The 112,062-nt window shown below is 32.8% G+C and overlaps 10 protein-coding genes and 1 long non-coding RNA gene across 19 annotated transcripts in view; 6 read left to right on the top strand and 5 right to left on the bottom strand.

The window, feature by feature from the left end:
* The first annotated feature begins 2,538 nt into the window (after positions 1-2,538).
* On the top strand, positions 2,539-4,952 carry LOC129886024 (viridiflorene synthase-like). Its single transcript, XM_055960534.1, has 7 exons — positions 2,539-2,714; positions 2,810-3,086; positions 3,178-3,550; positions 3,641-3,859; positions 3,955-4,093; positions 4,236-4,481; positions 4,595-4,952. Exons 1-7 carry the CDS (start codon positions 2,601-2,603, stop codon positions 4,889-4,891), a joined length of 1,665 nt encoding a protein of 554 aa, XP_055816509.1. The 5' UTR covers positions 2,539-2,600; the 3' UTR covers positions 4,892-4,952.
* A 1,732-nt stretch (positions 4,953-6,684) lies between these two features.
* On the top strand, positions 6,685-9,746 carry LOC129886023 (vetispiradiene synthase 1-like). Its single transcript, XM_055960533.1, has 6 exons — positions 6,685-6,910; positions 7,031-7,680; positions 7,769-7,987; positions 8,148-8,286; positions 8,387-8,632; positions 8,742-9,746. The coding sequence occupies exons 1-6, from the start codon at positions 6,791-6,793 to the stop codon at positions 9,036-9,038; spliced, it is 1,671 nt and encodes a 556-aa protein (XP_055816508.1). The 5' UTR covers positions 6,685-6,790; the 3' UTR covers positions 9,039-9,746.
* Positions 9,747-18,837: 9,091 nt separating this feature from the next.
* Positions 18,838-22,368, top strand: LOC129886022 (vetispiradiene synthase 1). 2 transcript variants are annotated; one of them, XM_055960532.1, is made up of 6 exons: positions 18,838-19,274; positions 19,374-19,650; positions 19,786-20,158; positions 20,249-20,467; positions 20,696-20,834; positions 20,983-22,368. In XM_055960532.1, exons 1-6 carry the CDS (start codon positions 19,155-19,157, stop codon positions 21,523-21,525), a joined length of 1,671 nt encoding a protein of 556 aa, XP_055816507.1. In that variant the 5' UTR covers positions 18,838-19,154; the 3' UTR covers positions 21,526-22,368. The 2 variants fall into 2 exon arrangements, with proteins under 2 accessions (XP_055816507.1, XP_055816506.1); XM_055960531.1 differs by having other exon boundaries at positions 18,839-19,650.
* Positions 22,369-22,864: 496 nt separating this feature from the next.
* LOC129886021 (uncharacterized) lies at positions 22,865-32,221 on the bottom strand. Its single transcript, XM_055960530.1, has 4 exons — positions 32,115-32,221; positions 28,617-28,966; positions 26,561-28,541; positions 22,865-23,144 (listed from the first exon to the last, which is right to left on the bottom strand). Exons 2-3 carry the CDS (start codon positions 28,961-28,963, stop codon positions 26,570-26,572), a joined length of 2,319 nt encoding a protein of 772 aa, XP_055816505.1. The 5' UTR covers positions 28,964-28,966; positions 32,115-32,221; the 3' UTR covers positions 22,865-23,144; positions 26,561-26,569.
* Positions 32,222-35,534: 3,313 nt separating this feature from the next.
* On the top strand, positions 35,535-41,282 carry LOC129886020 (uncharacterized). 5 transcript variants are annotated; one of them, XR_008766174.1, is made up of 5 exons: positions 35,537-35,822; positions 37,280-37,349; positions 38,390-38,450; positions 40,568-40,719; positions 41,100-41,282. It is a non-coding gene; the product is annotated as an uncharacterized LOC129886020 (long non-coding RNA). The 5 variants fall into 5 exon arrangements; XR_008766172.1 differs by having other exon boundaries at positions 35,535-35,822; positions 36,962-38,450; XR_008766171.1 differs by having other exon boundaries at positions 35,538-35,822; positions 37,280-38,450; positions 41,100-41,280.
* A 1,340-nt stretch (positions 41,283-42,622) lies between these two features.
* Positions 42,623-48,091, top strand: LOC129886019 (cyprosin-like). 3 transcript variants are annotated; one of them, XM_055960527.1, is made up of 14 exons: positions 42,623-42,759; positions 43,687-44,055; positions 44,140-44,200; positions 44,349-44,443; positions 44,535-44,647; positions 44,757-44,925; positions 45,074-45,113; positions 45,424-45,488; positions 45,586-45,699; positions 45,774-45,838; positions 46,262-46,415; positions 46,499-46,618; positions 47,503-47,591; positions 47,778-48,091. In XM_055960527.1, exons 2-14 carry the CDS (start codon positions 43,705-43,707, stop codon positions 47,860-47,862), a joined length of 1,521 nt encoding a protein of 506 aa, XP_055816502.1. In that variant the 5' UTR covers positions 42,623-42,759; positions 43,687-43,704; the 3' UTR covers positions 47,863-48,091. The 3 variants fall into 3 exon arrangements, with proteins under 3 accessions (XP_055816502.1, XP_055816504.1, XP_055816501.1); XM_055960529.1 differs by having other exon boundaries at positions 42,670-42,759; positions 43,692-44,055; XM_055960526.1 differs by lacking the exon at positions 42,623-42,759 and adding an exon at positions 42,791-42,816 and having other exon boundaries at positions 43,692-44,055.
* Positions 48,092-48,593: 502 nt separating this feature from the next.
* Positions 48,594-54,378, bottom strand: LOC129886018 (uncharacterized). Of its 2 annotated transcripts, none has more exons than XM_055960524.1 (8): positions 54,231-54,378; positions 53,556-53,642; positions 52,932-53,127; positions 52,658-52,812; positions 52,271-52,414; positions 52,032-52,132; positions 50,381-50,534; positions 48,594-48,931 (listed from the first exon to the last, which is right to left on the bottom strand). In XM_055960524.1, the coding sequence occupies exons 2-8, from the start codon at positions 53,625-53,627 to the stop codon at positions 48,848-48,850; spliced, it is 906 nt and encodes a 301-aa protein (XP_055816499.1). In that variant the 5' UTR covers positions 53,628-53,642; positions 54,231-54,378; the 3' UTR covers positions 48,594-48,847. The 2 variants fall into 2 exon arrangements, with proteins under 2 accessions (XP_055816499.1, XP_055816500.1); XM_055960525.1 differs by having other exon boundaries at positions 48,878-49,002.
* Positions 54,379-93,299: 38,921 nt separating this feature from the next.
* On the bottom strand, positions 93,300-94,401 carry LOC129884626 (agamous-like MADS-box protein AGL80). Its single transcript, XM_055958908.1, has one exon. It carries the CDS (start codon positions 94,220-94,222, stop codon positions 93,407-93,409), a length of 816 nt encoding a protein of 271 aa, XP_055814883.1. The 5' UTR covers positions 94,223-94,401; the 3' UTR covers positions 93,300-93,406.
* Positions 94,402-96,159: 1,758 nt separating this feature from the next.
* On the top strand, positions 96,160-99,224 carry LOC129888028 (anaphase-promoting complex subunit 11-like). Its single transcript, XM_055963284.1, has 3 exons — positions 96,160-96,240; positions 97,389-97,575; positions 98,558-99,224. Exons 1-3 carry the CDS (start codon positions 96,160-96,162, stop codon positions 98,671-98,673), a joined length of 384 nt encoding a protein of 127 aa, XP_055819259.1. The 3' UTR covers positions 98,674-99,224.
* A 568-nt stretch (positions 99,225-99,792) lies between these two features.
* LOC129886016 (hydrophobic protein LTI6A-like) lies at positions 99,793-100,816 on the bottom strand. The gene is made up of 3 exons (XM_055960523.1): positions 100,579-100,816; positions 100,193-100,286; positions 99,793-100,024 (listed from the first exon to the last, which is right to left on the bottom strand). The coding sequence occupies exons 1-2, from the start codon at positions 100,663-100,665 to the stop codon at positions 100,203-100,205; spliced, it is 171 nt and encodes a 56-aa protein (XP_055816498.1). The 5' UTR covers positions 100,666-100,816; the 3' UTR covers positions 99,793-100,024; positions 100,193-100,202.
* A 10,646-nt stretch (positions 100,817-111,462) lies between these two features.
* LOC129884625 (hydrophobic protein RCI2B-like) overlaps positions 111,463-112,062 on the bottom strand; it is an 871-nt gene continuing 271 nt past the window's right edge. Inside the window, exons 2-3 of the mRNA XM_055958907.1 lie at positions 111,839-111,932; positions 111,463-111,705 (exon numbers count right to left, since the gene is read on the bottom strand). Of these exons, the coding sequence (XP_055814882.1) occupies positions 111,849-111,932 (84 nt within the window). The 3' untranslated portion in view covers positions 111,463-111,705; positions 111,839-111,848. The remainder of the gene's footprint in view (positions 111,706-111,838; positions 111,933-112,062) is intronic.

Genomic DNA, 112,062 nt, shown 5'->3' with positions numbered 1-112,062 from the left:
GACTTGTCCTCATTCATACATCTTTTAAAAATATCTCAGTGATAATATATTAAAATAACAAGAGATATAATTAAATAAATTGAAAAGTAGAGAGATTTTATTTCTTTTCAAAATGAATTCACTTTTTATTTATAAAAAAAAACATAAACTACTTACGAATTATCTACTTGATTACAAATTATCCTATTATAAATTTACTCCGATACTTGATCCGGGACTCGACCTCGACTTTCGATCTGAAATCCGACTCCAACATCCGGCACGAAATTCCACCTTGACACCCCATCCAGGATCTTACCTCGATTTCTGAATCGAGATTCGACTCATCAAATTATTGATTGAACAATTTTTTCTTTAGTGAAAACTCTATAATAGATAAAATTACAATTTACTATTTTTCTACAATAGAAAAAATTGTCATTTTTTTTAAATAATTGTTATTTAATTATTATGCAAATATGTAGGACTTTGAAATTAATTAAAGTTATAAATATTAAATATTTACTCCTTAAGGGTATAAAAGTCGTTCTATATTTAATGGATATTTTGATCGATCAATATTATTAAAGTTGAAAAAATTTTCTACTCATAATTTACTTGAAATAGATTTAATGTTACGCTCCTAGTATTAATAGGATAATACGTATCCTACAATAAATTCAGTCTTAATATAAATATGTTTTGTTTAGTCCTAGTATAAAATTATATTTATGCCTATTAGTAATTTTTTAGATTGAGAAAATTTTAACTTAAAAGGGAAAATAAGTAAATCAACTTTTAGTGGATATTTTGGTCCATCAATATTTATATTGGTGCTTTTATAATAATATAGATAGATAGATGATATGATATGATGATGATATAATATGATTAGTCATCACATTTAAAATTAATGATGTGAAAAAATATATTTATTAATGTGTGTTTATATATATGTCAATTTCGGTTTAAATGTCTGTTACAATAAGCATTCTAACAGTATTATAATTTTATTTCATAAAGGTCGATAAAGCAAATAAATTTATTCAAACTTATTTTTCTGAAATTATGCAATTTTAGGCTTTGATTATTACATGAATTTATTGGTTGAACTTTCTAACATAAGAGTCTAGACAGAGAAAGCAGACAAGTTATGCAATTAAGTTGGTGTGGAAAGAGTGATCCAATCGCAAATACTTAGAATTCTATTCAATCTATAAGATGGAGTTTGAAGAAAAATGATTTGTTAGTAAATTTTTACCTATCATTTGTTTTTCTTTTGTGTGCGATAAAATCAAGTTCTTTGCAGATTGTCCTTCTATTTCATATATTATGAAGTCCTAAACATTAATTTTGTTTTCATTAGTCTTAAGATTTTGCTGTATCAAAATATTATTTAATTAAGAAGTGTTTATAGATTCTTTACTTTAATTCACATATCTTACAATGTATTAATATAGTTTTTTAAAATAATCTGCGCATCGCGCGGATACGTATACTAGTGTATTTATTAATGTGTGTTTATATATATGTCAATTTCGATTCAAATATCTATTACAATAAGCATTTTAACAGTATTATAATTTTATTTTATAAAATCACTCTTATAATTGAAAAATAAAATTCTAACTGGGAAGAAATTGAGAGCCAGATTGAATATGGAGTCAGACTTATTTCACTTCTTTATTTTCTAAAGTTACTTTCATTTGGTTAAATTTGTTTGAAACTATTTTCTTATTAATTTGTTTCCAAAAAAATGTTACATTACACATTTAAAAGCAATTAATTTTAAATTTATCGAATCATCTTAATAAAAAGTTTTAATAATCACGAAGAAAATTAAAGCATGTTTGGAGAAAATTGTTCATACAATATTGCATATCATCTCTTATAATTGAATTAGTTACATCGCATAAAAATCAACATTAGCCAAGTAAAATACGATGGCATAGATAATTCATCTTTGAACGGAAAAACATGCTTGCAAATAATTTATGTTTCTTCTTTCATTCAGATAAGCCATCAATCTTGAACTTTGTAAATAATATGTTTAATTCAATAAGTTAATTTATTGTATTGGCTATGCCGCTATGCGCCTATGCCCATCTAACAGCTTTGGAGAAAAAAATTCCATTAAGGCTGTGTTTGGTACGAAGTAAAATGTTAAAACAAGTTGGTTTCTAACAAATTTTCTCATGTGTTGGTTGGTGAGTGACAACTATTTTTCGGAAAATATTTTTTATAGTTTGGTTAGTGATTGGAAATATTTTTTAGAAAATATCTTTTATTTTTGGCTATTTTTTAGGAAAATAGTTTTTGACATGAAAATTAACCTTATAATTGACTCGGGATCCAACCCCGACATGGGACAACCAGCTAAGTATATAGACTAATATAGTCAAAGTAAGGCAACCGGATGGACTGCATGCAGCAGAAAGAATTTCCCAAGAGAATGAAGTAATTATTAAGGCTCGCACCACTATAAATACTAAATACTCCTTCTCTTTCATTTCCATCAACACTTGTTTACTTCAATTCCCTATCACCAACTAACAAAAGAAAGAAAAAAAAGGCTCTCTGTTTTTTCACAAGCTAATTAGATCCAGTTTTGAAGAAATATAATGGCCCTAGCTAGCCACCTCCTTAACAATGAAGAGGAGATCGTTCGCCCTGTTGCCAATTTCTCTCCAAGTCTTTGGGGTGATCGTTTCCATTCATTCTCTCTTGACAATCAGGTAATTCATTATAAATTCCTTCACTATCCCTTATTTGGTTAATTAGTACTGTTCCCAATAATGAACATTTTCTTACAAATAACTTTAATTTACAGGTTGCTGAAAACTATGCTCAAGAGATCGAGACTTTGAAGGAACAAACAAGGAGTATGTTGTCAGCTGCTTCTGGAAAAACATTGGCTGAGAAATTGAATCTGATAGACATTGTTGAGCGTCTTGGCATTGCTTATCATTTTGAGAAGCAAATAGACGACATGTTGGATCAAATTTACAAAGCAGATTCAAACTTTGAGGCTCATGAATACAATGATTTAAACACTTTATCCCTTCAATTTCGAAACCTAAGACAACATGGTTACAATATCTCTCCAAGTAGGTCCATTACATATATGCCGCACCATTTTTAATTTTTTTTTATTTCTGCGAGAAAACTAATTATCTTTTTCTCTTATTCATGATCCAGAAATTTTCAGCAGATTCCAAGATGCGAACGGCAAGTTCAAGGAATCTTTTAGCAACGACATCAGGGGTTTATTGAACTTATACGAAGCTTCACATGTAAGGACTCATGGAGAAGATATTTTGGAAGAGGCACTTGTTTTCTCCACTGCTCATCTTGAGTCTGCAGCTCCACATTTGAAGTCACCTCTGAGTAAACAAGTGACACATGCCCTTGAGCAATCTCTCCATAAGAGCATTCCAAGAGTCGAGACGCGCTACTTCATCTCTATCTACGAAGAGGAGGAATATAAGAATGATGTGTTGCTTCGATTTGCCAAATTGGATTACAACTTACTCCAGATGTTGCACAAACACGAACTCAGTGAAGTATCAAGGTATACTGTTGTTTTAAATTGAATTAAAAATACAAATTATTTGTTCATACTATTTTCTCAGAATCTGATATGTTGTTACTTACTTTATAGGTGGTGGAAAGATTTGGATTTTGTGACAACCCTTCCATATGCTAGGGATAGAGCAGTGGAATGTTACTTTTGGACCATGGGTGTGTATGCTGAACCTCAATATTCTCAGGCTCGCGTCATGCTTGCTAAGACTATAGCAATGATTTCGATAATAGATGATACGTTTGATGCTTATGGAATTGTAAAAGAACTCGAGGTTTACACCGATGCCATACAAAGGTATGAACTTGCCTCTGCAACAGTTTGTGGATTTAATTATTGGACGGTTAGTTTCTTAGAAGGGAAATTTATTAAATCTCTTTCTTTTTTATTAGGTGGGATGTGAGTCAAATTGATCGACTCCCAGAATACATGAAAATCAGTTTTAAGGCTCTTTTGGATCTCTATGATGATTATGAAAAGGAGTTGTCAAAGGATGGCAGATCCGATGTTGTCCACTACGCAAAAGAAAGAGTACGTCTCACTGACTTCTATATATCCATGAATGTTTTAATTTCTATCTAAAATCACTTGTATTTACCTTATGTTTCTTTATTACACTTAGATCTGTTATGGGAATATTGATGGTTGAATGTCTTGTTTTTCTGTTAAATAGATGAAGGAGATTGTGAGAAACTATTTTGTCGAAGCAAAGTGGTTCATTGAGGGATATATGCCGCCTGTTTCTGAGTATCTTAGCAACGCATTAGCTACCAGCACATATTACTTGCTAACTACGACATCCTATTTGGGAGTGAAGTCAGCTACAAAAGAAGATTTCGAATGGTTGGCTACGAACCCTAAAATTCTTGAAGCCAATGTGACGTTATGCCGAGTTGTTGATGACATAGCAACGTATGAGGTAATTAACATCGCATTACACTACATAAATCATCTTAATTATAAGAGTTGCAGTAATTCCATACAAATTGATTTCATATACTTATACATGAATTATAATTGCCGGCATTCCAGGTTGAGAAGGGTAGAGGCCAAATTGCAACAGGAATTGAGTGTTATATGAGGGATTATGATGTATCAACTGAAGTAGCAATGGAGAAATTCCAAGAGATGGCTGAGATAGCATGGAAGGATGTAAATGAAGGAATTCTTCGACCAACACCTGTTTCAACAGAAATTCTTACTCGCATTCTCAATCTTGCTCGTATTATAGATGTCACTTACAAGCATAATCAAGATGGATACACTCATCCCGAAAAAGTACTAAAACCTCACATCATCGCGCTACTGGTGGACTCCATTGAGATCTAAACCATTGAGTCATTCTTTTTTGTTCCATCTATATAAGCCACTTAAATTTTACAATTTTGCAACCGCATTGTGAAGTTTCATGTACTAGTATTGTTAAAACTTTTTGTACCATTAATTATTGATATATGAATAATATCACTTCTTTTGTACCTACCTCGATTATCTTTTATTTGCTAAATTAAATTATAAGATTTTAAACAAAGCAAATATATTGATTATCTAACAATGAGGAGAAAGAATGAAGAAAAAAAAAAAGAAGAAGCTTTATCTAAGCAGGTGATCCACTAGCTAGTACTTAAATCTAATAAAATCTTATATACTTCTGATAAGGGTTCATAATACTTTTAGTCCTTTAGCTATTCATAAATTTTAATGTTAGTTTTTGTGATATCTAACTAAACACGATTAATCTTTAGCTAATTAAAATATGAATTTTTGATTCTTTTACTTGTAAATATCTACAATTTTATTATTAACTATTCTCCTTCCTAATTTTGATGCGTTATGTTAAGTTTATAGTATTTCTCATTTTGACACGAAAAAAAACTTCATTGATCAACTTCCTATTATTCCTTCCAAATTAACTCCGCAAATCCATTACGGTAAGTAAATGATACATCAATCCTTGGAAGCTTAGCCCATGCATGTATTGTGAATCCAAGAACGAAGTTGAACCCAGCATTATTGTTCAAATGAATGCCATCAAAGAGTGTTATCATCGATATAAACGCTCTGCATTTTCCTACAACCTCAGTCCATTCCCGGCGGAAAAAAAAGAAGAGAATTTATAAATTATTTAAGATTTTGACACACCTAATAAGAAAACAATTAAATAATATTTAATACTTTAGACTAAATCCTTCATCTTCTCGAACTAATAATGTTTTGATAGTAAGGTGGAATTAAAAAATAAATTAATGATTTTAATTTTATAAAGTTGTGAAGGGCCATTTATTTTCTTTTGTTGCTTATAAAATGATAAATCAAAAGGATCAGAGAAATTTAATACTCTATATTTTATGGTTCATAAGAATATGCCGATATATAAAACTATATGCATTTGAGAGATTTTTCTATTCTTCAATAAACTGTCAATTTTCAAGTCTGTTCAAATCGGGCAAATAAAAGCACACTATGAAATAAAAAAAAGTGTGCATAAAAATATTGCATTTTGTCTATTCCACTGAATTAGTTACAATTTCAATTTGTATAAATTCAACATTAACTTAATAAAATAGGATGGCGTAGAATTACTCAACTTTGAACCGGAAATATAAGTGCGCAAAAATGATGTATGTTTCTTCTATCATTCAATTAAGCCATCAAGAACTGTAGAAATAATATATGTTTAATTCAATAAGTTAAAATCAAATATTGCATATCTTCCTTTATTTTTCTTTTGGGACATGATTTTCAATTCAAAGTTGTTACATTCTGCACTCGACGAAATCCAATATTTTATATTCTGTGTGCCATCAAAAGAGACCTCACATATGTGCAATAATGAGAAAAGAAAAAAAGAAGAAGACCACAGACAAAATAATGCACAGTATACAATGTCCCATACTACTAGTAGTAATATTTTATGTTTTATACGTCGTTTTTTGAATTGACACTAGAAACCCTAGGGAACATGGGACATGGGACTAAACAGACGCCAAAGAAGGAAACAAAGTTAGTAAAATAGAATTTATTTAACTTCTATACATTTTTTAGTTTTTGCTTAAAACTACTATATAGTCAAAAACTGATGGCTGTGACAAAACACTCTCACCATTCACTATAAATATTCATTTCCTTCTCTTCCATTTCCATCATCACTTGTTCAATTTCTCTACCACCTAACAAGTGGGAAAAAAAAAACACTGCATTTCCACAAGCTAAGAGTACTAGCTAGAAATGGCCCCAGCTGCTGCAGTGATGAGTAACTACCAAGAGGAGGAGATTGTTCGTCCTGTTGCTGACTTCTCACCAAGTCTTTGGGGTGATCGTTTCCATTCTTTCTCCCTTGATAATCAGGTATTTAATTAATTTGTCTTTCACATATATAATCTGGTTGTAAGTTCAAAGGACAAATATTTATCCTGTTTAATAATAAAATGCATATATTCATTTTCATTTGAATGAATAAATTTATAGGTTGCGGAAAAGTATGCTCAGGAGATTGAAACGTTGAAAGAGCAAACAAAGAGTATGTTGTCAGCAGCGTGTGGAGCAACATTGGTTGATAAATTGAATTTGATAGATATTGTTGAGCGCCTTGGCATAGCTTACCATTTTGAGAAACAAATAGAAGACATGTTGGATCACATTTACAAAGCAGATCCTAACTTTGAGAGTCATGAATACAGTGATTTAAGCAATTTATCCGTTCTGTTTCGACTACTGAGACAACATGGTTACAATATCTCTCCAGAACTTTTTAGCAGATTCCAAGATGCAAACGGCAAATTCAAGGAATTTCTTTGCAATGACATCAAGGGTATTTTGAACTTATATGAAGCTTCACACGTAAGGACTCATGGAGAAGACATCTTAGAAGAGGCACTTTCATTTTCCACTGCTCATCTTGAATCTGCAGCTCCACATTTGAAGTCACCTCTGAGTAAACAAGTGACGCATGCCCTTGAGCAATCTCTCCATAAGAGTATTCCAAGAGTCGAGACACGCTACTTCATCTCCATCTACGAAGAGGAGGAATTTAAGAATGATGTGTTGCTTCGATTTGCAAAAATGGATTTCAATTTACTTCAGATGTTGCACAAACAAGAATTATGCGAAGTATCTAGGTACGCTAATGTAATTTACATGAAAAATATTACTATTATTTGTTGATAGTGACTCTCAGAATCTAATATGCTGTTACTTACTTTATAGGTGGTGGAAAGATTTGGATTTTGTGACAACACTTCCATATGCTAGGGACAGAGCAGTTGAATGCTACTTTTGGACGGTGGGAGTGTATGCTGAACCTCAGTATTCTCAGGCTCGTGTCATGCTTGCTAAGACTATAGCAATGATTTCAATAGTAGATGACACGTTTGATGCTTATGGCATTGTAAAAGAACTTGAGGTCTACACTGATGCCATACAGAGGTACGAACTACTTCTCGAACAATTTATGATTTAATTAGATGATTGCATAAAGGTGGGGAAAGATTATAGGTCAAACACTAGACGTTTCTCCTTCTTCCTATGATGTATGTTTTGTTACACTAATAAACTTATCAAATTCATTTCTTTTTCCATTTATTAGGTGGGATATTAGCCAAATTGATCGGCTCCCTGATTACATGAAAATTAGTTACAAAGCACTTTTAGATCTCTACAACAATTATGAAGCAGAGTTGTCAAAGGATGGTAGATCTGATGTTGTTCACTACGCGAAAGAAAGAGTATGAATCCTGACTTATACCAAGTTAATTAATCATTAATCAATTTATCAACCAATTGTGTATGTATTGATGGTTGAATGTCTTGGCTTGTTGTTGGCAGATGAAAGAAATCGTGAGAAACTATTTTGTCGAAGCAAAATGGTTCATTGAAGGATATATGCCGCCAGTCTCTGAGTATCTTAGCAATGCATTAGCTACTAGCACTTATTACTTGCTTACGACAACATCCTACTTGGGCATGAAGTCTGCAAACAAGGAAGATTTTGAATGGTTGGCCAAGAACCCTAAAATTCTTGAAGCCAATGTGACATTATGTCGAGTCATTGATGATATAGCCACCTACGAGGTATACATTGCATCAAATAAACTTAGATTTTATATGTTTACCTAGTTGCAACCATGAAGTGATAAAAATGATTTCATACTTATACCACACATTCTAATTTCCAATCCAGGTTGAGAAGGGTAGAGGTCAGATTGCAACTGGAATTGAGTGCTACATGAGAGATCATGGTGTATCAACAGAAGAGGCAATGGAAAAATTTCAAGAAATGGCTGAGATAGCGTGGAAGGATGTAAATGAAGGAATTCTACGACCAACTCCCGTCTCTACACAGATTCTCACTCGTATTCTCAATCTTGCTCGCATTATTGATGTCACTTACAAGCACAATCAAGATGGATACACTCATCCTGAAAAAGTACTAAAACCTCACATTATTGCCTTGTTAGTGGACTCAATTGAAATTTAAATCATCAATTGTTGCGTACATTTGGGAGCACTTTGTTCCTGGCCCCTCAAATAAGTATTTGATCTACATTTGACAGATGCCTTGTTGGTATCTCTGTAGCTAGCTAGGGTAGGAATTGCTGGCGATGCATGTTATGGTGCAGTGAAGTTAACTCCTCCAATTTTCTTGAATCATCATTGACATTTGAATTCTATTACTTCTTTTAATGTACCTACTTTCTTTTAGCTAGACAATTCCGAAAATGGTGTGAAAGAATACGCTTCAGCAGTTGCAATTCAACCACAAGGAAATGAAATGTCAAATAATAATAAAAAAATTCAAAGTATCAATTACTGACACGAAGTAAATTATAATCACCATATTCTCAATCATGAAACTACTTATAAGACGAATTGTGATACTATACCGAGACTGATTGTACAAAATTCTGCATACGCTAAAGCAAACAAAACAAATGTCATCAAAAAAATAAATATTATTGACTGACCATTTCATAATTTTAGCAATTCCTTTTTTTTTTGAGTTCTTGGACATTATATTCATAAACAAGGAAATAAAAATGGAGAAAAAGAGAGATTGTCGGGGGAGGAGAGCCAGGGAAGAGGCTGTGCATGGAATGGGCAACTAGTAAAATTGCACATCTCATGCGCTGCCTCGTCCCTGTCTATCCTCTCCACCTTTGATATTCCACACCACAGTTTACCTCAATAGGGTCTCCCTTCACCAATAATGCTTAAACATTCCTTCCATCTGGAGTACAAATGAAAAGGCCTTTTCTTGAAAATTTCCAATGGCCAAAAGGTTAGTGCAATATGGCTGCTTTATGATGGAGTTAGGACCCGAAGAAGAAATAGTCATAGTACAAGTGATAGTACCACTAATTGAGGAGTACATACATATGACCTCTCTGTTTCTAAGTTTTAATTGAGTCCCATTGTACTGCAGATTCAGTTCGTAGTACAATAACAATGTTTGGCCCAAAAATTAAAAGCTACTTTTAGATAAAAGCTCGTTTAAATTAATACTCTTCAAATTAGAATTACAGCTCATACAAATAATATTTTTAATCTGCGTTACAATGTGTCTCTGAAAACACCCTTCACCTTCAATCTAAGATTTTGAGTTCAAGTCACCAAGGAGCAAATTAAATAGGTGAGACGCGTTGTGCTGTGGGCACCAGACAGTCTAGCTGATCCATTTACCAGACAATCCACTGTTAGCTGATGATGTTAACATTATCATATCATGCAACAATGGACTGTGTTGCCTATCATGCTAATAATAACAACAAAATTTCAATTTTTTTTTATATATATACTAGTTTTTGGATATGTGTTGCACGTGACCTCATATTATTGGTTTTTTAAAAATCACATAACTATTATACGACGTGTTTGAGTTATAAAATAAAAATATGTAAAATTGATTGAATTGTAATACTTAAAATTATTCTTATAGTGTTGATGAATTTCTATAACGTACCCTTTTAAAAGTTGCTACAAAAATACATCACCCTCAGTCAAGCTAACAAAAGAAATTCTTAGTTGGTTTGTTTGCTTCAACTGTATCGAAAAAAACTAAACCTTTTATTATACCTTGCAACTCTTCATTCCCCTTATTTGTTATAGCAATAATTAATATTTATAGGTAAGGGAGAAGAATCAATCATATTATGAGGAGTGAGGTTTTTTGTAGGTAAAGCAAACGGGTTGAGATTAAAAAATATAGTAAATTGAATTATACAGGGATATTTGATGAGTATAAATGTATAATAATGACAGGTAATTGAAGGGGTGTTTGATTGAAGAAGGGTAAAATAGTCCCATTTTTAGGAACGTTTTAGTAATTCAATTTTACACTTTGGAGATTTTCACTAGTACTAGTTTCTGGACATGTGCATTGCACGTGTATTCCATGTAAATTTTTATGCATTTGTTAGACCTGTTAAAATTCTATTAAAACATACGTGTAATGAGTAATAAAATATCACAATTACAAATAAATCTTTAAAAGCGTGACAAGAAACACCAAATGAGGAGCGTATTTTAATGTTTGAAATTAATTTCTTTTAAGAAATTGATCGTAAATTTTGAACTTTGATCAGTAGTTAGCAAACTTCCAGCAAAGTCACAAATGCTTATTTGAGTCCAAATAAAAATACAGACTTACGAAAATCACAAATTTATAGAAAATTAAACTTATGAAGTCTAATAAAGAGAAAACACAAAAAAATAATCAAAGAAGAAAAAAAATACAACCTAGGTATATCCTTCTTAAAACTTTAATCACAATATATAAATGAAAAAAAGAAATACAAAATCAGAACATAATTTAAATATTCATCTTGTGGAAAATGAAAATAAGAGTGATATTGAGAAAAGACAATTGCTTAGATGTAATTGAAGCCAGACCCACAAACTTTACTGATGACAGCAAGTGGAACGACATAGACAGTAACGCAGTTGCTGATCTACACTTGACACTAGCTGATCAAGTGTTGTCTAGTGTGGCTGAAAAACGAACGGCGAAGGAAATATGGGATACTCTTAAAGGATTGTATGAGGCCAAGCCTTTGCATAATAAAATCTTCTTAAAAAGAATATTGTATACTCTTCGAATAGAAGAGTCCATGTCGGTTACTGAACACATCAATACTTTGAATACTCTGTTTTCGTAACTTACAACAATGGATTGCAAAATAGAGGGGACTAAAGGTGCGGAGTTTCTACTTCAAAATCTGTCTGACTCATATGATCAACTCATCATCAACCTGACAAACAATACAGATAGTCTAGTTTTTGATGAAATTGTAGTCGATGTCTTAGAAGAAGAAAATTGGCACAAAAATAAGGAAGACAGACAAACAAGTTCGCAGCAAGCTAAGCTTTGATGATGGTGAAAGGAAGACCAATGGAATGTGACCCCAGTGGGAGTCACAATCATGATATGGTAGATCTCAATCAAAAAGTAAGAAGAATATCAAGTGTTACAACTGTGGCAAGAAAGGGCACTTCAAGAAAGATTGTTGGTTCAAGAAGAAGAGTGAACACCCTGAGTCATCAAATGCTCAAGGGAATGTTGCAAGCACCTTAGATGATGGCGATATTTTAAGTAGTGAAGCAATATCAACTAATAAAGGAAGAAAACATTTCACTGATGTCTGGATCATGGACACAGGAGCAACATGGCATATGACTTTTTGGAGAGAATGGTTCCATCAATATAATCATATCTCAGGAGGGTCTATGTTCATGGGAGACGCTCATGCTTTGGATATTATTGGTATTGGGTCCATCAAAATAAAAATGTATGATGGCACGGTACGCACCATCCAGGAGGTACTACATGTAAAAGACTTGAGAAAGAATCTATTGTCTTTGGGATAATTAGATGATACTGGATGTTTATATAAGACTCATGGTGGATGCATGAAAATATCAAAAGGAGCGTTTGTAGTGATGAAAGCAGAAAAACTTGCTGCAAATTTATATGTGCTTAAAGGTAAAACACACCAAGAAAGAGAAATATCAACCGCGTCAGCAAGTTCATTTGAAGAATCAACGATGATGTGGCATCGTAAACTTGGCCATATGTCGAAATGAGGATTGAAGATTCTTGCTGAGCAAAAGCTTTTTCCAGGGCTCAAAAAGGTTTCATTACCTTTTTATGAGCATTGTGCTACCAGTAAACAACATAGACTGAAGTTTAGCAGTTCCTCTGCTAAAGGCAAGGATATATTTGATTTGATCCACTTTGATATCTGGAAAGCACCGGTGGAGTCTCTAGGAAGAGCAAAATACTTCGCATCATTTATCGACAATTACTTCAAGAGAAGTTGTGTGTATCCAATCAAGAGAAAGTGTCACGCCCCGAGAGGATACCCTAGGCGTGGCCGGCACTCAGAAACCATTTCTGGCTTCCGAGAGAACCACTTAGTCTCATTTCTTATTTATTCATCAGCGGAAGACTTAAGAATACTAATGTGGGCTTGTCATAATCAAAGAAAAAATAGATAATTCTTATAAGAAATAGTTTCTAAGGAGAACTACTCCGATTACATCATCAGACTCTGTCTATGAAGCCTCTAATACTCTTAGATGGTGCCAATGACATGTACATGGCTACCTCAAAAGAAACATCACACTCAACAATAATAAAAGGATAAGGAGTTCCTTCGAATACAAGAAGGACTCACCAAATAGCCGAAAAGAAATGATCTTCAAGGATGCGCCTGTTGAGGATCTCTAATACCTGTATCTGCATCATAAAACGATGCAGGTCGAATGACGTCAGTATGTGGAATGTACGAGTATGTAAAATGGCAAGAAGGTAAGGACAGATATCAAGAAACTCCTCTCAATAAAACTCAGCTCAGAACTCAACATCATCTCAACATCAATATGTAATGCAAGTTTAAAATATAATAATAAAAATAATAGTAATAAGCAATGCTTACTCAGTTGGGAGTTTCTCTAACCGACAATCATCACTTATGAGCTAGCGATGATACAACGAAGCGATGTCGTTGCCACATCCATCCAATACCTTGCCAGGTAAAGGACATCACCATCTTGGATCCACTCATCAAAGTCCTCTTTTTGGGACTTAAGAGGCATAGCCTCCATCCTACGCTGGCTACGTAGTTCTGGGGTTTGAGTCAATTAAACTCTTACCCAACTCGGTGATCAATACTACTCCCAAAATATGTCCTCATATTAAACTCATCATCTAGTCTCATTGGACTTTAATTTAAATCATCAAACTCATCTCATTTCATGTTCATCAATTATTATACTTCCCAAAAACATCATTTACATCTCATCAAAACATCTTGCTCAAAATATCATTTGCTCAAATTCATTCAAACTCAACTCTTTTGCTCTTTTAAAACTCAATAAAATACATATATAGTATTAATTCATATAACTTTCTTTTTATCAATGAAAATAATAAAAAGCCAACATCTTACTCAAAACATATGTAAAAATATTCATGAACATCAAATCAATTAGGATTCATGGGAAAGTAGCCATGAACAATAATTCCAATAATATAAGAGATAACAATAATAATAATATTAATGCATAAATATATCAAACTCAATAGAAGAAGAATTAATTCATCTAGAATTCAAGATTTGGATAAAACTCAACTATAACTCAATTATAATGAATTTAAATATTGGGCGCATGGACGAACTCAATCCAATGCTATGAAAGCCTTACATACCTTAAATCCAAAGGTTTACTCTGAATTGGAACACTCTTGGACCCCTAGCCTTTTCTTCTCGCCGGAGCGTTTTGTGTACTACCCGGAGTATAAGAATAATTGGAGTAGTATTTTTATACTACTAAAACTAAAACTATATTTGAGAAGAAGTATATAGAGAGAAGAATTGCTTAAGAAAGCTTGATGAATAAAATGAGGAAATAAGGTGGGTATTTATAGGTGGGAAAGAGTGACCTAACAATAAATAAAATAATTATAAAAAAAAATCTAAAAATTTAATGAAATATATTGATGTAATGGATGATGTTAAATGGAGGACAATTTATGTCATGAATGATGTCAAATGTATCTAGATGTTTCCATGGTAGGTAAGATGAGTTCTTTTTAACAGAATACTCTTTTTCGAAGCTGCGTTTGAATAAGATAAATTCCTTATTAGGATTTGGTGTCTTCATAAGAATTGTAGATATGGAAGTCTAGTTTCATATAGTTCAAGAATCAACCAATTTGGAGCAACCTATAGTGAGATATGAATTTTCTTCTATAAACACTCAATTCTGTCACAGTACTATATCTTGCAAAGATTAATTTATTTGACCTACTTATACTCCGAATCTTAAGATATGTTATTCATGAAAGTTGTAGGTAAGTATGTTGTGGTTACCCAAAAATTTGAATCACCTAATTTGGACCAACCTATAAAAAGTTATGCCCAAAATACAGAGACTGTATTATTTTCGTCGAGAATTGAAATACCGACATACAACATTTTAGGGGTTGTTACAGAAAGTCAGATATTTTTCCAGTTTTCAAACAGTTCAAAGTGTGGTGGAACTTGAATATGAGAAAAATATCAAGTATTTGAGGATAGATAATGGAGGAGAATACACTGGTGATGAATTTGATAACTTTTGTAAATAAGAAAGTATTAAAAGGCAGTTCAAGGTGGCATATACTTCACAATAAAATGGAGTAGCAAAGCGGATGAACAGAACCTTGTTGGAACAGAAAGAGCTACGTTGGCAACTGCAGGGTTGGAAAAATCATTCTGAGGAGAAGCAGTCAAAACCGCCTGTTATGTGATCAATGGGTCACCATCAAACGCAATTGATCTAAAAACGCTAATGGAGATGTGGACAGGAAAATCAGTTGATTATTCTCGCTTACATATATTCGGAAGTTCTACTTATGTTATGTACAACACCCAAGAAAAATCGAAGTTGGATCCAAAATCCAAGAAATGCATTTTCTTAGGGTATGTTGATGGAGTCAAGGGGTATCGCTTGTGGATCCCACTTTTTGCAAGGTGATAATCAGCAGGGATATTGTATTTGTTGAAAACAAGATACAAGCAAAAGAAGATAGTGCTTCGAAAGAAAAATCAGAGACTACTACAGTTGAAGTTGAAGAAATAGAAGAAGTTCCAATTTCTTCTGAAGCAGCACCAGAGCACGAAGAACAAGAGCAAGCTAAGATCGAAACTCCACAAGTTCGACGGTCAACTAGGGAGAGAAGAGAACCAGCTTGGCACTCATATTATTCTAGGGCAATGTTTCATATTGTCTATTAACAAAGGATGAAGAGCCTTCAACTTTTCACGAGGCTATGAAAGGCCAAGAATCATCTATGTGAATGGCAGTAATGCAAGAAGAAATTGAAGCTCTTCATAAAAATAAAATATGGGATCTTGTTCAATTACCATAAAGAAGGAAGGCTATTGGAAAAAAATTGGTCTACAAGATCAAACGCAATGGTAATGATCATGTGGAGAAGTATCGTGCAAGATTGGTGGTGAAAGGATTCGCTTAGAAAGAAGGTATAGACTTCAATGATATATTTTCTCCGGTGGTTCGACTCACAACAATTCGAGTGGTCCTGGCGATGTGTGCTACATTTGACTCGTACTTGGAGCAGTTAGATGTCAAAACTGCATTTCTTCATGCAGAGTTTGAAGAAAAAATTTACATGCTCCAACTAGAAGGTTTTGAAGAATAGGAAAAAAAGAACTTGATTTACAGGTTGAACAAATCTCTATATGGTCTCAAATAGGCGCTGAGGTGTTGGTATAAGAGATTTGATTCCTTCATTAAAAGCCTTGGATACAACAAACATAATTCAGATCCTTGTGTTTATTACAAGAGATTTGGTGATGGCGATTTTGTTATTTTGTTGTTGAATGTTGATGACATGTTGGTAGTAGGCCCCAACAAAGATCGTCTCACAAATTTAAAGACACAGTTGGCTAGGGAGTTTGAAATGAAGGACTTGGGACCAGCAAACAAGATTCTAGGAATGCAAATTCACCGAGACAGAATTAATAGGAAGAATTGGCTTTCTCAAAAGAACTACTTGAAGAAAATCTTGCGATGCTTCAAAATGCAAGACTGTAAGTCAATTTCTACTCTACTTCCTATTAATTTCAAGTTATCCTCAAGTATGAGTCCTAGAAATGAAGCAGAGAGGATGGAGATATCTCGAGTACCGTATGCATCAGCAGTGGAAAGTTTAATGTTCGTCATGGTATGTACAAGACCTGACATTGCACAAGCAATGGGAGTGGTTAGTCGATACATGGTTAATCTTGGTAGAAAGCATTGGAATACTGTTAAGAGGATCCTGAGATACATCAAGGGTACCTCAGATGTTGCAATGTGTTATGGAGAATTAGAATTTACTGTTAAAGGTTATGTTGATTCAGACTATGTAGGTGATCTTGATAAAAGCAAGTCCACCACATATTATGTGTTTACTCTTGCTAGAGGAGCTGTAAGCTGAGTTTCAAAACTGCAATCTATCGTGGCTACATCTACGACGGAAGCAGAATATGTATCAGCTACACAAGCTAGCAAAGAGGCTATATGGATGCAGATGTTATTGGAGGAGCTCGGGCACAAACAAGAGAAGGTTGCTCTATTTTGTGACAGTCAGAGCGCATTGCATCTTGCAAAGAATCAGGCATTTCATTCAAGGACAAACTACATATGAGTTCAGTAACACTTTGTTCGTGAAAAGGTAGAAGAAGGCGGTGTGGATATTCAAAAAATTCACACTAATGACAACCTAGCAGATATGTTTACGAAGCCGATCAACAGTAACAAATTCATATGGTGTCGATCTTCTATTGGCCTAGCAGAAACGTAACATTGCAGTAATTGGATAGAAAGGATGGTGTGAAGATTTAATTGATTCTCAATTAAATCTTTAAGTGGGAGAATGCAACAAAAGTCAAAAAAGTAGGAGAAAGAAAATTCAAAAAGGAAGAAACATACGCAACAACTTTTGACAGAAAAAACGCGTAGAAACCGTCCAACTTTTGACAGGAAAAAGAACGCGTAGAAAATTAACGCGTAAAATTTTTACGCGTTTTCTTCCTCCTATAAATAGAGGGTCTCGTGCCCTCATTTAATTCATTCAGAAAAAGAGAGTAAGAATACAAAGAGAGTTATACAATAAAATAAATATTATTTTCTCCCCCAATAATTATTACTTTATCGAATATTACTTTATCGAGATTTTACTATATATTAATCTCTATATTGAAAGTTATATCCTCTTTTACGTGTAAGCCCAAATTAATGTTGATCGGAGGCATGGGTACTTAGATTTTTTTGAGTCTGCAGTCAACAAGAAGATTACCGTTCTGGCAATGGACAGGCAGAGGCGGCTCTATAGACAAATTAAAAAAACAAATGCCTTAGCCTCAAAATTTGAGAGACCTCACTTTTTTTTTAGAATAATAGGATCGTAAGTTTCTTTTTAAAAAAGAAATATTTATAATAAATATACTTAAAATATTAATTTTTTACGAGTTTCACACTCCAATTATCACTTTTTTTTATATAAAATAATTTTTTTCTTGAAAAAAAAATAAAGACCTCTCACTGAAGTGCGATTTTAGGCCACCAATAATATTGAGCCGTTGTAGTAGACAGGTAAGAAATTAAATCAAGTTAGCACTGATACTATTTACTTTCAACATGTGCTTTTTAATATCCTTTCTGAATATTTGCAAGGGTGTTTATCTGACTATTGACAAATTACAGTGTATACAAGGTTCAAATTGTAAATATTGAATCCTTTTGATATTTATTGGTGTTTATTTCTTTATATTTTGAATTTCTTTGATGAAAATCTTGGCTCCTTTAGTGCACAGGACATTCTAAAAAAATTTAAGATGATTGTTTGGTACGCGGAATAAGGTGAGATATTTAAATTTAAAATTAAATTTATATTGTGTTTGATTGACATTATAAATTTATTCCGAATATCTGACTCTTATCCTAATCAACTTGTGATGATTTTATAAATAAACTAGTCTAGAAATTATATTCTCGAGATAATTTGGTTAGTACAGTTCGTGTACTAAACGAATAGCAAGTTCATCAAACTAGTAGTTGTCTTAGCAAATATATTATTACAATTATATATAGTCAAGTAAGGATGATAAGGAAAAAAAATAGTCAAGGATGACAGCATTTTAATTAAGTAGAAGAAAAGGCATGCTGTTTACAAGAATTTAGATAAAAGTAAAAGAAAAAATGTAGGCTGCAAGTATATATATAAGTTGCATAAAGAAAAAAGAGAAAAAAAAAATATGTTGCCATATTATATCTTTAGACCAGTACTGACGATATAGTATTGTCAAGTGTGTCAACCGCCACCGGACTAGTATATTATATTATAAAGAATTTCAATCGTCAAAGGTGGGTGTGGCAAATTAAAGGCTCTCATCATTCATTCATTCATTCATTATAAAAATACTCATTTCCTTCTCATACATTTCCATCATCACTTTCTCTAGCACATAACAGATAAAAAGTTGACATATCAATCCAAACGCAAAAAACAGATATCTCTCTGATTTTCCACAATCTAAGTGTTGTAGAAATGGCCCCAGCTGTGGCAGTGATGAGTAACTATCAAGAGGAGGAGATTGTTCGCCCTGTTGCGGACTTCTCTCCAAGTCTTTGGGGTGATCGTTTCCATTCATTCTCCCTCGATAATAAGGTAGTTAATTGTCAATTCGTTCTCTTCTTGTCTTGTTGGATCATAAGGAAGTTCATTTCTGACTTTCAACGTACAATTTTTTTAAAAATATATTTGCAGATTGCTGGAAAATATGCTCATGAGATTGAGACTTTGAAGGAACAAACAAGGAGAATGTTATCAGCTGCTTGTGGAACAACATTGGCTGAGAAATTGAATCTGATAGACATTGTTGAGCGTCTTGGCATTGCTTATCATTTTGAGAAACAAATAGACGACATGTTGGATCAAATTTACAAAGCAGATCCAAACTTTGAGGCTCATCAATACAATGATTTAAACACTTTATCCCTTCAATTTCGAATCCTAAGACAACATGGTTACAATATCTCCCCAAGTAGGTCCATTATACACATGTTTTTTGTTTATTCATTGTTATATTTATGTTAATTTCTTTCTTACACCAAGGAATTTTTGTTTTTTATACTTTTTCTCACTAAAAGCTTATCATTTATTTTCATTCATGATCCAGAAATTTTCAGCAGATTCCAAGATGCGAACGGCAAGTTCAAGGAATCTTTTAGCAACGACATCAGGGGTTTATTGAACTTATACGAAGCTTCACATGTAAGGACTCATGGAGAAGATATTTTGGAAGAGGCACTTGTTTTCTCCACTGCTCATCTTGAGTCTGCAGCTCCACATTTGAAGTCACCTCTGAGTAAACAAGTGACACATGCCCTTGAGCAATCTCTCCATAAGAGCATTCCAAGAGTCGAGACGCGCTACTTCATCTCTATCTACGAAGAGGAGGAATATAAGAATGATGTGTTGCTTCGATTTGCCAAATTGGATTACAACTTACTCCAGATGTTGCACAAACACGAACTCAGTGAAGTATCAAGGTATACTGTTGTTTTAAATTGAATTAAAAATACAAATTATTTGTTCATACTATTTTCTCAGAATCTGATATGTTGTTACTTACTTTATAGGTGGTGGAAAGATTTGGATTTTGTGACAACCCTTCCATATGCTAGGGATAGAGCAGTGGAATGTTACTTTTGGACCATGGGTGTGTATGCTGAACCTCAATATTCTCAGGCTCGCGTCATGCTTGCTAAGACTATAGCAATGATTTCGATAATAGATGATACGTTTGATGCTTATGGCGTTGTAAAAGAACTTGAGCTCTACACCGATGCCATACAGAGGTATGGACTACTTCTCAAACATTTTATCACTTAATTAGATGATCCCATAAAGGCGGGAAAAGACCATATCAAACAACATATTTGTTTACAATTATAAATTTTTGCCCCTACAATTTATTATCCGAGACAAGCCTAGAGGTCAAACACTAGAGATTTCTGCTTCTTCGTATGATACATGTTCTGTTAAATTGATTAACTTATCGAATTCATTTCTTTTTTAATTATTAGGTGGGATATTAGCCAAATTGATCGGCTCCCTAATTACATGAAAATCAGTTACAAAGCACTTTTAGATCTCTACAAGGATTATGAAGCAGAGTTGTCAAAGGATGGTAGATCTGATGTTGTTCACTACGCGAAAGAAAGAGTATGAGTCGTGACTTATACCAAGTTAATTCAATATTAATCAATTTATCAACCAATTGTGTAGCTTTTTCTCCCTCGTTCTTGCTTTAAATGAAATTTATTCTTCGAATATGTATTGATGGTTGAATGTCTTGGCTTGTTATTGACAGATGAAAGAAATCATAAGAAACTACTTTGTGGAAGCAAAATGGTTCATTGAAGGATACATGCCGCCTGTTTCTGAGTACCTTAGCAATGCATTAGCTACTAGCACTTATTACTTGCTTACGACTACATCCTACTTGGGCATGAAATCTGCTAACAAGGAAGATTTTGAATGGTTGGCCAAGAATCCTAAAATTCTTGAAGCCAATGTGACCTTATGTCGAGTCATTGATGACATAGCCACCTATGAAGTGGAGAAGGGTAGAGGTCAGATTGCAACTGGAATTGAGTGTTACATGAGAGATTATGGTGTATCCACAGAAGAGGCCATGGAAAAATTTCAAGAAATGGCTGAGACAGCATGGAAGGATGTAAATGAAGGAATCCTTCGACCAACTCCTGTCTCTACAAAGATTCTCACTCGTATTCTCAATCTTGCTCGCATTATTGATGTCACTTATAAACACAATCAAGATGGATACACTCATCCGGAGAAAGTACTAAAACCTCATATTATCTCCTTGTTGGTGGACTCTATTGAAATTTAAATCTTCAGTTGTTGTCTACGTAAATCTGAGAGCACTTGCTTCCCATCCCCTCAAATTATAAGTATTTGATTGATGCCTTGTTGGTATCTATGTTGCTAGCTAAGGCAGGAGTTGTTGGCGATACATGTTGTTATTGTGCAGTCAAGTTACCTCCCTAAATTTTTTTGTATCATTATTTACATTTAAAATATATATCACTTCTTTTAACTGAATCCTGTTTGCTAATACCCTTGACCTCGAGCTTGAACCTATTAATGTACAATTAGACTGCAGAACTTACCGGCAAGATTTTCAAAGGAAGGTTCAGGAATGTCGCACCTAACATGATTCTTAGGAAAAAAAGGATTTACATATGAGTATAAATAGTATTTAAAACCAATATATGCGAATAATAAATGGATAAAGCTTGAAAATAAAACAATTGTAAACATCAAGTTGGGTAGGAAATAGAACCTTAAACCTCCATAATCTCAAACATAAAACTTCACGCAAGACGAATTGTGACAGTATATGCTTGTACAAAATCTTGCATACGTCACAACGAACAAATGTTCTTGTGGTCTAATCCAGGGCTAACAGTCTATAGTTGTCTAGCCCCATCAAATAATGTTATTGACTATGACCATTTCATTATTTAAGCAATTACCTTCTTTTTTTCGAGTTCTAGGACATTATAAAGTCATAGACAGATAAATAAAAGGGAAGAAAAGGAGGGATTGTAGGGAGAGGAGAGCCAGGGAAGAGGCAGTGCATGGAATGGGCAAGTAAAAATGCAAGTAAAAATTGCACATCTCATGCTCTGTCTCGCCCCCGTCTATCCATTCCACACCATATTTTACCTCAATAGAGACTTCATTTACCCATGCTTTTTACATTCCTTCCATCTGGAGAGAAAAAAGAAAAATAAAAGAGATGAATGGTTTTGTTTTTTAAGATTGGCAATGGCCAAATGGTTAGTGGAATGGCTGATTTATATGGAATGAGGACTAGAAGAAGTAGGCATAGTACAAAGGCTAGTACTACTAAGTACTAAAGAGTACAGACGACCCCCTCTGTTTTGAAGTTTCAATTATCCCTCACTGTACTGCAGATTTCAGTTTGCAGTACAAGTTTGCCCAAAAGCTAGAAGCTACTTCTAGATAAAAAATATTGTAGAATAATGTAAACTACTACGATTACAACCCATAGAAAACAATGTAGAAACAAACAACCTGCCCAATTTAAGGAAATCTTTCCTTTTGGGAGGAAAAGTTTTAAGAAAATCAACTAGATGGTTGGTTCTGATACCGCGTATTAGTTTGATGTTTGCTCTAGAACAATGGTACCAAAAAGACAAAAATCAGTTGAAGGACTGCTCTTAAGTTTCACAGATCATAAGTTATGGTTTTCATCACAAAAGGTGACAGCCTGAATGCAGAATCCACCACATTTACATTAGAACAGGGGAGTCATTCCAGACTAAAAGAGAATCAAATATCCTCGTTTATGAGTCACTAACATTATCTTCCAACAACTAAATAACTATCCAGAAACTTAAGTTAGAACTCAGCAATACAGAATGGAAGAATGATCAAGAAAAGCAATCTTCCTCCCAAAGCTGGACTGTTTTGTTCATTGACCTGAGAGAGAGAAAAAAATCATTAAGAAGCTATCAAGTTGCCCCACTCCCAAATAAGACTTTTCAATACAGATATACTATAGATAAGACAAATGAAGAACCACACCTTTTCAATCACTATGCATCCACCATATGCAATCAAAAACAAGTCCAAAATGACATCCCAATACTGGGAGCACAAGGATATACAAGAAAACACATCGGGGCTGCTAAAGCAAGAGAAACAACCAATCTACATGCAATAAAATACTGCGTTACAACTTACATGGGGGTTATTATACCAGGTCTAAAGATATGGTTTAGTTTGACTTTCATATCAAACTTAATAGTGCTAGGAAAAGACATTAAATTGATCGTGGAAGCTAATACAAAATCTCTTTCATAGAGAAAACATCATATTCAATTATTTTGACTCGTGACTTGATTGAAATATGGAACTTCCTCTCGAGCTGCATTACTAACGAGTCTGTTAAAAAGTCTAGTTAGCAAATTTTACAAGAACTTTCAAGTGGATGAGATCATTTGAGTGAACTCGGTTGGAGATTGAAACAACTTATCACTATGGCAATCATGAGCCTATTAGTTATAGAGAAATGGTTATACAAGTTATGATTTTGATGCTAAGTTTCGGCCAGTTTATGTGCTGAGACGAATTTCCTTTGTATGCTTGTTATGAATTCCTGGGAAATTAATACTAATATGTTGGATACATATGTTAAATATTGGATGTAGATTGTGATATGTTTTTACCATAACAATGTCATGAATTGAGATATAGAATATTGAGATTTAGCTTTAGGATTGAAATTTAGGAAAATTCAGATTTGACACATCAATTGACATCAAGATTGAAATTTGATGATAGATTTAGATTTCATAGCTTATAGGTAACGTGTTCATGTAATCAATTTCGAATTTTGGACCACTGACATGAGGGGCGGGTTTGAGTTGACCAAGAGTTGACTTTGACCCCAAGCTATCCTAAAAGGATGGGACCAGTTTTCCTAGACTAATTTGGACCCGTTATTTGTATTTTTGCATATTTTAAGTTGTTTCGGAGGCCCAAGGGCACACTTTTTTGATAGTGTGAGCTTAATTGTACAACAAATCCAAGTAAGGGAAGATCTTAACTTCTAGGTGCCTCTCCTCTTTAGCGTTTGCTTGCATATCTGTTTTAGACTGTCTGGCACATGTGTGGAGTGAGCATGTGCTTGACAGACTTGCTAATATCCTAATTCATCTATTCTTCTGATATTTGGGGATGATATCTTCGGGATACACTGTGATATGAATATTACTCATATAGCATGATTGTTTATGGCTACTAAGCCTTATGACTGATGTATTTACTTGATTTCACCTGTTTTCCTCGGGTGTATAAGACGGTTGGGCCAGAGTCACCCTGCACATCTCGGAGAAACTCCACGTAAGACGTCGAGCCAGAGCCACCCTTCGCAGCTAGAATGGTAAGACGGTTGGGCCAAAGTTACCCTCCGGAGTTCCGAGGTTTTATTGTTGCATATGGCAAGATAGTTGGGCCAGAGCTACACTCAATGACGGAGCCAGGATTTTCATCAAGGGTGTTCATAATTTAGGACGAATAAAAAAAATACCTAAATGGTCAGATTACCAAGATTGGCTACAAAATAGCCATACCTTATCTTATATATTGGCTACAAAATAACCATACCTCATCTCATATTTAATTTTACAAAATTAAATAAAAACGCCCCTGTCAAGGCTTGAACCTAGGTCTTCAACGCAAATTTGCACACCCTTGACCACTAGGCTTTCTTTCTTTCGTATGTCAAGGGTGTTCAACAATTAGTATATATGCTACAATATCGATATTTAACATATATTGGCAAAAAAATTCCGACAAAGGTTGTTCATCTGACCACCCTTAGCTAGGTGTAGCTCCGCCACTGGCTACACTCCGCATATCCAAGGTTTTATTGTTGTATATTATAGTACTATGTCAGCTTGCATATTATCATCTCATCTTTCTTGACATGACTTGTATCTCTTTTCTACACTTTGTATATCAAATTTCCTTGGCATATTTTATATTCATTTCGTATTACATATATGCATTGCTTTTCACTTGTTCCAGGTACGAGATGGAAAGCGGATCTAGACCTTACTTAGGCTTTGTGACTAACCCTATCTGCTACACATGCAGGTGTTTTAGCTGATGCTTCGGTTGACAAGTGAGCTGCCTGACAGCGAGTCGTCACCAGCTTCAAGGTGAGCCATCCACCAAATCCACGGACGCCACCCGTTTATCTATCTTGGAGGTGACTTCACTTAGATGTTTAACCAATATTCAATTTTTCAAAAGAAAAAGCAAGATAATGGAATAATCATTTAGTGGTGTGATCCTTCAGGGATTTTTCTGAGCCGAGGGTCTTTCGGAAACAGCCGTCCTACCTTGGTAGGAGTCAGGTCTGCGTACACTTTACCCTCCCCAGACCCCACGTGTGGGATTTCACTGGGTTGTTGTTGTTGTATCCTTCAGGGATTTTTGAGGTTAGCAATGAAAATATAGGGGCAAATTTGGGTTAAACCTCTACAAGACTGACGACATAGTTACTCTATGATGTTTGAGCTTTATTAGTAGTGGTACAGATGATGTTGAAAATCATTGATATTGCAAGCCAGTAAGCCAACTACCCATTCCCAAGTGCCTCTATCTATCTATCTCACATCGTGTTGTTAAAAAGAAATATAACTTGGAAGAAATTGGTTTCTGATGAAAATGTATGCATTTGCATAAAGTAAAGAGGGAATTGAAATGCATTGGAGAAAATTTGAGACTATCTGAATGCAAGTAGTGTAACTGTTGAAGTCAGGGACATAGTACACGAGGATCAGCCTGGTTAAATTTATTGAAGGGCATGATCAGGATGGCCCAGGATCCATAAAGCATTATTAAATTGGATTACAGGATCATATCTACGATCCATGAAATCCAACATGAAAAATAAGCAAATACTAAAATTTCTCAGTTAATTCATAGTCAATCATAGAGGTCACCCACCAATAACCTTTTTAGGTACATTCACAATTTAAATAAGCACATAATGTAATATATTGCAGCGACAAAAGATATGATGCCGTATATGTGCTCCAAGTTGTTCAGATTGCAGAGAGAAGAAGATATTTTCTTGGGGAGAAAATGCAATGCCAGAGCTCTATTGTTTGGCCTTAGATTCAATTATTTAAGTTGTTGTACTGACTTTAGCCATTTTCAAAATCACTACATAACTGAACCAAAATCTTAACATTGCATAGTTAGCAGCTTACGCAAATAATACATGTGAATAGCAAGTAAAAAAACTTGTATACATGTAGACAAATAGATAGCAGCACCAAAAAAAACAACCCACAAGTAGTAACAAAAAATAAAGTAAATACCTGTAGACCTTAGCTTTCCAGTAACACCTCTTTGCAAGTTGACTTGTTGTGGCCTGTACTCTTGCATCTACTACATTGGAGTTGACGCTTAGCAACTTCATGGGAACCCACCTTCTTAGTAGTTGGCCTCCCTGGTGGACGACGGGTGGGAGGAGGGGTTACTGTTACAGCAACTTGCGAAGCATCCTTTCTCTTGGGCCTTTCTAAGCTTGGAATTGGATGTATTGACTCTGAATATGTTGATCTGTAACTATCAGCAGTAAAGTACCTGGCACAATAATCGTATGGATCACGGCCAAGGCAACCCATGACAGCTAGGGCATGGCAACAAGGTAAGCCAGTTAGCCCCCAATCTCTGCAACTACAGTCGCAATTGTTGATGTCAACTACTTCTATGCTATCACCCCGGACCTCAAATTTGGTACCAGTGGGCATCAACACTTCAAGAGAACTAAATTTTAGGCTTTCTTTCTCTAGCTTTTCCTCCATAAATGGAGTTAGCCTTGTCACCCACTGATTGGATTCAGTCCGCCGGGTATAAATGAGCTCCATTATTTTACCTCTTATTGCATCAACCATCTGGGTGATTGGCAAGTCATGAGCATCTGATACCCAACCATAGAAAAGCTCTCCAAAGTTTGATGTCATGTGGTTATATCGCATCCCACGGAAGAAAGCATTTGCCCAGCTAATAGGTTCACTCTGCATTACCCAGTGGTAAGCATCTAGTGAAATACTTTTTATGCTTTCAACACACCTCTGGAAGCCTTCAGGCTTTGGTGCATAAGCTGCACCGTAAAAATCCTCAACCAAAAGGCGCTTGACTTCATGAGAAAATTGCCCTCTTACATCTCTGATAAGTTGTTCAGAGAGATAGCGTAGACAGTAGCCATGAAAGACATCCTCACCCTGAAATATTTCAGCAATTGATTCTCTAAGCCCCTTCTCTCTATCAGCCACGAAAGTAATACCACGACACATTGACAATGCAGTTCTAAGCTGCAATAGGAACCAATGCCAATTATCATCAGATTCTGAGTCTACAATGGCAAAAGCAACAGGAAAAACACCGTCATTCCCATCAGCAGCTGTTGCTGCTAACAGAGTGCCTTGGTATTTGGACTTTAAAAATATACTATCTAGGAAAAGCAGGGGCCTGCAGCCTTGTTCGAAGCCATAGAGTGAAGCATGAAATGATACAAAGAGCCTGTGAAAGCTTGAGTCATCCTTTGTAGTGAAAGTTGCAAGACTTCCAGGATTTGTCTCCATCACCTTTTCACAAAAAAATGGCAGCTGACTATATGCCTCCTTATACGAACCCTGAAGCTGCTCCTTAGCAATCTCTTTTCCACGCCATGCCTGGAAATAATTTAACTGGATTCCATATTCCTTTTGTATGTCATTGACAATGTCCTTTGGCTTGTAATTCGGGAAAACTTTCAACTTCTCCTTTATAATACTAGCCACCCAACTCCTCGTTGCCTGATAGCCATTAGTAACAACGGCCCCTTCACAGGTATGGGTAGGATTCATTTTTTTAATGCAAATTAATTGGGTGGTTGACAATCTTGATGCATGAATTCTCCATGGACAGCCCTCTGCTTTGCATTTTACAGTCACTCGATGACTATCATTCTTCTTGTACTTGAAAGCAAATTGATTTGCAATAGCATATTTTCGCAATGTCTCACGAAATTCATGTACACTATTAAACCTTTGGCCCACGCCAGTTATATCATTCTGCCACTGCTGAGCAGCTTTAGCATTCTTCTCATCATAATTAGCAGCAGCAAATGAAACAGGAACAGGCAGTTCAGCTCCTATCGCAATTGTGTCATCAACATTATTTGTATCACCTACGACATCAAAATTGGCATCAAGCAAGAGGCCAGACTCATTGGGATCATCCACGATATCCTCCACAACACTCAGAGGAGCGTCAACTGGGACAGCCATTTCTGATAAAGTCGTCCTGCTTGACCTGCAACACAGTATGTCCTATATAATTTATTTTTTAAAAGGAGAATTCTACATATTTAGGCAGCAAGGAATCTACCTACTGCCAGGCATGTTTGAGAAATCAGGATCAACAGCTTCTTCAGTCATCACATAGATCTCTGCAGTATCAGAGTCACCATGGAATTTGATCATGCGCTTAAGGTCTTTGTCATTGGAGATTGTTATCAGTGTCTTCCTGTTTCCAGGGAGAAAATATTTAACTGACATAGTAGCAAGGCTGCAGTTAAACATCTCAGCAACCTCCATCTTGAAATCATAGTAGTCCAGTGTTTCATCCACTTCCATAGCATGAGCATCTCCACCTTTATATGAAAGGACACCATCTCTATCAGTATCAAATTCACCACCTGACTGACATATGGCTATAACTCGCTTCCCAGCCATGACCTAAAGCAACATTCACAAAACAATTATAATATTAAACAAATTATGCAAACATCCAGCCATTAAAGCACTAAGCTCTTGTTTCACAATCTCAGAGGCAACCAAAAAAGATCGTTCATCTCAAAGGAAAAATTAAATCAATGAAAAGCCTTAACATTCAACAACAAGAAGTTTGAAAAAGGAAGTTCATTCAGATCAACCAACAGTCAAAGGAGGAATTTGAGACAGAACCAGCTACCAATTGTAAATTAGTATAACCAGATCAAGGACCATCTATTGAAAATCAAGGACTAATATCTACAAATACAGAAACTACAGTATTTATGAAATTGGAGGTCACCGACATTTAAGCATCATCATAGCTTTGAGAGCACTTTTAGCGCAACAAGATTTCAAATCAGAGATCACCCACATTCATTAGCGGAGGACAGTTTAGCGATTTTTGTCTTGTTCAGAGATTGGATCATTGTGGAAAAAAGAAATTTTGATCACCCAAAATTAATTTAAGAAGAAGACGCGACCTACAATGAGATACCATAAGTGACGAGATTGCAATCATGGGACAACAACAATAACAAATGTCAATTCCAACGAAGCTTCCTCGCGAGATTGTTGCCAAATTAGGAAAAAACATTTATAGGATATTAGGATGGTAAATATTGTTATTACACAAAATTGTTAAATATACTGCAGGCAGATTGCAAGTTTAGAAATTAGAAGTCAAAAAAAAACTTGCAACTAAATAACTTGTATAAAATTTCAAAGTTCTATGTAATAAATTTAAAGGCTTTAGTCTTGATTTTTTTAAGAATTCTCTTAGTTTTAGTCTTGTATAAAACTATCATTTTATTATAAAAATTAGTGCTTAAAGATTTAAATTAATATGAATATTTTTAAAAATATCACTAACATCCCCCTTCAGTCCCACTAAGATCAGGTAATGGGATGGGACAGGCTTACCTAGTTCCCCTAATCCCGTCTCCTTATGGCCATGTACCCCCGAACCCTCCTAAACCCCATTCCTTGTCCCGTCCCGTTCTACTAAAATAGGACCATCCCATCCCAACACAGCCATACTCAACACTGATTATTATTTTTTTAAAAAAAATTTCCTTGGGGGGGGGTGTTGTTCTTTATTAGCATAATTTAGTTTGCCTCCTTGTGTTTGGGTATTCTAATGCTTTCCAATTTAGTTCTAGAATTTTCTTTTTAAGCAGAAGAATTGATGGTAACAAAAGGTTAAAATTGGACTCGTACCCTCTCTTAACCTGGCAAGACTATTAATATAATTAAAGAAGTGTTTGGGTAATATACAATTGGAGAAAAGTTGAGCATGTTTCCATCTCTTCTGGAGAACCAAGTGGGCTATTTTTTTTTGCAAAGTTGTGCTCAATTCACATGTGGCAATTCCGCCAAGATCTCTTTGTTAGTTGGAAGAAGAATCCACCCGAATCAGATTTTTCGAGGAACATATCGTGAGAGAATTGGATTTGATTAGACAATGTGTAGTTGGTAACAAGAATCGGAGCAGGCACGCCGATTGCTCTGATTGAGCGTGGACTGGGAAAAAGTAGCAGCTAAAGGAAAGCTAAAAGGTATTGGCAAAAAAAGTAATGGAGAATCTGATATAGATTGAAAAGAGGGAAAACTAAGCTAGCTAATGAGGAGGTTTGGATTCGCCTCACCTCAGCAAACTAACCAAGAAGAAAAATTGCCTCCTTGTCAGTACACCCATTCATCAAATGTTTATTTTACTTCTTTAAAGTTTGAACACCATCAACGAAATTTCTGCTTTTTCCATCGTGTGAAATCATGCTTCTCCTTTTTCTTTATTCTTTTTTTTTTGTGATCTCCTTGTATCTCCTCCTATATATTTCATTAATTACATTGACATTTATTAAGTAATATATTTGCCAGAAATATCATCTTATCTTTGAAGTTCCCCTGTTGACCCTATCTTTCTTGTATGTATAACTGCATTTTCTGCAATTATTAAGGAAGACCATATGATTATGAATTAATGGTCAGTTTAAGTTACGTAAGATTACTAAACAAACTGTTTTTCGGTTGATTAAAGGGCTTACTATAAAGAAGGGCAAAAAAAAAAAATAGTGAACGAAAGCCACGGGCCACCAAATGTCTCTTTTACTTGATGTTTCGACCATGTGACACTTTCGAAAACAAAGAGCCATCAAGATCAAATTTTAATTTTAAGAAAATGTGTCTACTTAACTTTGGGGATTGAAACTAATTAAGTAGTTTGGTTAGCATTTGTAGTAATCCGTCATTTCTTTCTTTTAAAAAAAGGTGATATGTGATCTTTACCAACAGAAGGAGATTAATTAAGAAAATGACGAGAAATGAATGATACAGAAATAATAAGGTGGGTAGGCTTATGGTGGTTCCATCTACTTCCCTCTATTATTGGGAAGTCCTAACCACTAAATTTCTCTGTTAATTATTTTAGTGATGTGATGCGGGAATAAGTACTGATGAAGATATAATTCAAATATTACACTTTAGAGATCCCACTCTTCATTTTTCTTAATTCCTTTTTGTAATGGAGATCATTCGTGAAAATGAATAGAGAAATAGCACTATATATTTAAAAGATGAAAGACTTCACATTTGTAGAGTGATTGAAGTAGTTGAGTTTTGATTATATATGAATATTTATTACCAATACCTATTAAGCTATTACATCCCAAATGTATAAACAGTCCTTAAATATGGTTCTAATTTTCATTTTGACATTTGAATTAGGGTTAGTATCTATTAAACTTTTCAATTCAATACAAATGTCTTTCTTTTTCATCAAGATGTATAGATCCTATTCCTTGGATTAACTTCGTCCGTGCACCCAAGGAATGTTCAACCCTAAAGCCACTGCCTTTAGGCCCAAAAAACAAGGGCCTCAAAATTACAAATCCCTGTATCTCCAAAAGAAGCAAAAAGCCCCAAATTCAGTTCAAACACACAAGGATATAGAAAAACAAAGGTCAAATACGAACACATATACATCCCAAATCGCACAGAAAATAAATAAATTCGAGCAAGAGACAACATTAAACACAAGTCAAGATCAAACCAAAAACAAAGCAGCAGAACACATAGAAAGTAAACGGAAAAGATGAAGGAGATACATACATACCTGGGAAGAGATAAAAAGTGACAAGTAGAGTTGATGAAGACGATGTAAAATGTCAATTGTGAGAACTGAGAAGCACGGTGTTAAGCAATAGCAGAATGAAGTACAACTTAAATAATTATTATTTAATTATTTTTATAACAAACGGAAAGAAAATATTTAAGTATGCATTTCGACATGGGATTTCAACTCATGATTTTCAAAAGTATGATATGAGAATTTCATATCATGATTTCATATTTTTCAAATATAAAAATTGACCTACAATTTTATATTTTGTAAATTGTTGATCCAGCGTCACAATTTTTATTTTCAACACATGATAACTTTAAATTGTTGTCCATATATATATAAGGATTATATTGAAGAGTAGGAATAGGAACAAGGAGAAGCGAGAACCACTTAAATGGAGGTATCAATTATATTTAGTCCTTTGTTCTCCATAGCAACTGGGGAAGTACATTACAACTTAGAGCGAATTATACAAATCTTATGCCCATGAATTATTTGTATGCCAAAATATGCAAACACTACATATTGTTTAGCGAATTATACAAACACTATGCAGGAATTGTATAGCAAAATATACAAACGTTATACAAAAATTGCAAATTGTATAGCGAATTATACAAACATTGTGAATTGTATAGTGAATTGTACTGTTGTACACGAATTGTATAGCGAAATATACAAACGAATTATAAAAAATTTTAGCAAAATATACCCACGAATGGTAATAAAATAAAATTATACTCATATAAAATAATAAACTACTATTTTTTGCCATCTCATGTAATTTTTTAAAATTCTATGTATATGAACTATTTTTTGTGCCAATCATCCTCCCTTGCCCTCTTGAATTTGGTAAGTTGATAATCTCAACTCCCTCAATATTAATGTGGCATAGAACATAAATATATTTTTTGTCCTAATTGTTATACCCCAGAAATTTCTAAAATACCCCTAAAGGATAGCGTGCTTGTATAACGTATCATCTCTAACTATTTTGGTAAATTTGAGGCCAGAATATCGATCAGGGGGGGAAAATCATGTGAAAAAGTGGTCTCGATTGAATTTTAGGCCAATAGAATCAAAAGATAATTTTTTGGAATAAAATTGCATCGCGATCAGTCCGTGTTGCGGACCTATTCCACCAGTGTGCAATTTTTTCCTTGGCCAAAATCTCGCCAAAAATCTCATTCGCTCAAAATTGGCTATAAATCGTATGCCGGGAATGCGATTTAAGATTTGTTCATAAAATGTATTCCTTGAATGCGATTTACATGTATTTTTTTGGTTTGTTTCCAATTTTAATGGGGGCCGTTCCGATCTTTTCTCCATCCCTCCTATACCTAACCTACGATATTTTGGGATCAAAATTTGTCCCTTATCAGTTTCTAAAGGGTTTTTTCTCTCATTAAACACTCAAAACTTTTGAGAGCAAAGATTGAAGAGAAGAGGAGAGGCTAGGGTTCAGAGAATCAAGTCAAAATCTTCAACGTTTGAATCCAATCTTCATCCCAGATATGTTGGACTAACCTAAACATTGGACTGAGTTTGTTCATGTGCCCTTTCATTTCTATTGACCTGAATTGAGTTTGAGTTTGAGATCCCGAGTTTCTTGAATTGAATTCTTGAATGATCTATTATCTTGTTAAGTTTCTAGTACCCATTTAAATACGTATTGATGATATTCATGAGTTTAGTAATTTATTCGAGATACATGTTCATGTCTTCATTCACATGAATTCTAATTGAGGATTGTATTTAATTATATGCATAAATTGAGTTTGAAGATACGAATTGTGATTGTCCTGACTGTGATTGAGCCGAGTATGAGTTGAGTTGAAAGAGTCTTTAAAATTATAATTATTTTGATCATGATTTTAGTATGCATTATTTTAAGTTGATATTAACTATTGTTATATATTTAACGAAGTACACTTTTTAAATTGAGTCTTTGCATATTTTAAAAAGATTTAAAAGAATTGAATAGTGAGTCTAAATGAGTTGATTTGAAAGAGTCTAATGATTCGAGATGAGATTGAGTTTTAAAAATAGTCCAATAAGACTAATCAAATGGTTTGATTGAACTGATTAATTTGAGTTAACCGAAGGGATTTATTGGAGTCTTATGAGCATATTGAGTTTTGGAAGAAGTATCGAGCATCGAATTGAGCGAGAGTAAATAACAACTCGAACTCAATAAACTACATAGCCAGCGTAGGAAATGATTGAACCATAAAATTGGATGTTTCCCTTTTTTGTCCCAAAAGATGACTTAATTTGATTGATTGTGGATCCAAGATTGGTTGATTTGTCCCCTACCTTGGCAAAGTATCGGACAGACGTGGCAACAACGTCTGCTCGTTGTACATCACCGGTCATATGTGATGGTTGTCGGACTAGAGAAACTCCCAAATAGTGTATGATAGTATATGATACGATCCGATTGAGTTGCATATTACTGAATTCTTTTTAAAGCGTAGTTTTACTTCCAAACTTGTGCTCTTTTACTGAGTTGAGTTATTATCCTGAGTTGAGTCATCTGAGTTGAGTATATCTTGAGCTTGTTGTTTCTAGCTATTTTACATACTCATTTATTTCATTTACTGATGTCATTTGGCCTGCATCGTTTCATGATGCAGATACATGTGTTAGGAATAGTTAACAGACATATCATTAAGGATCATTCTACTTTCAGTTGTTGGTGAGTCCTCCCCGCATTCGGAGGACGCCATTTATGTTTTCCTTCTTTGGAGTATAGTACTTTCTATTTCTCTGAGGTAGCCATGAACTTGTCATTGGCACCATCTAATCGAATAGGATAGAGATTTCATAAACTAGACAGTGATAGATTTGGAGTTGATGTTTCTATTCCTTAGATTTATTCCTTTAAAACTATTATCCTTTGTGTTGACTTGGAACGTTTTGCTCTAAGATATTCTTTTGATATGGAATGATTTAGATTGTTGATTAAGATAGCTTACTAAGATGTATTTTTTTATCAAATTAAGTCTTCCGCTGAGTCAGTGAATGTGTGATTAGGCTAAGTGATTCGCTTGGGAGCCAACAATGATTTCTGAATGCCGACCACGTCTAGAATACTCTTCCGGGGCGTAACACTAATTGTATATTTTTTTTCTGTAAACACAATAGCTATTTATTCTAACTTTCTTTCTTCTTCTTTTTTTCTCGAGAAAAAAGTCTGTATAACTTAGTTAAAAAAATCCATTATTACCCTATTTTATAAGCCAACAACAATGGGAGGAACGCTGCAATCTTTGACTGTACAAGATGTTGTATGAATTATACAACATTTTTGACTTATTTTATTAAGATGAAGACACGTACGTGTACTGCACGTTTTTGTTTTATCAAACCATGTGTACTTTTCTAAGTAAACACAACGGAGACACTACATTATACTCTGTACAACTATTCTCTCTCCCACTTCAATTCTCTCTCCTTCAAATTTCTGTGTTAAGATTTTAAATTCTTCAACACTTTTATAATTTCTTTGTTCTTAAGTTTTTCAATTCTTCACCCTCCTAGCTATTTCTTCTTCGTTATTCTATTGTCAGATCTTTTTTTGCCCTATATTTTAGAAGTCAAGAAGAGGGTGTGCAAACACAGCTGTAAAAATGATTCTATGTGCTGTCAAAATTGTGCTATCAGAACCCTTGGTTCTGCTTTACTTTGCCTCCGGAGGTTAATTTAGTAGCATATTGTTCCTTTTTTTTTCTTTGATTTTTTTCATTTGGATTTCAAGTTATTTTTGGTTGTACTATATTGTGAGTATTCTTCTGTTCTCAAGGTCTAATGTCGTTGCCTTTTTGGGTGGCCTTTGTTGGAATTTCTTCATGCATATTAGGAATTTGTTGGAATTTCTTCATGCATATTAGCAAATCAAACAAAATTCCTAATATGCATGAAGAAGTTGATGAAGGTTGCAGGAAATCGGATGAAACCCCAACCAGAACAAAAGCAAATTTCCCCCCAAAAGTTCAAGTGCCTAATTTCATTGTAAAAGCATCTTCATTTTTCAAATAGAGATACTTCTATTCATCTTTCCTTTGTTCGTCTCTCTCTATTTTTTTTAATCAATTCCCTATTTAGAACTTGGTTTTTTATTTTCAAATAGATGACGAATTGATACTATATATTTGAGGGACATAAGGATAGTTGACCAAACAAGTGAAGTGATAAGAACTAGCAACTTTGAAAAATTATTATAACTTGCCTCATTATATTGATCCTAAGGAGAAAACTTGCAATTGAATTTGATTCAAGAAAATTAGTAATTACTCATGTGATTTATCTTTACAAGGATTCAATTCAACTTTATAAGATGATTCTTCTTTCTTTGCTATTTCTGTATGTGTAATTTCAAGAGCTGATCTGTTTTCCTTTCTTTGTATTCTAAATTGTTAGTTTTATTGTGATTTTACCAACGTCTTGAACTTTAAGTTAAGTTAGTAGCTAAGGATTACATTAATATTGTCATAAATTTTGTGGCTATGTTTAGTGTTTCTTTATTAGTATAGAAGTTTGATAAATTTCAGTTGAACTTTTTGGTTTGATAAGTTTGACCAGCAGAGACAGTAAATTCATAAACTGGTCTTCCTTTTTGTCAGAAATTATTTCAGCTCTATTGTGATTTACCAAAGCATTTAACTTTTGGTTAATATTTAGTACTATAGATAACAACTTCTTAGTCATAACCCAAATATTTGTATTACTTAAATTCTTGCATGCATGTTAGCGATCGATTTCGATTCCTACAATAATTATGTTTTTGTAATGAATTTTTATATCTATTACCATAAAGGAACCTATCTTTCTTCCAGGTATTAATGAGAGGAACAAAATTAATGGCAAACCTCTAAGCACAAGTGAGGTAGAAATGAAAGCAACAATTGTTATATCTAAATCTTTAAGCACAAGGTTGAAACTCGAGTCATCCTCACCCAAAAAAGAAGAAGTAACAAGCGAGTCTTCGAGTTCATTTCATGACTTATGAATTGATAAGCTTGAAATATAATGTAACTTAGATTTTCTTATTTCATCGCAATTATGGCCATCTTAATGTTGTCCAATCGCATGAAATATCTTTTTTATTTTGATATTTTTGGTTGCTGAAAAAGAAAACATTTTTAAATTTTCAGATGAATGGTGCATTCTCTCTCCATATGGGATTGATCATTAGGAACTATAGACGATGAACTAGTGAGGATGGTATGTTGGTTATTTAAGTTTTTTTACTATCTTAGTGCTGCAGATTTACAGGTAAGTTAATATGCCACTTTCTGTTAGGTTACTTGAAATAACTTTGTCTTTAACCACATGTGATAAATTGATTTTTGTAGATATTTACATCAGTTTAGATTTTACGATTCATCTCATTTTGATTTTGTGATTTTTTTTTAACCCTTTGCCATGTGAATTTCAATATCCATTTGCATATGAGAACTAAACCAAGTGAGCATGTTTATTGTTAGTATAGAACCCACGTTCTACCGTTAGCACTCATGAATTTGGTAAAAGAACTGCTGAAAAAAGGCTTATATTTTTAGATTAGTGTCTCCATTTTGGGTCTTAAAAAAAGAGAGGGAAAAACCAGTAGAAACGTTAGGTGAATTGTCAAATTTCTGATCTTTGAAAAATCTTATAATTCATCTATTTAAGGACTCCTTAATAAGTTTCTCCTTTTTTTTTATAAATCTATTCAAAAATGTTTTGGCAAAGAGACATCCCACATGCACTAGACTTTCTTAGAAAAGGGAGAAACTTGATGTTTGTGGAAACTGAGATGGGTACTTGGGGCAAAACTAGTAGACTAGGTGATGTTGTTGGTGGACTACCACCAGCCCTGGCAATAAGTATCAATCTTTGGTTTGATTTTTATTATATTTTCCGTATTCATTTTTTTTTTGTTTAGGCCCGTGGACATCGAGTAATGACAGTATCTCATTGATATTGATTGTTCATTTGATCTTCACATTGTGACTGCTCTCTTCACTGAGAAATATGGAGAAGATCTAAAATAGCTAGCATCAAGAATGACACATTAGTTTACTTTACCTGAATAACAAAAAAGAATGGTACTTTTAGTTTACTTTACTTGATAACAAACCAAACAACTGAGACACCAACACACTTCCTACTAATTTCTGATTTTTCATTCACCTAAAGTTGTCTAAAAATATGCATTCTCTGTTAAATTTTCCCCGAAAATGCATCTTCTGTTTTATAATGCTCTACTTTTATTTTTGCAGCCCTTTTAATTTCAAGTTAATTCAGCTGATTGATTTTGAGTGTTTTACTAGCTTTTTGAAGGTACCTCAAAATCTCTCTTTTTTGTGTGATTTTTGTAATAGCCAAGGTTGACTATTAAGCCGCGGAGTGTAGCTCCAGCTCATTGATATCATGAATCAAGATTCGTTTGAAGATACATACATTTGATATGTTTAATAGTATTTTTGATAATGTACTTAATTTTTTACACGTCGCAGAGATAACTATCTTATTAAGCACAACTTATACGTCATAGAGATAACTATCTTATTAAGCACAATGATGTATACCGAAAATACTCTTCACATCTAACAATAGCTTCCTGGCAATGCCGTATCTGGATGAATAACAATGCTCAGTTGTGTGAGTGTCCGTTTTCATTTGCAAGGAGTGTTGCTTTAGTTTATAGCTAGGTATTTTTAGTTTGGATGTGTGATATTTTGAATTTTGATGATTTACCAAACTATGGTACAAGAAATGATGCAAGGAGGGACATGGAAGAATAAGGGAATCACACTGATAGGGGGAATTGAGCTTTGTTCATGGTATGTTTCGAAGCTATGTGACAGGGGGAATGTATGAGGGAACTGGTTAGCAGAAATATGAACACAGGTCCGCATGGTTTGTCATCATCAAAAAGGGAGAAAATGTTATACTTCAGGTTTTTATACATCAATAAACCATGAGACCTGATTGGTGGACTTGGTCCCATGATCGATGCGTATCACAGATCAAATGGGAACCAACTGTAAAAGTTGTCATCACTTGCTATGGTTGGTAGGCAACAACTGAAGAACAGCAGGCGTCCAGCCAATCAGAGGAGACTAGGTTGTTTTGTCCATACATTAAATACTATTCTTAAGGACATGAAATAATTTAGTTCTACACATCATATTTTCAAGGAAACAGGCAAAGGTGTGTGTACTCAAAAGAAAGAACAACTTCCTTCAGACAGCAAACGACCTGATCGAGCTAAATTTGAAGGATAGTTTTTAGATTGTTGCTTTGTTGTAATGTTGAGTCTTGCGTGCTATATTATAAAATCAGTTCCTATCATATAAATGAATATTGATTATTTCTCTTTGTATTGTGGCATTTTGACTTCACTGCTAGAGTTAGCTTTGAAGTGGTTAGAAAAGTCTATATCAACCTAAGAGTGGTTGTGTAGTGAGCAATAGTTTTATTGCTTAGTTTTCGAGTTATTGCGAAAGTTTGCCTTGATCGGAGTGCTCAAAGTCTACGTCAATTGGAGTTAGTTGGGGTAATAGGCAGTAGAGATATTATTAGGCTCAAAGTCTTGTAATAGAGTTATTGCAAGCCAAGGAGTGGAGATGGTTAGTGTCTAGTTACAATATGTTGTAATAAACTTTTTTGTTCTTGCATCTTAGTGAAGAATGATTGGTGAAATCCTGTTGGATAGGTCGTGTTTTTTCCTCCCTTAAGCAATGAGGTTTTTCCATGTAAAATCATGTGCATTATCTTTACTCCTTAGTTAATTTTAGCAATTACATTTCTGTCAAGGGACCTGGTCCATTGACACAGTAATGGACTCGTATAAGCTAACAGAATGACATACACCCAAGTGGTGAATACCTCTTTTGTTGCCTGTACACTTGCTGATACCGTATAAGTAGTGACAACACTGATAGAAATATGCAATTTAGTATTAATTTATAGGAAAAATTATCCTTTTACACATATTCTAATACCATATTTACTTGTATTTTCTATTATATCAAAAAATATCCAAAATCCCTCTTTTTCCTTTAACTTTCTCTCCCTCACTGATACATCACTCTTCCTCCCTAAATCCTCGCCTAAATTCGCTCCTCTTCATTAGTTTTTGAGATTTTGAATTTCTGAGTACATTTGTTACTCAATTTCAAGGTTCTAACTAAGATATATTTAAGTTTTTCCTTATTTGGAATCTCACTTCATCCTCATTCAATCTGATTTCTCCTAAAATTTATATCGTTTGATTTCTTCTGTAAATTTTTGAAAAATCTTCTAAAATTGGTATCCTTTGCTTTCTTTTGTAAATCTTTCTATTTTTTAACTCATATCTTCAATGATACATATGAAATTCATTCATGGTCTCACAAAGTTGAATAAAAATCAAGAAATTCTTGTTTCACCTGGTTCTGATTTATCTTGGGAAGGTTACGACGAGGTTACATCCAAACATCGTAACGATCTAGCAATGATGGATAAGCTACGTGAGGAATTGAAGTCGAAAGCTCCAATTAAACATGCACCCAAAGAACTAGACAACAAGATTGAAGGGGTTACAACACACCCTAATCTCCCAAAGGTATGGGTTCAATTAAGTTTTTTTTAATGCCGTTTTTATGAAGGTTTTTTTATTCTGATACATATTGTTTATGTATCAGATTCTCATGTATCAAGCATTAACGCTTCTGATACATAGTATTTTTTTTTAATATCGTTTTTTCTGAAGATTTACTACTTTTGATACATCATGTTTAAGTGTCAGTTTTTATTGTATCAAGTTTTAATAATTTTGATACATCTACATTTATATATCAGATTATAATTTATGAAGCCTTACTTCTTCTGATACATTTTTTGTATGTATCAGATTCTCATGTATCAAATATTTTAATGCGTCTGATACATCGTATTTATATATAAAGTTCAAGTTATATTTAACCATTTTTCATGTCAATGCAGGGAATGAAGTACGTCATCAAGAAGATTATAACATTTTTTTTGTAATAGTAAACATTTTAGATGTATCTGTTGTTTTAATGTATCTAATACATTAACTGTAATGTATTAGAATCAATAAGCAATTGAAATGTAATAATCTTTCCATATATCAATTGAAAAAATGTATGTTTTTCTCATCTGTCAAACTCGAATATAAAATCAAAGTTTATGTATCATATTCTAATGTATCAAACTTGACTGTCTGGGACATCTTGCTTATGTATCACAAAAATATTTACCATTTTTTAATGAATCTGATACATATACTTTTGTATCACATATATGTAATAATTAAACTTCACATATATGTATCAGAACGTATGTATCAACTACACAACCAATGTATCTATACTGATGTATCAGTATATAATTAGAACATGTTATACCTAACTGATTAATCAACAAGCTGCAGGAAATAAACTTCACATATATGTATCAGAACTTATGTATCAACTGTAGAACTGATGTATCATAACTGATGTATCAATATTTAATTAGCACATGTTATACCTAACTGATGAATCAACAACTCGCAGAAAATAAATTTCACATATATGTATCAGAACGTATGTATCAACTACAGAACTGATGTATTGGTATTTAATTAACACAGGTTATACCTAACTGATGTATCAAAAAACTACAGGAAATAAACTTCACACATATGTATCACAACTGATGTATCAACTACAGATCTGATGTATCAATATTTATTAGCACATTTTATACATAACTGATGTATCAAAAACCTGCAGCAAATAAAATTCACATATATATATCAGAACTTATGTATCAACTACAGAACTGATATATCAGTATTTAATTAGCACAGGTTAAACCTAACTGATGTATCAAAAAACTGCAGGAAATAAACTTCACACATATGTATCACAACTGATGTATCAACTACAGATCTGATGTATCAAAATTGATGTATCAGTCTCTAATTAGCACGGTTTATACATAATTGATGTATCAAAAACCTGCAGTACATAATTGATGCTCTGTTTTTTGGCTTGAAACTTCATGAACATAACTGTTGCCTTTTTTAACCAATTAATCCCATTAATTAGATCAGTAATTGATTTAAAGAGCCAATCATACCTTATCTCAATCTACTATCCATAAATAGCTGATATACATTAACTATTCTACAACTAAAGTTGATGTATCAGATACATAATCGATGTATCAGCAAAACTGGAAAAAAATCGAAATTGACTTTTGTTTGAATTGATGCTCTATTTTTTTCATTGGAGACGAAAAAAACATTCTCTATTAGAGTCCAACTATTCCAGATTCACATCGAGAACGACCCCATTTAAGAAAAAACATTCTCTATTAATTTTTTTTTTCATATTTAGAACTAGAATTTGTGGTGTTTGATTAAGGAGTACTATAATTTTTCCTTCTTCATTCCCAGCATCTCTTTTTTGTACTATAAATAAATTGATTCACGTGTCAAACAGCATGTGGTCCACTTACTTTAATTTTGTACTATTGGCTATTTAGTTGGGTAAAGGATACATTCATTAATAATAGTATCTGTGTTCACTCTCTCCTTCATACTTATTGGTTCTCTGCTTTCTATCTAAAAACTTCTCCTTATCCAGTCTTTCAGGTTTGACCCTTTAAATCTTTATCTTCTTGTTTGTGGTCTTCATTAGATGATCAGCTGGTGATTTTTCAGTTGGATCTTGATCTTGATCTTTTTTGTAGTAGATTTCCTATAATTAACTTGCTTTGCTTCTTCTAAATAGTTCAGACTAAATAATCGTCTGTATATTGTTTAGCAGTTTAACTTCTTAAAAACACTTTTAGGTTTTTTTTCTTGAGAGTCTAGTTGTTTGACTTGCTTCTTTTGTATCCATGTTTTTTTTTTCATTTCTTTTCATCTATGTTCTTGGGCTACAAGGTTGCTTTTTCTTGATTTGAGAGGATTCTTTTTTACACTTTCAAGAAAAAAGAGGAAGAAGAAAGATGGGTCTTTAATATTTCTTAATCTTGGTTAAGGTAGAGATGCAAAATAAAAATCTGAATTTCTTGGTGAAAGAGTAATCTTTTGTGAAATCTTAAGTATTAACAAGGCAAATGATTAATAGGATGTTTTTAGCTTGTGAATGTTTTGGTTTTTAACTAATCTTGGAGCTAGCTAATTTCATATGTTAAGTTCTTGGTAAGTGATAATAAGTCTTCATGGAAAGTGGATTGTATATGGGCTAGATAGGGAATAGTTGTGATTTTCAATATATGGTATATATATATATATATATATATATATATATATATATAACATCATTTTTTTCTATTTAATAAGAGCGTGATATCTGCGAAAAACTTTTTCAGTATACATATGTACTAAAGATACAGATTTTACTAATTCTCTTTCTGCATCTTTAGTGAAGTCTTTTTGTTTTTCTTTTTAAATTACTGTGGGTTAAGTTAAGATTTCTCTTCTATTAAGACAAGATTATCTCATTGTAGAAAACAGAATATCCCTGTTTAATGTTGTGTTAACATCTTGCTAATCTACTCTTTGGTATTGTAGTGCAGGCACTCTGCAAACATGGAAAAGAAGCATTTCTGTGCTTCTCTTCTTTTATTAGCCATTGCTTGCTCTGCACTTCCTGCTTCTTCTGGTAATTTGTTTAGAATTGGTTTGAAGAAGCACCACGTGGACGTTAATAGCATAAAAGCTGCAAGAGTAGCCAAACTACAAGATAGATATGGGAAGCATGTGAATGGCATAGAAAAGAAATCGGGTGACTCAGATATCGATATAGTCCCCTTAAAGAACTACTTAGATGCCCAATACTATGGAGAGATTGGTATTGGTTCACCTCCTCAGAAATTCAAAGTTATCTTTGATACAGGGAGTTCTAACCTCTGGGTTCCATCATCAAAATGCTATTTTTCTGTAAGTTGTGCTCATTGTTATTAAGTTATTTATCCCTTCACTGGTTTATCAGAATTTCTTCCTTAAATTTGAAAATGCTCTCAGATTGCATGCTGGTTTCACTCCAAGTACAAGGCGAGCAAATCCAGTACATATACAAGAGATGGTGATCATCATACTCCTTTCTAACTAAGAATCTTTGTTTTCTGTTCATATTTTTTGTTTACCTAGTATTTTTTTTTTCCATTTCAAGTTGCAGTTCCGGCTTGATGTGTTTTTCTTTTAAATATATTATGCTGTTTGTTGTGATCTAGGGGAATCTTGTGCAATCCGTTATGGAACTGGATCAATCTCTGGCCATTTCAGTGTAGACAATGTTCAAGTTGGTGATCTTGTAGTTAAAGATCAGGTGAATTCTTGTTTGGCAACTGGTTTGCGACATATCATGGTATGATTCTTTTTGTTTTCCAAATGATGACAATTCTACATCAATTTTTCAGGTGTTTATTGAGGCGACACGAGAACCAAGTATTACATTTATAATTGCGAAGTTTGATGGTATACTAGGACTTGGTTTCCAGGAAATTTCTGTTGGAAATGCTACACCTGTCTGGTAGTTCTTCCCAATTTAGGCGTTTACTTCAGTTGTAACATTTATTTCTTGTTTCATTTTCTTCTCGGCTTTATGGAATCTGCTTGTCTTACTTCTGATCTACATGTAGGTACAATATGGTGGGGCAAGGTCTTGTTAAAGAGCCCGTCTTCTCTTTCTGGTTTAACCGTGATGCAAATGCAAACGAGGGAGGTGAACTTGTTTTTGGTGGAGTTGATCCAAAGCACTTCAAGGGTGATCATACTTATGTTCCGTTGACTCAGAAGGGCTACTGGCAGGTACTTGAACGTTTTTCCATTTGCTCTTTTCTTCTACATCCACTGCATGCTGTTTTTTTTTTGGAGGGGGAGAAGGTTGGTGGTGCGATCGAAAAGCAGCTCATTTGTTATGCTATCCTCCTTCAATTATTTTCCTTTGCCTTTTCAGTTTAATATGGGAGATTTTCTTATCGGGAACACATCAACTGGTGAGTATTTCCCATCTAATCTCATGTAATCATCTACACAATTGCTAATAGAGAGTAGATCATCACATGCAGGAAATGGAGATTTCCCTCAAATTTGTTTATCGGAAAAGATAAATTCTAATTCTACTGCTTTGAGGCAGTACCTTACTTTTATCCAGTTTTCATGAGTTATACCCAGACATGTAGCCTGTAGGCATATAAGTAATCTTGTGCCATGGCCAAAAACAAACTAAGTATTAATCTGAATGAGGTATATCATCTATCTAATACAGTTAATGAGTTAAGTTCTGGTCATGTTTTCCTATTTCAGGTTATTGTGCAGGTGGTTGTGCTGCTATTGTGGATTCTGGAACATCATTGCTTGCTGGTCCAACAGTATGTTCTATGATCTCTTAACTTACTCGTGTTGTAGACTTTTGAACTATCTCTTTATTTTAAACAATACTTGTAACTTATGACAAATCAACTTCAGACTATTGTGACACAACTCAACCATGCCATTGGAGCAGAAGGAATAGTTAGCATGGAATGTAAAACTATTGTTTCACAGTATGGAGAGATGATCTGGGACTTACTTGTATCAGGGGTCTGTTCCCTTTCCCTCTTTTTTTATTTCACATTTCAGCGTCCTTCTAGTTAAGAGGTTATTGTGATCTGCAGGTAAGACCTGATCAAGTTTGTTCACAAGCAGGTTTATGTTATCTTGATGGAGCTCAGCATGTGAGGTACAACCTCCCATTCTAGTTTTAATTGTTATTCCTTTCATGACGTAGTTAACTTGAAGCTCATGTCATTGAGGAGGCTTTAGCAAAGGTGTTGAGGGGATAAAAGTATAAACTACTTCCTGTATTTGAGAAATTACTGTTATGAATACAAATAAGCACAGAAAAATCACAAGAGCTTCCAGAGTTCTTGAACTTTTTATTATGTGAGCCTCAAGTATTATTTGATTTCCGCATTCTCATCTGTTTTTTGAATACTCAGCAAGATCTGTATTGACCTGAAAGGTAGGATTTGCAAATCCAACAGGGTACAATGAGCATAAAGTTTTGAGAATGTCGTTATATCACTTAGGCTCCAGATTAACTGTTTAGTCCTTTAATTGCTATGTCAGATGTGATTCAACTAATGAACCAAATTCCTTGCAGCTCTAATATCAGAACTGTAGTTGAAAGGAAAACTGAAGGAAGTTCTGTTGGTGAAGCACCATTGTGCACTGCCTGTGAAATGGCAGTTGTTTGGATGCAGAACCAGCTCAAACAAGAGGGGACAAAAGAGAGTGTGTTAGAGTATGTGAATCAGGTAAAAGTCAGCTTTATCTGATGTTAGAAGCCAATAAATAGTATATCAAATTGTCCTAATATTGAAGCTTTGATGTTTTACAGCTTTGTGAGAAACTACCAAGTCCAATGGGAGAATCCGTAATCGACTGCAACAGCCTCTCATCCATGCCAAATATTACATTCACTATCAAAGATGAAGCTTTTGTGCTCACTCCAGAACAGGTTCCACTCCACACGTTTTTAGTTCATGTTACTTACATTGATTGCTTAAGTATATTGAAATTTCCACGTGTGGTACATAACCTTAAAATTGCACCCCAATTTTGTCATCTTTGATTTCAGTAAATAAGAAAGCAACCAGAGAAATTTGTAGTTATGACCCATCTGAATATTGTTAATCACTATCAGAGTTTGTAAACTACCTATTTGCTTAAGATATACTCACTAAACAATTTGAAAAAATTTACCTATTTGCTTAAATAGTAATTATACCCTGAACTCTTGACATTATTTGCTTAAATAATAACTATACCCTGAGCTCTGAAGTCTGAGTGGCTCATGAAAAATAGGCTAAGGACAAGTGACCTGCATTCACTGAATTGCTGAAACATAAAATGTAGTCGGCGAGAGGCTGCTCCATTGTGATCAGTATTCTGGAGATTACTGTCTTGTTTGCTATGAAATAGAAAGTCATTCCTGGAATTATATGGTAGTCAAGTACTACTAATATTATGATATTTTAGCTAAATAAAACATTCTACTAATATTTTGATGGATATGCTAGCAAGAACAGATCACTGAAAACCCTGCTATATTAAAGTAGTTTGGGAACAATACCTCTAACTGTAAATATCCAGCGAGCTTGAATTCAGGTAAGGTTACATTAAAAAAGATTCAAAGAAGAAAATTGGAAATTATGAAGTGATTATTGGAAGAACAAGATTGTAAAAAGGAGAGAAACAAGACTGTTGACTTGAAACAAATGAGCAACTTTACTAAGACAAAATGTGATCGATCAAGACCAATTGCTGCAAATGAACTTGCTGTGTAACATTTGTTATGGAATGCCTTTGATACACCTGATAACTAAAAACTTTGGTTGACAGTATATTCTTAAAACTGGTGAAGGGATTGCTACAATTTGTGTCAGTGGATTTGCTGCTCTGGATGTGCCACCACCTCGTGGTCCTCTTTGGTATGTTATCCTTGCACTTGCAAGCATCAACGAGTCAATGTGGACTACATCCATACTACTACATTAATCTTAGCAAAAACTATGGAATCGTGTTTCATACAAACACAACACTTCGTATTTCGTTTTCATGTAGGCTAATATTATGTTGCTGCTGTCCTAAAATGATATTCATATATGTGCTTGCAGGATTCTTGGAGATGTATTCATGGGGCCGTATCACACTGTGTTTGACTATGGTAAATCCCAAGTGGGTTTTGCTGAAGCTGCATAATAGCCTTTCTTTGTAGTTACACGCCACAGTTATTTCGTATAATGGTGGAAGTATTGTAAAGAGATGAATGATACTGCTACTGTTACTGCTATGTTATTGTGTTGTATCTGACCATAATATGGCACACACTGGTCGTCTTTTTCTTGACTACTTCAGTTGCTACTCTGACTAAACCTTGTGCATTTCTAAATACTATATGCTCAGTTGCAGTAGTAATCACTTTCTCCTACTACAAGTAGTGTCATAAGATGCAAGATACTTATTTCTTCTCTTATTTCAATTTCTTCCATGTGATGCAAGGGATTAGTTGATGTTTTGGAACAATTAGGCCTAAACAGGATATGTCGCTGATGGTATCTAGTGGTAAAGGGGTACTCCAGGCGGTCTACTTGTTTAGAGTTAAATGAGAAATTCTTTATTAATATCATCTTTAACATCCATTCCAGTAACCTCTCTCAAACAATTATCTTTCACTTAAATTTATATTTTCTGAGAAGGCAAATTAAAAAACCGTATAGAGCAAGCAAAAGAAAGAACTTTCATGAATAGAAGAGAAAAATGCCAACAAGAAAGAAGACTCGATTAATCTTATCCTCCCATAAGCTTCCCCAGACAGACAAAACCGACATTTTCCCTACTAAACAAAGTAAGGCTAATCTCAAAATTACAACCTCGCACCTCTCCCTCCCTCTAAGAATCAAATTACAGTGACAGAATCAAAGGGGGGAAAATACAAAGTAAAACACAATTTTACCTCATAAATCTCTGTGTAACATGTTCAAAATCATAGAAATACAGAGTACATGGCATCTATCGATCAAATTCCCTCAGGAACAAACATCGTCCAGTCATGACAGCAAATAAATGCTTAAAGAGGATTACAATGTACAAATCGACATAATACACCAACTACAGAAAATTCATTCAGGTTCAGTATCTTTCATTCATCAGTCTTCACCGACACCAGGCTTGTGTAGATGCTCTGTTACTCCTCGTCACTTTCATTGCCGAAGACAGATGCAACAGTTACTTTTGGCTTCTTCACAGATTTGTTAACCAAGGTCGTTACCTAATGGAGAAGGGGGTAGGGGAAAGAAATTCAGGATCAGCTATAGATCAACCAAATCATTCCCCAGAGACCTAAAAGAATAAGAAAAGATAAAGAAATTCACTTGTTCTCTTTTCCTGTCCAGAAATAGGTAAATGACTACATGAGTGCATTTAAAGCATGTCTCTTCGCATTAATGATAATTAGATGTCATCATTTCTTCTCTTTCCGAGTATTTTTTTGAGGGATAGCAGGAAGAGGCAACATATGCACCCCAAGACAGTTAACCAGGCAGTATATCTCACAATGCGTTCCACATATATAAGAGGTCTGTGAAATAAGGAATTCCTACTTCCATATTATACTATAGCTTAACTTGTCTTTTCTATTAAAAGTTAATCCTCACAGACAGAAATCACTATTCACTAGAAAAATCCTGTTTGAGCTGCATATAGTTCTGCAGGATGTCACAACCAACCTAGCAAGTTCACAAGAAAACTGAACAGATCAAGTGAGCGCTCCTTTGATTTGCACCCAAGGTGTGTCCTAGTGGGATAAGGAACACTAGGTAAGTTCTTCCAATTTGCTTAAGCCTTGGTGGGAAAATTACCCGATACCTGTGCAAGTGGGAGGTAGCAAGTACCCAGTGGAATAGTCCAGGTGCGCGCAAGCTGGTCTGGACACCACATCATAAAAAGAAAAAGAATCAATTGGGGTGTTCCCTAGTTACACCCGTGAATCTCACTATATATCCATGCTTTAGAAGTTAATTCACAATGAGTAGAGAATGACTACTCGAATATCCTTACAAAATAAATAACTACTCTAATACAAAAAGTCAAAAACTTATGTGTCATAATACGTACACTCCCTTTGTCCCAACTCCCAACCATGATCATAGAATTATTTAGCAGTTACGCATGCTTCTTGTATACTTCTTAAAGTAGCATAGTATGATGAAGTAATGAAACAACAGATGTAGGATACTATCTGTCCATGTTGCTTACAAAAACTGAAATTCTAAAAAAAATAAATCATGGAAGAGGCAAGAATGTGACATTACCACAAAATGTCTAGTCAGACAAACATGGGGCCTTAATTGGATGTCCCTTAAAGGAATATGTGCTCTGATTACAGGCACACAAGCAACCCTGACCTGTGATCTCTCTCTATCATATATATACAAGCACATGCACGCGCACACGCACATGTTTTTTACTTTGATCTCTAGCACTCAAGTACTTTCTTTTTGCTCTCTGCCAGGAAATAGTGAAGGAAAGGAGTTCAGAGCACAAACTGAACTACAAAGTCATGAAGCTTCTTCTCTCTCTCAGCATTTCTAATCATCTAATTAAGGATTAGAAGTTTCTAACATCTCCTTGCACCGGGTTGAAAAACAAAAAATAAAAAAAATAAAAATATAAAGAGACCAAAAATAGTTGAGATAATGGGTAATCAAACTGTAAGTACCTTTGACGAGCCTCCTTTCGCAGAAAATCCGAACTTCAAAGTCTTCCTCTGATCTTGATCTGCAAGAGCAGTTGCAATTCTAACCATGGAAGGTGCTGGAATATTTCCTTCTTCCTCCGGTGTTTGCTGTTCTTGCTGCTTCTTATTGGCAGCCCTAGTATCAGTAAAAGCAAAGACAGATCATCGACAAGAAACCACATACCACAACATCAGAAAATAGTAGGGCTGTTCACAGTTTTGGTTAAAACCAAAACCAAACCGAAAATTTAACCAAACCGAATAAAATAACCGACATTCAGTTTGGTTTGGTTTTAAATTTGAATAACCGATAATATTTGGTTTGGTTATGGTTATAGAAAAAAATAACCGAATAAATAACCGAACCAAACCGATAATTATATACTTAAAATTTATAATTATTTATATGTATAATATTAGTTTTTCATAAATAATTAACGATATTTTATACGTTTTAATTATTAAGTTAATATTAATATACTTATTTTTAAAGCCCAACAATCCAAACTCAACTCTCAAGCCTAATTATAAATTCTAATAAACACTAAACAACGGTCCAAGTCCAACAATCCAAGCCCATTAGCCCAACTCTCAAGCCCAATTCTAAATCCTAAATTCTAAAGGAAAAATTACTTGATTGAGTGCTTTTTAAAAATTAATTACTGATTTTAGCGATATTTTTTATTTATTACCATTTATAGCAATATATAGCAATATTATGATAAATCTACACTTGTATTAAAAGTGAATTATGCACACAATATAAATGTATTATAAGTGTTTTAAAATATAAATTATGTTTGTGTAGTAAGAAACTAACATAATGTATTATAAGTCTATTAAAATATGTGATAAATGTATTATCCATTTATAAAACTTGTATTATATATGTTTTATAAATAGTTCTCTGCAATATGTATTAAAACTGTATTATAAATGTATTATAAGTGTTCAATGAAATTATTTTTTTATTGCTATAAATGGTAAGTATTTTCTTAATATTATATATTTATGTAAGTTGAGAAATTCTAAATCCTAAATTTCTAATAAGCACTAAGCACTTGAGCAGCAGGTAGCAACATAAAGTAAAAGTTAAAACTTTAAAACCCTAGTATCTGTTTTCCTTTTACATTTTTGTTTCTCTCACGTTGGTTTCTCACAAAGTCACAGACTCACAGTCATAGACTAACAGTGAAGGCTCAAGAGCAACCTCAACTCCTCAACCCCAAGTATAAGATTGTCAAATTTTGAGAAGGTTTGTAAGGAGTTTTTCAAATTTTAAATTGATTTTAAGTTGTTTTCTTTTTTTTCCGAATGTTTAAGTTGTTTCATTTTCTGTTTTGAACCTCTGTGGGTCGTGAGGAAAAAAGAGCTTCATAAGAATTTGAAGAATGTAGAGAGAGAATATTTGAATTATCTCGGCTAGTCATAAACCGAATAACCGAATCAAACCGAACCAAACCGACAATAACCAAACCCGTGGTTATTATTTTACTTGGTTTGGTTATGGTTTTAGACATTTAATAACCGATTAAATTGGTTTGGTTATGGTTTTAATCAATAACCGACCCAAACCGAACCATGAACACCCCTAGAAAATAGATGCAGAATGGCCTGAATGGGAATATCATACATTTGGGCGAATTTTGCCATCTCCCTCTCTTGACGGTGCTGTTCTCTTTTCTGCCTATCGTCCCGGCTACTTCCATGCATTTCTCTCATTTCCTTGAAGCGCTAGAATAGTAATAGAAGGTTAGATAGGGCTTAATAGAGGAGTGGAATGAAGATAATAAACATTTTTTCCTGAGGGATAATGATGAAGATAATATCAAAGAACTGAAATATTTTTGAGACTTTAAGGAAAACGATTACCTTCCTGTGATTATGATCATATGAACTTAGGTGAGCTTCAAACTCCATTGCTAATTTATATTGCTTGTTGCACAGCTCACAAAAGAAAGTCTTGCGTATTTCCTTCACGTCCGTTTCAATTTTGTGCTCGCGTTCTGCTAAAACCTGGATTTTCATAATGTGCAGGAAGCAGGCAGTAGAAGCCACCAGGTAATAAAAACTGCACGAAATTCTCAAGATCTTCCAAAGTTGATATCCCCTTATATACCATTCTCATCAAAAGACACACATATATGCTATATGCTGCCTTCTGTTATTAGATGTATGTTTCAGGAAAAATAAAGTATCAAACTCAAATAGTCTAGTGCAACATATTTAACAGCTGCCCTAAAAGTGTAAATGACATACCTCCCGTTTTTTGGCAAGTTCCTCAGTCTCCTCAAGTTCAATATCAAGCTTACGTCTTTGAATATTTTCTTCTGCTGTAAAAAAATCATCTTCCTCTTGCTTTCCGATCCCCAACTTTGGGTCTCGCATACCTGATTTTATTGGCTCAGTAATTCCTAGTCCGCAAAAGGAAGAAATAAATCAAAACTACTTATTGTGCATGGATAATTGCAGCAAATGTAATTTAAGAAGGTAGAAAGAAATATGTCCAGCAATTTTGAACAAGTAACCTTACCTTGCTCATTTTTCCCAAGACCCTTCCCTTTCCAACCCATCTTCTGAAGAAGCCTGAATCCAATGTTAGAGGATGTCAACTGCGTATCTAAAGATGCTTGCTCCACATTTTCCAGGTCTACGTTTTCCGTTGGTCTATGATTAATAGGAAGGCGAAAATCTTCAGCGAGATCCTCTAGAACAGAAGCCTCATCAGCCTATGTTTCAAAAAGTTGAGATTCAACTTTATTAATTAAAATAGCTGAATATTAAGATTTGTCCATGTTAGTAAAACTGCACAAGTCACGGAACATAGCAGAGTTGAAATAAACAAAAAATCATAAGCATCCTTAGTTCCTTACAAGTAAGTTGACTACAAAAGCACCTATGATATTTTATCTTACTTCTCTACTTCAGAAACCAAAAAACAAGGAGAAAGGAAAAGGATTGAGCTGCATTATTATGAATTCTCCAGATAGCAAAAGAATCTTCGTACTATTAGAAGTCATCCTAAATGAGTTTCTACGAAAGATTGAAGAGAAAGTACTAGGAAAAACCAATAAAGTGGAAATAAACGAGAGATCCATGTTGAATGAAGGAATTAGCCAAGTAACAAAGTAAATACAATCAGCATTCTAGCTCTTACCTCTTCCATTTCTTGCTGGCGTTTATCTCTCATGCGCATGTCTGGCCTAAAATCGAACCATCTATCATCCATACCTATGTGATATCGCTATTCACACAGAGCAAACAACAAAGTTACTTTCCAGTGTAGAAAAGAAGGAAATGTTACACATAAGTAAACAAAGTGAGAAATTGGCAAAACTGAACCAAGTCTAAAATCCAGAATGCTCAAAAGGTCACATGGTCCTTTCTACCATGTTAGATAAGAACAATACGCGCGTTCTAATAGTTAAGATGCTTTGATATATCATAGAATGTATTGAAATAAATAATTTCCTCAGAGAAGTATCTCAACTCTTTGCCAACTGAAAAAATGATTTATAATATAGTTTCCTGGCTAAATCATTTTCACTAGACAATTAATGCTAACGTTCAACCAATCGGATGAAATAGACCACAAATTCATTAAACAATCAAAATCGGCAAACAGAACGTTTCATAACAAAATACTCCAATAAATTGTAAGATTCCAATGATATATCAGAAACTAAACACGGAATTCATTTTCAACAATTCATTAGGTTCAGGTGTATGCCCGAATGGTACATCAGAAAAACTAGGGCCTTGTTCGCATTTTCAACGAGTGCAAGCAGAAATTGAAGGAAAATAAAGACGAATAACGAGGAGAAATTGGTACCTGATTAAAAGAATATCGGTTCTGTAGTTGAGAAGAATCAGTGTTAGCTCCACAATTGTCTGTAATTCAGGATTCAACGTTTGTTTGAGCGAAAGAGAAAGGGCAAGAATCTAGGGTTAAGCTCACCCAATAGGGACACAGTTGCTTCACTTGAGCCTTGAGATTTTGCCACGTTGTTCATCTCATGGGCGTAATGTTTTCGGGTCGATCCGATTTGACCCAAATCTAACACCCGGAAAACAATTCTTTTTTCTTTTTCCTTTTAAAATTCTTTCATGGTTCCTCGACTTCATAAACATGCCCTTTAACTTGTACTCACTTAATATTTATATTCTTCAATTTTGAGTGTGTATAAATAAATATTTAAATTTGTATAAAATTGAACAAGTAACTACGTACATCCTTTGTGACATATACAAATCAGTCCGAGTGTATCTTGCGCGAATTGTAACGTAAGACGTAAGTATCTATTTGTTCAATTTTATACAAGCTTGAGTGTCTACTTATTCAACTTTATACACGTTTAAGTGTCTATTTATGCACACTCAAAGTTGAAGATCATACATGTCTATTGAGACCAAGTTAAAATGTACGTTAATGTATTATTCCTAAAATGATACAATGTTGTAGCTAAAGTAAGTTAGAGCATGTTTGGATAGACTTATGAATTATAAGTCAAAAATCATAGGTCATGGAATTTCTAATTTCTAATTTTTGACTTAAAAATAAGTGCTTAAAAATATTTTTATTTTATCGAAATACTATAAAATTGAGTAAAAACACTTAAAATTAATAAATTCAAAAATGTGCTTAGTCTTCAATTATTGTTTTTCATTTTCTCTTCTTCTGTTGCATATAATTATAGGTTGCGCGTCAAAACTGTTTAAAGTTACATGTCAATTCACGCATTTGGCATAAAGAAAGAATTAGAAGTTTCTATAATTGATTTATATTTTAATGATATTTCAAGAGATATTTTTGAACAAAAGTATACAATCATTGTATTTATTGTAAAATAATACACACAAATTTTCGAGTGTTATAAGAAAACGTCCACGAGTTAGGAGGCATCTTTAAAGAGAAATAACTTTTCCATACAATCATATATTATAATTTTCTATTAATGCGATCTCATCTAATTATATTCTGCACTTAAAAAATTAAAAAGAAGAAAATTAGCTTTCAAGAATCAAATAAAGCACGATATTTAGGACAATTGATAGTTTTAACGAGACTAATCAAAATGAAGTTGGTAGGATGCCCATCTAGAAATTGAAATTTCTAGTGAATTGCACGCAATTCATGCCAAACATGCTAATTACCATTGATATGCAAAAGGTTATACGATTCTTAAAGAAATTTATTAAACTGAAGTGCTAATTAATTAAATTAGAAAAGCTAAAAGCCAAGGTTGATGCCCAATCCTCATTATATTGTGTTGGTGGTGTGGTCCAAAAATTGGCATTTGCATGCAAAAGGGGATATTTCTTTATCTACTTTTTTCTTTTGGAGTAAGATTTATTGTAGGCTTGTAGCTTATAATGCACAACTCTACTCATTATCTACAAGATAAAATATGAAAAAGTATCACCTTTTAAGATTAAACAAATAATTATGGATATGAACAAGACCAAAGGAGACTCTATGGAAATCCCATGGGGGGGGGGGGGGGTTGATGGACCCCTTCTCAAATCTTTACTCATGTAGCAACACTAATCCTTAATGTTAAGAGGAATATATGAAAATAGATTGTTCTTATGACATGCGATTGATACATAAGCGAGCTATTTTCAATATGCATTTTTACGTGTTGTGATTTATTTTATAAGCTAAACATGTGATCACTGCTTGCCTAAATACTATTAGAATGCGTGTCCATCTCATCTAAAAACTTATAAGCTATGTATTTTCAATACTTCTTATAAGTAGCATTTCTTAAGCTCATTAGCCATTACTAATTTAGCATTAAGCAACTACATATCAAGCTTCAATACAACCTATTAGAGAATACATGATGAAACTAGAGGATTAATTTGTTGTCATTTGAATTCTCAATTAATCACCATTATTAGAATGAACGCAGAGCTCCCAATACCTAACTATTTATCCGAATGTTGATTATCTGACGAAGTAAAAGAAAAAAAATAATCAAGAACTGCGTAGTTTCCCTACCAAAAAAAAATACTTTTGGCCTTTCCTTCCAAGTTCTAATTAAAGAACTAATTAATTATTGACACTTGTCATATAAAAACGAAACTTTTGTTTAACTTTTTAGGCCATCTTTTTTGCATCCTAATAAATCACCACTTTTAACGTTTCTGACATTGATTATTTAAAAGATTATTCTTTCTTTTTTTCTCTCAAGCAAGGTGAATTTACCTACATCAAAGTTACAGTATCTGTTTTAATTTATATGATCCATTTTTTTTAGTCAGTTTTATAAAGAAAAATATATTTTTATATTTTTTATATTATAATTTAACTTTAAAATGTTTATTTTATCTAAATAAAATAATTTATAGTCATACAAACATCTATTACTTATTTTAGATCATAAATTTCGAAAGTCTTTTTTTATATATATTTCATATCAAGTCAAACTATATCATATAAAATAGAACACACAATACATGCATGCATGAGACTAATGGAAATGCATCAAAACATACATCGGGAGTAATAAAGTGATCAAGACAGCAAGAAAACACTAACTAATATAGAAATAACATTGGGGGGAAAAAGTGAAATGAAGAAAAAAGGGGTCCGTAGTTTGAAGTACAATTAAGGGAGAATTAAGATGGTGGAAGGACAGGACATTATGATAACAATGGTTAGGATTAAAGAAGAATCCTTAAAGCTAGACAGCTTGCAAGCAATTAACGTATGTAGGGTTCTCAAAAATGTGTTTAAGATTTGTTCTAATTTTTTCAATAATTAAAAGTGCTAGCTCTCTACAGCCAATTATGCAATGTATGTATTCAAACATCCAAAAAGTCCCTTTTTGACTCTTTCCCCACTCTTTACCTTTATTTTAACTGCTACTATATATAAATATATATCACTAATTAGTTTTCTTCACTTTACTCTTATTATAATTATACTTCTTATTTCCTCTACATTTCATATTGATGGGTATAGATTCACATCTATCTAGAAATGATATAGCTTGTCAAAATAATTTAATATATGTATCTACTTGGTTAGGTACATTATTGACTAGAAAAGGTAAAAAAAATTAAAAAATTAAGGAGGACTTTGGTAAAAATATGTGAAAGTCGTTGTGTGTGTGTGTCTTGTGAAAGTTATATATGCTTGAATGATTGAAATGCAATTTCTTCTACCTACTACGTACTACAAGGTATATGTATGTCTTTAATTTAGGTACTAGTTAATTGAACCTAATTGGATTATTATATATTATATCGTTCATTATATTCTCTGGAAAACTGTTTCGACATGATTTGATGAGCCGAAGTGAATTGTATTTAGTAGTTTAAGACAATTCTAGAATTTTCAAGATTATATTTAGTGGACACGTTTATTTTGCAGGAATTAGTAATTTGTATATATTCGTGTTTTGTCGTAACACTTGTATAATACGCAGTAAAGCAAACCTATCTTAGTTACTATAATAAAACCTCATTATAACAGTCATTCGTCATAACAGTCATTCGTTATAACAATATTTCGTTATAACGGCTTGATTTCATAGAAATTAATTAGGGAAGAAACGTATGTATACATTTTAAAGAAAATAATAACACTTCTATGACAATAGTTTGACTTTTTCCCAACATAGCAATAGAATCTTTACCAAAATAAAATAATCAGAAAAAAATATAATAAAAAAATATATGATGAATTAAATTATTGCATTAATTATTGTGTAGATTTAAATACCTTAAATTACTCTAATTTGTTTCTCAACTACTAATATAGTCATTATCCCTCCTAAAATCACTAAACCACGTTAATATCCACACGAATCATTTTATATATGTGCTTTTCATCATATTTTGAGTAATGCAGTGACAAATGTGGTAATTGTTTGATTAGTTGTGGTGTAATACTATTTATAGTTTGTGCATAAAATAATACCAACGTCATAACCAATAATATACCATCATTGTGTTATATATATATAAATAAAAGTTTTGAGTATAATATGGTGCATGTCATGGTATTGAGTTGGTTTTTGGTATAATATGGATTGGTTTGGAAAACATAGAGCATAAAATGGCATAAATATTGGTATGTTTTCATAATATAACAATAACCAACTCTGCAACCAAATAATAAACCTTTATTTGTATGTGTTTTACAACATATTTTAGAGTAATACAATGACAAATGTAAAAAAAATGCTAATAGTTTAATTCAATTGTGGTGTAATAATATTTAAAGTTATTGCATAAACCAATACCAACGTCATAACCAATAATATACCAAAACCAATATTACCACCAATAAAATGTCGAGAACACGATTATGCAATAACTTTATTGATTCTCGATATATTAAGTCTAGGGCTTTTTCTAGGTGTCTTCTCCATGAAATTTTTAAAAAGATTGACTGAAATTGAGATGTGAGCGAGTGAAAATGTAGAAACTTAAGAATTTTGGCAAAGAAGAAAGCTTTGATTTTATGTTCTTGCCATTGATGTTCATCGGTAAAAAAATTGAAAGGTCAAGAAAGAGAAAGAGATTGAAAAGGCAGGGAAAGAGAAAAAAATCTAATAAAGAGAAAGAAAATAGATGATTGAAAAAGAAACGTATCTAATTAAAATTATGATTGGAAATATAAAAATAGGAGTATTTTAATTTTCCAAAAATTCAGCATGCAATTAAAAAAGGAAAAAAATGAATTAAAATAATGGAATAAACAGAATATTATTATGTAGGTGTAATTAAATAAGAGTATTGTCATGTATTACAAATAAAAGTCTTAAAGTGTATATTCTTTCAATTTTTCCAAATTAATTATTCGTGTTATATATTATTTCTCTATGACATCATTCTACTTATAACAATAATTTCATTCATTATAATGGTGCATTATTTTAACGTTGCCCATCTATATAATAGTCATACTCAAATATTATGTAATATATTGTAAGAAATACATTACTGTATATATAAAAATATAATTTTAAAATATTTATGATGATCATTGTTAGTGTCATGCACATAATAAATTTAAAGTATGAATATCTAAAAAACTTCTATTGAAATGATGCTATGATAATAATTTTATGGGAAAAGGCTACTAGTGTTGCCGTTTTTACATTCATACTCCTATAATTTGGCTGAATTGGTTGAGCACATTCTTTCTTCTTGGACCTTAGTTATACATAAAATTATTTTAAAAAGGGAAAAATGTCAAAAATGCTCTTAAACTATTTGAAATGAATAAAAATCCCCCTATTTATAGTTTGGTCCAAAAATGTCCTTGCCATCAATATTTTGGTCCAGAAATGCCCTTATTATTATTTAATGAGTTAAAAATGCCCCTATTGTTACAAAATAGGTCAAAAATGTTCTTTTTCCAAATAAATAAATATGTTTTTTTTAAAAAAAACAAATCTTGTTCCTTAAAAAAATATTACTTTTAAGGAACTCTATTATTGTTTTCTTTCTTTTTAAATCACTTTAAGTAATAAAAATGTAGGAAATTATTTTATTCTTCGTAATCTCATTTTATCAATTAAAAAGGAATAATTTCATGTACTCTAAGTTTTAACGGATAATATATGTCATATATATATAAGATCATAATAAGTTCATCATTAATTTTTATTCAAATAACGATAAAAAATAATTATAATAAAATTAAAAATATTTTTAATTTTTTAATTTTTTTCTAATTGAAGTAGAATCAACATTTGATAATAAAAGAAATATTATTAGGGAAAAAATATGTTAAAAAAATAATATATTTATTTGAAAAAGGACATTTCTGGATCAAAGTATTTATGGCAAGGACATTTTTGTACTAAACTATAAACGGATGACATTTTTATTCATTTCAAATAATTTAAGAGCATTTTTGACCCTTTTCCCTTTAATTTTTTTTTGTATCAATATACATATATAATAACGACTCATTGTGACCTTGATAGGAGTAATGTCTGTGTACACTTTACCCTCTCCAGATCCTACGTTGTGGGATTTTACTGGATTATTGTTATTGTATACATATATAATAACGACTCATTGTGAACATGAAATTTTCAAACAAATGTTGCCATTGGAATTGACCGTATCAATTTTAATCTTATACTTCCACACACAAGAGATAATTTTTTTCCGGTAGAAAACCACTCTTCTAATGATTGTTAACAATTTGTGTAATGTAAAAGCAATTTTAAATATAGCATATATAATTGGTAAGCTAGATCCATAAAGTCATAGGAAACAGCGTAAAATGAATAAAAGATTCTTTTAAAATTTCTTTTTTTCTTTTTCTCTTTATTCTAATAAATACTTATTAGAATTAGAAAAAAGTACAAACCAAAAATTGGGAAATGGGAAGCAATAGTTAGGCAATATTGCAGTACGTAAAAAGAAGATGCAACCTTTAATGGTAAAGAAGACTGAATTTGTCGGACAAGTTTGAATTCAACTTCACAGCTTACCGGTAAAAACACCCACATAAAGCAAGAATCATTTGACAGAGCGGGGAAAATTCGATAAAGAGGGGTCGTCAATGATTTGTTTGAAAAAGAACGTGAAAAGATAGCCAATGACCCGCCTGTTCTTTCAGCGACGGAATCAGAAATTTTAACGAAAATGCAAAGGAAGCATATCACACTGAAAATATTTATTTGCGACTTTAAGTAATTTTTGAACAAGATGCTTTAGTTAAGTTAGCGTAATACAACAATATATATGTAGATTAAAAGAATTATTTAAATAATTCTTCCAAAACAAAATTAATAGAACCCCTTTGATTGAGGGGAAGAGCCACAATTATAATTATGTGTTGTCGAAACTAATTAATTTTAATTTAAATATTATATTTTATTATTTTTATTTGATATATTAAAATTTCTGATTGCGCCGATGGTTGGAACAATAATAACCTAAATTAGGATGTTTGGGTATCAAAAAAGAGAAAAAGAAAGAAACCATGGGTACCCCATTAAGGATGTTTGGTCAGCTTTTGCAAGCAGCGGTTCTGGTGACTTGTTCTTTTGTCCGATTGGAGTTATTTTAACAGCAAGCATTTTCTCCCTTTGTAATTTCACTTCACTTAATCACCACCATCAAACAAAATCAACGGTTAGATTAGCATCTCAAAATTGTACACCCTTAGATCATAACACCCCTCAACACTATAAATTCAATAGAGCCCCTCACTCATTTTCCAAACCAAGAAACACACATTGAACATCACTTCAAACAAAGAGGAGTGTTAAGTTCATATTCATTTTTTTCAACAAGTTCATTTATATTGTATACTCCAATTATGGCAGGGAAGAAGAGGTCTGGATTTTCATTTTTCGGTTTGTTTAAAGCGAAAAATAGTAGTAGAAGGGAAGATAATTACTCAAGGGATGATTGTGTGAAGGCATACAAAGTGTGGCCAAGTGATGAAGATAGAGGTCAATGGGTAGCAGATCCAGGTATTGATAACAAGGCTGCTCTTTTCATCTCTAACAGGACTGCTAAGTGGAGTAGCCCTGAAAGCTAATTAATCATCAACACCACAACGACGAAGAGGAAAAAAATGATGAAGAAGATTATTATATTTAATTTATAAACATCAATCCATATATATTCATTATGTTCCATAAGGCATAGCTTTGTATAATTTATTTCTTTGTTTAGTTAGTGAAGTACTCAGTTTGCTCCCCTGTTAATGTGAATTGCAAATAATATGATGATGAATAATGTAGTGATCAAGATTTGTTTATAATATTCAAAAACTTTATTATTATTTCATGTCTTCTTCGTTTTCTTCTACTTTATGTATATATATGTTCATTAATAAAAATGAAAAGTTTAAGCTTCCGTTTTGCAGTATCACAAGAACTCCCAACTTAATTATACGACTAAATCTACAAATACATGTGCCGTTTACTTACACTTTCAAGTATCGATTTCATTATTATTCTCATATACCAACTCACGACAGATGATCCTCTAAATTAAACTTAAATTAACTAAGCTTGGCGTACATGGTGCATGTAAGTTTTCTCCTATTATTTGTGATACAATATGCTTTTCTCATAATAATGTTAAGTTTCTCTTAATTAAGTCGGCTCTGTGTAGTTAACCAGCAACATAATGAATTAATGTCAATATTTTACTTATATATGTTCGAAAGTTAATGCCTTCTGTCTTCACTCAAAGTACTATTTCATTAGGCTAAGATGGTAACTATATACCAATAAAATAAACTTGCAAGTTCAATAATAATCCTATTTTTGTTTGTTTCAATTTAGGAATTTGCTAGAGAGGATTTAATTTAATTTCTTTTTTCTTCTTCAATCTTGTGTAACATCATTCTGATGAGAACTAAATAAATAAAATCTTCACATCCTAGTATTTTTCATTTCTTTGTTTGTTATTACATGAACTGGTGCAATAATTTTCCAGAAACTATTTTCTCCGGAACTTGGACATGATTTCTTCTTCTTCTTCTTCTTAATTCTTGTGTAGGATAAATTGCTATAATTCAGATAGGAACTCTAAATACGGTCAAGCATCTCAAGTTCTTGGTAGTTTTTCCTTTAATTTGTTATTACCCCCAATTCCCAAGTGGAGTCGTGAATTGATTGAATTTTTTCACCTTTAATTATCAGTCTCATGTTCAAACTATCATAATAAAGAACTTTTTGTACAAAGCGTTTTACTCCTTCGTGAGTAAATCCAAATTAGTGACTAGCTAGTCAGTTTATAATAAGCCTCAATTATCCGATGGTTAAATGGAAAAAGATGATAAAATAAGATTCCTTTGTTATACAATATTTCAATATAATAATGCAACTTAAATCTTGGGAATTTTGGAAGGACGGTAAGTTATCAAATTATTATATTTTTTATAAAATAATAAGAGTAATAATAATAATAATAAAAAAACAGAGTATCACAATTCACATGAGACATTTTTGCAATAATGGTACGGCTTGTCAGTCTGTAAGCTTACTACATTTAGTGGTATGTGTTCAAAGGAAAATTCTTGAGAAGGAAACCAATAGAAAGTGGAATATTACAAGTTGAATGCCCCTATGATTTTTATTTATTTTGAATCCAATAGAGCAAATAGATTTCCTTCCAAGAACAAGGGTGGTCATTTCTTGCTGCAATTCTTGGACATGCTATATGCTACATATTTGTTCTAAAGGATGTCATTCTGAAACCTAATTTTTTTTCCTTTATATTTCCCTAAATATTCTCGTGCTAGAAAAATATTTATTGTACCATAATATTAGACTAAAATGAGTATAAATGGACGGATATTCACCACGAGAATTTATATAACCGATCACAATTGCAAGGAAAGAAGAGAGATCTTTAGTTGGAAACTTGAAATTTATTTGAAAGCGGGTTTGGAGCACTTTTCCAAATTTAAAATCATTAAATTTAAAAACTTTACAGAATAAAATTACTTGATTTGAATAGAATTCACAGAAGTGCATGAGTGATAGCAAGTAATTGACTAAAATCATGGAGAATTCATTTGATACAAGTGAACGTGCAATTTGGACCAATGTTTCTAGGGAAGTGACATTATAGGCTCCATTGTCTTTGGACTACATGTCCTCAAGAGTATATTGCCATGATTTATTTTTATATTCCTTTTTTTCTTCTATAATTATGGGATTATTCTCACCACGAATTAATATAGAATGGTACCAACTTGAGTTAGGTAGAAACAGAAGATGCCTAAGGTCTAAGTTGTTCTGTACAAGTAACATGGCAATTGGCAAGGATTTCACTAGTAATAAATATTCATCTTAGGCCCTTAATCTTCCTTTTTTCACTAACCTAATGGCAGACAACCAGAGTCTAAAAATGTTAAGTGCTCTAGTAAGAATCTACACTGAACGTATGATTTTTTTTTATCACACTCCAATTACAGGTTATTGGTTGGATTACTGAACTTCATATACTTTTATTCGATAATAGTTGTGTTCGACTTAATTTTTGCGCATCTTAATTATTTTATATACTCACTTTCGATCAGTAAACACTAACAACTTTTAGCGGCAATAAATATGTACATTATTAAAAAGTTTTAAAGTTTTTATCGATATTAGTTAATTTTTATTGGATCCGATCTCGCTTTAGACTTTAAGGGACATTTACAAAGAGTGTTGATTGCTTCTAAAAAGTCATATTAGCGACAATTAACTATTGACATTAATTAATTATCATTAAAAAATATTTTTGATGTAGTGACTGTACCTAACTGTGCCAACTAAGAGTTAAAGCAAATATGGAAGAAAATTACCTAGTTTTTTTTTCCGTCTTCGTGTATATTTGAATCCAAATTAACCTCCTAGGTATGTTAAACCACATATATATGTTTTGTGTGACATGTTACTGTTAGGAAGATATTTCTCTTGAACTATTAGATAAAATAGTTAGAATCATGTTATTCCCTAGATCAGATTCAAGAATCAGCGGAAAGGTGTTTAATCATGATTCCAACTAAGCAGAAAAGATAAAGCAAGATTAGGCAAAAATTATGTCCTTAATCTATGTTTTAGCATATGCTTTTGGAAAATAATTTCATTTTAAAATTTTCTAAGCCCACAGAAATTATGTTAGAAAAAACAAAGAAGGTGACAGATCAATATAATTTTACATCGGGGATAATTTCCTCTCATTAGGGGCAGAGTTAAAACTTGTGGTACAAATTTAATATTAATTTGTTACAAATTCTATATTTATATCAAAAAAATCATTTAATATGTATGACTAATTTATCAAAAATTTAATAAATTGCGTTTAAAATTTATAAACTCAATATTTTAACATCACCACTCTACCTTTGCTTATTTAACTATATATCTTGATTTGTCATTAACCATTTTCAATAGTATTTGATGTAGAAACTTAGTGGCAGGGGTCACCCAAACCTAAGACAGGCTACAAGATACCTCTACAACTACAAGTACTCTACACTTTTAGACTTAAATGCTCTCTAGACTTGTTCTTTAGAATTCTCCATTTTCTACAATAAAGCTGTAATTTCTATTCACACAAAGGATGGCCAATTTCTGTTGATCCTTTTTATGAAGGGTCCCTACATTCTTGTGCTGTCTATTTCAACATTTTGAACCCCACCAATTTTCCACTAGGCAGTTTTCAGGAGTTCCTTTAATTTGCACTTTTTTCAAGATTCATAGGGAATTTTTGTTGTGTGGGCATTTGGGTTTCTTAAGAGAAAAAAAAAGAAAAATCAATAAAGTTGAAGGAAAAGTAGGGATTTTCTGAATAAATTAAGGCTATTTTATTCTTTAGGAACTATTTTTGTTACTATATGTGTTTATTTATTTGTTCGCACGGAGAATAGCCAGCCTAATAAATTAGCTGCAACTACTTCATTACAGTCTTAAAGTAATACTAGTAGCTTCTAATTTTATTTTTTAGTTGGTGGGGGTGGCGGGAGACTGGTTTCAGGGAAAGGGAAAGGAAAATGCCTCATGAGCATTCGCGTTAACAAAAACAATTTTTAGCAATAATAACTATTCAAATTAGCAAAGACGGCTAAAGTTTTTATCAACATTAGTTACCCTATAATAAAAATAATTTTTAATGGTAATAAATATACACATTAACAAAGAGTGCTAAAGCCTTTACCGATATTAATTAATTGTCATTAGATCTAATGTCACTATAGGCTTTAGAGACATTTACAAAAAATATTAATTGCCTCTAAAAATACGTATTTAGTAACAATTAAACTATACTTCCTCCGTTCCTATTTATTTGTCAAATATTTCCTAAATTGATTTTCCTTTTTACTTGTCAATTTTGACAAATCAAGAAATGATAATTTTTTTCTTATTATTATACCCTCAATTTATTAACATTGAATTAATGTCTTTGAAAAATGTAGTGAGTAAATATGTTGAAAACTCTATCAATTAATAGGGATAAAATGGTAAACTCACTATATCAATAATTGTTTTCTTAATAAGTGTGTCAAGTCAAAATTTGACAAGTAAAATAGAACGGAGAGAGTAGTTGTTAATTAATTGCCGTTAAAGATCATTTATGATGTAGTATTAATTGTCATTGGATCCAACGTCGCTATAGGCTTTAGAGACATTTACAAAGAATGTTAATTGCCTCTGAAAAAATATATTTAGCGATAATCAAGCTATTACCGTTGATCGATTGCCGTTAAAAATCATTTTTGATGTAGTGATTGATCATGTTAGATGTTCGAATAAAATTTTATATTGGTAGCTGAATAAAAAGTATAGTAATAACTGATAAGTTTTTTGGTAAAATTGTACATGTATGGTCTCTATATATAGTGGAGAATATTAAAGAATACTCGGATATTTTAAAAATGTTTTAGCCCAATATTATTTTTTGAAACGGTAGAAAAAATAAGAAAATATGATAAAAAGAGGTGTGTAGTTAAATAATTTTTTCAATATTTTAAAAAATGTTTTAGCCCAATAATTAGTAACCGACCCAATATTGTGAATTTGTGATGGTGTGAGGTCGATCTCAGTGGTTTCATTTTGTGACTATTTCCTACTACTAATAATTTTGGAAAAGTATACACAACATGAAATCAATGAGTTTGGTGGCAACAAATACTCACACATCCTCATTGTTACATTTTTGTGGCGCTATTTCACTTTTTTTAATTTGTTCTATTCTTTTATTATATTTAAGAAAAATAATTTAACTATCAATTTTTATTTTTGCTATAAATAACATGGTTTTATTACCGTAATGTTGTCATGGCATATCTAAAACTTTTTTTTTCATATCTAAGTCTAAAATTCAAAATATCTACAAGCGAAAAGAGCAAATGAAATCCAAAGGTTTGCGTTTAGTTTTGATGTTAATCAAGGATGGATTTAAGTTATTAAGACAAGAGGGGTAATTCTTGCTACACCCTTTATTTCTAACTTTAAGGTATGATATTGAGTGAAGTGGAGCATAGTATATTTTAAGCGCCGAGCGAGAAATGTCTTTCTTTTCTCTCAATTTATTTACTCACCAAAAAAGCAAAAAAAGGTGAGAACTCCTATACAGAGTTTTAAAAAAGATTAAATTAATGTGTCCACTAAACATTACAAAACAAATTATACTATTGGTATAATTTAATGTAATTGGTTTTAGTAAATTAGTTAATAATTTATTTTTAGGATTACAATTAGTACTTACTACTAGAAATGAGCGAAAAGTATGCCTCACGAGTTTCAATTAAGTTAAAATCGAATATATAATTCTGATTAAAAAAAAAAGACTATAATTCTTAGTAAACTTTACCTAAATCCCATAATGAAAAAGTCTAATTACTATACATCCCTCATTGTACCAAAATTACCCGATATCCCTTTTTTTCCAACTTTTCTGATACATTAGTGATGTATCTGATACATCAATTATCTATAGAATAATTAATGAAGATCATCTATTTATGGATAGTATCTTAATATAAGGTATGATTGATTTTTAAATCAATTACTGATCTAATTAATGGGATTAATTTAGTTAAAAAAATAACGGTTGTGTACATGAAGATTCAAGCCAAAAAACAGAGCATAAATTCAAACCTAATTCGATTTCAATCTTTTTTTCAGTTTTGTTGATACATAAGTTATGTATCTGATACATCAACTTTAGATGTAGAATAGCCCTATATGCCGTTCCGAATCTCAATGGGTGGGACGGGATCTTCTTGATGACGTATTTCATTCTCTGCATTGACATGAAAATGGTTAAATACAACTTGAACTTTATACGTAAATACGATGTATCATATGCATTAAAATATTTGATACATGAGATGAGATTCTGATAGATACAGAAGATGTATCAGAACCAGTTATATCTTATAATCTGATACATAAGTGTAGATGTATCAGAATCATTAAAACTTGAAACAATAGAAACTGACACTTAAACATGATGTATCAGAAATAGTAAATATCCAAAAAATTGCATTTGAAAAAGACATTATGTATCTGATACATAAATGTAGATGTATCAGAATCATTAAAACTTGAAACAATAAAAACTGACACTTAAACATGATGTATCAGAAATAGTAAATCTCCAAAAAATTGCATTTGAAAAAGATATTATGTATCTGATACATAAATGTAGATATATCAGAATCATTAAAACTTGAAACAATAGAAACTGACACTTAAACATGATGTATCAGAAATAGTAAATCTCCAAAAAATTGCATTTGAAAAAGACATTATGTATCAGAAGAGATAGCGCTTGATACATGATAATCTGATACATAAATGATATGTATCAGAATCAAAAAACTTTCACAAAATTTTCATTCTAAAAAAAAAACTTAATTGAACCCATACCTTTGGGAGATTAGGGTGTGTTGTAACCCCTTCAATCTTGTTGTCTATTTCTTTGGGTGCATGTTTAACTGTAGCTTTCGACTTCAATTTCTCACGTAGCTTATCCATCACTGCTGGATCGTTACGATGTTTGGATCTAACCTCGTCGTAACCTTCTCAAGATGAATCAGAACCAGGTGAAACAAGAATTTCTTGATTTTTATTGGACTGTTTGAGACCATGAACAGATTCCATATGAATCATTGAAGGTATGAGAAACAAAAATAGAAAGATTTACAGAAGAAAGCAAATGATAATAATTTTAGAAGATTTTTCAAAGATTTACAGAAGAAATCAAAAGATACAAATTTTAGAAGAAATCAGATTGAATGAGGATGAAGTGAAATTCCATATAAGGAAAAATTAAAATATACCTTAGTTGGAACCTTGAAATTGATTAACGGTTGAAGAGGATCGAATTAAGTAGAGCAAATTAGGGCGAGGATGTAGGAGGAAGCGGATGTATCAGTGAGGGAGAGAGAGCTAAATGAAAAAGAGGGATTTTGGAATTTTTTTGATGTAATAGGAAATAAAAGTAAATATAGTAGGGGAATATGTGCAAAAGGGTAATTTACCCTAATTCTTACGGTCTATATGTTGCCCTTCTCAGTCCAATATCATACAAAATGTAATCCACTATTTTCTTAAAATTTAATTTGATTATATTGTAGATAATTTATGTCGCAAGTGTACAAAATAAATTAACTTAAACTCAAAAAATTGTGCTTACAGTTTTATCCTGCACCGTGTAAATGCAATATTTCTTTTTATTTTTCACTCGGTGCCTGATATTCATTTTGAAGTCCGATTAATTTAAATTTACGTAAAAAAATCCACTTTAAAAATAAAACACTCTCTATCAGAATCGACTTCATACCCAAAATTCAAGCCTAATACCTCTGATTAAGTACCACTTCACTGCAACTTTTGGTGGTATGTAAATGTACTCTATTCTAATCCACCTAAGGACCTCTTCTAATTTCTTCCATCCCTATTGTCTATTCGAAACCACTTCAAAAGGAATATTTATATTTAAGAGAAACGGAGAAGCAAACAGAAAGTAAAACGTAGGTAGAATAATATTGTTTCACCTTAAATGGTGGATACTTTATAGGAGTAATTTTATTTTATTTTTAGCTGCAGCTGATTCTTGTTCATGGACAGTACTTTAGCTTTAACTTCGTTGTTTGGTTGAGAAAAAGTTATCCCATGATTAATTATTTTGAATTAGCTATTCTGGTATAAGTTATACTATTATATGGGATAACTTATTCCATCACTATGGTATAAATGGTGGAATAAGTTATTCCAGATTTGGCAACCAAACAACATAACAAAATTTTATCTCTGGACTATTTTTATCTTTTTGCTTTTTGTTGTTTTTTGATCTCTCAACTATTTTTTTTATCCTAACACTATTTTTATCTTTTTGCTTTTTGTTGTTTTTTGATCTCTCAACTATTTTTTTTATCCTAACACTATTTATTTTTATCCCTCGACTAAACGTGTTTATCCAAAGAAGGATTAAAACAAGTACTTAATTAAAACATAACTAGTCTAAGAGGAATTGAGAAACAAATAATTAATTATTCTTCAACTCGAGGCAAGATTTAGGTCGAACGAATAAATTTTCATGGATTTGGTTCTTCCTTTGAATTCAAGTCCTTCGGAAGAAAGCTAAATTTCCATATACTCTATTTCCGTTTTAAGTGTGTCATTTTCACCGGTTATTCTTTTTGGGATATAGCTGTTCAGTAAATGACTTTCCTTCTTTTTATATCATTGTCAATTTATGGATCTTTTTAGACAATGGCCTAAAGATTCCTTTGAGCATTATGAGAAAACATTAGACTATAATTTAAAATTTTGTAAGTTATTATGAATGTTATTATGTTTTTCAAAAGTTTTTCAAAAGGTTAATTTTTCAAAGACTATATTTATATAACTTTTAATGATAGAAACAAGGTCTAATTGTGCCTAATAGGGGGGGGGGGGTGGCATATGCGTAAATCAGGTTTAAAGAGCACGAATATTTTGTATATTTAAAAATAAATTAACTATACATATGTTATCCATAATATAACACTTCTATGGTCATACACTAATATATGTTCTACTTTTGAAAGACCATGTATTATATATATATATATATATATATATATATATATATATATATATATATATAATCTGCTTCGTAATTGAAATAATATAACAAATTACGTCATATAAATTGAAATTGATGGAGTAAATTAAACAGAATGAGAAGGCCTAGTGATAAACCCCATTCAATCTACACCCACTAATAAATTGCAAATGTCGACATATATATAATACATGGTCTTTCAAAAGTAGAACATATATTAGAGTGTGTGACATATAGGCTCCAAAAAGAATGAGTAGAAGGCCTAGTCATAACCCTCATTCAATATACACCCACCAATAAATTGCAAATGTCGACATATATGCTCCAAAAATGCCAGTATACATATTATTATCACGTTGAATTTAATTATTATTCTTTTAGATTCCTCAAGCTAATTAAATCATACTTCCAGATAAAAATGAAAAAAGATTGTTGCTCGTGACTGAATGTGACCTTGTGCTATTTATGATATATTTTTTCAAGATTTTTGATTCCGTATTAGAGATTGACTTTTCAAAAGGATAATGCTACTAGTTTTTGAAATCCACTAGGCACCGGCTTCTAATTTTTTTAAAGTTAGTATTTTAGTGAAGCTTTAGATTTATTAACATGTGATAATTAAGTATGTTTATATACGAAGTATCATTTTTGTATAACACGCAGGAAATAATTTATCAAATACACGTTTTTTTTCCATATATATATATATATTGGTATAATGAAGTCTATCCGATTGCACCGGCCAATAGAAAGTATGTTAAGAATCAACTAACGTGAAATGTTTAATTAATGTGTTGTTTAACAATGTCATTGTTTAATTTAATTATAAGGATTTTTTTTTTTGAAACTCTATCTCTCTGAAAATGCCAGTAGACTAGCTTGTGAAATTGTATGGGATAGTTGTAATTTAAATATATTAACGTGTGACAAACGCATAGTCACTCCATATAACGTGCAGTTTTTTTAGTCAATTAATCTTCTCAGAGACCTATATGTAAAAATATATTAGGAATTTTCAATATTGGATACAATTTTAATCAAAGACAAGCGTATAAAAAGGAGCACGTGAATCCCTGTTGAGAAAAAATTCAGACTAACACAAAAATATATATGGTCAAAATAATATAATAAAATAAAAAAAATAATGACACCAAGAATTTACGTGAAAATCCTTTTAAATAAGGAAAAAACCACAGGCCAAGAAGAGCAACTGATATTACTATATTAAGGAATTTTACACTCGGTAGTACCAAGTACAATACTCAAAAATAACTACCACATATTCAAAATGAATAACACTCTTTTGATCTTCCACCTTACTAAAAAATATCGCTCACACTCTTTTTCTTCACATACTATTTTCTTATAGTTTATGGAATGCCTCACAACTCAAATATTTTTCTCTTTGACTGTGAATTAGATGTATAAAACGAGGAGCTGAAGAGCTCTTTTTATAGGAACTCTTCCTCACCCACCTCGCCACTTTCTTGGACAAATCAAGAGAAGAAGCTGCAATTTGCAATTTGCATATTGCAGTAATATTTGACCAAAAAAAAATGGCCAGCAACTTCTTTTGAAAACAAGGTGGGGACTGGACCCCACAAATCTCCCCCTCCAGTTCCATTTACTAGAAGGAGGTATCTTCGTCTTATCAGAGAGAGTTCATGCCAACAAGCTCTTTGTACAACTTGAACTTGTCTCTTGTTACCACTTTGGTCAACATATCTGCAGGATTCTTATTTGTAAAAAAAAATCAACCTGCATAGATTCATCTATTATATTTTCTCGAATCCAGTGATGTCTCACGTCTATGTGTTTTGTCCTTGCATGGTACATATAGTTCTTGCTTAAGTCTATTGCACTTTGACTGTCATAATAGACGACATACTCCTTCTAATACTAGCCAAGCTCTTGAAGAAATTATTTGAGCCATATCATCTCCTTGCCAGCTTTAGTAGCCGCAATATATTCAGCTTCAGTTGTAGACAATGCAACACACTTCTACAACTTTGACTGCCATGATATAGCCCTCCCCCCCTTCCCCGAAAAAGTAAACAAATATCCAATAGTGGATTTTCTGTTATCAAGGTCACCTACCATATCAACATCTGTATAGCCCTTCAAGATTGGATTTGATCCTCCAAAACACAAACATTTATCTAAGCTTCTTCTCAGATACTTGAGTATCCACTTTATAGCTTCGCAATGTTGTTTTTCTGAATTGTCGAGAAACCTGCTGACAACACCAACTACATCAGCAATATCAAGTCTAGTGCATACCATTGCATACATTAGACTTTCGACGATGGAGGAATATGGAACTTTGGCCATGCTCTCTTTTTCCCCCTAACTGTAGGACACATCTTCTTGCTCAACTTCATATGACTAGCAAGAGGTGTGCTAACAAGCTTAGCACTCTTTATGTTGAAGCGCTATAGTACACATTCAATGTACTTTTCTTGTGACAGATAAATCTTCATTTCATCCCTGAGACGAGTATTTCTCATGCCCAAAATTTGTTTGGCATGACCTAAGTCTTTCATAGAAAAAGACTTGCACAACTCTTTCTTCAACTTGTCAATCTTGGAAGTATTCCTGCCCACAATCAATATATCATCCACATATAGCAAAAGGATGATAAAATCATTGTCAGAAATTTTTTGTACAAATACACAATAATCTAAAGAAGTCTTCTTGTAACCTTGCTCCCCCATAACCGATTTAAACTTCTTGTACCACTATTTAGGAGCTTTTTTTTAACCCGTATAGACTCTTCTTGAGTTTGCACACAAAATTTTCTTTACCATTTACTTTGAAGCCCTTAGATTATTCCATATAAATCTTCTCTTCTAGTCACCATAAAAAAGTCGTCTTCACATCCATCTGCTCAATCTCTAAATTAAGACTAGCATCCAAACTAAGAACTGTACGAATTGAGGACATTTTCACAACAGGAGAAAATATTTTGTCAAAGTCAATACTCTTCCTTTGACCAAATCCTTTTGACAACCAATCTAGCTTTGTACCTAGGATTCAAGCTGTGTTCTTCAACTTTAACTTTAAACACCCACTTGTTCTTCGAAGCTCTCTGCCCTTAGGTAATTTCAAAAACTCATATGTGTGATTCTCATGCAAAGATTTCATCTCATCTTTCATGGCTTCAATCCATTAATCCTTATGCTCATCTTCCATGGCCTCCTCATAATACTCTGGTTCACCCCCATCGGTAAGTTGCACATACTCATTAGGTGAATAGCAAGAGGAAGGAATACACAGTCATGTGAACCTCCTAAGAGGATTATTTGCTTCTTCCACAACTTCATGAGCAGGGGCATCATCAATAACAATATCATTGTTATTATCAATATCAACATGTTGATCTGGGACATGATTCTGGGCATCACCATGATCATTATGCCCATCAAAATCATGCACACTTGTATGAGGTACTTGATCAAGATGGACTACACCATCAGAATTTAAAGATTTTAGCTTTTTCACTTTGTCAGTATCTTCAATGGTTTGATTTTTCATGAAGACGATATCGCGGCTTCTTACAAGCTTATTTTTAGTTCGATCATATAGCTTGTAACCAAATTCATCAAGGCCATATCCAATAAAGATGCACTGCCTTATCTTGACATCTAACTTTGACCTCTCACCTTTCGACACATGTACGAAAGCTTTGCAATCAAATACTCTCAAATGATCATAGAAAATATCATTTTCATACCAAACTTTATTTGGAACATCACTTTGCAAAGCAATAATAAAAGATACGTTAATAACATGTGCACCGGTCAATAAAGCCTCACCCCAAAATGAGGTCGGCAACTTTGCTTCAGAAAGCAAAGATCTAACTCTTTCCATCAAGGTCTTGTTCATCCTCTCTGCTAACCCATTAAGCTGAGGAGTCTTAGGAGGAGTTTTCTGGTGTCTAATACCTTAATGCTTGTAGTATTCGTCAAATGGTCCACAATATTCACCATCATTATCAGTACGAATACATTTCAGTTTCTTTCCAGTTTTTCTTTCAACTGATGCCTGAAACTGCTTAAAGACACCCAACACTTGGTCTTTAGTCTTCACGACATAGACCCAATGTTTTCTCGAGCAATCACCAATGAAAGTGACAAAGTAGAGTGCACCACCTAGAGTCCTTGTCTTCATTGGACCACATAAATCGGAGTGTACCAACTCAAATAATTCTGTCTTTCTTGAACAAGGGTTAGACTTAAAGGAAACTCTATTTTTTTTCCAGTCAAGCAGTGCTCACACTTTTCTAATTTAGGACTTTAGAAATCTGACAACAATTTCTTCTTGGCTAGAACATTAAGTCTTTTCTCACTGATGTGGCTAAGCCTCTTGTGTCATAACATTGAGGAGTTATCGCTCTCAACTGCATTCACCTTATTTGCACAAGTAGAAGCCGCAATCCAGTATAGACCACGACGTTTGTTACCACGAGCCACGACCAAAAAACTCTTGATAAGTTTCCATTTTCCACCGCCATTGGTACTAACATATCTTTCATCATCTAGAACACCAACAGAAATTAGGTGCAGACGAACATCGTGCATTATTTATATTGTTCAAAACTAGTTTAGTTCTAATACTAGTTTCCAAATAAATTGTATCAACACCAACCACCCTAGATACAGTCTGATTATCCATACTAAAGGTTCCAAAGTCACCAAGAGTATAGGAAGAGAAAAATTCCTTCTTGTATGTCACATGAGATGCGGCACTAGTGTCCACAATCCAGATTGACTCATCACAAGCAATATTTATCAGACCTGCATCAAGGACTGTAACAAGATCTTTGGTGGAGACGGTGGCTAGGCAATTTTTATTGCCATATTCTTTATTTTCCTCTTTGTCTTTGTTCTCCCTCTTTAATTTTCGACATAACTTTTTTGTGTGCCCTTTCATGCCACAATGATGACACTCAATATCCATAAGTCTGTCCCTGAATTTTCTCCTCCTATGTTCTCTATTTTGAGAATCACGATTTTTATTTTCCCCCCTGTAGCCAGTTACTAGGACATCCAACGAAGAAGAAGAACCTTGGGATTTTCTTTTCATCTCTTCGCTCAAGACACTATTCTTGGCGGAATCAATAGAGATCACACCATACAGAGTAGAATTTGACAATAAAGTTCTAAATATTTATCAAGAGTCTGGTAGGGAACCAAGTAGAAGCAAGCCTTGAATTTTTTCGTCAAATTTAATGTCCATAGCAGATAACTGATTCATGATTCCCCAAAAATTATTTAGGTGATCTGTCATCGAAGAACCATCATGATATTTTAAACTTAACAATTGGTTTATTAAGAATATTTTGTTGTTTCTAGTATTTCGAGCATACAAGCTTTCAAGATGCTCCCATAGGGTATAATCATGTGTCTCCCGATATGGTTCAATACATTATCGTCAATGCATTGCCTAATAAATTGACACATCTGTCCGTGCTACAAATTTCAATCTTCATTTATTTTATTATTAGGTTTTACAGTGGTAAAGACTGGTTGATAAAAATTCTTGACATAAAACAAGTTTTTTATTTTCCCCTTCCAAATGGCATAATTAACACCATTCAAAAAAATCATTCTACTAGTGTTGGATTCCACCATTCCCCCCCAAATATAACTATAGCAAATCAAAGTAAATTTTTTCTAATGTGAAAGTTCAGACTATGCTGTAACCACAGAGCATACTTAGATAAAACCTTGCTCTAATATCAGTTTGTTGAGAAAAAATGCGGACTAACACAAAAATATATATGGTCAAAATAATAAAATAAAATGAAAAAAATAATGACAGAAAATTTTTACGTGAAAACCCTTTTAAATAAGAAAAAAATTACGGGACAAGAGGAGAAACTGATATTACTATAGTAAAATTTTTTATAATGGGTAGTACCAAGTACAATATTCAAAAATGACTACACATACTAAAAAGAAATAAACTCTTTTGATCTCCTACTTTATTAAAAATATCGCTCACACTCTATTTTTCTTCACAGACTATTTTCTTATAGTCTATTGAATACCTCACATCTAAAATATTTTTCTCTCTGCCTGGAATTGGATGTATAAAATGAGGAGTTGAAGAACTCCTTTTATAAGAACTCTTCCTCACCCACCTCGCCACTTTCTTTTACAAATCAAGAGAAAGAGCTGCAATTTGCAAATTGCAGTAATATTTGACCAAAAAAAAATGGCCAGTAGCCTCTTTTGAAAACAATGTGAGGACTGGATCCTACAATTCCACGGAAACAAATACTCAACCTCAACTTTTTAAGGTGTTGTTTGGCCCATGTTCCCAAATATTCTTGGCAAGTTATTCTTAGGTGAAGTTTCACCATGCGTTTGGCCACAAATTTTTTAAAGTTTTTTTGTGAAGTTTCAAAAAATACTATTTGGTACCTGTAAGTTCTAAAAATTATTAAAAATACCCATAAGTTTGTGTTATCATTTTATAATGAACATCTTCCGTTAAAAAACAACCTTATAATATAATTGATAACAATAAAAAACAACAAAAATAATAATACGAGCAAGAGCAATACATTAATCGAATTAAAAATAAAATGTTCTTTTTTCCAATCTTGTCACTCAAACTAATCTTTTTCGGAGGATGTAATAACAAACTATTCTTTTAAAAAATCTTCTCACATTGTACAAACAATCTCTTTCCGACAAACTTTTATCAACAATCATATCATCACTTTCATACTCAATGAATATTCCATCACTACTTTGATTTTCATGCAAAAAAATATGTACTACGACACAAACAACTACTATTTTCACCTACAAGGTCTAAGTCATAGTTATTCATGCCTTGTCGTAGTATTCTGAATCTACTTTTTCACCCACCAAATGTTCTTTCAGTTATATTACGCAAAGAGGCATGTCTATAATTAAATAGCTCCTTGCCATTCTTAGGTTCTCTTTCACTTCCCCTGTATTCTTGCAAATGATATCACACTCCTTTATATGGAACTAGAAATCCTTTTGTGTTTTTTAGACCGGCGTTAACAACGTAATATTTTTCTATAAAAAAATTAAAATTGTAATTTAGATCATGCTATATGCTTCTTCTTGATTTCTTCCTTTCTAAAATACTATCAAAAATGAAATTACTAATTTACATACCATGTGGTGGAAACGAAAAGTTAGCCGATGAGTCAAGAATTGCATTCTCAAGCACTTTACTATCATGGACAGTATCCTCCCAACCTGCTGCAACAAAGGTGAACCTCAATCACTTGCACATAAAATATTTTGTGAAGTATTTTCTTTGCGGTTACGATATGTCTATTGCCTATTTCTTGGGAACTACCCTTGAATATATGTTCCATCAGTTGCTCCAATACAGTCCTATAAAAAGGCTAATACAAATATCACCAAATGTAAGGGAGCTCTATTAAAGAATATTACTTATAATTATTTTTAGAAATTAGTTGATAGAAATTTTCGAAAAATCATTTTACCTTAAACCAAAGCCAAAAACGGTTGTTTTGTCGAATCTTTGGATGTACACCAGTTATATTTAATAGTGTTGGTTGGCCATATTAATGGAGTAAGTTGATAGATAAATATTTAATTAGTTGGAAATAATAAATAATGGTGTTTTTATAAAATATAAAAGTTTGGGGTAGTTTTTAAATTCTTAAAACTTCTCAAGTTCTAGTTTTTTCTAGAACTTGGGAACTTGCGATTTTTACCAAATATATTTTTCAAGTAATGACAAATTATATGGACAAACGCTAATTTCTAAAAAAAATTCAAGTTTTTCTCAAAAATTACTTGAAGCCAAACGCTTACTGAGCATTGATGCATCGTAATTATGGTAGAAAAATGCGTAAAGCACCGATGGAATGTGGATATCTATAAACAACCCAATATGCTATGACAAATTTTCTTTTAAAAGAAGAAATTAAGCCCTAATATTTTAAGAACACATTCGATTTCTTAATAGCCAGATACTTCTAATGGTAAAGTTATGCTTTCACACTACAATAAAAATAACTTTTAGCAGCAATAAATATGCACATTAACAAAGAGTGCTAAAACCTTACTGGCATTAGTTAATTGCCATTAGATCCGATATCGCTATAGGCTTTAACGACATTTACAAAGAATGTTAATTGCCTTTAAAAAAATATTTTTAGTGACAATTAAGCTATTGTCATTAATTAATTACCGCTAAAGATAATTTTTGGTGTAATATCATTTGTATTCGTGGTTGTAAAATCAGCAACAGAAACATACTCCGCTCATTCTGCCTATTTATTAGTTCAGTCCAATCTATTTAGCTCATAAAAAATTAGGCTGATAATTGATACAATGTAGTTCAAATTGACTCGTGAAAAATCTTGTCAAAATATATTCAAACAGACAACTTCTTTTATTCGATATATTATATATAGACATAATAAAGAAAATAATAGTTTAATTAGGTATTAAAAAGTTATAAAAAGAAGAAATAAATTAATTAAAACTTAGGAAGAATTGAGTCACGAGTTGAATTATGACCTGCATTTTAGTCCATATCAATCCAAGTAACTTTTAGGCGGATCAATATATAATCCGTTCATTTATTAACTCAACTCATTTTTATCCACCAAAATTCGACTCCGTTTGATTCCTCTAATTGTAACTTAGGCTACAATCTGTTGAATATGAAATAATAGACTAATTTGACTAGAAAAGAGAGACCTTTATAATATCCAGATCAATAATAAGTTCCATTTGCGTTTTAGTTATTAGTTCATGTGCAAATGGAGTCAACAATTTACACTATCACGAGCTGAATTAGAGACATTTCTAACAAATAAAGCCATGCATCAAATAAAAGTAAATAAAAACACACACCTTGCCTTAAGGAAAAATCGATATGTTAGGAATTATATATAGCTTATATTAGAAGTTTTATAAGATAAGTTGAAGAATATTCTTGGAGAATAACTCGTTCTTATCCAGCTCTAATTTGCTGGCTACCGTCTTGGATAACATATCCTAATATATAGTGAACATTAAAAATATTTGCGACACGATAATGTTTTATTTAAAAACCTTAAAAGAGTATAACAAGTCTATTATGTAAATTAAAGCATATATATATATATATATATATGCGCAGACATGTCCAATTGTTGGATAAAACAGATTTACTGTTAAAAGTAGATATGGTTGTTTGACTTTATTTGCATATTATTAGATATATTTTTTTACTCTATATATCCATCATAATCACCAAGATCTCATAATAATGCAAAAGTTATTTTGTGAATGTGATGGCCGTTTCAAGTTCTCATTTATCTTTCATCACTTTTAATTTCTTCGAATCTTACAAGCTGGACACGTACCCCACCAAAATCATTCTCAACTTTCTATCATTCGAAACAATCATATACACACACAAACACACAGACAATGCATATATATTTTTTAAATTAATTGGTATCTCAAAAGAAAGTATCCTCGTGCACAAGGTCAGTTGGGTTGCAAGGAAAAATGTTGTAAACCAAAGCTGACTCTATGAAAGGCCTAATCCAAGTCACCTAATTGGAAAGTTAGTGTTAGCTAGCCGTAAATCCAATACCTATATAAACATGGTATTTTGGAGAGCTAATTACAAAAAATTTAAAGTCCTTCTTTCTCCTATCTCTTCTAAGTTGGGTTTCTCTCTAGAGATTTTGTTAATTATGTCCCCAGTTTATACAACTGGACAATTGTTGAATTCTATAGATACACACCATGCAACTAATATCTTTAAGAACAGTATCTTTAACAGATCTCAAGTTAAATCATATTCTCCATATTTTCTATATATATATATGCGCGCGACAGAATGTCTTAACTAGAAAATATTGGTTATGATGTTGAATAAAGTGATTAAATCTATTGAAAATAAAGCAGAATAGAGTAGGTAGTGAGAATAGTGAATAGTGTGAGATGGATCAATTTGCACTTTGCATAGAAGTGTTGAATTTCAGAGGCAGACAAGTAATAATGGTACGGTGGGTCATTGTGTAAGCTTTCAATTTAGTGGCATACATTCAAAGGAAGAGGAAAAATAGGAGCAAGCCAGGAATATGCCACTTTGGTTTTCTTCTTCCTCTTTTTATTGGGAATCCAATACACTTTAATTTCTTCCAAGAAGAAGGGTGGTCATTTCTTGTTCCTATTCTTGTGCATGCTATATAGGACACATTTATAGTTTTGTTCTAAAGAGTGTCGTTCCTAACAACTAGAATCTTAATAAATTTGTCCTTTTGCAATTTCACCAAACACTCCATCCATTTCTTGCAATTTCTTCTGGTTGTTGTTATTTCAAAAATAATTTTTTCACTTTTACTAATCAATTCAATATTATTATTCATTTTCTTCACTTTTATTTGTCACATTTGAACTTAACACACTCATTACAAAAACAATGATTGATATGACTATTTTACCATATTACCTCTATTAATTAATTCTTTTCGTGATATGTTAAAAATGATAAGTAAAAGTGAACCAAAAGAGTATGTTTTTCCCCATGTTTTACCCTTTTAGTGCAATATATTTTTTGGTGTTTGATAGTGAGAAAAAAGTTATTCCAAAAATAGTTGTGCATAATTGTGGTGCCAAACATTATGGGGATGAGGGTGGGGCGGCGTAGGGCTGCAATTTGTTGTAGGAAGAGACAATCAATTGTGAAATGTTACTACCAAATTTATTTTTTCTTTTTCTAACAGGAAAGTTGTTTTTCTTTATTTTAAGGAATTTAACTTATTTCTCAAAAACAATTTAACGAACCAAATATATTCAAAAAAAATTAAAAATATTTTTCACCATACCGAACAAGACTTTAAAGTATTTCTTTCTATGACGACACTATGATATTAGGTGCAAGTGAGCGTGCAAAATCACTCCACAGGATCTTACCGCTATTTCTTTGATGTTCTTTTCGTCCTCTAATTATGGGAATCAATATTCTTTCAGCCAAATCAGAACGCATGCAAGGTGCAGCTTGCATGAGTTAGGCTCAAATAGAAGATGCCCTAGGTCTATATATTTCCGTATATATTGATCTTTGGTCCCTACTCTTTCTTTTTTTACTAACTTAAATACACCCGACGGAGGGCGGGTCAAACATAATGGACAGCTTCTTGGTTGACAAATTTACGAAGATGAAGTGTACATGACATTTTAGGCGAACCACACATCAGAATAGGAGAATAAAATAGAAAGTTATAATATAATTAGATATAACACTAATTCACATGATACGCGTGCTAATATAATTCAACGTGGAATATATGTATCATGAGTTTGAATGGAGGGCATAAACATGACTAATTAGGTGTAAACGTTTTTACTCTTCCTCTTGGAAATTGTACTATTAATTAAGCGTATTTGTAAATAAATAATTTCTTAGTTAGCGATTTGATTACGACAATTTTGCTATACTGTCATGTGTCTATATACAAAAGTTTAACTAATTAAGAGTACTTATTAACTTTGGGCAGGTGAAAATAATTTGAATTAATACATTAAATAAGAGAATCACTCACCAACAAAATTTGTATGAATTAGACGAATCATATTTTGAGCTAATTTTAGTATCCCATTGTTTTCTAAATCAAGTTCAATAATTGGAGAAACGTGATCATGAAATTTTTTGTTTAGTCTTTTTTTTGGGTGGGATTGGGGTTGGGGAATACATACACAGAGATTTGAACTCCCATTATAAGGGTACCCCACAGTCCCACTATTGGCAGAAAAAAATTAAAGGTGCCAGTATTTACGTGTAACAGACACATGTTTGGATTAAAATATACACAATTTGGAAGGGGTTGATTCATTGGTTCTCTAGTCTCTAGCTCACTCATTTAGATTATATATTCATTCCTGTCACACATCATTTTCATTTGATGCAGAAAGATAGTGGCATAATTCACTTAAACAAAAGAATAAAGATACAGGCTAGAAGATACCTCTACAAGTATTATACTTTAGACTTTGCTATATATAGTTTTTTTTTCTTTTTCTTGAGTTATACTCTTTTGTCTTAATCACCATTCATTGCTGAGATTGATTTGTCCATTTCTATTGATCCCTTTTTCGAGGGTCTCTAATTTCTTTATGTGCTGTTTGAACTTTGAAGCACACCATATTCCCCCCCCCCCCCCCCCGCCCCCTTCCATTCAATAATTTAGTTTCAAGGGTTTGTTTTTTTTGTCCAAGATTCATATGGGAAATTTCGTTATGGACTTTTCAATTTGTTCAGACGACTGAATAGTAGTAAGAGTTTCACTTGGAAGCACTTTAATTATATATATATATTCGAATGATGTGTTGTTGAAAGACCTTTATTGTCCTTAACGAGTGAGAATCGATAGAATATTGGAGTTCTTCACAAATTTTGAAGCAAAGAAATAAAAAAGAAATCTCTATGACCTACTTGTTTTGAGACACTATATCTGATGGGTCGATCCTTATAACAAAAAAGGAATTCATAAAAACTTATATATTAAAAACATGTCGAAAATAAAGGGCAAAAATTATTGTAACGATCCTTGATTTTCGCCAAAAACTGAGATCACGATCAGGGGCGGCTCAACATAATTGGAGGCGTAAAGCGAAATTTCGGTTAGAGGCCTAAAATATAAGCAAACTTCATATGTATTTATTTAAAATTGATTTTTCTAACCGTTTAGATTCAAATTATTACTTAGTATTTTTTTTATAAATGACTTCTTCGAATATTTTTTGTTAAAATTTTTTTATTAATTTTACGTAATATTTTATCAATTCAATGTTGAATACTATTTATAAGTAATAATTTGGCATAATCTATAAGAAATAAGTTGATAAACTTTAAATAAATATAAGAGTTAGAACCACAGAATCTGACGCAAGAAGTTGACAACTTGGTATACCCTACTTTTGATATGTTTGTTGTAATGCTAGAAAATTTAAGAAGTAATAAAAAAAAAGAATGTGCAATTTGCTTTGTTCAATACTTTTCGACTATTGATTCATATATTTGACAGATTATTACGCTAACTTATAAAAATATTGAAGAAAGTGTTATGATGGAAGGACGCAAACCCAAAAACAGAGAAAATAAATAACACCAAATTTAACGTGGAAAAACCTTTCAAATCAAAGGTAACAACCACGGGATCTTCAAAATCTGAATTGCTCCACTATAACAATAAGAGGGTTACAAATATTCTCCTAAATGGCTACACAACAATTGCCAAGTAAGGAGAAGCAATAGCTATACCAACAAAAGTAATAGGAAGAAAATCACCCAAAATAGAGCTACTGTTCGGGACCTAAAATAGGATGTTGCTGACGTTCAAATACGATCTCCACCGTTCAAATCAAACACTAAGATGTTAGAAACACTCAGTAAATATTTCAGCCCGATCCAATGGTTAATGAATAAGCAAACACAATTTGAAGGTTGCTGATCGGAGAGGCAAAACTCTTGCGGAAAACACTCTTTTCTTGTCTCTTCTCTCTTGTTGAAAGCTCTCTCAAAAACCTCTCTTATGTGCCTAATGTCTCTCAAAGACACTACCAATGAGCAATTACATAATTCTCTCAAATTATCCTATTTATAGAGTGGTACTTTTTCCTAAAGCCAAAACCAACTCCAATTAGGATTATAATTCCAATCCTTTTCCAAGTAGAATTGGAAACCAAATTAGGAGAATTATTTCAATCCTTTTCCAAATAGAATTGGAAACCACATTAGGAGAATTATTCAAATCCTTTTACAAATAGGATTAGGCCATGGGCCTTTGGCTGGAACATGGGTCATAGCTCAATAAACTCCCCCTCCAGCCAAAGGGCCAAATGGGTTTCAAGTGGAGGAACTCTTGACAGGCTTCATGCCTGCCGCTGTTCTACAAAACTCATATTTTTCTGCAATCACCACTTTAGTAAGCATATCTGAAGGATTTTCATGAGTGTGTATCTTCTCAACCTCAAATAATTTCTCTTCCACGGCCATTCTAATCCAATGATACTTTCTACTAATATGCTTGGACTTACAATGAAAGGTGGAGTGCTTGGTGAGATAAATAGCACTTTGATTATCACAGAATAAGACGAACCTTGACTGTTCAAAGTCAAGATCTTTCATAAATTCCTTTATCCAAAGTAATTCTTTGGCACCTTCAGTGATAGCAATATATTCGGCTTCTGTGGTGGATAGAGCTATGCACTTCTGTAGTTTAGATTGCCAGGAAATAGCTCCCCCTGCAAAAGTGATCAAATAACCAGAAGTGGATTTTGAATTGTCAAGATTGCCTCCCAAATCAGAGTCTGTGTAGCATACAAGTTCAGGCTTGCCACTACCAAAGCACAACTCCATATCTGAAGTGCCCTTCAAATATCTTAGTATCCATTTCACTGCATTCCAGTGTTCTTTTCCAGGATTAGAAAGAAATCTGCTAACAGTACCAACAACATGTGCAATATCTGGCCTAGTGCAAAGCATAGCATACATCAGACTACCAACTGCAGAAAAGTATGGAATACATGACATCTCCTTCTTCTCTTCATTAGTAGATGGACTCTGGATCGTACTCAACTTAAAATGTTTAGCAAGAGGAGTACTAACCACTTTTGCTTCTGTCATATTGAATCTCTTGAGTACCTTCTCAATGTACTGCTTTTGGGATAATGATAACTCCTTCTTCTTTCTGTCTCGATGAATTTGTATGCCTAAAATTTTCTTTGCTGGCCCCAAGTCCTTCATTGCAAATGATTTGCTCAACTCCTTCTTAAGGAATACAATTCTAGATTTATTTCTGCCAACAATCAGCATATCATCCACATAAAGTAGTAAGATAATAAAATCATCATCAAAGAACTTCTGAAAGAATACACAATGATCTGAAGAAGTTTTCTTGTATCCTTGATTTTCGATGACAGATTCAAACTTTAAGTACCACTGCCTTGGAGCTTGTTTCAAGCCGTACAAGCTCTTTCTTAATTTGCAGACATAGTTTTCTTTTCCTTTATCCACGAAACCTTCAGGCTGGTCCATATAAATTTCTTCTTCTAAATCACCATGAAGAAAAGCAGTCTTGACATCCATCTGCTCAATCTCTAAATCTAGACTTGCAGCTAAGCCTAGAACCATGCGAATAGAAAACACTTTCACAACAGGAGAGAAAATTTCATCAAAGTCAACACTCTTTCTCTGGCCAAAACCTTTGACAACTAACCTCGCTTTATATCTAGGTGCAGATATATGTTGCTCTTGCTTTACTCTGAAGATCCATTTATTTGTCAAAGCTTTCTTACCTTTCGGTAACTCCACTAACTCATATGTGCCATTCTCATGAAGTGACTTCATCTCATCTTCTATGGCTTCTATCCACTTATCTCTATGAGTATCTAGCATGACTTCATCATAATCTTCAGGTTCTCCCATATCAGTCAAAAGTATATATTCATTAGGAGAATAACGTGTTGACTTTAGCTTCTCCCTAGTAGATCTTCTAAAAGAGGTTTCTGGAGCATCTGGAGTAGTCATTTGAACATGATTTAGTGGATGATCAATCATTACTAGGAGCATCTTCAAGTTCTACACTCTGATGATCATTCTGATCTTGATCCCCATCGACATTTGTATCTTGGATTCCTTCATGTGCAAAAGATGTGTCAGTACTAGAAACTGGATCAACATCAACGAAGCTCTCATCAATCTGAGAATCTATTTTCTCAGTCTTGTTAATATCTTTAATTGTTTGGTCTTTAAAGAACACAGCATCACGATTTCTGATAAGCTTTTTATCAATCAGATCATAAAAGCGATATCCAAACTCATCTTGACCATAACCAATGAAGATGCACTGCTTCATTTTAACGTCTAGTTTTGATCTCTCATCTTTTGGAACATGCACACAAACTTTACACCCAAAGACTTTCAAGTGATCATAGGAGACATCCTTTGCAAACCAAACTCTATTTGGAACATCACCATCCAAAACAACAGTGGGAGACAAATTGATAACATAAGCAATGGTATTAAGCGCTTCCGCCCAAAAGGAATTTGGAAGTTTAGCCTCTGAAAGCACATATCTAACTCTCTCAACAAGAGTTCTATTCATCTTTTCTGCCAAGCCATTCAATTGAGGCGTCTTAGGATGAGTCTTCTGATGATGAATTCTTTGCACTTTGCAGTAGTTGTCAAAGGGACCAATATACTCACCACCATTATCAGTGCGAATACATTTTAATTTCTTTCCAGTTTGTCTCTCAGATAAGGCTTGAAACTCCTTAAACACATCAAGTACTTGATCTTTAGATTTTAAAAGATATACCCACAACTTGCGAGAATGATCATCAATAAAAGTTGCAAAGTAAAGTGCACCACCTTTTGATTTTACTTTAAAAGGACCACACAGGTCAGAGTGTACTAGCTCTAGTAGTTCAGACTTTCTTGAAGGAGGATTACTGTGAAAAGAAACTATTTTCTGTTTCCCAGCTAAGCAATGAACACATCTTTTCATCTTTGCTTGTTTTACACCAGCAATCAAATTCTTCTTAGCCAAATATGTGATCCCCCTCTCGCTCATATGACTGAGTCTCTTGTGCCATAATTCTGACAAAGTCTCACTTTCTACCAAATTTATAGAGTCCTCAAGAATTGATCCTTGTGTCACATATAAATTTGAATGCTTTCTTTCGCGAGCTACAATCAATGAGCCTCTGGTGAGCTTCCATTGGCCATTGAACAAGTCATTATGGTAGCCATCATCATCCAGTTGTCCTACAGAGATCAAATTCAAAGAAATGTCTGGAGCGTGCTTGACATTCTGAAGGACTAACGTTGTGTCAAGATTGGTCTTCAAACAAACCGTGCCAACACCAAGTACCTTAACTTCACCAGCATTACCCATCTTTAACACGCCGGAATTAACAGGAGTATAAGATGAAAAGAAGTCTTTCCTCGGTGTGACATGCGATGTAGCTCCAGAATCTACTATCCAACTTGTATCTTGAGATACAAAATTGATGACGTTTTTATCACAAGCAAATAAAAGGTCATCTCGGACAACAACAACAACATTGTCTCCATTATTTTCTTCTTTTTTTTCCTTCTCTAAGCTCTTGCTTCAACTGATTGTAAAATCTTTTAATATGTCCTTTATTTCCAAAATAATGACATGAAATATTTTGATACCTGGATCTTGACTTGCTTCTACCTTTACCTCTACTTCTCGAACCTCTTGTTTTACCTCTCCCTCGATCTTCTGTAAAGAGAACATCTGAATGTGAGGATGTGTCTTGAGATCTTCTTTTGACTTCTTCATTCAACACACCATTTTTTGCATATTCCATAGTAACCTTACCACCGAGAGCAGAATTTATTAAAGAAACTCGAAGAGTTTTCCAAGAATCTGGTAGAGTATTAAGAAGCCAAAGCCCTTGTATTTCATCATCAAAATTGACACTCATTTCTGACAACTGATCAAGAACACCTTGAAAATCATTTATATGATCAAGAATAGGACTGCCCTCCTTGTATTTAAAGGTCATCAATTGCTTTAGCAAAAATAACTTGTTATTGCCAGTTTTTGAAGCGTAAAGCATCTCCAATTTTTCCCACAATGTTCTAGCATGTGTCTCATTCACAATATGGTTGCGAACATTATCTTCAACCCATTGACTTATATATCCACATACTTGTTGGTGCTCAAAATCTCAATTTTCATCTGTCACATTCTTGGGTTTATGAGCAACAAAAACGGGAAGATGTATCTTTTTCACGAACAGTAAATCTTTCATCTTGCTCTTCCATATGTTGTAGTTACTACCATTTAAACACACCATCTTGCTCATATTACCCTCCATCAAAAAATCCTTGATAGACAACCAAAGCTTTGATACCACTTGTTATGATGGAAGGACGCAAACTCAAAAACAGAGAAAATAAATAACACCAAATTTAATGTGGAAAAACCTTTCAAATCAAAGGTAACAACCACGGGATCTTCAAAATCTGAATTGCTCCACTATAACAATAAGAGGGTTACAAATATTCTCCTAAATGGCTACACAACAATTGCCAAGTAAGGAGAAGCAATAGCTATACCAACAAAAGTAATAGGAAGAAAATCACCCAAAATAGAGGTACTGTTCGGGACCTAAAATAGGATGTTGCTGACGTTCAAATACGATCTCCACCGTTCAAATCAAACACTAAGATGTTAGAAACACTCAGTAAATATTTCAGCCCGATCCAATGGTTAATGAATCAGCAAACACAATTTGAAGGTTGCTGATCGGAGAGGCAAAACTCTTGCGGAAAGCACTCTTTTCTTGTCTCTTCTCTCTTGTTGAAAGCTCTCTCAAAAACCTCTCTTATGTGCCTAATGTCTCTCAAAGACACTACCAATGAGCAATTACATAATTCTCTCAAATTATCCTATTTATAGAGTGGTACTTTTTCCTAAAGCCAAAACCAACTCCAATTAGGATTATAATTCCAATCCTTTTCCAAGTAGAATTGGAAACCAAATTAGGAGAATTATTCCAATCCTTTTCCAAATAGAATTGGAAACCACATTAGGAGAATTATTCAAATCCTTTTACAAATAGGATTAGGCCATGGGCCTTTGGCTGGAACATGGGTCATAGCCCAACAGAAAGAGAGTGCAAAAAGAGTTTAAAAAAAAGAAGATAAATAATTTGAGTACTCTAACTTATCAAAATTTGAAGAGAGTGATTATATTCCATATGAGATGAGCTCACCTCACAGGACATTTTCACATGTTTATTTATTTAATTAAAAAAAAGAATGTGAGTGTTAGCGAAGAGAATGTAAGAAGGCAAAATAAAGTTTTCTTGATTTCATTTTTTTGAATGGTGTTAAAGGAAAATAAAATAATATAATTTTTTAAAAATATATATATATATATATATATATATATATTTTATTATAAATAATTATTTTTTCCTAAAAAAAATAACACATAATTTGTTCTTGATAAAAATTTGAGGGCCCCCATAAATTGGGGGCCTAAGACATATGCCTTAATTTTTGAAGGCAAGAGCCGATCCTGATTCCGACGACGTGGGAGTAAGGTGGGTCGGTTTAAAAATATGGACGGAATGCATAGGTTTGAACCAAGGGACATTCCTCGTGTTCACTTAAATTCAATTAGGACCTGATATCATAATAAAATATTAATCCCATAATAATTAGACTATGTCCATGAGATTTGATTAAAAAAAAGGTGCATAGAGGCTATTACATTTTTATTGAATAAATTATGTTATTAGGTATATGATGAAACAAAAGATCAAGGAAATAAAGAAGAATACATCAAAATACATGCAAGATATACCAAATATTAGTAATTGCCTTTTGATGTAAGTGAATGAAACAAAAAGATCAAAAAATAATGTAATGGATAGTGAAACAATTTAATTATATATTGATCACTTGTATTCTCATTTTCTAATTTCTTCTTTGTCATAATTTCCTGCAGGATGATCCATAAGAAAGATGCATGACGCATAGAGGAAGGTAAGACTTGTCTAGAATTTCCATAGTACATGGAATGTACATAATAGTTTGATGTTTCTGTAATTACATTTTATATATATTACAAGAATATTTAGTGTAATGTACCCTAGTTTCTTCATTCCTGTTTCTTGGGTATCCCTCAAGCATGTCTTTAATTGTGACTTTAAAACGTTATAAAAAAAACTTAGGTAAGATTCTTATAACATTTAACTAGTGTTATAATATTTATATTGGGACCTCAATTAATTTGAATTCACGGTGTATAAGATTTATTTATAAGGGAAGGGCCTCCTAATAGAGTAGATTTTTTCATACCCAAGACTCATGATCCAAGACCTCTCGTTACATAACATTGTTTGGTCACCTTTAGCGGTGGCTAATTCATATATGACTCTTTTGTTTACTGTAATTTTTTTTTTAATTTCTCATTGTTTGTCCGATATGATCTATACTGGAGCCCGATTAAATTCGGATTCATTCCGGGCAGTCCCATGTTTATTGTAGCTTATTCCTTCTTTGCACATTACTGGCTTAACTCCTGCTTCAAGGGCTTGCCCCAAATAAGAATTTAAACTAGTACTGTAATTTACTAAATACAGCTAAACAAAGAGAATATATATAAAAGGTACATTTTAGTTGATTAATATTCTTCAACTCCAAACAATAATCAAGTTGACGCTCTTCAATTGAATTGGAGCCTTAAAGAAATCAGAATTTTTACATAAAGAGAATTTGATCAGTCAATGGGAATCCGTAGAGCCTCGTTAGCCTCTATTGATTCAATCCAGACCTGATCATGACACATCCCTTCACTAACTAATTGCACGTGGTTTACTATAATTAGTAACAACATAAAGTTTGCAGGGATGTCACAAAGGAGTTTTAATTTGGTCAAGAATATTTTATGGGTCAAAAAGGCTAAGTAAAAACATATATATGTCATGAATCAATTCATTTAAAAGTTGTTCGTTCAAATATGTGTTGAGTAGTGAGTAGAAATTAAAAGTTGTAATATGTGTTGAGTAGAAATTAAGGGTGTAAAATTAATTCATGAAAATATAATATATCTAATTTATTTAATTTTGGATTGATTAATAATTTATTTATTAATTTAATTTATTGAAAAATTGGATTGAATTGAATATAATTCAAATTGATTCATGAAAAATTTTAGCAAATTATTTAACCAATTTTAATCCACCACCATTTTAGCCTAAGTAGCATTTCGGGGGTTAATGACTTGTACGCCCATCTATTAACTTCCTCGACACACATTTGACCATCCTGAACTTCATGGTTACACATGTCAAATAAGTGAGTTAGACTGAATTTAGGCGTATTAAAATGAATTGAGTTAACAATTTCCAAGCTTGAGAGTTACCTATAAACCCATTTCTTACCAACAAAATGTTTTCTTGAGCAGTATTTAGCGGTTAAAAAAATCGGCTCATAAGGATTTCTTCACCCTGAATTGCCACCATCTTTTCATCTTTCTGAGACCTATACCATCTTCATTTTTAGGAAAACAAATTCGCTCAATTTTTATTAGGTTTTAATTACTTTATTTATTTATTTTATAATTTTTTACTGTCTAATAAAAATGTTTTTTATTATGCTATATATAATCTAATCTCTCTCTCTATTTCATATTAGTTGAATTTCTAAGATACATTCAAGGACAAAATTTGAACCATATTTTTCTTTATTACCCTTTTGTTTAATCAACCTCATAAAGAAGATTATAAATACAAAGAGTCATTTATTGGAGTATAACTTTGTAAGTAGCGTAGTTTAACTCATAGAAAATTACAAAACTTCATTAATGGAAAGAGTAAACATGGAAAAAGTTTCAAACATTTCTGTTGAACTTTGAATAATTCAACTATTTTGAACAATGAAAAAAATTCTAGAAATTCAATTAATATGGAATAGAGAGAGTATCAAATAAAAAAAAATTAAAAACATTTTAACAAAATTTGTCGTTGATCAATTTGGACTAAATATCACCTTAATTTTTTATAAATTAAAATAAATTAAGTTAATAAATGACATTACTATTTGGATAGTGGATTGTGAAAGATATACTCGTTGTGTTCATACTCTTTTATTCCTTTCTAGTCCACAAGTTAATTGGGTTCATCAATCGTTGGACAAGTTGAGTGCATAATCTTAATTAGTCTAATTTTAACCCCACTGAGAAATTCATCCTGCTAATGGAATATTCGTTTTTTTCCTTAGTGACAAATAGCTCAGAATAAGTTTCTAAACGACATTAATTTGACCATCTCACTTGCACTACTTAAATAAGAGGAATGTATTGGAAAGGGACTAATGATATTTTGTAAAGAGAGGATTGAAATGTCATAATATAATACTGTTCGATTAACAAAGTATTTTTGTCTGCGGCTTATCGATCGGTTAATATTTTTTTCTAATTACAACATATGATTGTAATATTATCTTTTTATAATTTTTTAAGGACATTTAAGAAAATTGTGGGCTCGAAATTAAATTATATTTTATGTAAATAATTTATTATGTACTCATCTTACTTTCTGTTTATTGCATGTTCATGTTTGAACAAGAATTTGTGCCTAATAATTTTATAAAAGTGTATTCTGTATTTAAACCTGACGGAGAATTCGAATCACTGGGCAATTAACTCGTGATGTTATATAAGTACTTTTGTACAACAAGTGCGAATAAATTACAACTGTCAAAATTGACACACTTTTATTTATTTATTTTGCTAAATACAATCTAGAAAAAAGAAGGAATTTACTCACCATAAATAAAAACCATGTAATAAGAAAAGTCTTGAGAAGAATTCATTTATATCCATCGTGGCAGATTGAGAAAATAACAAAAATAATAACGACATAAGTAAAAAACAAGCAGAAAATAAATCTAAGGATAGAAATTATTAGGCCACACATTAGTATTTTGATGATCATTAAAATTGGGCAAAATCATCTCATCTGCATGTCCATAACCAATATGCTGATCACTTGTGTTGCTATTCATCCAATCACTAAACCACTCTGTTTGTGTCCTCTGCATCCCATCCAATCCCAATTCCACAACAGCAGGCTTTTGCGGAGCAACGGCCTGCGATGCTGCAGCAACAGAAGAAGAAGAAGAAGTCGAAGCCCCCTTTTTAACTGCCTCAATCCTCTTATAAACCTCCTTCAAGTTCTGATCAATAACCCATCCAAGATCATTCAAATCTCCCAAATTCAAATTCTGTAGCCCTTTTCCAGTCAAGCCCTGATACATAATTTCAGTCATTTCCTTCTCTCTGTTCTCCTTGCTCTGTTTCTTCAGTTGTTCGCTCGCTTTAGCAATCCTCTGCCTTATGAAACTCTCTTGATTCACCATCTTCTTGCTCTGTTCCATCTCAGGCATCCTTTTGAACTCAGCGAGCACGCGTTGAGCTCCAATGGTGTTTGGCCACACTTCTGGTGAGGTGTCATAAGGGCTATATATAATAGCACAAGCATCAATCCCACAAAGGGTGCTCAATTCACTCACCTTCTTCATCAGACCCTTCTTCCTTTTCTTGAATGTTGCTTTTCTTGCCGAGTCATTAGTGATGAACGCTAATTTCACTTTCTTTCTTGTCATTGTTTTTTTTTGGCTTTGTTGGATGCAACAAATATGCAAACAAGGTGGAAAAATATGGTAGATGTAGAGTTCTGTCTTCTTGTTGCTTGGAATGGCCATGTTATATACAAATATGAAGATGTTCACTAATTAATATGGAAGATTTTTGCATTTATTTGCATATCTGGAAGATGAATTGATTATCCAACATATTTGGAAAGAATTTAGTGCCCTAATATTTTCTATATTGATACATTTAATTACCAATACAATTTTTGTTGTTCCTCGTGAACAAGGACGAAGTTCATTTGAATTTTTTTCGTTAAAAATTTACAGGTAAATATTTTTTTTAATGTAGAAAAAAAAGATAAAAAATAATAAATAGTTATATTTTTTTTGCAACCATATCTGATATTTGTCAACTTGCCGAGTTATAATATTATAAGCTGAGTTTGTATAGAAACATAAAGTAAAATAATGTTTTGTCTATGCATGAAATTCTATTGCAAAATACTATTAATAATAATCAAAAGAAAAAATCTTGAGTTGTAATTTGTAATTGACTTATCTACAGACTTAAATATTATCAACAAAAAGTGTGATCTGTTTAATTTTCATATATCTCACGGACCATATGATGCATGTAAACATTTTAATGAATGAGTTGTATAAAAGGTAACGATGGTAAGCTTTAAAATCAAATTATAACCGTTATTCTAGGAGATCTCATGTAGTCATTAGATACATCATACATGGACAAAAAATGAATTTGGAAATTAATAGATAAATCATACATTCCAAACACTAAATTTTTTTCTTATTAAAGGTCATAATTTTATATAGACAAATAATAAATAATAATTAATGTATGGAGTATGACTAGGGCTGTTCATGGTTATTGTTAAAAAAATAAATCAAATCGTAATTCGAACTAAACCGATTAAAAAAATTGATATTTGGTTTGGTTTGATTTTGATTTTACTAAAAAAAATCGCAAAAATAACCTAATCGAACCGAGAAATTATATATATATATATATATATATATATATATATATATATAAAATTATTTATATACATTCATACATAAAATATAAATATTTTGTTAAATTTTAATTAACTTAAGTCTTTAACTTTATCATTTTCTCAAGCCCAATACTTAAATTTTGGATATAATTTTCTTGTAACCCCTCCTTTGGGTAGTTCCTCAATTGTTGAGCTTGGGGTAATTTTTTTATCATAAAAATTTAATCTTTGAATCTTTGGTGTATAATGACTTTAGTATTGCTAAACTAAATTACTTTGTTTGCGTAATAATAACTCTAGTATTGCTTAATGAATCCATAGTAGCTTTCCTGTGAATTGTTCATATACTAGATGTTTGTGTCTATCAAGATGCGTATGTCCTCAACAAAATTATTATTTTCAAATCGAAAAAATTAAAAATACCGAACCAAACCAAATCAAACCGACAAGAACCAAATCGATGATTATTTTTTGGTTTGATTTTAGAAATTTTAAAACCGATTAAATTAATTTAATTTTAATTTTAATCAATAACCGATCCAAACCGAACCATAAACCCTCCTAGGTATGACTACATGAATTTCATATGTTGAAAACTGAGAAAAAAAAGTAAAGATAGAGTAAAATTTAAATAATACTCCCCCATTTCAATTTATATAATTTTGACAAATTTTAAAAGTTTAAATTCATTAAACTATTTATATTTTTACTTGTGGCGTATTTCTCTCTTTGCAACTGTTACTTTAATATTTTCTTTTATCAATGCTATGTATTACAATAATCAAATTAGTAGGATAAATTGTGTCTAATCAAACCATTATATGTAGTAATATGATGTATTTCTCTCTTTGCAACTGTTACTTTAATATTTTCTTTTGTCAATGCTATGTATTACAATAATCAAATTAGTAGGATAAATTGTGTCTAATCAAACCATTATATGTAGTAATATGATGTATTTCTCTCTTTGCAACTGTTACTTTAATATTTTCTTTTTATCAATGATATGTGCCTATGTATAACAATAGTCAAATGAATAGAACAGCAGGTGGCTCCACCACCGCCAAATACATTCTGAAATACAGATACATGGGGAGAGAGGCGAGTGAGAGAGTCAGTGTATCCCAGTACATGCGAATCCACTTATATACAATGTATCTGGAATAAATTACACAAAATTTTGATCTTATATATCCGAAATACATGTATCTAGAGGCGTCGGATATATGTATCTGGGGACTGAAATCTAACACGAATAAAAATTTCAAAAACTCACAAAAAGACACGTAATTAAATCTTAAACTAGTGAAATTTGTGTTGTTTTCCCTAACGTGTTCCCTAACCAAAGGAGCCCAAAATCATTAATTGGCCATGTGATAATGATATGGGCTAAGTTCATTCTGGGCCTTAAACCTAAGACTTTTGCTCACTCACTGCGTAGGACCATAACATATTTTTTCACTAATTTTCCCCCCCTCTTCAGAGTTTGTATAAAACCCTAAACCAAGACATCTCAGTTCAAATTTCTTGCAGAAACAGTAGATTAACGCACCAATTTTGTAGTAGAAAAAGGTTAATTTCTCTTCCAGTATATTTATTTTTATGTGTTTTCTGTCAAGAGTGTTTTCAATTTTTCATTTCAGCATATAATTTACGAATTTTCGTTTTTGTGGTCTTGATATTGCAGAGAGCGGAATGAAAGTCAAGATTTTGCGTATCCTTTTATGATTATGTCGCTGATTTGAAATGTTTAAATGAAGGATACGGTATATGTGTGTTGCTTGAGCGGATAATAAGTGCACTGAATTATAGCAATTGTTACTGAATCATTTCTGATATTGAAGCTTATTTTCTGTCTAAATATGTCATTACTAATTAGATATTGCTTATCTTGTGATCTTGGGATTTTAATATCATTTATTTCTGAATTTTGTTGGAGAATGTAGAGCCATTGAACTTCGTAGGATTACAAAGAAGCATTTTCACTAGCCCTTCGTCCCCCCGAATATCTACTTTAATTTATATTTCATCAATTATTTCACTGAGGTACAGACGTGCATATTCTGAATTTCTTAAGTAAATGGAGGGTAGGCATTATGTTGCAAGTTGATTAGTTGCTTTGACCGAAGGATATGTTGGCATATTTCCTTGAGAGGGGCTATATCAGCAAATCATGAAGTTTCCCTTAACCTGTTCTATTGGGTGTTTTGCTGGGATTGTGAATAGAGTATGTCCTCTTCATGACATTTGGATTTTAATAGTTGTTGGACTTTAGACTACATGGTGTGGTTACTTCATCTTACTTTTGTTACTTCCTTGTGCATTGCAGATGGCATGCCGTTTCTTCATGGACATGGGACGCTCAGGATGAAACTTGTGGTATATGTAGGATGGCTTTTGATGGTTGCTGTCCTGATTGCAAACTCCCTGGTGATGATTGTCCACTAAGTAAGCCTGTTTATCTCTCCCTAATAGTTTTTTCAGGCATATAAGATACTGGATCACCATTCTCATGTAAACCTAGTGTATCTGTATATCTAATGAGTTACACCAATTTGTATATATTTACTGGATAAAATATTATGTTTTGTAGATTGTATAGTCTGCACATTGTCCATATGTATTTGTACTTTCACCTTTCTTGTACAATTTTTCAATATTTTAGAACAAAAAGTAAAAATTTTACTTGCATTTGCATTCTACACTCACAAACCCTTAGCCCTGGCCACCCGTGAACCCCAAAAAGGAAAAAAAAAAAGAGAGGAGAAAAAGGTCTCTCTGGCATCTCTCTAAGCCCCTACAAGGCTGGTGGTAAAAAAGGGATGAGGCATGCCCACCCAAGCCGAATTTGGGAGTGGAAAATCTATCAGATGCCATGTTTTTACAGGCAATATTCAAGTTTTCTTTTGCGGTAGTTTTAAGTTAACCAGAAGGAAGCCTTTTATTTAGTCGGTTTATGCATTTAAATTAATCGGACTGGTGAGTTTGAATACTGAATGTCCAAAGCACATAAACAAATTTAAAAAATTACTCTAATAAGTTATCAGGAAGGGGAAGAAGGGAGAAGAGAGTAGTACCTTGTAACCCAACTTGCGGAAAATACCAAGGGGAGGCAAGATGATTGCCAAAATAATGTCTACACATGTCATTTTGTTGTCTTCCGTTTTCCCCTCTTTTTCTTCTTTTCTGTTTCTTAACAACTTCTTATTAATGCTAATTAAACACCAGATTCAGGAGTGTCAGTGGATTTTGAAAATGAGGAGGAAGTGTTTACCCTATTATATATATAGAATGAGAACAGTGACATTTGATTCTTGCGATATGGATAGGGTTCATCAATTTTCTGTGTATACTATTGACTTGACCTCTCTGGTATCTGGCCCCTCTTTTTTAAGGCTATTAATGCTTTGATAATTACTTTTCTTTGCAGTATGGGGTGCTTGCAACCATGCATTTCATCTTCATTGTATCTTGAAGTGGGTGAATTCTCAATCCGCTCAAGCACATTGTCCCATGTGTCGTCGTGAATGGCAGTTTAAAGAATGAACAAAGCTTTTGTGCATGAATTTGGCAGTAGGAAGGAATGATGTGTCTGTGTGTAATACTATGATATTCTAGCGAGAATAGCTGTGCTGATATGTGCTCATCCCCATATACAATTATTAATTTAAGTCTTTAAGGGCCTAGAATAGATAGTGTATTTGTATTAGACTTGGAAGCAGGTGCACATATTCTATTAGCCATCCATCCCAAAGTCTTCAATACATCAATTGCCAGCCATTGATGAGAAGAAAAGGACATAATAGATGCTTGCTTCTGGTCCAAAGTATGCTGTCTGTCTGCTTTATCACAGTTGCCTCTACCCCATTTCTGCCCACATGAAATTGGAAAACAAGCATTAATCGACTCTTTAACATATTAGTGCCTTGTGCACATTTGGCCATGTACATGAGCTATCAGGAACGTGTGGGCATGGACCGTGACATAGCTGGCATAGGGACAATGTTTCGTTTGTGAATTGCATTATATCTCGAACTCAGTTGTAATATATTGTGAATTGAAAACATCTTGAGGTGTTCGTAAATTGGATTTCCCAATTCTGACGTTTCCTCTTTCCATCAGTAAAATTCCATTCATCTTCATTATAGATTTTTCACTTATTTGCATGTACAATGACTTGTTTTGACACTTTTTTTTACCTGTGATCGACATGCTTTAGTGGGGTGATAGGTACCGTCTGTTTTATATTTCAAATCGATTGTCCCAAAATGTACTATATCAGTTTGTTTTGAAATAGAATTTTGTCCATTATGGTAAAGGAAATCACTTGTGTAAGAGTCTTATTTGCTTCTTTTACCTTTTGGTATCCCCCATAGTTACGAATATCAAAGAGAAAATCAATGATTTATGAGAATCCAAAGCTTAGTTTTTGGTGGATGGCAAAGTAAAATGATTTAGACATAGCACCACCCATTGTCACTTGATGATTGATTTGTGACTGCTGTTTTGTCCCCATTTGTGTTTTGCTTTGAAAAAGAGAAAATTATGACCCCATTACAACAAAATTAAGTATTAGTAATAGTACTAAAAATCATCATAAGGTTTGCGGATAAATAGAAAAAAGTTCTAGAGTAATGCCAGCTGTAACACAAACAACATAAGCCATAGTTTAATAGTAGTAGCATATTATATAATATCCAATAAAATACAGAGTGGAAGTTACATTACAATCCCAAATGACTTATAAAATAGCAACAAGATATTTTATATCTTTCATCAAACAATCTATCCAAAGGAGAAAATAACCTAAAGCCAAAAATAAATCTGAAAAAGGCATCTAGATGACTCCATTAGCGGAAATGAAGATACTTAGTAGTAATGGTCTTCACATATCCACCTGTCAGGCAAGAAAAAAGAAAAAGGGAATTGTATGAAAAAAATATTCTAAGCGAATTGATAGAATCTTAAGCTATGAGATCTACGTTGAATACTCTTCCAAACCAAAAAAAAAAAGAAAAAGAGTTGTCCTTTTTGTATTTGGGATTGGGGAAAAATGAAAAATTACCATATGCTGATCACTTGGTGAGGACCCAAATAGCATAGATAATACCAGGTAGCCACCCAAAGAGAGTCAGCAAAACACAGATCCAAAACTCCACCTGTTTTGTTTTCCCAAAACACAAAATTTACATCAAATATCTTTATAACAAACCTATAATAAGTGAGTCAATTATTTACTTCCATTTGAATATCCTAAACCCCACAAAACTAAATCTTCATCTCATCCACCCCTTAGCCCTAGGCGCCCTTAAGCCCCAAAAAGGGGGAAAATTGTGTGCAGTAGTATGAAGTTATAACCGGAAGCAATTTATTTAGTGGAATTAATTGGACTAGTGAATATCAACGCCGAAAATAAAAATACTCAGTAAGTTAAAGAGGAGGAGAGAGAACCTCGCAGTTAAACTTGAGGAAAACACCAAGGGGAGGCAAGATGATGGCCAGAAGAATGTCTATGCATGTCATGGTGCTGTCTCCCATTTTTCTCTTCTTCTGATGATGATAATCAAATTCTAATTAAACAACAGATTTAGGAGTGCTGTAATGTGTGTGTATTTTGATAAGAAAAACAGGAGGAAGTTGTGGCCTTATATATATAGGCTGACAAGTACTTGAGGGCTACTTTCGTCCTTAATTAACTGCTTCGCCTTTAAAAACTTTTTTTTTTTTTTGGGAGGATTAGTAAGGATAGAATTTGCACAGCTCATCCTCATTTTAGCGCGACACGTGGCAAAATAGCTGTAATGGGAGGGGTGGAGTATTGTTTTCACACTGTCCATCACATGGGAAGTTGGCGTTCACACTAAAGGGGACGTTTGGTGCGAGATAAGAGACAATAATTTTTGGATAAAATAAATGATTAATTTAGTATAGGTTAGAGTTTTTACCTCATTTCGAGATTGTTAATCTCATTCTATGTATCAAATTACCCCTAAGAAGCTGCGTGTGGTTTGCGAGGTCTTGATTATTTATTGGATGGGGATAACTGACAACTTTTCATTCCATTTGCAGATGGCACGCTAGTTGTTGCTTCGTATGGACATGGGGATAACTCACTTTGGATGGATTTTTTTGTCCTGATGGCAAGCTTCCTGGGGATGATTATCCGGTAAGTAAGCCTATTTGTCTATGATACGCGTTTGTCTAAATTGGAGTTCACCATTCACATGAGTTCATCCAATGGGTTGATTGTCCCATCTCTAATTACTTTATTACATGGACATATGGACTAAAGGGTTCTGTTTTCTAGATCCAACAGATAGTCATTTTATTGTCACGGATTTAGACTTTAACTAAGATCTCCGTGTTGCTGTACGATCCTAGTCGAAGAGAATCAAGACGAGTGGCGGGTTATAATATTATTCTCTCTTTAATTTGAATTTTTATTCTTGTAACTTAAGCTAAAATTTTAGTAGGGTATGGTATGACATGTTACTTAAAAGGAAAAGGGTCAAATATACCTTTGTATTATTGAAAATAAGTTAAATATATCCTTCATTATATTTTCGGGCTAAATATATTCCTCTCGTTATACTTTTGGTACTAATTTGTCCTTATAATATCAGAAGGACACGTGGACGGCTAGGATTAAAAGAACTCATCTAATTTAAACTATACCCAAATATAAACTAACCCGCCCCATCCGAATCAATTTACCCAGACCCATTAGTATTATCCGACCTAATTTTTTATTTTTTTTTAAATGATAGTCTTCTTGAATAAAGTTTAATCTCTAAGTGAATGGAAAATTAACCCAAATGAGTGCGCAGGTAATGTAGAATCACTCCACCAACAATTTGTCCCAAATATCAAAATAATCAAAGTAGAGCTATACCAAAATATGCATCTCTAGAATGGAATGGAGAAGTTGATTGCCGGAGATGGAGTCTGGAAAGGAAGAATTCCGGAAGATTAGCCTGAAAAGTCTCAAAGTAGCCGGAGCTCCGGAAGATTAGCCTGAAAAGTCTCAAAGTTCTCAGAGAAATTACACAACCCCTGCTTAATCAAGTCTGCCATGAACTTGATGCAGTCTGTTCATTTATTTTTTTTAATCGAAAATTAATAGAAATCATCTAAAATTCTCTGGAGCTTGGAGAGCAAAAATGAGTTGTGATAATATCTAGATGTGTAATTGGTTGTAGCTCTCTCGACGTAACTCTTTGGAAACAGTCCTCAAACACACAATTTACTTGAACAACGAAGCAACAATCCAATTGTGAAGAGAACCCAAGTTAGAAAAAACAAACTCTACCAAATAGAAATCTGGACACTCTTCTTCAAACCCAAACCAAAATATAACACCTTCTTTAGGTTTTTGATGTTTCAACTTTAAATTGGCTCTGGGTAAATTGATTCGGGTTGGGGGAGAGGGGGGTTTAGTTTATTTTTGGGTATGGTTTCAATTAGATGAGTTCTTTTAATTCGAGCCGTTCACGTATCCCTCTGTTAGTTATAAGGTTAAATCAGTATAAAAAATATAACGAAAGGGATATATTTAGTGTGAAAGTATAACAAAGGGTATATTTAACCTCTTTCCAATAGTACATGGTATATTTGACCCTTTTCTGTACTTAAGGGATCATTTGCTAAGACTAGACTCTCATCCTTTCTTCTGACTCTGTTAAGAATTTTTGGCCAAAAACATCTCCGAACTATACTCAAAACTTAAGTTACATCATTAAACTATCATAATTAACAAAAAACATCCTTGAAGTATTTAATACTTAACAACTTTCAGCCTTTTGTTTAACACCGTTAGAAAACTAACGAAATCACTCACGTGAATATCTACACCAATGAGCACAAACCAATATTCTAAGTTGCTTTCATAAACAACTGCTCATGAGAATTAGAAAATTTTTCAGCTCCTCCATTGCTTCTCTCTCAAAAGATAAAAAAAGAAAAAAAAGATGAGCAGATCGAGTCAACTTTCTGATCTCAAAAAGTAGATGGACAAGCAGGTTCAAATCAAGTTGAATGCAAACCGCCAAGTTGTGGGGACTCTTCGTGGGTTCGATCAGTTCATGTTGAGGTCAATGGAAACAATAAGAATAAGATTGGTATGGTGGTAATTCGGGGTAATAGCGTGGTGACAATTAAAGTACTGGAATCAGTTGCCAAACCATAGTAATATGAATGAAGCCGATTATTAGAGGAATCATTATCTATGTTCAAGATATTTACTGCTCTTATGGAACCTAAGTGAATTATGTATTGTACCCTAAATTAACTAGTTTTTGAAATATAAAATAGGTACAAAATAAATTTATTCCATGTTTCCAAATTGATTCTAACCTCCATGTTCATTAAACTCCTCCTAGGCCACTAGCCAATAAGTTTGGGGTGAAAGAACTACTTATGAAATACTAAAGACTATGAGAGCGATTTGAAAGATGTAAAATAAAAAAGAATTTTGAATGTTGTAATCTTAAATTAACCATATGTCAAATTATCAATGTGCCGAAATATCATTTAATTTTGTTATTTTAAATATGTTAGGTACAAAATTGAAATTAATTAAAGACTAGCTAAAAAATTCAAAGTTATTCTTTTTAAAATGAATTAAAAAGAAAAATAAGTCAAGGAAATTGAAACGGGAGAACAAAAGAAAAACAAAAGATAGCAGAAATGTTGAACTTCAGGATATTTCATGAGAGACAATTTGTTGGTATTAATTTAAGAAGAAATTTCGTTGAAGTCGTGGAGAAGGGTGAGTATGCCTTGGAGAGCAATTTTAATTGGAGCTTTTGGTATCATGTGACTCGCACATGTATAGTTTCTATTAGTTCTTTAACAGAGTCAGAAAAAAGAATGAGAGTTGCGCTGTTTTGAATATCTGAAGGATATTTTTTTTGTTCATTATAATTGTTTAATAATGTAGCTTAAATTTTAGGTTTAGTTTTAAAATATTTTTAGCCAAAAACTCTGCTTCTTAATTTCGATGATACTTAATGTCAATATATACCATCAACTTGCATGCACAATTGGGCAGATTGGAAATTGCATTTCATAAAATCACAACTTCATAGTTTCTGACAAACATTTTTTCATTGTTAAGTTAATTGTATTTATATTTGTCCTTCTTCTAGAAGCTAAAAAGCATAACATAAGTCTAGTCTTAGCAAATGATCCCTTAAAAAACTCACATACATTGGGGAACAGGGGAAATTTATGGAATGTTGTCATACATGTTCTCTTCTTGTAAATCCAGTGGCTGCACTGATTAAGATGTCGTCTTCCATGTTTCCTTTAAAACAATTATTAGAAATTGTGTTCCTCCTTGTAATAGCTAGCTTTCTCCAAAGGTCTTTTAATGTGATCACAATCGTATTATCTTCAAGTATTTCTCAATGTGATTTTTCGAATTCCGAAGGTATCCAACATGTTTCTATGTTATTCCTTTGCTTTAAACTGTATGAAATTGATTCTAAGATTTGCATACCCGATGACACTTTGTAGCCTCTAATGGGAATGTTCCATTGGGGTTTAAGTACCTTTATATCTGCTCGGAAAGAGGGATTTAGTTTTAGTTTTTGTATTTAGAAAAGAAAAAGAGAGAATTGAGAATCACATATTTATTGGTGGATAAGAAAGTAAAATTTGTCACTTCGGAATTATTCAATACTCCCTCTATTTCATATTAACTGAATTTCTAGAGTTTTTTTCATAATAGTTGAATTGTTCAAAGTTCAAGAGAAATGTTTGAATCTTTTTTCATTTTTATCCTTTGCATTAATGAAGTTTTGTAATTTTCTAAGAGTTAAACTACACTATTTACAAAGTTATGTTAGGACCGAAATAATCAGATGTCATGCGAAAGCTAGCAAAACAAACCACGAAAGACCATGAGTAAGAAGACAAACGAGAAATATATCATAAGAGACACAAACATTTAACGTGGTTCGGTCAACCGACCTACATCCACAAGAGGAGATGAACAATCCACTATAAATATGAGAGTACAAAATATAGAGGGAAATAACCTCACACAATTCACTCAGAATACAAAGAGGTTCTCACATGTGTTAACGTAACACTTGCGTCTCACCGTTTCTCCCCCTACACAAAACTCTCAAAGCCCCCTAGGACTACATTGTGAATGCTACTATGTTAATAGGAATGAGCCTCTTTTTATAGAGTCATAAACATTTTTCTACAAGAAAAAAGATTAGTCAAATATGGAGAATTTGTGTTTTCCTTTTAGAAAAAAGAAAACCCAATTATAATAGGAAAGTCAGGGCAAAAATTCAACAATTCTCCTCCTTGGCCTGAATTTCTAACAAAATAAATTTGTTCCACCTTCACATAATCTTTAACGGGGTTGCATCTCCATTTTCATAATCTCCTCTGCAAAATCTATGCCTGGACACAGAGAACTTCTTTGAAAAAATTTTCCAACAAAAATCTTTGTTATTGTCAAAAAGGTTGCGGCTAGAGCTAAATCTGCCAAGATGAACACCCATTTTTAACCTCGGTTTGATACCACTTTTTAGGACCGAAATAATCAGGTGTCATGCGGAAGCTAGCAAAGAAAACCTCGAAAGACCATGAGTAAGAAGACAAATGAGAAATATACCCTAAAAGACACAATCATTTAACGTGGTTCGGTCAACCGACCTACATCCAGAAGAAGAGATGAGCAATCCACTATAAATATTAGAATACAAAATATAGAGGGAAATAACCTTACATAATTCACTCGGAATACAAAGAGGTTCACATATGTGTTAACATAACACTTGTGTCTCACCATTTCCCCCTACACAAAACTCTCAAAATTCCCTAGAACTACATTGTGAATGATACTATGTTAGAAGGAATGAACAACTTTTTATAAAGTCATAAATATTTTCCTACAAAAAAAAAGATTAGCCAAATATGAAGAATTTGTATTTTTCTTGTAGGAATGGTAAAACCAATTATACTTAGAAAGTCAGGGCAAACACCCAACAAGTTATATCCTAATAAGGGATGTGCTTTGTCCATGTAAAATCAGTTTAAGATTTTCTCAGTATAGGCAGATTGGTGGACAAAGACCCCGTCTGCTAAATATTCAATTTGCAGACCCAGAAAAAGTTGTCTTTCCAAGACTTTTCATTTCAAATTTTTTCTTTAGATATTCAATCGACTTTTGGACCTCTTCAAAGGTTCTAATGAGGTTTATGTCATCAACATAAATAGCGAGTATGACAAACTTTGATTCCATTTTCTTGACAAAAACATGGACAAATGACATTATTTATATAACCTTCATTTATCAAGTACTTACTAAGGTGATTATACCACATACGCCCTGATTGTTTCAGACCGTATAATGATCTTTGCAATTTCATTGAGTATATCTCCCGAGACTTATTACATGTTTCAGGCAATTTTAATCCTTATGGGATTTTCATTTAAATTTCATTATCAAGTGAACCATAAAGGTAAGCTGTAACTACATCCATTAGATTTATTTAAAGATTTTTATATACAACTAAACTAAAGAGATATCAAAAAGTTATTCCATCCATAACAGGTGAATATGTTTCTTCATAGTTGACTCAGGTCTTTGAGAGAATCCTTATGCAACAAGGCGTGCCTTGTATCTTATAATTTCATATCTCTCATTTCGTTTTCGCACAAAAACCCATTTATAACCAACTGGTTTCACATCTTCAGGGGTTCGGACTACAGGTACAAAACATCACGTTTAGCAAGTGAGTCTAATTCTGATTGAATTGTTTTTTGTCATTCTGGCCAATCACATCTCCGTCAATATTCTTCGATGGATTTAGGCTCAAGACTTTCACTATCTTGCTTGAGATTAAGTGCAATATTATTTGTAAAAACATTATCAACAGCGATTTTCGATCGATCTAAATTTATCTCATCACCGGTAGAACTTATTGAAAGTTCTTCATTCACTTGAGTCTCGGGTTCGCTGATTTCTTTAGTAATATTAGGATTACTCAAATCTTGACCTTATTCGGGAGGTTCTTTTGCAGTATCATTTTTGTTATTCATAAAGCTTCTCTTTCTAGGATTTTTATTCTTTAAACCCAATGATCTACCACTCATCAGGCCTGTTTGAGATTCAGAGGCTATGATACTAGTAGATGGTCCTTTTGGGACATCAATCCGGATATGCACATTCAATGCATGGATATGTGACTTATTTATCCATTGCAAATCCATAATTGCATCTGGAATTTGATTTGCTATTGTCTGTAAGTGGATGATCCTCTAGACCTCCTGCTCATATGTGCGGGTGCGTAGATCAAAATGAGATAATGATTAAACTTTCCACACAATTTCTTTTTCGGGTTCTTTCTCTCTCCCCCTAATGACGGGAATATTATTTCATCAAACCGACAATCTACAAATCGAGCAGTGAATAAGTCTCCTGTCAATGGTTCAAGGTAGCAAATTATGGAGGGTGAGTCAAACCCAACATATATACCCAACCTTCATTGAGGGCCTATTTTTGTACGTTGTGGTGGTGCTATAGGCACGTATACTGCACAACCAAAAATTCATAAATGGGTTATATTTAGCTTATTACTAAATACTAATTGTGACGAGAGTATTTATTATAATGTTGGTCTGAGACATACAAGTGCTGCTGCATGTAAGATAGCATGACCCCAAATAGTAATTGGTAATTTTGTTTTCATTAGTAGAAGTCTGGCTATCAATTGTAGGCGCTTAATAAATTAATGCAAGGCCTATGAACATAAGCAACATGATGTTCAATTTTTATCCCACTTGATAAGCAATAATCATCAAAAGTTTGAGATGTAAATTCTCAAGCATTATCAAGGCGAATGGCTTTAATTAGATAATTTGGGAATTGCGCCCTTAATCTTATTATTTGTGTTAACAACTTCGCAAACACCAGGTTGCGAGATGATAAGAGGCACACATTAGACCATCTAGACGATGCATCTATTAGGACCATAAAATATCTAAATAATCTACTAGGTGGATGAATAGGTCCACATATATCTCCATGTATATGCTCTAAAAGGCCAAGAGATTCGATGCCAACCTTCAGGGTTGATGGTCTGATAATCAATTTGCCTTGATAACAAGCAGTACATGAAAATTCATCATTCGTAAGAATCTTCTGGTTCTTTAACGGATGTCCAATTGAATTTTCAAGAATTCATCTCATCATTATTAATCCAGGATGACATAATCGATCATGTCATAGCACAAATGTATTTAGATCAGTAAACTTCTAGTTTACGATCATATGTGCTTCAATTGCACTAATTTTTGCATAATATAGGTCAGATGACAAAGTTGGTAATTTTTCCAAAATATATTTCTGCCTGAGACACTCTAAGTTATACCAAGGTATTCAATATTCATTTTATTTTGTCTCAACATGATATTCATTTCTACGGATATCTTTAAAACTTAACAAGTTTTTTGGGAATTTAGAAGAGAATAGTGCATCTTCTATAACAATTTTTGTCCCCTTAGGCAGAAATATAGTAGCTCTTCCGCAATCTTCTATTATTTTTGAATTACCAGAAATTGTAGTAACATTTGCTTTTCTTCTAATCAAGTTAGAAAAATATTTCTCGTCTTCAAAAATGGCATGAATTGTTCCACTATCAATTACACAAATATCCTCGTGATTGATCATTGATCCAAATAAAATTTAAGGCATATCCATATTTTTCTTCAAAAAGAAATAAAGTAAATATTATAATTAAAACATGACTTATTACAATTTTTTTTATTTATTTACATGAATTAGAAAAATACAAACATATTATTTAGTACACATAAAAAAATTATTTAAATATTATCCGGGTTATCGATATTCATATTTTCTTCAGGGAAATTGAAGAAATCTGCTACATCTAGATGCATAGGCTCAATATTATATTCAGAGATAAAGTTTTTCTTTGGATTATTTTCTGCCCTCTTCAAGCATGCCTGATATAGCTGAATCAGGGGTTTTGATGACCGGCATGTCCGTGACCAGTGCCCCATACCTCCACATCTATGACATATACTTTCTGAATTTTTCTTTGGTAAAGCTTCTAGCTTTTCACTCTTCTTTTTGTACTGCTGATCATTTCTCAATGTCAATTGAGTATCATGATTATAATTTCTTCTTCGACAATGACCACGACCACGACTAGGGTCATGACCTCTTTCTCGTTGGTTATAATTTGCCTGATTCACTTCAGAAAGTGACAAAGAACCAACGGAACGATTATCATGATTTTTCATTAATAGTTTATTGTGACGTTCAGCAATCAGAAGGTGAGAAAGTAATTCAAAATATTTCTTAAAACCCTTTTCGCGTATTGCTGCTGCAGGAGTATATTCGCGGGTGGAAATATGGAGTATGTTTTTTCATGTTTGTCTTGTTCGGTGATTTCTTCTCCGCATAAATTTAACTGAGCTATAATTCTAAACAAGACAGAATTATATTCAGTTATATTTTTATAATTCATTAATCTCAAATTTAGCCAATCATGACGTGCCTGTGGAAGGATGACCAACTTCAGATGGTCATATCTTTCTTTTAGATTCTTCCACAATTTAAGGGGATCATTTAATGTAAGGTACTATAATTTTAATTCCTCGTCAAGATGGTGGCGGAGAAATATCATGGTTTTGGCACGGTCTTGACTTAGATGTCATATTGTCATCTTTGATGGTGTCTGCTAGATCCATCGATTCTAGATGTAATTCGACATCTCGTGCCCATGATGGGTAGCCTTTTCGAGATATGTCAAGAGCAACAAATTCAAGTTTAGAAATATTAGGCATTTTAAGAAAATAAAATTCTTACCCCCTTTTATTACCTTCTTAAAAATAGCTCAAAGTGATGAGCTTCGTGCTAATAACGTGTTATAAAATAAAATATTAAAACTAAATAAAAAAAGAAAGAGGAGAAGTAGCGGTAGAAGAAATATGTAGAGAGTAACGTAATATAAGAGAATTCATATCTTTCTTTGTATATCTTTTACATTACAAAGAATAGCCATTTTATTGACACAAAATGAGAATAACTTGCCTACAACTTTCCTAATGGATCCCACGTAAATGGACACCGCATATCATTTCATAACAGAATTGATATTTTGGTCTTCCCTTCAATTGACTCCCAAGAGAAGCGTGGAAAGTGTAGCTTCCCCAGGTGATGGGCACTTGTGACCAGTAACCAGTCAGCAATCACAATTTGGTCACGAAATTGCGTTAATTGTTTGTTTAAAGGTGATAAAAGCACATCTAAAATTGGAGTTATCTGCCGACATACGTTGTAAGATTGCCAACATGAATGCCTAATTTGGATTTGTTCTCCGTTATTATTCCCTCAATTACAAGTGTATTTTTTAAAAATTAAACTAAGCTTATTAATGATATTTTGGAGTACTATTTTATATAGTTATTTAATATTAAAGATAATAGAGTTTAACTTTGATGTAATATCAATGTATTATTTTCTGACACTATTAGGTAATACTAACCTACTATTATAGGTTACTAAATATTTTTGATTTATTTATTTATTTGTAAAAAGATTAAACACAAAGTTAAAAAATTTCTCTTTTTTCTCTATTTTTCTCTCTTTCTTCACCTTCTGTCCTCCTCACTATCCGCGTATTTTTCTCCTTAATTATTATACAAGCATACATACTTATTTCTTTCTCCTTCTCTGGTCTTTTGTACATCTAAGTGTTTTTTGAAGTGTTCGTTACATTTTTCTACTGTTGTATTTCTCATATAACATAGAAAATTTCTTGGATAATTTCCTATATTTTTCATCTCTCTCAAATCTTTTGATTACACATTATATTATAATTATTATTATAAATATAAATGTCATGAATTAGATTTTTTAAAAATAAAAATAAAAAATGAACGTAATAATTTAAGAAAACGGAAGGAATTAAAAAAAGGAAAAAAAATTGCAATGCCATTAGTCTAGAAAAAAAATTTGAATTAAATATAATTATAATTCAAATTATAGTTAGAGTATAACTTTGGTGCATGTATTATTTTCTTAGACCATCATTGTCGCTTTACTACTTTGATGATTAAGATGATTGTGACCTGCATGAAAATTGTCCCCTCTCCCCATATTTCTTTTCTTTCTTTAATTTATAATATGAAAAAAAAAGAAAATTATCGCCATATTACAAGTGTTTTGATAATCACCATAAGATTTGTAGATAAAGTCGAACACGTCTATTGAAATAATATCTTACCTACCAACCCCAGGAGTTAAACGACGCAAGCAAACATTGTATTTGTATAAGCCACATGTTTATTTATTATATTAAATTCAATTAAAATAACAGAATGGAAGTCAAATTACAATCCAACGGACTTACACAACCAACACCCTATCCAAAATTCTCTGTTGGAATACACAAAGATAGAATAGCCAAAAAAGAAAAAGGAGGGGATAAACTTGGAAGAAATACATCAAGAATAAATACAACAGCCGTTAGATACTGCATTAGCGAAAATAAAGAGACTTAGTAATGGGCTTCATCACATATCCACCTATCCAAAAAAAAGTAAAAAAGGAATTAGATACCTCTTCCTATAATATATTGTAAGGAAATTGAGAGAATATTCTTCCAAACTAAGATGACAGGCTTGTTGTACCATAGGAGATGAAATTGAGAAAATTTACCATAGGATCATCACTTGGTGAGGACCCAAATAGCATAGATAATACCAGGTAGCCATCCAAAGAGAGTCAACAAAAGACAGATCCAGAACTCCACCTGTTTTGTTTTCCCAACACAAAAAAACAAAATAAAAAATCAGAGTTTTTATCTAGTAGTAGAAAATTAATAGGCAAATTAATTCAGATCGCGATAAGAAGATGCTATGTGATTCGCTTCTTAAATTTCA

The sequence above is a fragment of the Solanum dulcamara genome, chromosome 4 (genome assembly GCF_947179165.1).
Source record: "Solanum dulcamara chromosome 4, daSolDulc1.2, whole genome shotgun sequence".
Lineage (NCBI taxonomy): Eukaryota > Viridiplantae > Streptophyta > Magnoliopsida > Solanales > Solanaceae > Solanum > Solanum dulcamara.
Note: the sequence above shows the minus strand (reverse complement) of the source record. Positions and strands in the feature narration are given on the sequence as shown.

Excerpts from the sequence above, each read along its gene's own strand:
- LOC129886019 (XM_055960526.1), top strand. Across the intron at positions 45,839-46,261 it reads GATGGAGCTCAGCATGTGAG|CTCTAATATCAGAACTGTAG; the intron begins GTACAACCTCCC and ends AATTCCTTGCAG. Across the intron at positions 47,592-47,777 it reads CCACCTCGTGGTCCTCTTTG|GATTCTTGGAGATGTATTCA; the intron begins GTATGTTATCCT and ends ATGTGCTTGCAG.
- LOC129884626 (XM_055958908.1), bottom strand. The coding sequence starts at position 94,222 with ATGGCCATTCCAAGCAACAAGAAGACAGAACTCTACATCTACCATATT.
- LOC129886023 (XM_055960533.1), top strand. The coding sequence starts at position 6,791 with ATGGCCCCAGCTGCTGCAGTGATGAGTAACTACCAAGAGGAGGAGATT. Across the intron at positions 6,911-7,030 it reads CTTTCTCCCTTGATAATCAG|GTTGCGGAAAAGTATGCTCA; the intron begins GTATTTAATTAA and ends ATAAATTTATAG. Across the intron at positions 7,988-8,147 it reads TACACTGATGCCATACAGAG|GTGGGATATTAGCCAAATTG; the intron begins GTACGAACTACT and ends TCCATTTATTAG.
- LOC129888028 (XM_055963284.1), top strand. The coding sequence starts at position 96,160 with ATGAATAGAACAGCAGGTGGCTCCACCACCGCCAAATACATTCTGAAA. Across the intron at positions 96,241-97,388 it reads GGAGAGAGGCGAGTGAGAGA|TTGTTGGACTTTAGACTACA; the intron begins GTCAGTGTATCC and ends GGATTTTAATAG. Across the intron at positions 97,576-98,557 it reads TGGTGATGATTGTCCACTAA|TATGGGGTGCTTGCAACCAT; the intron begins GTAAGCCTGTTT and ends TTTTCTTTGCAG.
- LOC129886016 (XM_055960523.1), bottom strand. The coding sequence starts at position 100,665 with ATGGGAGACAGCACCATGACATGCATAGACATTCTTCTGGCCATCATC. Across the intron at positions 100,287-100,578 it reads TCCTCAAGTTTAACTGCGAG|GTGGAGTTTTGGATCTGTGT; the intron begins GTTCTCTCTCCT and ends AAAACAAAACAG.
- LOC129886021 (XM_055960530.1), bottom strand. The coding sequence starts at position 28,963 with ATGGCTGGGAAGCGAGTTATAGCCATATGTCAGTCAGGTGGTGAATTT. Across the intron at positions 28,542-28,616 it reads TCAAACATGCCTGGCAGTAG|GTCAAGCAGGACGACTTTAT; the intron begins GTAGATTCCTTG and ends ACTGTGTTGCAG.
- LOC129886022 (XM_055960531.1), top strand. The coding sequence starts at position 19,155 with ATGGCCCCAGCTGTGGCAGTGATGAGTAACTATCAAGAGGAGGAGATT. Across the intron at positions 19,651-19,785 it reads TGGTTACAATATCTCCCCAA|AAATTTTCAGCAGATTCCAA; the intron begins GTAGGTCCATTA and ends TTCATGATCCAG. Across the intron at positions 20,835-20,982 it reads TTCACTACGCGAAAGAAAGA|ATGAAAGAAATCATAAGAAA; the intron begins GTATGAGTCGTG and ends TGTTATTGACAG.
- LOC129886018 (XM_055960524.1), bottom strand. The coding sequence starts at position 53,627 with ATGGATGATAGATGGTTCGATTTTAGGCCAGACATGCGCATGAGAGAT. Across the intron at positions 52,813-52,931 it reads TCTTGGGAAAAATGAGCAAG|GAATTACTGAGCCAATAAAA; the intron begins GTAAGGTTACTT and ends TTTGCGGACTAG. Across the intron at positions 48,932-50,380 it reads CGAAAGGAGGCTCGTCAAAG|GTAACGACCTTGGTTAACAA; the intron begins GTACTTACAGTT and ends CTTCTCCATTAG.
- LOC129886024 (XM_055960534.1), top strand. The coding sequence starts at position 2,601 with ATGGCCCTAGCTAGCCACCTCCTTAACAATGAAGAGGAGATCGTTCGC. Across the intron at positions 3,551-3,640 it reads GAACTCAGTGAAGTATCAAG|GTGGTGGAAAGATTTGGATT; the intron begins GTATACTGTTGT and ends CTTACTTTATAG. Across the intron at positions 4,094-4,235 it reads TCCACTACGCAAAAGAAAGA|ATGAAGGAGATTGTGAGAAA; the intron begins GTACGTCTCACT and ends TCTGTTAAATAG.